The sequence below is a fragment of the Rhipicephalus microplus genome, chromosome 3 (assembly GCF_043290135.1).
Source record: "Rhipicephalus microplus isolate Deutch F79 chromosome 3, USDA_Rmic, whole genome shotgun sequence".
In the NCBI taxonomy this organism is placed as follows: Eukaryota; Metazoa; Arthropoda; class Arachnida; order Ixodida; family Ixodidae; genus Rhipicephalus; species Rhipicephalus microplus.
The window spans coordinates 161,029,559-161,173,737 of record NC_134702.1 but is presented as its reverse complement, the minus strand read 5'-3'; the positions used below and the strand labels follow the sequence as shown (position 1 = coordinate 161,173,737).

General features: G+C 45.5%; 2 protein-coding genes and 1 long non-coding RNA gene across 4 annotated transcripts; 2 read left to right on the top strand and 1 right to left on the bottom strand.

Annotated features, from left to right (window-relative positions):
• Positions 1–45,859: 45,859 nt before the first annotated feature.
• On the bottom strand, positions 45,860–56,077 carry LOC142803417 (uncharacterized). Its single transcript, XR_012894105.1, has 2 exons — positions 55,693–56,077; positions 45,860–46,080 (listed from the first exon to the last, which is right to left on the bottom strand). It is a non-coding gene; the product is annotated as an uncharacterized LOC142803417 (long non-coding RNA).
• Positions 56,078–56,255: 178 nt separating this feature from the next.
• LOC142803983 (uncharacterized) lies at positions 56,256–115,031 on the top strand. Of its 2 annotated transcripts, none has more exons than XM_075890390.1 (12): positions 56,256–56,483; positions 89,444–89,761; positions 91,971–92,291; positions 95,362–95,542; positions 96,396–96,707; positions 97,981–98,241; positions 101,155–101,328; positions 104,038–104,153; positions 105,810–106,056; positions 106,881–107,426; positions 112,248–112,439; positions 114,446–115,031. In XM_075890390.1, the coding sequence occupies exons 2-12, from the start codon at positions 89,445–89,447 to the stop codon at positions 114,515–114,517; spliced, it is 2,739 nt and encodes a 912-aa protein (XP_075746505.1). In that variant the 5' UTR covers positions 56,256–56,483; position 89,444; the 3' UTR covers positions 114,518–115,031. The 2 variants fall into 2 exon arrangements, with proteins under 2 accessions (XP_075746505.1, XP_075746507.1); XM_075890392.1 differs by lacking the exon at positions 56,256–56,483 and adding an exon at positions 89,069–89,140.
• A 4,850-nt stretch (positions 115,032–119,881) lies between these two features.
• Positions 119,882–126,799, top strand: LOC142803416 (uncharacterized). The gene is made up of 2 exons (XM_075888538.1): positions 119,882–120,218; positions 125,795–126,799. The coding sequence occupies exons 1-2, from the start codon at positions 119,930–119,932 to the stop codon at positions 125,905–125,907; spliced, it is 402 nt and encodes a 133-aa protein (XP_075744653.1). The 5' UTR covers positions 119,882–119,929; the 3' UTR covers positions 125,908–126,799.
• Positions 126,800–144,179: the final 17,380 nt, after the last annotated feature.

Below are 144,179 nucleotides of genomic sequence, written 5' to 3'. Positions count from 1 at the left end.
GTCCCAAAACCACCATATGATTATGAGAGACGCCGTAGTGGAGGGCTCCGGAAATTTCGACCACCTGGGGTTCTTTAACGTGCACCCAAATCTGAGCACACGGGCCTACACCATTTCCGCCTCCATCGGAAATGCAGCCGCCGCAGCCGGGATTCGAACTCGCGACCTGCGGGTCAGTAGCCGAATACCTTAGCCACTAGACCTCCGCGGCGGGGCAGATTTCGCTTTCAGTTCAAGTTGGTGCTTTCAACGGTTCTGTTAACCCGGTGTCCACAAAGGTTAAAAATACCATCACGACATGAAACAGTCCGCTGCTGAATACAGTTGGGGCATTGTGCTTCCTACCTTTGTAAATTGCGCCCTTGTCCTGTACGCTCTCTTGGAAACGTGTATTTTTTACTCGCAAATGTTCCCACTGAGCTTTTTTCTTTTTCGTTTTTTTTTGCCACTCTACTCGCTTGCTTTACTTCGCTGTAATGTATGTAAATTAACTAAAGCCGATATAAAGCCTTGTTCTAGAAAGGAACAATAAATTATTGTGGAACATTACACGTAACTTCTCGAATTAATTAGCACATTTGTATCACGCAGCGAAAATTAGTTTGCAGGTAGCAAAGTTACAAGTTGCATTGTCACAGCAGCTTGGCACTCCATCATGATTTTTTTTCATGTATTTAGCTGTTGGTATCCAAAGATTGGCAACCATTCTTTAATAACCAAAGTGTTATTAATTTGACATACTGGGCGCCTTTTTATATAAAACGTGCTTGTAGCAAAATGGAGCCTGTGACGACACTGTCCTAATACCCCAACCATTCTGTGACGCAGAAACTAAATTTGTTCTTGCATGTCTCGGTGAATCATCGTCTTCCTCAATTTTTGTCTTAATTGAGAAATATGTTGCACACACGATGTACAAATTTCAGGGTAAGTACTTTTTGTTATCTTGAAATCAGAGAAGGCAAGGCATCGTCCGGAGCAGAACCTTGTAAGAAAAGACTCTGTTGAGTGATAAAGCGTTGGCATACAGTGACAACTGCAGATAAATAATCTCTGACTTCTCACTTCCAACAGAGCTCAATGCGCCAATCAAGACGATAATGTCAATCGGCTTCGAGGCACATCCACCTTCATTTTGAGAAACGCTGTCTGTACACTGAGGCTTAAAACGAATTGTTCTGACCACCTGCCGCTGTGGTATAGGGATGATAGTGCACGACTGGACACTTGCAAGTGGAATCAAAAATGATTGGGACCCGTGTTCTTAGGTTTATATTCGCGTCAGTGAAACTCAGGAGGTCTAAATTTCTTACGCCCTTTTCTACGGCGCCACCTTGCATCATCGTATCATGGTTTTAGGATGTCGAACATCACCAAATATCATATGGTATTTTCGGGGCGAAACTTCTTATAACGGCACTCGTTCGTCCCTCGTAGCCGTTGTAGTGTGTAACAAGTATAACATTTTGACCTCAAAGGTGGTGCCGGTGAGAGATTTCTTCTGTGCATTGTTGAACAATAAAAGATAGTGCTCAATGTACATGCCAATGGCTGCTAAGGGGAAATGAGAGACAGGAGCATTCTGCTTTTAGTTAACGCATGCTGCAATCCCCCTTAGCAGCCTGTGGCATGTACATTGAGCACTATCTGACAAGAAAGGGTTGCTACGTTATACTACCTCCTTAGTTTAGAAAGGTTCAGCGAGCGTTGAGCTGCAGTGCCATGAACACAATGAACTAGTATATACCATGAACTTGAGGTGGTTAAAGGCGGGAAGTAGATACAAAGCGCAAGCCGTAAGAAAGTAAAAGCCGAATTCTCCTATCTCTCATTTCCCATTAGCAGCCATTCGCATGTACAATTAGCACTATCTGACAGAAAAAGGTTGCTACGTTATACTCGCTGGGCATAACCTTTTTGGTTTTAGAAAGGTTTAGCGATCGTTGGGCCGCAGTGCCATGAATACAGTGAACTAGTACATACCATGAACTCGAGGTGGTTAAAGGTGGGAAGTAGACCCGAAGCGCAAGCCGTAAGAAAGTGTGCGTGTGCCACCTCTCGTTTAGTCCTTGGAATGTCCGCTGGATGGCGGTGCTTCTATATAGGGTATATATAAGATGAAAAAATGCGAGATGGTGCTACTTGGAGTGTTGAATGAGTGACGAACGGACACACAGACAGATGCATGAATGTACGCTTGAAGGGACGCAGGGGTGCATGCATGGACGAACGCAGGAACGGACGCACGAACAGACGCACACATCGATGGGCGGATGAACGCATGGACGGTCACACAGACGTACGCATGGACGGACGGAAGCAAGAACGACTGGACGGACGAATGCTTTGCCCCACTCTCCATCATTTACTTCATAGATATGCTGCCATTTTTTTCTATATGTTGAGACATAAACGAGATGTACCCTTCTACGTAAAAATAAGTTTCAGTCTCACAACATTAGGAAAGGTCATTAGGAAAAGAGCAATCGGCTATCTACAAAAAAAAAATGAAGCCCCACTTTACTTATCTCCTCAAAATCCACAAAGGTTTGTTGTCCACTCTTTGTGACAATGTGGACACGAACATAAGTAATGTGCTTACTTAGGTACGTGCACGTGTATTTCTTACACTTCCTGGTACTCCTAATCGTTCCAACTTGTTCTTTGCTGGGGCGATCTTAATATGTTGCGCCTACAATGTTACATCAGTCCTCCTGAATTGAATATTTGAATTGAGTTTTTTATTTGTAAGCATGACATATAAGAATACCAATACTGGCTTAACCCATAGCCACAGGCAAATGGAGGGTTCAATGAAAAATTAAAAAAGAAATAAATTTCCATGTACCACAGATAGTAAAATGCGTACGGATACCTTTATTACACATTTAAATTGCACAAGGGTACAAAAGAGAAGCAAATGTATCGGTAATTGCAGAGTCAAGTTATTTGGTAGACATGTACAAACAGTAAAGCGAGGTAATTTCTTGCATTAATATTATAATTAAATTTTACATGTTCCACCTCATGAAAAACTGCTTTTGTAGGCAGGTTTGGGCAAACTACTGGCAAGTGAGATAAATGACATCCTGATTGTTTACACTGAAGCAACATCGTTCACACTAAGAAGGTATTTTTTAAGCACAGATAAAAACACTTTTGACTTTTTTTTTATTTCTGCTGGTAGTTTGTTCCAGAATTTTGCTCCTGAAAACTGCAGCAGGCGTTCTCATTATATCATCCTAGTTGGGGGGAGATTGAGATTTCTGTATGCTTGATTTCTAGTCACATGAGAGGGTGTGCAAAATAAAAAAAAAATATGAAATGATAGGCTATCTTTAACTATGATGAAAACACATGTGGCGATTTTTAAATCATGTATGCTAACATAGCTCAAGATAATCATTTTTATAAACAAAGGTAAAGTAGGTTTATCATGACGTGAGTGGATAATTATTTTGAGTGCTCGTTTCTGAAGTTTGCATACGGGTTCAAGATAAGTTTTCAACGCCACACCCCACTATTCATTACAATTTTTAATTCCATGTGGACGACTGTGAAATATAAAATCCGTAAAGTGTTAGTATCAAAATGAGGACGCGCTTGTGAAAGCGCGTAGCATCCCGAGACGAGCTTTGCGCGAACTGCGTTTCTTTGCTCTTTCCAGCGCAAATTACTGTCAAATCTCAAGCCAAGATATTTACGTGAGCTGGCTTCGTCTATTAGAAATTAATCTATTCGTAAATCTAGTGATTCAGCTCTAACCATACTTTGAAGAGTTCGGATTACAATATACTTACCTAAAAAGTAAATACATTGTGCACTCTTAGAAAAAAGGTGGTAGTACTTGCTAAGTTTGGGGTAGGTATGGTTTGTCACATATGTTACAACTCTGGTAGCAAAGGCAGTTAGTAACGGCAAGGATGGTAATAGTTACTACCTCTGCTGTTACTACCAGGAGTTAGTAGCTGTTACTGCCCTAGCTGTTACCACCTATGGGTAGTAACTTTGAAGGTTTCAAGGAAAAAGTAGTAACCGATACTACCCAGTTCATTAATTTTGGCGTACTATTTCTCTACTGCTAATGTTGACTAATCAATGTCTTATAACTACACAAATTCCGGTAAGAAGCGGGGTGTGCCATGAATGCGAAAAATACATAGACCAAACAAGTTCACTATTTTTTACGGATTTTTTTTCTTTATTACCAGTTTTGCAAAAGGCACACACATCCATATAAGTCACTGTAAACAGCAACATACAAGCAGAAGTGATGACAAAATAGTCGCGGAACTATTAGTGATTACAGTGCTAAAATTCCATCAGGTTCACGAGGGGTTCGACCCTGGAGAGCCATTCCTGAACAAAATCTTGTTGTTTGAGTAGATCAATGTACTGAGCAATGCTTTCGCGGAAAAGCATATGGGCCGGACGCCTGACAGGGTCACAGTAGTAACCGGCCATTCTTGCCCGCCAAAGACAATGGAGGCCAAGCAGCATTATAAGATAAAAAGGCAGTCCCTCCTCTTTTTCTACTGTTAAAAACCTGATACCCAGTGAATGTAAGGGAAGTTCCTTTTTTAGAGTTCTCTGTAAAACATCTCAGAAGTAAACCCCTTCCCAAGAATGCAGAAAAACGTGATCTATTGTCTCCGGCTTTCGGCAGATCAAACAGTTCAAACCCCATGGCATATAAACTCCTCTATCTTCTAAAAAAGTCTTAACCGGTAGTGTTCCGGAGTGTAATTTAAAGAAACAGCTTTTTGCACTAGGCTGAATTTGCATTTTCTTAACACGCTTAAGAACATCATTGCCTTCTCCCCCGCTATTAATTACCCTATACATAGGAACTGGAAAAGTCATGTCGCGTATGTCTTTATGCCATTTCTTTCGCCCGACCGAAAAAAGGTATTCATTGGAAAACCGAACTGACAAGAACCGAACACTGTCCGCAACTTCCTTAAAGAAACCTCGCGTAGCTCCCGGCATGCTTACGGTGCTAACCACAAAGTTAGGCAGAACACGACAAAGGCGTAACTGGCATACCGTTCTTAAGAAGGGGTGTTGAACATCTCGAAGGAAAATAAAACGATTAACTAGTTGTCGCACGAACAGATGCGACAGGCTTAGTCCCCCCTGTTTTACCCTTCGGAACAGATTTGTCCTACTACATTTTTCCCAAGTAGACCCCCATATAAACACAGCCAATATCCTATGCAGGTTTTGCACATGCACCCGTGAGCAACACAAAACCTGCATCACATACCATAATTTGTTCATTAAAAATATGTTGCATACAGTGGCTCTGACAAACATTGAGAGACAGTTGCCATTCCACTGCGCTGTCCTTTCGCACGTTTCTTTTATTTGTTCAGTGCAGTAATCATTGGTGCCTTTGTAGTGCTGGAAAGACACGCCTAGATATTTTACTGGAGTATTAAACCAGTGAACGTTAGCATAGGTATCTGGGGTTGATGTCCAGTCTTCGTGCCACAACCCCAGACACTTTCCTCAATTAACCCGACTTCCTGTAATTTCTCCTAAATTTTTAACAACGGCAACTGTCTCTTGTACACTCTCTTTAGTGGTGCAACACACTGCTACATCATCAGCGTATGCCAAAACATTTACCTCGGCGTCAAGCAGTCGGAAACCACGGATCGTCTCGTTTTCTAATATGCCCCGCCGTGGTGGTCTAGTGGCTAAGGTACTCGGCTGCTGACCCGCAGGTCGCGGGTTCGATTCCCGACTGCGGCGGCTGCATTTCCGATGGAGACGGAAATGTTGTAGGCCCGTGTACTCAGATTTGGGTGCATGTTAAAGAACCCCAGGTGGTCAAAATTTCCGGAGCCCTCCACTACGGCGTCTCTCATAATCAAATGGTGGTTTTGGGATGTTAAACCTCACATATCAATCAATCAAATCGTTTTCTAATATGGCCAAGCACAAGCTCTCTATGTACAATGCAAACAAGAGTGGACTTGCTGGACAACCCTGGCGTACAGAAAGTTCCAGCCTAATGGGAGACCCCGGGATCTTGTTAATAATTAGTCGTATAGTAGAGTTCTTATACGCCAAAACTATGCCCTCTGTAATCACCGATCCGACATTGACATGTTCAAGTATGGAGAATAACACATCTTGCGGGATGCAGTCAAAAGCCTTCTCTAAATCAAGCTGGAGGATCGCAACATGAGAATTAAAAGCATCGCAACTCTCAAGGACACATCGCATTGTGTGTGTGTTCATCAATATTGAGCACACCTTGATGCCACACGTTTGGTGCTCCCCAACTATTCCGGTGATTTCAGACTGCAATCTACCTGCCAATATTTTCATGAGTATTTTGTAGTCAGTGTTGGTTAGCGAAATGGGCCTATATGACGAAACTAGTTTTAATTTTGCTTTGTCATCCGTCTTAGGTATTAGAATAGTGTGCGTCTCGGCAAATGAAGGTGGTAACGCTTTGATTGCGTAGGCTTCCTTGAACACAGCTTGTAACACTGGGGAAACTGCTGTTTTAAAAGCTTTATACCACATCGCACCGAGACCGTCAGGCCCCGGCGGCTTCCCAGCGGCGAGACTATCTATTGCATATTCAATTTCAGAAATGGTTATAGGCCTCCCTAATGCTTCTTTCGTTTCGAGGGATAATTGCGGCATCCGGCTCAAGAAGGTGTCCTTGAACTTCGTAACATCTACTAATGCGTCTGCGAAGAGACCCTGGTAATACCGAAACAAAGCTTCAGCGATAGTGCTGTTAGTATTTAGCAGAATTCCATTTTCCTCTATTTCGTCGATGTGATTACGACGCACTCGTGATTTCTCGATTCCAAGTGCGCGCTTGCTAGGAGTCTCCCCCATAGCCCACGCCTCTGCTCTCGCTCGAATAAGGGCTCCTCTGTAGCATTCCTGCTCCACTAGCTCAATTTGTCGTTTCACCGTTCGAATATCTTCCTTATAGGCACCGGGCTCCTCGCTTTCTAATGCTATCACATTCTTAAGCGTTGTTCTGAGTTCATTTTCTTTCATTCTTTCTTGATATTTTAAAGTACTAGATCTCGATATGGCTTTCATTTGAACGATTTGCTTCAAAAGCTCCCATTCCTCGCCAACATTACAGGCTCCGATCACTTTATTGTTCCTAATTTTCTCAATCACAAAATTATTAAAAATGTCATTCCGAAGTAGTTTAGCGTTAAACTTCCATAATTCTCAACTAAATTTGTTTTCTTTTTGTTTAAGTCCCACGTTGCATTGTACAAGACAATGGTCAGAGAAAGAGACAGGTAAGACTGTGTAACTATTGCTTTTAGCTAGCGTCTCCCCTGCCATGTATATCCTATCAAGACGTGCGTGACTGGTTCCCTGAAAATGCGTAAATCGAACTTCGCGATCCGCTTCGAAGCACTCCGCAACATCATCCAGGTCAGATTCATTCAGCAAGTCATAGAGCACTTCAACACTTTTGTCTCGCACATGGTGGTTATTAATTCTATTTTTCGCGCTCAATACCCAATCGAAATCCCCTGATAAAACAAGCTGTTTTGGTGTCCGTAAATGTTGCTTAATTAACGAAAAGAAAGTTTCTCGGTCTGCCTCCACGTTCGGCACATAGACGCAAATGACGCGCCATTCAATTTCGCTAGTACTAAAATCACAAGCCACTGTTCTACCAGAGTCACAAGAAAAGTGACTTTCAACAATCAATCTCGGAATCTTTTTAACAAAAAGCACACAACCGGCCGAATTTCCGTTTGCGTGACTAACTATGGCATAATATTTAGACGTAAACCGCAGAATCATGCTCCGACTCTCCTCCTCACCTTCCACTTTTGTCTCCTGAACGGCTAACACGTCAATATCTTCGTCAATTAACAAGCGATACACTTCAGCCTACTATTTCCTGGAGGCCAAACCTTGGACATTTAAGGTTGCAAAGCTCAATGCCCAGTGACTAGCCATCGTTACTCACTAAAAAAAATGGCAGCATATCCACGGAGTGAATGATGGAGAGTGGGGCGAAGCATTCGTCCGTCCATGCATACGTCTGTGTGACCATCGATGCGCCTGTTCGTGCGCCCGTCCCTGCGTTCGTTCATGCATCCGCCCCTGCGTCCGTTCATGCGTCCATCCATGCATCTGTCTGTGTGTCCGTTCGTCCATCTATTCAACATTCCAAGTCCCACCATTTCGCATCTTTTTATCATATATTCCCCATATAGAAGCACCGCCATCCAGCGGACATTCCAAGGACTAAACGAGAGGTGGCACACGCACACTTTCTTACGGCCTGCGCTTTGGGTCCACTTCCCACCTTTAACCACCTCGAGTTCATGGTATATTCTAGTTCACTGTATTCATGGCACTGCGGCCCAATGCTCGCTAAACCTTTCTAAAACCAAGAAGGTTACGCCCAGCGAGTATAACGTAGCAACCTTTTCCTGTCAGATAGTGCTCAATGTACATGCCAGTGGCTGCTAATGTGAAATGAGAGACAGGAAAATTCAGCTTTTTTTTTTTTCTTACGGCTTGCGCTTCGTATGTGCTTCCCCCCTTTAACCACCTCGAATTCATTCATGGTATATACTAGTTCATTGTATTCATGGCCCTGCGGCTCAACGCTCACTAAACCTTTCTAAAACTAAGGAGGTTACACCCAGCGAGTATAATGTAGCAAAAATCCTTGCTTGTCCGATAGCACTCATTGTACATGCCAATGGCTGCTAATGGGGATCGCAGCGTGCGCGTTGACTAAAAGCCGAATGCTCCTGTCTCTTATTCCCCATTAGCAGCCATTGGCATGTACATTTATCACTATTTTTTTATTGTTAAACAACGCACAGAAGAAATCTCTCACCGGCACCACCTTGGAGGTCAAATGTTAGACCTATTTCGGGTATGTGCCACTGGTGGTTACGTACTACGAGGGATGCACAAGCCACGCCATAAGGAGTTTCGCCCCTAAAATTTTAAGAACTTAGAAACTGGAAATTTTGTATTCACACAAGCCTACATTTGCTGAATAGGCGTGCGAGTTTTGTGAAAGCTACGTCTTTTACTCAGTACTGATATGAAGCATCAGGTTTTCTTTGGGCAGCGAATAAGGCGCGAGCGTTATGGTGCCGAGGTTATTCGACAAGTCGCTGCTTTTGTCTTGTTATACCAGAAGAACAAAAAAACATTTATGTGTTATTTCGCGGACATGCACTATAAATGTAGTATTAGGTGGACACACCCTTACTTCGGTGATGCACGTTTTCCAGTAATTGCTTTCGAAAAGTTTACGTTCAGCATTTAATGATTTGCGAACCGGAAATTTCTATATCAGATGGAATTTTTTTTTTCTTTAATGTTTATCATGGCAGCACTTTCTGCAAATTTCGGCAACTCCACTTCACGGGATATGGCACCGCAGCCACAGCACAGGGAGTCCGTCGAGGTGCATGTATTTGTCAACAAAGTAAACGTAACCACTCATGAAAAGCAAGAGTTCAGGATCATCAGCTCCCACCATGGCCTATGAAAAAACAATGCTAGTATTAAAAGACAAACCTAGCTATAAATGCAGTTATAGATATCATAAAGCAAAGCCCATGTGTGAGCGTAATTGGGCATTGTGAAGCGCTCCTTTAGTCCACTTTAAGACCTTATGAATGCAGAAATGTAAACAAACTAGGAACACACTGATGCGTCGTGTTAATTTTGTTTGCGTATAAATTCCAATCAGGTGATTTAAACACCTAAAAAGGGGCTTCATAGTTCTGTCCCAAAATTTCCAGAGACGCCATGCTATGGCGTCATCCTTCTGCGCATATGTTTTAGCCTTCTTGTAGAACATTCTTCTTCGAATAGTTTTCGCGTTTATTGTGATCCAACTTCATATGGAAGTATGCGGTAAGTTTACACGGATACTTATCGGTATACTGAACAGGAGTGTGTGTTTTGCTGTGCAGTTCAAAGGCGAAACCATATTTTGTGCCGTCGGCCCTTGTCCACCTCCTACAAGTGCCACTGAGCGAATATAACACATAAAGTAAAGAGAAACGTTCTCGCAATCTTTTTTTCACCGTACAGCCAGAAGGCTGCAGATTGGAGGAACGCTCAGTACACACCAGGTCAACCGGCGCGGCTTCGTTATCGCATCCGCTGCAAGACTCAACAAATAACTCCTTTGTTATCGGCAGCTTACTGACGACAGCCACGTAACAGCTGCAAGCTGATGGTCAAAATCAACTGCCCAGAATTTATCAGTGGAGCCTTATTTAAGCTGGTGACATAATTCAACTCAGGCGGTTTTAGAATGCGGTATTATGTTGGACGTTGTCAATCTGTATGGTTTACCGCAACAGGGGGACTGTTTCTGACGAGGTAAAAAAAAAAAAAAGGAGCGACTGAAATGAGAGTGGGGGAAAAGATAGCCCACCATGACAGTTGTTCCCTAGTCATTTCTCCCCTCTCCATCGGGCATAGATAGTGAGCCCCAGGAAAAGAAAAGAAAAAGCGGGGATATAAAAACGCCACCTTGCGACGTACTATATCGCCACTTTTTTTTCAAAAAAATGATGGCATAAGAGAGGTTGGCGCCATTTTGGTGGCTCCTGACACTATTTTTTCTTTAGTAGACAAGATATGCCGTAATGTAAACAATAAGGGCACAAAATGCGAGATTGTACAGCATACTATAAGAAAGTACACAATGGCTAAACGTCACAGGTCAGTTCACATACGGCTAATAGGTCAATATGTTCTACACACAAGGACGGTTCACGTCACATGACAGTTCAGATATTCCTCAAAGATTCATGTGTACACAGTTTTCAATCACAAGGTCAGTTCACCCTAATCAAATGGTTACACATATGAAACACGCTATCTAAATATTACACATTTTCTTTATCACGAAGGTGGCATCGCATACGGTAGGTCGATATTTCCATAAAATATTCGATTCTTCAAGAAACTTTTTGAAGGCGATAAGCACTTTTTTTTTCTGAATTCCTGCAGTTGGCCATAGACCTTGTATTTTTGTCACTATGACAGACCCATTATCTAAAACTTGCTAACTTGCTCGTAGTGCTTTTCTCTGTGTCTCTTTTTTCTGCCACTCTAGAATCAAGTGACGTGCTACATCTTCGCCAATGTTGTAGGCCCGTGCGCTCAGATTTGCGTGCACGTTAAAGAACCCCGGGTGGTCGAAATTTCCGGAGCCCTCCACTACGGCGTCTCTCATAATCATATGATGAATTTGGGTCTTTAAGCCCCACATATCAATCAATCAATCATCTTCGCCAAGGTGGCCGCAGGAACACTTTCTACTAGGCGCACATCTTATCCTGCGTAGGAAGTGGCGCGTAAATGCTCTACCAAGCCGTAGGCGTTGTACCGATGTTTCAAATCTCCTATTTTTTTTACTTTGATAGAGTGCTCAGTTTTAGCAAGGGTGTATTGAATATAAGTCTGAAAATTTAGATTTTTCGTCGAACCATTTGCCTTTCGTGACACTACACGATATATGTCTGAAGTGTAGACGCATTTCAGTGCGTTAAATTGAAAGGACGATTGTCTCGTTGTTATTGTGGGCCATATTCACCGTGTGTGTCCGCTGCAGTGCTTTACAAAATGCTGCAGCGACTTCCTCTTCAGCTTTTCCCATCCCACACTTGGCAATAGAGCAGACATTTAAAATAAAATACGTCAAGTGACGTCTTCTGCTGTTGCGGAACTGTTTACTATTCTATCTGCGCTACCCCTTATAACATGCGAAAAAGAGGCACAAAAATGGGTCATTTTTAGCGATTGTCAAGCTGCTCTAGCGTCACTGCAAAATAATAGAAAATTGATCCTGTAACGCTTTCCTGTTATACGAGACCTTAAAAGAACCCGCAGAAACAAGAGAAGTGAACCACGCAATTGCATTTACATTGGTATATCACCGCTTAGTATGCGACTCCGCTTTGTTTTTGATACCAATGACAAGCCCACCACTTAAATGTCTATTAAAACACACGTGTATTACGAGGGTTTTCATGCCAGTGGCGAGGGGGGCGTCTACACACATCAACACGCGAATCCTAGCTCACGCAAACAAATAACGAAATAAAGTGTCATGTACTATCATCATCAAATGAAATTCAAACAGTGGCGAACCTTCGCGATTATACAGTGCACGCCGTTCACCTATCAGCATGAACAGGCACCCATTAATGCGCGGCGTCGCTGAACAGGATGCGCGCGCCTGTCCACGGGGATAAGTGGACGGCTCTCACTATAGCATCGAGAAGGCTTGCCGCTGTTCGGGTTCATTTGACGAAGATAGTGCGCGATTAAAATCAGCTCGACCACTCGGCATACGCGCAGCTCACACGTATATTGCAGTACAAAATAATAGGGAGTGTTAGAATAGCGCACCGCAAGCCCTTGCGCACTTTCCACTGCGCATGCGTCGTAAAGCGAGCTGGCATTCGCGCTTGTGGTCCACCCGCAGAAAATACATAATAGCATGCGGCTCGCAAGGCCCGCAAACTGGTGACGAGGCTATGGCGTAGCTCCCATCCTGCGTTTGGGTTTGTGATTGATTGATATGAGGGGTTCAACGCCCCAAAACCACCATATGATTATGAGAGACGCCGTAGTGGAGCGCTCCGGAAATTTCTACCACCTGGGGTTCTTTAACGTGCACCCAAATCTGAGTACACGGGCCTACAACATTTCCGCCTCCATCGGAAATGCAGCCGCCGCAGCCGGGATGCGACGTTTGTGTTTGCGGAAGGGGGAGGGGGGGCTAAAGTACTTCAATTTTTATCCAGGCGGAAGGGAATTCTAAAACTCTTATAGTGCCCGAAACGCCCGTAACGCCTGCTAACGCTATTCGAAAACTGCCTACTATCGGTGTGCATGAACGTATCACCACGTTCAGTGCGGGGTGCGCCGCGGAAGCGCCTGGCCGAGCGCCAAGTAGGGTTATTCTACAGCAATAGAACGGAAAGGTGGGCTGGTTGGTAATTCATAACTGTTCATCGAACTGCGAGCGCGGGAGGAACACAGACAGGAAGGAAAGAGGAGTCACCCACCACGAGCGCTCGGGCTGTGTGCCTCCTCTTTCGTTCCTGTCTGTGTTCCTCCCGCGCTCGCATTTTGATAAACAATTATACAACAGCGTCGAGAGCGACCCGTTTTCTTCTTATCCGGAAAGTTTTATGCTGTTCTCGCGAGTGCGCATCACATGGACGAGCTTTCTAATTCGTCATCGTTTATGCTTGCAGTGCTATCAGCTTTAAAATAGATAACTTCGAGTGTGTATGCAAGCAAGTGCGCGTTATACGCGCAAGCAGATCCAGGCAATTTATTCCAAGATAAATTTAAAAAGTATGCCATTATTGGCGTGTACCTTGTTGAACTTCCCGCGCTCCTTGCGCAAGAACAAGAAGAACTACAAGCGAGCGAGCTCATGAGCGTGTTAGAAGAATACGTCGAGAGCGATCTTTTACGTTTTGGACTCATGGGAACCCTAATAAACGTTCAAGTTTTAAAGTCCTTGTTTATTATTCAGTTGGCCAGATATTTTACATACCTCATACTGAGCGACATAGAACTTGACAACAGTTGAGCTGCTGTTATTATTTATTTCGTTGCAAGAATTTGAATTGCGTGCTGTGTTGATGATGTCTGCGGACTTCAAACTTGAGGGACTGAAACGTTGTGACAAAAAGGGCAAGCAGGCCGATGCATAGTTGATACAAAAACTGAAGTAACAGTGGAAGCTCCGCACAGAGTCAGCCGAACGAACAAGATTTTGTTGTATCAGCTTTACTGAGTAACAATAATTTACAGGTCAAGTTAACATTACTGGAAAAATTGAGCAGTGACCACACTGCCCCTCTTCCTCCCCCCCAAATGATATTTGTCAACGACAGATTACTCGTGCGAAAACTCTATACCCTCTTTCAGGCTCTCTCAATACTGCCATCCTCTTTCTTTTGTGGCAATTGTACGACTTAGTTGCTTGCTATGTGTGAGAGAGCAAGGAATAGGGAAAAACAAAAAATTGATTGCCACAGAAAGAAGCACGGAGAGGGTAACAGAAAGAAAGGGAACTGAAGAGAAAAAGAAAAGATATAGAAAATAGAAAAAAAACAAAGAAAGAGCTCGGGCGCTCTAGTTTCTTGAGTTTAGAGAGAGAGAGAGAGATAAGTTTATTTACAGAAAGGGAGAGAGGTCGGCCTGAGCAATAGCTTGCTCTAGCCTGCTACTCTACACTGGGGGAAGAAAAAGGGGAAAAGAAAGAATTATGGATGACGATAATGAGATAGAGAGGTGAGTATGTAGTGTTCTTTCTAGCTGAGACACATTTTATAGCCGCGCATATAGTCCAGTTGTTTCCAAAAAGGTTATAACTGCTCTTGTGACAGCAGTTGCACTGTTGGTGTCTGGCCAAGGGCCCAACACTGACTCATCAGTTATTGACCTACTGCATGCGATATAGTTCAGTAGAAGAAATCAGTGTTTGTCGTTCTCGTGCGTATGCTGGGCAGACACAAAATATGTGCTCAAGTGTTTCTGACACATCATAGTGTTCACAATTAGGACCGGTGTCACAGCGACCGATGATGTGTACGTAACGTGTGGTGTACGCCACACCAAGACGAATGCGGTGGATCACACTTGTGAGTTGGCGTTTCAATTTAGGGGGCATGCGGAACCTGATTTCCGGGTCCCATTTGTGATGTCGCTGGTGTCGCCGTTCCGGTTTGGTCCAGTGCTGAAGTGTGTAGCTGCGCATCACGCAGCGAAGCAGGGCGTTCGTGTCAGCTCGTGAAAACGCAATGCGTACTTCAGGGGCACTGCTTAAGGCATTTTTAACTTCAGCGTCTGCCTCTTCGTTTCCCATCACGCCGCAATGAGCGGGAATCCACTGGGAAGTGATAAGATGGCCATTTGTTGAAGCAACCTGAATAAGTTCTGTGATTTCTATTGCCAAGCTGTAATACGGACCTCGCTTCATGATGCAATTAATGGTTTGCAAAGCGGCTTTGGCATCACAGAAAATCGTCCAGGCTCGCGGTTGCTCTCCGGAAATAAGTCTTATAGCCTCCCGGATAGCGACAAGCTCTGCGGCAGCTGATGTGGTTTTATGGTCCACTTTGAATCGTCGAGCGATATCCATGTCTGGGATGACAAAGGCTGCGGCGGAGGTGTTTAGCGTGGTGGATCCGTCGGTGTGCAAGTGCAGAGAATCACTGTACGTTGTATAAATGTGATATAGGGTCAGTTGTCTGAAGCCAACAGAAGAAATGAGCGACTTCTTCGTAATTCCAGGTATCGTAAAACAAACAGGTGGTTTAGGCAGGACGCATGGAGGCACTGCATGGGCCTTTGGCGGGGAAAACCTTGATGTTACAATATTCTCATGCCGCGATATTACTCTTGAGAAACTGCAATCTGGGTGAGTGGCGGGTAGTACTGACAGTGGGTGCTGTCTGTGTCGGCTCAGCAATCGGAGGTGAACTCTAAGTGGCTCGCAGAGCATGTATACACTGATGGGACAAGCCCGATGCTCTGCGATTGTCCCATTTGTTGAGGTACAGCGCGGTAGACCCAGCATCTTCGTAAGCATTGAGCTTGAACACTCTCTAGCGTCTTCACACAACTAGGTCTTATATAGGAGATCACCGGCATGCTGTATCGAATGTATCCCACAAATAGAGCATTGTACAATTGAAGTAGTGATGATTCTGATGGGCCCCATCTTGCTCCTGCTACGTGGCGAAGAATGAGAGCGACGCTCTTCAATTGACATTTAAGTACTGCGACATGCCTCGCCCATAATAGATCTCTGTGTACGACAACCCCAAGAAATTTGTGGTGCGTTACAGCAGGTATCGCTGTCCCATTAATAAATATCGGGTATAGCGACATATGCTTGCGCGTGAACGCAAGCACTGCGCATTTGTCGATTGAAAGAGTGAGCCCCTGACGTCTTAGATATTTGTATGTGATTGTCACTGCACGCTGTAGTCGAGCTCGCAATTGCGGCCGAGTAGTTTTCCGGATGCCCATATGCATATATCATCGGCGTATGCACTGACCTTCACTTTAGAAGAGTTAGTCTGTATATAGGGATTCCAAACTACTTTCGCATAGGTGATTATGGGTCTTACCCCCGTATCCTGGAGCGTCCCTTCACTCAATACTTCCCCTTCACTTGAGAATTAAAAGCCGATGAGAGCGCCGTCTCTAGGCCCGGCAAGTCACTGCATATCAGCGATAATCTGCTGCGATTCTCGAATAGCGCAGCGTTATTTTGAGCTGAGCTGTGGCGCAGTGCTCAACCCTGTCAAGTGAAGGGTAAAAGTCGAGTCGAGGAGCGTTTGTGAATACGGGGGTTCATTGATTTGTGGGGTTTAACGGCCCAAAACTACTATTTGATTTTGAGAGACGCCGTAGTGGAGGGCTCCGGAAATTTTGACTACTTGGGGTTCTTTAACGTGTGCCCATATCTGAGCGGACGGGCCTACAACATTTCCGCCTCCATCGGAAATGCAGCCGCCACACGCGGGATTCGATCCCGTGACCTGCGGGTCAGTAGCCGAGTACCTTAGCCACTAGACCACCGCTGCGGGGATGAGTGCGGGGGTTAGCAAGGATTTTAGGTTTCCTAGCAAGTCGGTCTTATGGTATTCTTCTTTATATTTGGTTAAGCTCGGCACCATCGCCTGTCCATAGCACGGTCCCCCTCGTACGTGGCTCAGATAACCCAGCCAGAACGCCTTGCTTGATGACCTCGTCACTTTTCGCTTCTATTCATAGCTGGGCCATTCCACGTACTTCAAGTTTCAATTAAAATATCTTTAGGTTGTCTTTGTGGCTGCTATTCTACAGATGGCCTCTCTAGTTGCCGTCATTGTGACTCAACAACCAAATTATGTCATAATCCTGTTATCGCTAATGCTTCAAATAGCTTGACCGTAGCCCTCCACTGCAGTGTCTTTCATAGCCGGAGTCATTCTGGGATGCTGAATGACAGAAAGCAGGTGAAAATAACAACCATGCGAAGGAATACGATGTAGTAGTTAAAGAACCATTTGCAAAACGCGTATCTATTATAAGGATCTTCAGTATTGCCAAACATGGCTTTAAATTAGTGAAAACAAAACGGTAGATCCCATGCATTGTGGCATTGATGTAGTGTGAAGCAGCCAGAAAGGACCAGGTCATACTCCGCATAACATTCATCTCATGATTCATGGTGATTTTTGTTCGTCTATATATCGTCACATAGCGCTATACCAATTTTAGTGTGTGGGGTAAGCAAAATGGTCTGTGCGCTCCACGAGCATGACATTTATGTGCAGGACATGCATATCATGATTTTCACGTTACCATATGTCTGTTGTGTTCGTGATACAGTCACGTCACTCAAAAACTAATTTTACTGTATATTGAGCTAGCGCACTGGACGCAAGTGCACAGTGAACGTGGCATGTAAATCAGGTTGCACACAGCATGCAAGTCGTGATTTTCATGTTGCCAACTGCTATTCACAACTGTCACATAGTCACGTCACACAGCAAAAAAATTGGTTCATACCAAGCAAGCGAACAGGCCGCGGGCGTGTCTTGAGGGCGCCATGGAAGACATATTGAATACAGTGACGTCACACACGCTCGAAGTGTGCGAGCTTCGGACTTCTTTTTGCCGACGGGGAAGCCGAGCCGACGCTGTCAATGTGTAGGTGGAAGTAAAAAATCCAATTTAAATATTTTTTGAAGTGGGAACATTTGATGGTTCTCCTAACGAGTCATCGTAGCAGGGAGAAATGGGGATGCCAACAAGATTTCATTCGAGTATAGTTAAGGCCCCATTTACATGGATGTGTACGCATTTCTTTAAATATGCCCGTCTATACAGGTTGGTACAAACTGCCGAATCTTCGCGGAGGCTGAGAAGCACTCCTATAAGCAAATATCCTACCTGTTACACCCGCTTTGATAGAAGAGGTATGCAAGCGCTTAGAGGAAAGGGTGGCCACATTCCTTAACTTTTATGGGAAAGTGACGACGCCCTTAGGCTACCAAGAGATGCTGCCTCTACAAATATCTGCCTATAGAGCGAAAATAAGACAGATGCAGTTACATGATGGTACCTTTGTAGGGTAAAGGTGCTTGCTCGGTTGTGACAGTTAAATGAATCCTGACCCTGCAATAAAAAGGCAAGCGCTCATTGAGATGCGATTGATAAGCTTCGTGTATACAAAGGGCTTTAGCGTTAGATCAACATGTGTTCATCAACATTGGGGCATGCCTTAGGCGTTGCCTTAAATGCATTTGTGCATTATTTACCAATAAAAGTTGATTGGTAAGGTTCTAGGTAGTCATCGAGGGCTAAATCAACTAAATAATAAGTTTGGGTTACAGATGGATGAACACTCATGGATGACCGCTCTGAGGGAACGTCGTCGGATCTCCGTAACTCTATATATCAGCTGTGAATGACCATATTCCATACGTCACGATGGCAGGCGCTTCTCAAGTGCTCAAATTGCATGTGTTATTTTCTAGATTCACTTCATACTCTTTTTCATCAGCCCACTTGAACACTTTATTAAAACCTAACGGAACTTGCCACTCATATATTCAGAGGTTACACGACTTCAATCCAGCTTGTACATCGTCAACATATGTGCAGTAGAACATATGACGTGGGATGAATAGGCGCAAGGAAACAATAATGACTATCAAATTGTACATCTCAATGCACCTCCTTGGAGAACCCCTATTCTTTTGACAATTTTTGGAACAGAACAGTGCCCACTTGAACACGCAATGTCCAATGGCACAGGTAATTTTCGAATATTGTCAAAACTTTCCCCACTGCTTAAATTTAAGAGACATCTTATTTATATATATCTATAGTATACCAACACGTGATGTATTGTGATATCGTAAGCCTCCTTTATATCAAGGAACACATGAAGAAAAATTGGTTATGAACTAAAGCGGCACAAGTTTGTGCCTTGATACGTACAAGGTGGTCAGTGGTGGATTTAGCCTCTCGATAGCCGCAGTTGTAAGAGTCCAGTGGATTGTTTGTCAACAGGAAGGGCATTGGTTGGGGGTTTATCATTTTTTAAAAACTTTTTCACGGGCAGTTTTTCATTACAACTGGCCTGTTACTTGTACACTGTAAACACAAACTAGCCAAATTGGGCGTTTTAAGCGCGTGATATTGCCCTTATTTACACTTCTACACCCACAGGGTGTAACAAAAAGAGTACTATAGTTCTGCGACCTCAACTTTACTTCCTTAAGAAATAACGGGGAAAAATGAGGGGATAGAGTAGGTAAATTCATGATCTGACGTCATTGGTCACAAACGAGACTACCAGAAAACTCCCATTTCACCTCTTCTCGCATGTTTTCTCTTCATTTTTTTTTTGAAGCTCTCTGCACTTAGTCTTCAGTGATGAATGGCATGCATTCTCCTGTGCAGGGGGGAGAAGTGCGTTGTCACACGAAAGCACAAATTTATCAGAATGCTTAACAAATTCACAACGCGCTAATCAAACATTTATTTCTTCATATCATCGAGTGGTATCCGTTGTACGGAATGCTGCAGATGGCACACTTCAGACAGTTGGGTTTGGGTTCAACCAGCACTGCGACCACAGAATAACTTCGCTTATGTTGTTTTACCATAAAAAAATTGGTTCCAAATCTGCATGTTACACCGCAAATGTTGACAAAAGACGATAGTCTTGCGTCTGGAGAGAGTAAACAGAACGTTTATTTCATGTTCTGTGTAAGAAGATCACTGAATGGTATTCTGGAGACGCTGCGTTGGAGTGCCTCGAGCGTGTAAAGAAGGCGAACGAGCGCATCGAGGCACGTTACACACAAGCGCCATCTGGCAGTTATTTTCGAAAACAAAGGTGTGCAGCCCGCAGAGAAAGATGCGCGCTAGTCTCGGAGGTGATAAGGTGTAGAACGCAAAGCGACGGGCAGGTGCCACTACCGTGACGTCGTAGCAAAGCGTTGGAAACATCTTTTTGATCATTGCGTTGAAGTGTCAGAGCAGTGCGGTAAACGCTACTTTCCTTAGAGTTACTTGTGTGTGCCTCTTCTAGTATAAAGGCAGACGTACAAAACATCGAAGCATTGTTATGGCACCTCAGATATGCACAATAATTGCTTTTCAATTCACAATCACACAACTGTGATCGCTAAACTTCGGGCAATATTGATGGGCGCTGCTGATGGGGTTGGCCGTTTAATGCCGTTTGAGGCATCTCTAAGGGCGGACAAACAGACGAAAGTACAGACAGACAGACCAAAATTTTTTCGCCAAGGTCCCCAACAAAGACTATGGTCTTTTCAAAAAGAAAAACAAATGGAGGGAACTCTTCTCAAGCGGCCGCTACGAAGCGAGAAAATATGCCCTTCGAGCGATCACGGCTTCGACCTTTGAACAGCGACGGCACCGCGCGAGAGAGAAACGACACACGCGATGAAATAACAAAAAAGAAAAAAGAGCTGTTCAAGTTCCGAAATGCCAGCGGAGATTAGGAGACGGCCACAGCGAAGCGAAGCCGTCACGGGATAACGTTCGCCTTCCGAGCGACGCATTTGAGCTGCACGGCTATGTGTCGTGGTGTTGTGCGCGTATTTTGTGCGGCAGCGTTACTGTGTTCTCGTCGCTGGACGTGAAATGTGTGGCTTGGCAACAGTTCAACACACCGCAATGCGAGTGCGATGGGGTGACACTGGCCCTGTGACAGCGAGCATGGCAGCATGCCGCCGTGTACAAACAAGCAGCTTATGGGCGCGCCGCGTTCGGGGTAAAATCTTATGTGATTCTTAAAGGGTAAACAAAAGAAAAGTGAGCCCCGTAATTGTCGGATAAGGTGTTGCCCAATCAGGGACACAAACAATAGGTAATACTTATGTTACCTCTCTTCACTAATCCTTATTGTCGCTTCAGCAGCAGTAGGAGGCGTTTTGAACTTTGCGCTGCGTGAAAAGAGCAATAAAAAGCAAAAAAAAAAACAAAGTAAGCTCACGTAACAATAAGTGGTGCGTGTTTCGAAACTGCTGTGAATATCTCAGAACCTTTGCACAGCCATCCAATTCAATCGAGTGCACCATAAAAAAAGGCAAGTTTGTGTGACATAAATTCTTTGGTTACGATAAATCATGAATGACACAGGGCTTCAGGGAATATACACTCAAAGAAAAACAAACAAACAACCGGTGTTATTGTGCTGCCATGGGATGAAGTGTGCATTAAGGCCCAATTTGTTTTTTATTTATTCTCTTCTTATGCCCAGAATATGAGCTGGTAAGAAGACTTTACGATAACAATTTTACATTGTTCACATGGACTGAACCATAGAGAAAAAAAATTACATGGCATATCAAAGTACAGTAGCATCATAGAATTCTAATGATTTAGCTTGAAAGATAAATTATGTTAAAGAGACATAATCATGACCATTTGATGTCACAGATATGTGGTTAATGACACTGTGTTTTTGAAGAAGCACGTGCATTTTATTGTATTGTCACTTCATTCGTCACATATCAGCACTTGAACTTGCCACAATTACATGTGTATATTTATAGCATTTATGAGATGTGTCACTTATACATGGCTAATTTAATTGCATTGATATCAGTCAGTGGAATCTGTTAAACCTTGTTATTTAGTCACCTTGATCCTTCCTTTTGGTTATTTTGTTTAAAATTTTGTTGCCATAGTCTTCGTGATCAATACAGAGTATTCTGACTAATGAGACAATTGCTGGCAAGGTATAAACTGCTGGTATTTTGTCTGGCTCATCTTTTGTCATCATTACAAGTATGCTGTTTATTTTCGCCATGAATCAATAACAAGTAACCCAATCAGAGTCTTAAACAGAATAGCTGTGGTTGTTTAATAAGGTAGTGTTCCACATGTTTCTTTGCAAACGGGTGTAATGGTTGCTGTTTAACCTCCAAAACCATCATATGATCATCACTGGCGGTGTAGTGGGGAGGTAGAGAAGTTTTGACCACCTGAAGCTTAATGATGTGCGCATAAATCTAAGGACAAGGGCCTCAAGCATGTTTTCTTGATCAAGAATGGGTTTAATATTTATATAAATCTTGCTCACACTTGCATCCCTTTATACCACAATGCTAACTACACTGAGATCAAAAACTGTTAAAGTAGTAGCGCATAGGACAAGAGTTCACTTCTGAAGTTGTTTTGAATTTCTTCATCGTCAAGTACTATTCTCCTTCTGTACTCGAAGTGAACAGTTTACAATGAACTACTTAAGAGCATCTCAATTTTGCACTTCTTTCATGTTTTGTTAGAAAGTCTGCAATGGTACTTTCAAGTGTGAGTCAGTGGTGAGACATTCATTTTTATGCATACACAAAGCTTAATGAACTTTTTGTATCCTTTTCAGGAAGACATTCATGGGAAAGCAGCAGGAGTTGCTCACCCACCTGTTTGTGTTCAAGACAGTGTATTGTGGGAACACTTCCATGTGCCTCAATGTACACTAACTCAAGCATTTCGTACATCTTACAACACTTGGAACAATACTTTCGCTGTGTTTTTTTTATACACGCAGAGTTTTATGCCTGGTACTGCATGGAACCTGTTCAATAGCATGCCCATTTGAAAATTTCGCATTGTTAGAAACGACACTATGTGAAACGAGCTTTATACAGCAAACTTATTCCTAAGATGGACAGTTGGGCGAGTTGATGAGTAATTATAGTTAAAAAAAGAGCAGAAAAGAAGCCTATATAACAGTGAAATGAGAATGAAACGCACAGGACAAAACGCTACTAGAAAGGGAACTGTGACGCCAACCAAAAATTAAGCAAACACCTAGTACAAAAAAATTACAAAATGAAAGTATTATGCAGTCGCAGAATGAGTACGAACGTGACTAAAATATTCATGCATGCCGTAAACTTCAGCTTATAGTACTGCGTTGCCCTGTTCTCTTCATTTCTGTTTCTATGTTACTTTGTTATCACACTTTCCAAGCTCTAGGACACAATTTACTAACCACCATCCGCTATATATAGCAAGTCTTAAATTTTAGGACTGTGATTGCTTAATTTCAAGTTCTATACAGCCACGATACCCGGATTAATTTTAATGAGGTAATTGTGCATAAGCCATGAAGTGAGAAGTTAAAGATGAAGATTTTATTAGGTTGCAGATGAGATTAGTTAGCATGGAAATATTGTAAGCATTTCTGCACTAATTATGTACAAATAAAGCATCGGTGCATTACAGCTGTGTGATAATGCCAACAACTTTCCATGCATAGGTAATCCGGAAAATTACGTTATTTTTCAGATATGCCTGAATAAACATGTGAAGCCATATACGAATGCAATGTTGTTATTTTGTTGGCATGACTGAACATGGTTGACACTCACGAAACGCTAGAATTGAACACTAAAAGACACACTGAAGGACAGGTAGGACACAAACGATCGTGAACTAACAAGTGTTTATTCAATGAAAAAACGACAAACATATATAGGGTGAAAAGAACAGAAGAAAGAGTGAAAACCTGTGCACTTCCCACCACAAGAAAGCAACCATCTGTGCGACAATAAATCTGGCCTTGTCAACAATCTAAAATATTCATGTAAAAAAGCATATTCATTGTAGGACAAATGAATAGATGGTGCACCAACACACCTGTATTCACTAAGTCTGCGCATCATCAAAGATTCCATGATTTCTCTTTCCTTTGTGTCTTTGGATTTTGATAAGCTAATGGTGTTTTCAAAATTTGACCTGCAATGAGACTTCGTGCAATTGGTAGCTAAGTTACCGGGGTGACTGATCTGCTTGCAGTTGTAATCGTGCTTGCGTAAACGTGAATCAAGACACCTACCAGTTTGCCCAACGTACCGATGTCCGCATGGCAAAGGAGTACCATATACAACATTTTTTTTTCACAGGGTACAAACTTGTTGACATGCTTAACAGAACGTGTATGGTTGTTCTTCTAGTTGTTGCCGTTTACTTGGTGACAAAGTGAAATTAATTTGTAAGGTGCTGTGAAGGTCAGGAGTATACCATGCCTACTCGCATTTTTTTTCTGTCCGTGCGAAACGCCAGGGACGCCGGGTATTAAATTAGGCCTCTATTTTGACTTGTCTTTTAATCTTATATTCATTTTATATCTGTTGCCGATGGTTTTTAAGAGCCTCTCGGCCAAGGTAGTGATCAAGGCATCAGGGTAATCGCTGTCCCTGAGTCTATCAACTTGATTCATCAAATAATGCGCTACCATGTGGTCACACTACTATGGGCAGCTGTTAAACATGCACGCATACGCAATGCTTTAGTGTGTTTTTTAGTGTTCAATCTTAGCGCGTTGTGAGTGCCAACTATGTACAACAAACTAAGCCCCTACTCTAACCTTTATGAGTGAACACTTTTAAAAATTTGGTAAGTGGATGTACAACGAACTCAACAGGTCTCATTCGGACTTTTATGCGAGAAAAACTGAACTTCTGATCGTATCACACAAGTTTTTATGTCATAGCTCAAGCTAATGCAATAAAAAAACAGCATGCTTACCTGGATGGTTGCATGTTTCATGAAAGTAGTGATAGCCTTATTTGTACTAATTTGCTAAACTTCATGTGTAGACGGACACCAAGTATTTTGTACATCCCAGTTCTTTGGATTGTGCTTATATTCTTTCAATTGTGCACTGTGATGTGCACATGCTAGTGTGCGTTATGATGAGATCTTTTCACTCTATTTTTATCTTGCTATACTGCGGTGAGTTGTATATGGTGCTTGGGCCGTGTTGTGTATGTTCCTTTATGTTTTGTATTAGGTATAGATAATGTACGCAATGTTGAGCCGGTGAGGCCTGACGTAGGACTCGGTAGGGGCCTTCGTACTTCGGCAGTAGCTTGGTGGAAAGACCAGGAACAGATGAGGGAACCCGAAGCCATACCAAGGCGCCAGGCGAGTATGACTGCGGAGACAGGTTTTCGTCGTGACGGTTCTTCTGGTACGCTTGATCTTGGGCGGTTAAGGAACGCGCGAGTTGCCTGCATTCTTCTGCATAGGTGGCGACTTCAGATAGAGTTGTGGATTCCGAAGCGTCTGGATGATACAAGAGAATGGTGTCCATGAATGAGGAAGGTTCGCGCCCGTAAAGGAGGAAGAACGGAGAGAATCCTGTCGTAGACTGAGTGGCGCTGTTGTAAGCGTAAGTTACAAAGGGCAGTATGCGGTCCCAGTTGGTGTGATCAGCGGACACGTACATGGATAGCATGTCGCCCAGTGAGCGGTTAAACCGTTCGGTCATTCCATTCGTTTGCGGATGGTATGCGCTGGTTGTCCGATGCACAACGTTGCATTCGCGAAGAAGGGCTTGTACCGCTTCGGAGAGGAACGTACGGCCGCGGTCACTGAGTAGCTCACGAGGCGCGCCATGGCGTAGAATGAGATTGTGAAGGATAAATAAGCCAACTTCACGTGATGTGGCCTCTGGCAGCGCAGCAGTTTCAGCATAGCGTGTCAAGTGATCAATGGCGACAATCACCCAGCGGTTCCCGTTAGGCGTATAGGGAAGGGGACCGTACAAGTCAATTCCGATGCGGTCGAAAGGGCGGGAGGGGCAAGGCAACGGCTGCAGTTGTCCATTGGCTATGTGTGGTGGGCTTTTTCGGCGTTGACATTTGGAGCACGAACGCACGTACTGTCGGACAAAGCGGTACATTCCGCGCCAATAGTACCGCAGCCGGAGACGTGCATACGTTTTTATCACACCGGCGTGGCCGCATTGAGGATCCGCGTGAAAAGAGTCGCAAATGTCGGCACGTAGGTGGCGAGGAATCACAAGCAACCACTTGCGGCCGTCAGAAAGGTAGTTGCGACGGTACAGGAGTCCATCGCGGATGGTAAAGTGTCGAGCTGTGCGCTGCAGTGAACGATTGGGCGTAACTTGGGACGGCTGAGACAGTAACTGTATCATAGAGGCTATCCAAGCGTCTTGGCGCTGTTCATAGGGCATGTCCGCGTACGAAAGTGCCACAGCATCGAGGCTGGATACAGAAGTATTTCCGTGTTCATGGGGAAGTGGAGAGCGGGAGAGAGCGTCGGCATCTGAATGTTTGCGGCCTGACCTGTAGACGACACGGATATCATAGTCTTGGAGGCGTAACGCCCAACGAGCGAGACGGCCAGATGGGTCTTTTAGTGACGATAACCAGCAGAGGGCGTGGTGATCAGTCACGACGTCAAATGGACGGCCATAGACGTAGGGTCGAAATTTTGTGATTGCCCAGACGATGGCTAGACATTCTTTTTCTGTGACTGAATAATTCTGTTCAGCCCTAGTAAGAGTGCGACTGGCATAAGAAACGACGTACTCGTCGTATCCAGACTTGCGTTGAGCAAGAATAGCGCCAAGTCCGACTCCACTTGCGTCGGTGTGTATTTCTGTAGGGGCATCAGGATCAAAGTGACGGAGAATCGGTGGAGATGTCAGCAATTGACGTAGTTTCGCGAATGCCTTATCGCAATTGGAAGACCACGCCGAAATGCCCTCGGTGTCAGAAAGTAGCCGTGTTAAAGGGGCCATGACAGATGCAAAATTACGGACAAATCGGCGAAAGTATGAACATAAGCCGATAAAGCTCCGGAGTTCCTTAAGTGTCGATGGCTTCGGAAACTGGGCGACAGCACGGAGTTTTCCAGGATCAGGTAGAACGCCGTCCTTGCTGACAACATGCCCTAAGATGGTGAGCTTCCAGGCGGCAAAATGGCACTTTTTCAAATTTAGTTGGAGCCCAGCATGTGTAAGGCAATGCAGGACACTTGCGAGGCGCAGAAGATGGGTATCGAAGTCTTTTGAAAAAACGACGACGTCGTCCAAATAGCAAAGACACGTCTGCCATTTAAGGCCTCGAAGTATGTTGTCCATCAGACGCTCGAAGGTGGCTGGGGCGTTACAAAGGCCGAACGGCATCACGTTAAACTCGTACAAGCCGTCCGGAGTTACAAACGCAGTCTTGGCGCGGTCAGCTTCATCCATGGGTACCTGCCAGTATCCCGATCGAAGATCCAGCGAAGAAAAGAATTCTGCACCTTGCAAACAGTCGAGAGCGTCGTCAATTCTGGGGAGCGGATAAACATCTTTGCGCGTGATCTTGTTAAGGCGCCTGTAATCCACACAGAATCGGATGCCCCCGTCCTTCTTTTTGACCAGTACCACCGGGGAGGCCCACGGACTGTTAGACGGCTGTATAACGCCACGATTGAGCATATCAGACACTTGATCGTCTATAACTTGGCGTTCGGCGTGGGAGACCCGGTATGGACGCTGACGCAATGGTGCGTGGGTGCCAGTGTCAATACGATGGACAATTGCAGATGTTCGGCCCAGACTGGTTTGTTTGAAGTCGAACGATGAGCGGAAGTGGTCGAGAAGTGTCAAGAGTTGAGTTCGTTGGTCAACAGGAAGGTCAGGGTCAATCGATGGAAGGAAGACGTCGAGGGAAGAGGTGGCGGATGTGAGAGCGGAAGTAACACTGGCGATCTCAAGGCTTTTTGCTTGATAGGGCAGTTGACTGGTGCAAACACAATCGATGTCCTCAAGGCGGCCGATGCATTCGCCACGGAATAGGGTGACTGGTACAGAAAGGAGATTCGTGGCATAAATGTTTGCGCAAGTGGCTTCGACCGTCAGAAGAGCAAAAGGCAGAAGAACGTTTTTTCGAGAAGTGAAGTCTTCTGACGGCGTGAACATGACGTCCGAAAAAGCGGCATGGTCGCACGAGATCGGCACAATAACAGAAGACATAGGTGGAATATCAGTCTCCGCGGCGACGACAACACGAGAAATAGAAGGCTTATTATAATCGTCGTCGGAGAGCGATGACAATTCTAGTTCGGCCCGGGCACAATCAACAACGGCATGATGTGTGGAAAGGAAGTCCCAGCCTAATATGACGTCGTGTGAGCAGTGCGGAAACACGATAAATTCAACCACGTACAGAACGCCCTGGATGATTAACCGAGCCGTGCACGTCATAGAAGGGTTCACGTGATGCGCTGTTGCCGTACGAAGGGAGAGACCAGAAAGCGGAATCGTAACTTTTCTTAACTTGCGACACAATGCTTCACTCAATACAGACACGGCAGCTCCGGTATCTATTAATGCTTGAACGGGGATACCTTCAATCAAGACAGTTATTTCATTATTCGGTAGAGAACGAGGCCTTGTGGAGTTCGACGGTGGCGCAGTTCTTGCCTCCGGAACTGCGATGGTCAGTTTTCCGTTTGGGCAGGTGGTGCACGCCGAAGCATTGGTGAAGGCGAACGTCGGCGCGGGGAAGGCGATCGGCGTGGGTTGAAGGCGCGGCGGCTCGGCGGAGAAGTGTCCGAAGCTGCATGGAACGGCAGCGTCTGTGGTGGTTCTGTGGGGGCGTAGCCGTAGGTGCCATCAATAATGCCTGAGTGAGGGACGCGCCGGCGACAGAACCGCTCAACATGGCCAGGCTGACGACAGTAATAACAGATAGGTCTGTTATCCGATGTACGCCAAGGGTTGTTGGGAAGCGTTGAAGGACGGCGGTAAATGGGAACATGCGAGCCTGCCGGTACGTGTGTTGCGTAGAAGGCGTTCGCTTGGTGGGCAGGGTCGACGACGTTTGACGGCGCATGTACCTGCCTTCGCGCGACGTCAGCGTAAGTCAGGGGAGCGGACACAGGTGGTGGCTGGTACGTGGGGGGAAGTGCCTCGCAGACTTGCTCTTCGATGGTTTGGCGCAGTGACGAGGTCAGCCCATGCGTATTGCTGGGAAGCAAGGGGGCAAGGGACAACTGGCGTGCCACTTCCTCTCGGATAAATTGCTGGATTTGCGGGGTCAATACAGTCTGTTCTGGAGATATTGCACCAACGGTCAATGCTGGCGTGCTGGTCATGTCGAAAGTAGGCCGTCGCGTTGAAATGCGCTGTTTTCGCAACTCATCGAAACTTTGGCAGTGTTGGATGACTTCCGAAACTGTTTGCGGGTCTTTAGCCACCAGCATGTGGAAGGCATCGTCCTCGATGCCCTTCATAATGTGTTTTACCTTGGCGGTTTCCGACATGTCAGGATCAAAGCGACGGCAGAGGCCTACGACGTCCTCAATGTAGGACGTGAAACCCTCTCCCGACAGTTGGGCGCGATCCCGCAAGCGCTGTTCTGCACGGAGCTTGCGCACTGTCGGTCGGCCAAACACGTCCGCGAAGGTGGTCTTGAAAGTGGCCCAGTCGGTAAGCTCGGCTTCGTGATTGTTGAGCCAGAGCTCTGCTACTCCTCTGAGGTAAAAGTGGACGCGGCCCAGTTTGTCGTTTTCGTCCCACCTGTTGTTGACGCTTACTCGTTCGAACGAAGAGAGCCAGTCCTCGACGTCCTGCTCATCGGTGCCGTTGAAGATGTCTGGATCTCGCTCTCTCGGGACGCCGGGACAGTGGACAGGTGGAGATGTAGGAGCCGTCTGCTGTGCAGCGTCGATGGACATTGTTGATGGCGAAGGTAGAGTTCGGTTGCGGAGTTCCAGGATGGAAAAAGGTACCCAGCACTCTCCACCACTTGATAGTACACCTTTAGTGGTGAGCAGAAGAGACGTTTACTTTGTGGAAAACGTAGCGGTAGAACCGACCAGCTGTCAAGCGGAGCGAGCGCGAGCAGCAACAACACTCTTCCTTCTCTTCTTCAGCTGGCGTTCCGGCCTGTGCCAAATATCAATGCTACAGCAAATATGTAAATATGCATATGCTTACACTAATATGACAACTGATGCTGTTATGGTTTGAAAAAAATATTTCAAACACTGCATCTTTAATCATTTGAGGTATGCAATAGGTATCGTTGAAATGCTGCTGGCTCAATGTTATGGCTTGTGCTTTCGTTGTCAAGCAAGTAGATCAGATGTTTTACTCTTCAGAATTATTGTGGAAGATAAATAGGTGACAGGCAAACAGGCAGAAAGTTTTTGCTTTGCTCATGCATACACTTGTGGGTGCTTCATCAATCATAGCATAATTGAAGTGGCGTGTTGCATTAATAAAGTTTACCATAATATGCAGGTGACGACACAGTTCTACAATGAGTAGGATTTCCCAATTTTGTGTCTATTTGCTGCACTCCACGGGGTTTGAGTGTGATAGCTACGAAATTCTGAATGGCAAATAGGGCAACCTCTCTTCTTCTGTGCATATGGTATACTAGCAATTAAAAAACAACTGTTTAAATAAAAACAGCTCTTTCGCAAAGGAAGACTGTAACACTGCATTTGTTTTTATTTCGCGATACATCATCTGTGCAACAGGAGTCCCTAGTACATGTGGTCGTTCACAAGGGTGAAGTGCTGATGAACTAACTTCATTACTTAGCGGGACACTTGTCAACTGCTAATTTCCGGTAGTTGTGCGTGACATTGGGGCACGCTTTAGGCGTTGCCTTAAATGCATTTGTTTAATATTAACAATAAAGGTTGATTGGTGAAATTCTAGATAGTCATCGAGTGCTAAATCAGCGAAATATTAAGTTTGGGTTAGAGAACCACTGTGTCGTGAGCTAAAATACGAGTTCCAAATAATTGATCATTGTGGATATAGATTATCAATCAGCTGCTCATAAGGCACTGCTGCCCTTGCGTTTGGCTCCCGACAGTACGCGTGCAGTAAAGGCACTTAGTGTACGCCCGTTACAGTGTGCTTGTAACTTAGGAACCTGCATAAGCGTGTACACAAGAACTCAAGGGTGAGAAGGGGGGGGGGGGGGGCACCGTCACACGCAATCGCCTAGGGAGGGGGTGCGAAGTCCGCTCCGTACATTGACAGAGCGGGTGCTGCGACGAACTTTCGCCGCTCTTCTTTCCCGCTGAAAAGATTACTGTGCACGCTTATGAGCATCTCCTTGTGTAACTCTGATTTTTTTTATATGCTATGGGAAACGGCGGCGTTGGTGAACGCGCCGGTGGCAGACGAGAACGATAAACAATGGCACGCTCGCGCTCAGCGGCTGCTCATAGTCAGTCGCGTCAAAAGGGAGCTTTAGAATAACGTTTGCAAGCACTGCGGGCGTTGCGGGCGTAGCGGGTGCCATGTGAGTTTTATAATAGCGTTTGCCCTGCTGCGATCCGCAACGCACGATCGCAGCTACACCGTAGCCTCGAAACCAGCGCTCACGTGCCAGTGTGCCACATGCGGGCCGCCATCACCACCCGTAGCCTCGAAACCAGCGCTTGCGGGCCACATGCGGGCCGCCATTACCGCATCCGATTTCGGATTTTGTCGTGCGGTCCGCGAACGCGAAAGCCGACTCGTGTTACGACGCATGCGCATTGGCAGCGACCCCACCTCAAGGGCTCGCGGTGCGCTTTTCTAAATCTCCCTATATAGAGTCTTTAAATGATAGTGATGTTGCTCAGTGTTTTGTTTACCATTTTTTACCGTTTTTCACTCGTTTATCCTTTTTTCTAGCGACACGAAACGATGACCCGAATAGTCTGAAGCCGAAGGTGTTTACCATGGCCTGCATGACACCATTCTGTTTAGGCAGTGGCCTTGCACAAGCACTGACATATTCTGCTGCTAAAAGAATGAAACTTTAAACTGTCGCCGACATGTTAGTAGCGGCTTTGTACAAATAAACCCCTGTTATAAACCATGCCAGCTAGTGGTGGCGCTGTGGTGTAATGATTATCGTGTTTGCTTTCAGTGCGTGTGGCCGCAAGTTCGATTTCTGTGTCGTGCTTACTTGTACTCAAATGTCATTTTTGTGCGTGAATGCGTGGATGTACGTTTTCTAATATGTCCCTGCGATGAATAATAGCAATAGATGTCTCCAAAACACTAATTTTGTGCATAGAATACTTTTTTTCAGCCGCATAAAAAAGGGTGTTTCATGGCTCTCAAAAGAAGCAGGAAAACTTCTGCTGTGCTCCATCCAAGCTCCCTAATTGAGTTAAATGAAAACACCAACGTTGCCTCCTAAATTCCCTCTTTTAACCCCATTTACTTCGTAAACAAACCTTGTTAAGCCTGCTGCCAACACAAATCGGCCGTGTATCTAAAAAAATGGAGCCATTTTGTCGGCGATACACAGTTTGTGAAGCTTCATCACTCAATTATAAACCAAATACGAGCAATATCTGTCAATGAATGAGTTTAACAAAGCAAGCTGACTACTAGAAAGATTCGCAGTGGGCGGCTTTTGCTTCAATAGGCACTTGTTCTATGTATCCCCTTAGCGCGCTGGTGTCCAAACGAGGAAAACAAAACTTTCGAGAGACCCTACAAAAACACCGCAGACACTGGATTCTGTGCCGACCGGTTGTGTCCTCGCGATCTCCGATGACAGCGCAGCGTAGGCCGACTGGGTTGGTCTTACGCCACCTCAAGCCACTGGTCCTCTACGACGTCGACAACGCAGCTCTGGCCGACTGGATTAGCCCTACGCCATCTCCTGTCGCCGACAAATGCTCTCGCAAGTGGTGCCCCGTCCTCGGACTCCTGTGACCATGTTTCATCTTTCCTATCTTCTCTTTACTTCCGTCGTCACTCGCGTCACTCATGCCCCCGCGCATCTCTCTCTCTCTTTATATATATATATATATATATATATATATATATATATATATATATATATATATATATATATATATATATATATATATATATATATATATATATATTTATTTATTTATTTCCACCTTTGTTCAGGTGTCGCACCAGATGCAGACGGTTACGGGGCTCACTTTTCTTTTCCCTTTCATAACCACATAAGAGAAGGGTGTTAGTGAAAACGTCATTTTAAAGGGTGTTTCATTTATTACCTTTGGAATGCGCGCTGGAACACGAGCCAAAAACAACCTAAAAGGCTGAAACCTGTTTACAGTGTAGTATTTGATGAACCCTTGCCTTGTTTCAGAATCGGAATAATAAGGACCTTTCCAGGCAGAGAAAATCGCACCGGAAAACCTAACAATGTTATAAAAGAAAAGAAGGTTTTTTTTGTGTTGCATAGGAGAAGGTGTTTTAGCATTTCATACACCACTCAGTCAGAGCCAGGGGATAATTTATTGCAGCAGTTCATCAATGCCTGTAAATCAGCAGAGGCATCGAAAAAAAGGGGTTCATTGTGTGCTTCACATTTTGACTATTTGAGCTATATTTTTTTGTTTATCGATTATTATTTTGTATTGCTGAAATGATGTGGTGTAGCTCGATGAATGGAGAGTTGTTCGAAATGCGTCAGAACAGAGTCCGCGAGGTCATCCATGCTGTTGTATTGTGTGTTCACAAAAAGAAGTGGACGTGATTGCTATCCCACTACCTTACCTATATACCCTATTCTCTACTCGCGCCTCTTACGTGTGTGAATTTATTCCTGCTAAAACTTATGCAAACTCTCTCTTCTCACCTATCTGCGCATTTTTCTCCCTTGGGACTTAGGCGCTCTGCTATCGATGAGCTACGAAGCAACCTTCATGCTTTATTTTGCCTTTTACGAGCATTTCTACAATCAATGTGCACCATACAGGCAATTATGTTCGGTGGCAATGGTGGCCACCCACCGTTGAGCTCAACTGAGGGGCGCTGCAAGGTATAACTCTAGAAGACGCCAGCCATGGATCGCCACTGTAACCATAAATAACTAATGATGTTTGAGCAATTACTCAGAGTTAACCCGTAGCCGCCAAGAAATGTGGTAGTAAACGGAAAAGAGAAGGTGATCGGACATATAAAATGTGGCAGGTAAAGATTGATTGATTGATATGTGGGGTTTAACGTCCCAAAACCACCATATGATTATGAGAGACGCCGTAGTGGAGGGCTGCGGAAATTTTGACCACCTGCAGGTGGTCAAAATGGGGTTCTTTAACGTGCACCCAAATCTGAGCACACGGGCCTACAACATTTCCACCTCCATCGGAAATGCAGCCGCCGCAGCCGGGATTCGAACCCGCGACCTGCGGGTCAGCAGCCGAGTACCTTAGCCACTAGACCACCACGGCGGGGCTGGCAGGTAAAGATGAAGAAGTTGGAAGAGATAGACAGGGAAAGGCAACTGCTGATTTCCTCTGGATGGGTCAGCCCAGAGCTGTCGTCTGCGTGAAGTCGGGGCCAAAGGAGTCTGTTGTCTCTGCCGGGGGCCTTAAAGGTCCATTCACCCAGCGCTGGCTGAACCCCGAGAATCCTATTTTTCCTGTACATGGCTCAGCCACGCACTGAAAGGCGTGGGAGGGAGTCGAAATCCCCTCATTGGCTCCGTGGTGTCGCCATGGCCAACGCCTGCTTACGCAGATGCCCCTGCGGGGGAAGCCATGGTGAAAAAAAGGACAGTAAGTTACAAGTAAATGTACAGAACTGGGAGGCTTAAACCCAGCCACCTAAACCTGCTTGTTTCTTATACTCAAGTTTCTTCTTCCTTCTATGCACATTTTTGGAACGGAATCACCTAACCAATGATGCTTCTACCACAAGTCTAACACCACTTTCTACTTCATGTTATAATGGTATGCGTCGTTGTTGTCATCAAGAATATTGAGTCGATATGCAATAGTTGCAGTTTTATTGTTTTTTGTTATTTCTTGTTTCCTTTTGTTCATTCTTTTTATTGCTGTACCTGATACCTGGTAAATAGGCGATTACCGATCATGTACTGTGTAACCCATCTACCTCCTCAGTAATGCTCTATGCCGCGGAGACTATGCGGACAAATTAATGAAAATAAATAAATAAATAAATAAATAAAATGAAGAAAAAACAAATAGCAGTTCACATTTGCAGCACATAAAAATTTTGGGCATAAATGTTCCGCAGAGTTTACCACATTAACCTTCCGTGATTAGACATTATGACCAGTAAGCTTTTATAGAGCTCAAGAAAATCGATGACATAAAAATTGCTGGATGGCTTCTTCAATTACCTGGAGCCGGGCCACTTCTCAAGGTGCTGTTCATGCTGTGTTGTGCTCACTGCGTATACTTTTGCGTACTGCGTATTATGTCATGTGCACACTGTTGTGTATGCTGTGCAAACTCGGCGCAGTATAGCACAAAGCTATAAAGATGAAAATGAAAAGTAGAGATAATTACCGTTTTTCATTCGAAAACATCGTGACTCGCTAACTTCAGCCTTTATGCTGCGCAACCAGGGCCATAACTAGGTGGGAGTTCAGAGGCTCTAACACCCACCGACATCTTTCTGTGCTTTAATGTTCCGAGTGATACTGAAGTAGTTGCACTCGCTCACATCGGCTACCAGTTGCCGTTCCACATATAGACACCCCCCCCCCCCCCCCCCCAAAAAAAAAAAAAAAACTTCCTGAGTATGGCTCTGTGCGTAACCTAACACCTCAATGAAGCAAAAAAAAAGGCAGTCAAGTCACCGAGGGAGAAAACACCTCTAGCAATTGAGATTATTCCCCAGGAACGACATCGCCGTTTATGCGCGCACGAACCTGTTTCGCCCTTCCCCAGCAGGCGGCTACCGCGAGCGTAGTGCAGCTCATGCGCTTCGTCGACTGCGGTGGTCACGCCACGTCGGGACCGGTTTTACTATAGAAGAGCTCAACCCGCGACTGGTGCGGCGTCGCTAACTTGACCAAGCAAAGCCCTACCATCATCCGCATGCCGTAGAGAGCATCGGAAAGAGCCTAGACTGTTGGCACCTTTGAGCTGATTGAGGCATCTTCCAGCAATCTGTACAAGGCGAGTGAGAGTGATTGTCACAGAAAGAGACGCCATGGGGGAGAACTCGGTCCCTCCTTCGTATTCGGGAGCAAGGTGGTCTGGAGAGAGTGTCGTCGGCGCAAGAACGCAGACCTGTCCGAAAATCTTGAAGTTGCTCGCACCATGTCACGACCGAAGAGACCTTCGGGGAGTGAAAGCTGGTGCCTTCCAAGAACACGTGGCTATTGCTTACGCTGTCCCATTCACCCCATCAGTGGAAAGAATAGACAATGCATCTCCCGATCAACTCGGTCGCCAATCACCCACGGGAACGATAGCTCAGTTTGCCCGACTGGAAAGCTTTTTGGGTGCAGTGTTGATGTATCTGTCTCGGTTTGAGCAGCGCTTAGTCGCAGTGGAAGACGCGATGGCAGCAATATCAGCGAGAATCCGTGTGCCATCGCCAAGGAATATGTTGCCAGGTACGTCCTCCAGCGTCGAAAGTGCTCCGATTGGTCACGTTGCCGAGCAGTACGCGCCTTTTGAATGTGAGCAGATGCCCAATAATGGCGGCCGATGTCAAAAGCCAGAAGCTGTTCTCGGCACCCGCTCAACAGCAGACGAAACGCCAAGAAGACTACGCCTGCATGAGTTACGTCGCGAAGTGCACATGTCGCCTCATACGCCACCCTTAACAGCCTGCATGACAGGAGCTAGACACGTCTCGGAGCCTCAAGGAGGTGACCAAGAACAGCCCAAAAACGATCGAGCGATTTCTCGAACAAGCACATCTGATTCATTTGCCGCACATGAGCCAAATTCGAATAAGCCACAAATTGAGCGCGATCCTCGACTTCCCCAAGGCCATTTCCGCGAAGCACCGGCGGCTAAATCTGCTTCGTTCACGTGGAGGCGCGACGTGCTCCTCGCAATTTGGCTGAGCTGCACCAGCGCCAGTGAAGACGAAGAAGAAGTGTTCAGCCCAGCCTTGGAGATTTCGGGATATCAGGTGAAGTTCTACGCACGATGCGCCTCCAAGGACGGCTGTGCCGTTTTCTCGTTTTGTGCTCAAGTGTGTGCTAGTATCAGAAACGGTGTTGTTCCCTGGTCCTTTCGTGGCACCTTGAGGTTCACCATCCACCATCCAACGTGTTCAACAAAGAGCAGGATTTACATCGTGCCAACTTTGCAGAAACGTAGGAACGTTGCCGGCAGCGACATAGGTAAAACGCTTTTCCGTCTAACAGGCCCGATACCAGCGCTCGCTTTATACAACGAAGGATTCTTGGAGGCGGGATCGCTTCGGCTTTCGATTAAGTTTTGCGCATAGCGTCTGACAGCCTTGCATCATTGTGAACTGTTCTTGCTGTATAGTAATGCAAGTTATTCTCATTGCTCGCTTGAAGCTGGCAGAATAATAAATAAAACATTAGTGTTTTTGGTACATAGATTAAAGTATTTGCCTCACTTATCCTAGAAACAGCACGCTGCCGAAACGCATCATTTGCTGGGCAATATTTTGGATATAGTTCACAAACATTGCGCCTAAAACATGGAGTTTTATTTTTTTTCTCGCATGTATCTGTTTTGGGCGCTGGCTAGGAGCACATGGCTGCTCCCGCGCCTCTGCGGCCTTCGCAATCTAGCCGCCATTTCCGGCGTTTCCGACAGACCCAGCCAGCCCCCCACCAGCAGAGCGTTTTTCTGCAAGCGATGAGCGCCATGCCTAGTGTCAGAGGAGACGCACTTTTTTCTCTACTCTCGTTTTCTCGGTTTATTCAACCGCAGTATTCACAGAAAACGCGTGATGAGGGGTACTTTGTGTACTGCACGACCACGTTCCGACAGGGAGAAACTACAAGAGTGAAACAACCCGAATCCATTCGATATAACTGTTTGAAGCAACCTATAATTGCAGTGCTCCCACGTAAAAAAAAACAACTTTTTCAAGTGCGGGTTGTTAGACTTGATCGTCCTTCAGCTTTAAGTGCGTAAGCTTACCTTTCCTCACTCAACGACAAATACTACTGGCCCTCCTTCCGTCCGTTCATGTGCTTGTCGCATGAGACGGTCGCTGCTGAAACTTCAAAATATCACCCAGTTACAAACCGTGAAAATCATTACACAGCGATGCTGCCCTTCCTTTTGACAGACAATGCAATTCATCGCTACGCTCAAGAAAATACTTACATAGCAATGATAGTACTCTGTACTCTTGTGTCAGTCTGTTTGGCTATTTGCACTATACCAACTTACGTGTTCACTGAACATTTCTACTAACTGTGCTCTTCACGTTAAGACATAAATATCGCGCACAACGATCTCGTAGGCGAATGTAAATAAAGATATATAAAAATGCTACTTTCGCCCAGTGTATACTATAGCACGAAGCGTCGTTTCAGGGAAGGACGTCCCAGGGAACTAATTCTTTTCGGCACCAAGAGTCGAACGCTAGGTTTCGTTAAGAACCACGAGAACTGCAATGTTAACTCGCTATGGTTACGAAGTAGAGGCAAAAAAAAAAGGCGTTCGTTCTGTAAACGTCACATGGAATTTGAAAGAAGAACGCACACAGCACAGCCGGGTGGACAGTAGGACAAGTGAGGCACAAAAGCTGACCGTCGCCACTCAGGTGGTGTCGCTTCAAGGCGCCTGCCGAAGAAGCAGTGAAGAGGGTAGCTGAGAGACCGACAATACGAGCAAGGAACAACTTATTCTTGCTTTTTTTTGTTCCAGCCAGTCTGACAGCAGCCAACGGCCTTGCACTAGCACACGCCGCGCAGAACTTCTACTCCTCGACCATCGTTACTCACCGAACTCCATTGTGAAGGCTTTGTAGAAAGCATGGCGGGTTTTATTTTTGTTTATTTTTACACTGCTTACTTTTTTGTTTAGCCACCTCGACTGCTGCTTCTTTTTTTATTTTCTTCGCAACTTATTTAAACAGTCTGCTACATGTCTTTGTGACCTTGTCGGCATAGTTAGAGAGAGCGAGAGCGTGTTGAGGAACTGAACTTTAGACGATAGTTATAGCACGAGAACAAAACGACAACTCAGAGACAAGAAGGACATAAAAGACATGGTTGCTATGCTTTCGAGTGATCGCGTCTTTCCTGTCCTTCTTGTCTCTGTGCCGTCGTTTTGTTCTCGCGCTATAACTGTCTTCATGTCATACCAACTAGCCCAAGCTGCCACAGTTGATGTTTAGAGGCAGGGCCGCTGGACGAAAGAGCACTCTTTCATTCAGCGGCCATGATAGAGGAGCCGCCGAGGTGTGTGCGCATTGTTTCGCTATGTCATCGAGCGCTCACGTGTCTAGTTCTATTGATGTAAAGATAGGAAAGAAAAGCTGGTGTCTGACGTGCACGGAATAGAGGAATCTGCAACAATGCCGCGGCCGCCGAAAGGGAGGGAACAGCGCACGTGCATGCTGTTTACCAAACCTCTGTGAGCTGGCCGCCCACTGTGCAGGAATGGGATTTCTTACCGGCCCCAACAGGACGTAGCTGAGCTTACAATTACGCTCAGCAGAGCGTGCTTTTCTTGTCGAGTGGTTGTTAGGGGCTGGCTCGTTTGCTCTCGTGTGTGTCACGGTCAATTGTGGACAAAACTCGGCACTCTACGTCCGGTATCGTGAATTCAGAAAAGGCGCGAGGAGGAAAGCCCCGCAGCGCTGTGGACAAGCTTTGCCGCAGTTGCACCGAACAGGTGCCTTTGAAGCTTGCGTTTGGGCAGTGTTGCGACCGGGGTTTGCGGCACCGGAGATCCGGGGTCAAGATGTCGAGGCAAGAGGGGATAGAACTGCGTAGAGAATGTTTATTTACAATATTTACATTGCGCCGACTCTCTGGGCTGAAGCTCTACATTGAAAAAGGCTGTCTATTCAACAAGCTACGTGAGCCACCCTAAACTGCAAAAAATTGCGCGTATTTACGGACAGAAAAGCGGACATAGTGTCCAGGAAATAAACACACTCCGCCTCTTCGCCAACTTGAAGGATACAGCACATGTTTAAGAATCACAGACTAAACCACTTCGCGAATATTATATACACAGCACACGCTTACCAATGATAATTCACTGAATGGTGCAAAAACAAATGTCTCCTCCGTCAACAAAAAATTTGACGAAAGTAAACGTTTGCAATACGGATGACCTCCAGAAATTTATACTAGTATGGCCGTCACATACCATCAGTGCATCCGTCAATGCGACGTGTTCTGCATCACTTTTATTCTACGAAACTGTATTTGTTCCCAAACGGTGGTTTGGGCTGGCATCGCGGAAAGAGGAAGCATTCTACCGCGGCGGGCGCACCGCCATCGTCACTCATCCGTCGGCAGTCACTACTCTAGTCACTATCTCGACTACGCTCCTCAGGACGCACACACGGAACGGGACCCGGCTGGCGTCGCTTTCTTATCTGGTCTGCATCTTGGAGGTGAGTGCCTAACTTCTCATTTACTCGCCGTTTGGGTTACAGCTCGTGCCAGTTATCATCTGTGTCGTGTAGTACTTATGCAATATCTCAGATAAGGCCGCTTCGAATAAAGTCGAGGCCATAAACGCAGTGCTCCTTTGTCGATGTCGTTTTTGCGCGGCTTGTATCATGCATGCTTTTTCTGGGAGGAATGCGTACTGAGAGCAAAAAATACAGCATTTACGGAAATCACGGATTTATTGTGTTGGTCGTGTTTAGATTTCGAGCGTGACTTTTTCACTGCGCCCTGATTACTTGTCCACAGCAGTTGCATTACTCTATGCCGGCAGTGTTCGGGCTTGTCAACGCCATAGTGCAGCCGTGTATTGTGTGCGCCTCCCTTTATGCTGGCAACGTTAGGTGAGTCTCTGTTTACGGTGCCGGTACGCCGCTGCGCCGTAAGACGAGACGACATCTACCGTAAACTCTTGGTGCACTACAGCCTACCGGCGTGTCCTCCCCGTCGGGCCGAAGTTCATCTCCTCCGCGTTGTCTAATAAAAGGTGGCTTGCGGCAGGTAGCACCGAGGTGCAAACAGCCAGAGAGAACATTTAACTCAAGAAGTCTAAAACAGCATGTCAATTCTTCCTGAAAGCTAGAAACCACGACTCGTAAAATGCGTTCTAAAAAATTGATTTAAAAAATCTGTGCTTCGTCTGCCACGGTGGTATATTGGTTACGGTGGTCGGCTGCTGACCCGAAGGCCACGTGTTCGATGCCGGCCGTGGTAGTCGCGTTGTGATGGACGTGTAGTGGTATATAGGCCCGTGTATTGTGCAATGTCAGTGCACTATAAAGATGACCACATGGTAAAAATTTCCGGGCCCCTTCACCGTGGCGTCTTTCATAATGATATCGTGATTTTGGCGCGTAAAACCAAGAAATTATTTTTTAAAATCTGTTAATCTCCTAGTTGGTCAGTACTAAAATTTTTGTGTAGAGCAATCGTAGAATTTTCAGTACATGAAGAATATGGTTCTTATGGGATTTTTTTTCATAGAGAGATAACATTTATTGAAATATGATAGTTCGAGTTAGCTGATTATCAGAGTTTTCTATCTGTAGGCAAAGAGTAATTTCATATGTTTACAGCGCGAAAAAATTTTCATAGCTGGTGAAAAAGTTACAAAGCTGTGGGTTTTTGTACATGTTTGGTTGCAAATTTAGAATCGAGGTGGTCCTAGTAACAAACTATGGTAAATAACCCATTTAGTATTAACCTTCATTGATTACTGTCAGAGAAAGTCATCAAATCGTTTTTAAATTTGAGATATAACTTTTTTGATGTGGTCGCTGGACTCTGTGCTTGCCCGTTTTATACCTTGAACCAGTGCGTCCTAGTGATGAGTACTTGCTGCACAGGCATGAGGAACATTTAGACATATCAATTTTTCTCCGTGCTTACTTTAATAGTTTGCTTTGTAGTACGAACCTGCTTGAGTAAACGAGAGATCCTAACCATACTAGGGTGCATTTAATTACATGCAGCTGTATTCTGACAGTTCGAATAGTGTGCTTATGCAACACTGGTAAGGGACAACTATAAATGCAAGAACTTATTACCTGTGCGATAAGATTTGGACGTGGCAAGAACACCTCAATTAAGAAATGGTTCTATTAAAATCAGAAAAGAAGGATATGTTTTTGTCATAAACAAATACAACTGTATTAAAGTGACAATACCTGCTAATAAAGTGAAAATGCGGTGCTACCTGCCATTGAGTATTTGCAGCAATGCTTAGGCGCACAGATGAAAAAAATCGGCAAATCCTAGGTACCTGAGAGTCGACAATATGCGAAGCATGCGCAGGGAAGGTGACCATGTTGCAGTTTTTTTTATTGAGTGACACATTATGAAATGACGCTAAATATATGTACAGATGTTGTACGCACGCGCATATGTTGAAGAGTTGCAGATGCTTATGTAAGCAGTTGTTTGCACTTGCGCAAAGGTGCCAACTGGAACCTGCGCATTACAACACCAGAAGCTGATATGAAACGCTGATGCTCACGAGGATGTGAGGCCTGGACACCGCTACATTAATCAACCTCAGCGCATGGTACCTAATCACAATGGACGTTAACCCGACGTGACGGCTGTATCAAAGGAGTTCATATGTAATGTTTATAAAATTGGGTAGGCAGCACTGCAACCACTATTGACGTTTCACGAAGATTAGCGTCTAGTTCGAAAGTAGTTTGTGGAAAGCGTTGTGGTAAAATGCTTCACTGCCACGCAGATTGCTTGGGTTCGATTCCAGCTGGGACCCTCACATTTGTTCTTTGCTTTCATCGGGTTGACGCTACCAATGTTGGGTATTTCTTAACGCTCGCGCGTTAAAACTGCCCCATGTGTGTTCTCGTCGTTCTAGAGTATATACTAAGTGTCAGTCACTTGTGGCACATACCCGCATACGAGCGGCACATACCCGCCCATGGGTATGTGCCACTGTCTGGCGGGAAGTGTTTGACGACGCACGTGACGGGATTGCGACATTATTCTTGTCCTGACCAGCGCGTCATATTCGTCAAACCATCTTTCCCTCCCGTACTAATTTTGGTTCTCGCCAAATTAAGGGGATGACCACGAGAGCGCCCAAACGTAAGCGGATAGATAGATAGATAGATAGATAGATAGATAGATAGATAGATAGATAGATAGATAGATAGATAGATAGATAGATAGATAGATAGATAGATAGATAGATAGATAGATAGATAGATAGATAGATAGATAGATAGATAGATAGATACGCTCAAAGTCACCGAAATGCGAAGACTGCTTCGCATTTAAAAAAAGTAATACGAAGACACTGCTAACTACTGGAGTTTATTAAAGCTTCTGCAGAAAAAATGGTTGGTGTTATCTCCAGTTTAAGACTGCTGATCAAAGAGTGGAAAAGCGAAAAAACAAACATTTAAACCATAGCGGGTCACTTATCATGAAGGTAGTTGATTCTTTTAGGGTTGTAGCGGAAGCTGCTCAGCACCACCGCATTCTTTTCTATCCCGTCTGCAGCCGGCCGTCGACAGCGCGCCTACTCGCGGTGCCAGCGCCTCCTCCTCTGTGTTCGGGGAACAACGTGTTGTCGGGGCCGGCTCCGGGGATTAGCACCGGTGGCATGCTACGTCTGCTCGCTCGGGGGCCCCCTTTTCCTCTTTCTTGTAGAAGAACGCGGGGGTGCCTCCTTCTCTCCCTCGTCGAGGGGAACTCTCAGTCACTCGCACGGAGTGGAAATAAACAGTCTTGCCCTGCAACTCCAAACCAGCTTCACGTCTCCTTTCTCGCTGCCTCCGGCAGCCGACATTCCCGGCCGCTACAAGGTGAAGCTTCATTAAAAAAAATTGCCCCCCGCTTCCCTCGGAAGAACACTGAGGAGAATGCGGAGCTCGACCTGCAATCAACGACTGCTTACACGTAGCACACACGACGAAGTCGGCATAGTCGGTGCCCTTTCCAAACGTATCGCAAAAAACCGACAACGCTTTGGAGTTGTTCTGAATGTTGCCGATCCGAGTTAAGTTGTTATCGAACCAAAGACGATCACACACCTTGCAGGTGTGGCCGAAGCTTCGGTCGAGGAAGTCGCGCTTGAAGCGAGCGTTGGGCGTGGCATACTGCTTGGCGCGCCACGCCGCTACCTCGGCGCGCTTGCGCTCGCGGGCAGCATCGGGATCGGCCTCTTGTCGCCGACGCTTGCACTCGGCTTCCCGTTTTTGAAAGTCCGGGTCCTCTTGTCGACGCTTACGTTTCAAAGCGGCCGAATCCGGTGCTGCTGCTCGACGCTGACGTCTCTCAGCGGCTTCACGTTCTCTAAGTTGAGCATCTTCCGCTCGACGCCGACGTTTACGTTCGGCGTCGCGAGCTCTTCTCCGCGCTGCCTTGTCTTCGGACGACGACTTGGTTGTGGTTCCGCCAACACTTTGGCCGGCGCTGGTCGAAGGGACGTCGATCATTGCGACCTCGGACGTCGACGCGCCGTACAAACCAACCGACGAGCGGCAACTGAGCGAGCGAGCACCGACCTTGAGTACAGCGCGACGGTGCATGCACTGTCAGCTGTCGAATGTTCGAGAAGGGGGAGAAGCGCAACGGCGCATGCGCGCGCGTCAGCTGCCGATGTTCTCGAAGCGCGACGGCGCATGCACGCGCGTCAGCTGCCGATGTTCTCGAAGCGTGACGGCGCTTGCGCGCTACATTATACAGCTAGCGAATGTTCATGAAGAGGAGAAGCGCACGCGGTGTGTAGAGGAGGAAGGGTGCACAGATGGTGGAGGAGTGAAGCGCGCGCGGTGTGTAGAGGAGGAAGGGATGCACAGATGGTGGAAGAAGGAGGAGGAAGCTTGCGGACGGCGCCGCTCTACAAGCCTCGAGTATTAGATGCTCCGCATCTAAAAGTTGTGTTCTTTTTCTTTAGTTCTGTTTCAAGTTTTCAGGGTGAGAGCTACTTAATATCTTTGATGTCACTTCCACATTAAAAGGACAGAGTTAATACGTTAATGTTGTTAATGAAATACAATCAATTCATTTTTTCACTCGGAAACAGAGTTGATACCTCATTATTGTGGCTGAAATAGAACCAATAATTTTTGCAGTTGGACACAAACCATACAACTTATTTCAACAGAAGGTTTTCCATTCACAAAAGGTATGCTTCTTTGAAAATTCTCAAGTCTATGTGCTTGTGTCATTACTAGCTTATAAATAGAAAAATGGTTTACATGATGGGTTGCAATAGTGCCAACTATTGTATACTAACTTAGAAAGCTCATATTTTTTTCATAGAGAACTGAAATATTACAGGGCAAGTAATTGGCTCAGGTGATTAGTGTCAAGATGTTTTGAAGCCCATATACAGTTACTTTTACATTTTGTTACATATATTTGATTTAAAACACTTATAAACATGCTGTTGCTTAAGTTCTGCTAGTGTTATACCTGGGATATAATTATTTTTCACAGTGCGGCAGAGGGCACAGAAATAACTAAAAATCGTGGTTTTTAAACATTCTCCTGAACTAAATTCAAATACAATACAGTCAATCTGATAATTTGTGGAGATCGATTTCATGTGAAATATTCAATGTCAAGCTGTCCTGGCTGCATTTTTTTTCAATACTAATGATATTCGCATTTTTATGATATGCTAATATCGTAATTTCTGCCAGGTAAAACAGCGCTTCATTGTAGGATGTTGAGTCATATATGAGCACATATATATTGTTTATTACATTTTTTAAACAACAATAGCCAACATTGCAAACACACTCGACATTGCTACAATACAAAGCCTGATTAGTCTTTTCTGGAGCATTTATAACCACAAGTGTGGCTATGTGCACAACCTGGAATTCTTAGGTTCAAATGCACCCGCAACTGATATTTACTGTATCTTTTCATTTAAATTTTTCACTTGTTGTGAAGCTGCTATTATTGGCAACAGAAGTACTGTTGTACTGTCTCCTTAATGCTTACTCAGAGATTTCCAAAGTGCATTCTTGCTGTTGCTGAGCTAAAATAGGCAGCGAATCACATGTGGGTCATACCCACATCCCCCTTACAGTAGTGCGCAGGTATGCACACACGTGACTGATGAAAAAGGTTTGACATCGTGTTAGACAAGCATGTCGCATTATTTATGTCACGAGGTCATGACACAGCAATTGCAATGTCACACTATTTATTCTCTTATAGGCGCTCCTTCTATTGTTTATATGCCAGGTATCACCTCTCATGCCAGCACTACTATGATTGTTTATGCCACAAGCACCTTGGTGACCTGATGTTGCAGGAATTTTCGTCACTGCACCACCAGCAAATTATCAAGCGCCATCATGTTCGATGCATCCTTCACTGCCGATTCCGGACGGTTCAGTGTTCAGTCCTGCAGCATGGAACAGTGACAGGTGATAAAGCTAAGCACACCCATATCTTTGTTGCATGAGGCTATAGCACTACAGTCAAGATTTAATACTCATTGTTAATGTATTCCACGTTAGTGAGTGTGAAACAAACCTGTACCATGCACATGATGTTTACTTTGTTATCATTATCCAGTTTCAAAATTTCTTGCGACATCGCACATTAAAAACATGGCCATTGAAATGTGACATTCAAGACTCGCAGTTGTAATTTATATGTTGAATTTTACACTAGCAACCTCGAGCCGTAGTGAGTGCAAACATTTAGTGCTGGCAACCTTGCAAGATTATTGTAAACATCGCTGCCACATTGTTACTGTGTTTGACAGCATACTAAATTAGTCAGCTAGAACACAAAAAGTCATGATAACAACCACTAGGGCATCCAAATTTTCGTTCGTAATTTTACATTACTTCAGTGGGATGAGTGGCGGTGCCATGAAGGAGTTTGGATAAAAAGTCAGCAATCATACCTTGATTTTAAGAGCGCATGCTTAGGCCACTTTTCAACTAGTAAGATCAGACCCATCATTTCCGACTTGTATAACAGTTAAGAAGGTTAATCTGTGATGAGTAGCAGCCTTCTTGTTGCAAGGCAAGGCCTCTAGCTGGAAGTTCGTTACGTCATTTTCAAACATGAGTGTGGCTTTCATAAATATTTTCATGTGACTCTAGACGTGCGAGCCTTTTTGACTGTATACATTTGTTACTTCACATAGGCTCTCAAATTGATGCACTGTTTCCATATTTTTCTACAGATCTTGATGGGGTTTCTCACTACATATTTTACTAACACAGCGAAACATTCCTCTGAATGTGCTCACTAGGGTTAAAGACTTTCTTTTGTGCAGACCTCCGTTTACATATGTTAATAATGACAACTTTTCTTCTGCTTATGTGACATCTGTTGTATTACAAGGAAGTGTGCTCAGTGAAGGCCTGTGGCCAGAGGGCTGCCCAAAGAGTTTGCCCCCTTCCCCCTAATTCGCATTTGTGGGCTGTCCTACTGAACATAAGTAATGAAGAAAGTCATTTTCTATGGCCATCAACATGTGCCCCCCCCCCCTTCCGAAAAACATTCCTGGCTACGGGGCTGTGTCTTTATGAGCTCGTTATTTCTTCTTGCTCGTTCTCCGTCTGTTTTTACCCCGCATTGTCTGCATGTGTATGAAAAACAGTATGTTTCAAGAAATGTGTCCAATATTCTTTAAAAATTAGAGAAAGGGGTTACTTGCGTGCTAGTTGTGGCGTTGCCTTTCTTGTGACAAAAGGAATCTTGAAATAGGCAAAAACAATATTTGCGGTAGTAATTATAGTATTTAAGACAATTATATTTTTTACTTGTGATAGTAGCTGGTCGAGTCAAATGGGCAAATTCAAGTTCCTTCTACAAAAAGTCTATAGCCACTCTGAAATTTGGGAAAAGCAGCCATTGATAATCACCATGGAGTGATACAACCTGTCTAAATTAGCTTAGACGAAATGAAAACCAATGCACCAGACAGCACATCTACCATTCATTCCGACAACGCCCTCAGTGATGACACTGTTTCTCTAGCCGTTATCGACTGTCAATTAAGACACTTTGCTTTGTGCCCGATTATCGACGCTAACTTAATCTTCTCCCCCAATGCAAAAGAAACAGTGTCTCCATGGAGGACATTGCCGAAGTGAATGGCAGATTCACTGTTTGTTGCGTCGGTTTTGGTTTCGCCAGCTAATTGAGCAGACTGCATTGCTCTGCAGCGATTACCTGTGGCCGCTTTTCCTAAATTTTAGACTGGCTATGAACTATTTGTAGGAAGGGGTTCAATTCACTCATTCAACCCGACCGGCTATTACCACTGGCATATAGATAACTGTGTTAATTTATATAATTACTGCTGTTATAATGTTTGTACCTATATGAAGATGCCTTCTGCCATAGGGAGGCAACGCCGCATGTGTCATGCAAATGCCTCTTTTTTCTAATTTTTTAAAAATTTGGCACATTTCTTGAATGATCTGTTAATGTTATCTCTAATGAGTCATTCAATGCCAAATCTTCCAACGTTTTTCCGACCTTCACGAATATGGCTGATAAAACCCACATATTTCTCGAAGTGCGAAGTTCGTCCTGGTCAATCATTTTTGTTCCCAGAAATTTTCCTCCATATTTATGAGAGCCTATTGTTTGGTGTCAAGTAAGGTAAAAGGTGTCAAACAACAATTTTGTTCAAACAGTGTTTTTGGAACGCACTTGATAAAAGACATTTCTGGCAAGCTAATGAAGTTTTCTAACTTTAAAATAATGACTTAATCATGTATATCGATACTTTGAGGGCTTTTCACACGAGCAATATTGAATAAATTTGCCACATTTGGGATTTTTTTAAAACATCGTAAGTACCAAGGACCCAAATAAAATATGTGCTGGTGGCCTGTCAACATGCTACAAATTAAAAATATTTAGGCACTGATGTTACAGCAGGTACTATGTAAAGAATTGTGAGTGTCACTTTGTTTGAAAAACCTCTGTATTCAGCACCAAAAACTTAGCACCACAAATACGCTTAGGCAGGGGGTCGTATGTCCCGTGTCGTCGTAGTCGTCGCGGTCGTAGTCGCGATTTTACCGTAAGGCTAAGTAGCGCAGTTTTGATCATGGACAAGAGGGATAAGAAGGACACCAGACTCACTGTTCTTCTTACCACTGTTGTCCATGTGGAAAACTGCGCTACTTAACCTCACGGTAAAATGATCAATTACCAACTACCCTAGTTATCAAGCTTATCGCAGTAGCCAGTCGCACAGCATTGCATGTCAATAAAATGGTGTCGCAGCACATACACAGAGGGAATGATGATGGGTGGAGTGAAGCGTCCGTCAGTTCGTCCGCGCGTCTCTACATTCGTCCGTGCGTCTGTCCGTCCGTCTGTGCGTGCGTTCGTCCCTGCGTTCGTCCGCGCGTCTCTCCACCCGTCCGCCCGTGCGACTGTACATCCAACCATCCATCCGTCCGTGCATCTGTCTGAGCCTGCATGCGCCCGTCTTGGCACTCGTCCATGCGTCTGGCCATCACTGCGTTTGTCCGTCTGTTTTTCCGTCCGTGCGTCTGTGCGTTCATTTGTTCATCCATCCGTGCTATGCTGTGCTCCGTGAATATGCTGGGTGGTCGGACAGATGGATGGACGCAGGAATAGACGTACGGATGGACGATGCACGTATGGATGCATGAACGAATGGACGCATGAACGGCCGCACGTACGGATGAACGGAAAGAAGGATGGATGCATGGACGGACGAACGCATGGACGGAAGTGACAACAAACAGACGAAGGGAAGCACGAACGAACGCTTCACCCCACTTATCATCCTTCACTCCGTGGATAGGCTGTGACTTTTTTCATTTCTCATGACAGTGCGTATTTTTATTTTTTTCAGCCAACTGTCAAATGGCAAACTCTTTCTACAATTTTGTGGAAAGTACACAACACACAGACACATTGAAAGGTCACGTGACTTAGGGGCGAGTGTTTCACATCTTTAACCCTTATACGCAACTGCCGACTAGTCCAAAAAGAAGCTAATATAAGGTGTTAACGTGGCATGACGATAGTTATAGCGCGAGAACAAGACGACGACACAGAGGCAAGAAGGACACGAAGCCTCTGTGTCGTCGTTTTGTTCTCGCGCTATAACTATCATCATGCCATAGCAACTAGCCCAAGCTGCCACACTTCTAAGTTTTAACGCGGCTGGCGTCGACGGTATTTTTCTGCTGTGAGCAACTCCAGCTGCTAATCTCGCTTTAACAATGAAGAATAGAGACTACAAATCCAGGAGCCCCACACTCCCGATGCGAGAACTGTATTTATCCCATGTTGTTTGAGCACCAAACGTTTTCACACAACAAACTCTTTAAGCAGCCGTGCAACACTCGTTGGTTTGCCATCGTGGCTTGCGGAGAAGGCATTGTAGGGGTGGACTCTGTAGCAGACGATGTGGTTGTCTGCAGCCTCCGAGGTGCCCCGCCATGGTGGTCTAGTGGCTAAGGTACTCGGCTGCTGACCCGCAGGTCGCGGGATCAAATCCCGGCTGTGGCGGCTACATTTCCGATGGAGGCGGAAATGTTGTAGACCCGTGTACTCAGATTTGGGTGCACGTTAAAGAACCCCAGGTGGTCAAAATTTCTGGAGCCCCCCAGTACGGCGTCTCTCATAATCAAATAGTGGTTTTGGGACGTTAAATCCCACAACTCAATGGATCAATCAATGCAGCCTTCAAGGTGGTGGAGGGCGGTGCGCGCAGCGAGGAACCCTAGGTTGCGCTGCTCGCGTCACGCGTGCGTCCGAGCCCTTTCCCCTGGTAATGCGATAGGCGTATTTTCCCCATAACATCACACATCTGTAAGATTTGCTCGCTTTTGATGCCTCTTTCTGGCTCCAGAAATGCCGCCGCGTCATAGAGAAGCGCATGCAGAAACGTTGCCGTAACGTTTCCCCATTGGTTGCCCACACAGCGCCACCAATGACGACACGCTATCTCAAAACACCGTATATTTCACAGAGCCAGCGCGACTTCAAATATTGTGAAGACGAGGAATGCAAGACACTGCCCCACGAATCTGCTTGCAACTTAACAAAAAATTACTTGTTAAAGTTTTTTTAAAGAGTTTTTTTATGCGAATCATTTCTGAGCGAACTTCGGTGACGTTGAGCGTATCTATCTATCTAGCCGCACGTTTGGGGGCTTTGGCGGTCGCCCCGTTTACTTGGTATGAACCAGAATCAGCATGCGAAGGTAAGATGATTTGACGATTATGGCGTGCTTGTCAAGACATGAATAATGCCACAACGCCATCACATACGTCGTCAAACACTTCCCGCCAGACAGCGGCACATACCCACGGGCGGTTATTTGCCGCTAGTATGTGGGTATGTGCTACAGGTGACTGACAGTATCTACCCAGGAACAACGAGAACACACATGGACAATTTTAACACATGAGAGTTAACCAATACGCGACATAGCTAGCGTCGACCCAACGAAAACACAGAATGAATGTCAGGGTTCCATTTGGAATTGAACCAAAGCATTCTGCGTGGCTATGAAGCATTCTACCACAAAGCTGCACCAGGTCTCGGAACAACTTTATAAATAGACGCTAGTCTTTGTGAAACGTTCATAGTGGTTGCGGAGATACCTACCAAATTTTATAAACATTACATATTGACTTCTTTGATACAGCCGTCACGTCAAATAAACGACATTTCTGTTTAGGTGCCATGCGTGGAAGCTGATTTATGTAGCAGTGTCCAGGGCCAGCACCTTCGCGAGCATCAGCACTTCATATCAGCTTCTGGTGTTGCTAATACGATGCTCCAATTGGCATCGCTGCGCAAGTGCAAAGAGCTTGTTATATAAACATCTGCAACTCATCAACATATGTCTGTGCGTGCAAAATTTGTACTTGTATTTAGCGTCATTTCATGACGTGCCCTTCAATAAAAAAAGTAACACGGTCACCTTCCCTCCACATGCTTCGCATAACGTCGATTCTCAGGTACGTGGGATCTGCCGAATTTTTTTTCGACTACACACTGTTATCTCCAATGGCGCACTCATGAACGCAGAATGCAGAGTGAATTAAAGGGGTCGTGAAACGCTCGCTCTAAAACGACAATGCGAAACAACCGGCGTCCACATGCACCAACTAGGTGACGTTAGCATATGTAATGCTTTGCCTATCGAGGAACGAAAAACTCCTCGGTATTTGTGAGTGTGAGTGCGTGCAATTGGGACACCCATCAGCGTCTTTGCCATACGCAATAAGCGCTAACTTGAACTCTGTCGCTGAGGTCATTTTGCGTGTGGCAGGCGCCGATGAACGCTTCTTGCGTGCGTTCGCAGATGCCGTAAAGTTCCGCATTCTTCGCTAGGCAAAGCGTCTCTGCAGGTCCACTCGGGTTGATGTTATAGTTAGCGCGTGTGGCCGCAGATGTTGCCGCATAGTCGATGTAAAGAGACCTTTTCACGGCCCCTTTAAGCTTATCACACACAATAGACACGCGAAACATGACAGAGCCGGCATGTGACTGCCTGGCAAAGCAGGGTAGATGACAATTCACAACAGGCATCAATCGTAAATCTAACAACCGAGAGCCTACTTAATCCTGACGTCACGCGCAAAAACAAAAGCGTCACGAATGCTGCCCCAAATGCGGGAAATGGTGGCGAGCGAATAACGTGCTCGTTCTTCGTACCTTAGCTACTATAGGCTACCGCGGCGGGGCCTAGCTCTTCGTACCTTCAGAAGCCGTTTAGGGGCCCTTCAACTCCTGAAAGTTGAGGACCAATGGCAGGTTCCTACGAAGAGCCCGTCATTACTTTGTTTATTCCTTGAACATGTTCTGGACCTTCTTTCGTTTCGGACTTTGCTTGATTATTATCTGGTGTTTATTGTCCCAAAACAACCATATGGTTATGAGAGACGCTGTAGTGGAGGGCTTCGGAAATTTAGACCACCTGAGGTTCTTGAACGTGCACCGAAATCTGAACACACGGGCAAACAGCATTTTCGCCGCCGTCAAAAATGCAGCCGCCACAGCCGGAATTCGATTCCGTGACGTGCGGGTCAGCAGCCGAGTATCTTAGCCACTATTGACCACCACGGAGGTGTTTCACTTCGAACTTTCCCAACAAAGAAGGGAGGGTTGCAGTGAGACTTGCCCTCCCCCCCTTCAAAAAAGGAGGAGAACACTGCATGCCTAGGGTAAGAAGATAATGAACTCCAGTTTCTACCGATTCCCCTCGTGTTTTTCCTGATGCTCTTCTAAATTTGGCGAAGTTCAAAGTCGTGAAGCAGGCTTCCAGCAGAGCTATGGTGTTCTGCGTGATATTACATCTTGCTCCATATTAACAATGATTATTCTTGCACGATATTTGTGAGCGTAAGCAACTGGGAGTTTTCAGTTTCTTGACAAACGAAAGTTTGCGGTGATGAAGTGCCACCAATCTAATCACACTTCTGAACACGTACACGTGTTAGAAATTCTTATTCCATCATGAGGCGATGACGTGCTTGGTTCACTTGCGAAATGAATAGAAAAAGCGCATAAGATAACGGCGTTATTGTCTCTTACACATATACCGAAAATGAATGCTGCTGGTTGCTGCGTCAACGTGTCCGTGGATAAACACACGCAGATGGGCCTGCACGCATACATGCTTACACCTTGGTCAAATTATATCCGTCGCGGAACTTGGGACGAAAAGTGTAGAAAACGTACTGCCACAGGCATCAAATGCCACCCGACAATTAAAGCGCGAGTACACGAGGAGGGGCCAAAGAACCAAAACAAAAAACTCTATACAATGTTTTTTTTTTTCAAATATTCGTAATTTTAAATATAGTAAGGTCAACTATAAGTTGACTTAAACGCTTTATCTGACACTTGGCTAATTGGTTTAATGTCTCATTTTTTGGTCGCGTGTTATAAACGAGGGGCGTATCATGCAATCTGCAATGAGGACTTGTGTTTTGTTTGACGCATTGCCTGGTTGCTCACTTTTGCGTTGTAAATAAACTACCTTCTGTAGTTTATTTACTTCTGTATGTGCTGTTCACAGGCGTGACACTTTGAAGCTGAACTATCACTCACAAAATGCGTCGATAGCCGCTCCTGTAACCGCCGCCTGCCTTCGCTAGCGTACGGCCAATGTGCTTTCATCTTTCGTGATAGTAGGGAGTTTTAGAATGCCGTTTGCAAGCGCTGGGGGCGTTGCGGGCGAAGCGGGCGCCATAAGAGCTTTAGAATAGCGTTTACCGTGCTGCGAATCGCAACGCACGATTGCAGCGACACCGTAGCCTCGAAACCAGCGTTTGCGGGCCACAGGCGGGCCGCCATCACCGCACGCAATTTCGGATTTTCTGCGTGCGGTCTGCGAACGCGAAGGTCGACTCGCGTTACGACACACGCGCAGTGGCAGCGACCACGCCGCAAGGGCTCGCGGAGCGCTATTCTAAAATCTCCTTAGTGAATGGGACACGCTAAGCGACTAAGCGCTGTGCGCCAAGGTTCCTAGAGTAATATTATCAAATCTGCGGTCTCTGTGCAGTAGTTTTTCACGATCGGGCAACGTGAGTTTTCGAACTATATCGTTATTGCGCTCGTGAACAGTTGCATTACAGTTTCTCCACCTGGAAAGTTTTTGGTATATATTGCAAGTACACTATTCGGCTAACAAATCTTTCTTGTTGGTCTTCCTTTGATCTCGTGCACGCAACTAGCCAGCAATAAAGGTGCAATTGATTCCGTATTTACAAAAGCCATTCAAAAGACCGTAAAGCAAGACAGAAGTTCAATTTCGCACCGTGTACATATAGCAGAAATGCACGACGTTGCTACCGCTTCCGGATGTGACCTGATATTTAAATTCTTATTTTTTTTGTTTTCTGTTAGCTGACCCTTCTTTACGTAGGTGGTGACGGTCGCAACGAGCCGCCAATTACTGGACACATGGGCCTCTATGAAAGTTACGCTCCCGGTTTACATACCCTTGCCTACACCCCCCGCACCCAACTGCATAGGCTCATCATCCAAAACCCTTTATTCGTTTGACTGGTTGCTCTGTTTACGGCGCGGGAAAGATAACTCAAAATCGACAATTTGCCCATGACGCATGCATTTATACAGTTACGCAAAAATATTGAGTTTTTCTCATCACAAAGGAAGAAAGCGCCTTTTCAGCCGTGCCGCGTGCAAATTCTGCACGTGGTTCGTCCCTTGTGAAAGTAACACGCCCTTTTCGGGTTAACTCTGTAGTTGCTCCCGAAATATTTTAAGTCTTTTAGGTTAAGTTTTACGTTTGATGCGTATCTAACGTAGTTGGGCCACGTTTCTGTTTTGGGCTCAGCTGTTCGCCAACTCAGAAACCGTTCTGCCTCTCAGACTTTTCGTGGCACATTAGGGTACGTTTGCCATCAGCCGTAAATGTACCAGCCTACGTGTTCAAAAAAGAGTGGACTGTGCATCGTGCTGGCTCAGCGGAAGCCCACCATTGATGCCGTTTTGGTAATCCTCAAGGGAATATGCCTGTTTTAATCGGATAGGTGTTGATGTGCTTCGCGGAAGCTTTAGTCACATTCCTCGCCTTCTACGGCAATATCAGGCATCCAATAGGCGTCAAGCTTACGCAGTCTCTATAAATATCTATCTCTAGCGCGAAAATAACGCAGACGCGTGTAAGACAATGACCAACAGCAACGGAGCCTGCTGTGTCGTGGAAGTTGATCGATTTTCTGGCCCGCCGATAAAGTTCAAGTGGTTTCCAAGACAATTTAGATGAGCGTGCCAACTTAGGGTGTTTAGCTTAAGATAAAGTGGTGTCCTTGAATACCCCACACGGCACAGGGCAGGCTGCGAAAGAAGCTTTTGTGTCCCACTTCAGCGGCCAATCCGAGTGAAAGTCTCCGCATATCCGAGACTCTGTAAGCTGCGACTTATCATACAACGCTGCGGAAGATATACTTGACACTCCGCGGTCATTGGCGTCTCTCGCCGAGAAGAGAAAACTGAGTGATATTGTTCTCACCTTTCAGCCAGTGGACACTGGTTTCAGTAGCCCCGCAGACGCACTTGGAACTTAGCTCTTGATTGATTGATATGGGGAGTTTAACGCGCCAAAACCACCGCATGATTACGAGAGACGGCGTGGTGAAGTGGTCCGGAAATTTCAATTACCTGGGTTTTTTTAACGTGCACCCAAATCTGAGCACACGGGCCTACAACATTTTAGCCTCCATGAAAAATGCAGCCACCGCAGCCGTGATTCGGTCCCACGATCTTCGGGTAAGCAGCCGAGTGCCTTAGCCATTAGACCGCCACCGTGGGGCTGAAACTTAGCTCTTGATCCTAACATGAGTTTGCGGGTGAACATAATTCGTTTCATCGATTTGGGAGTGATAATCTCTGTAGAGAGTCCGGCCAAAGCAGGAGCAAGTAGGCCAAGAGCGAATGTGTTTGCCATGCAGTACTCCCACTATCGCGGCGAACGACAACTTAGGGCAGCAAAAGCTGGCGCCTTTCAACAACACCAGATAAACCGCCTCTGCTGTCCCGTTTTGTCCTTCGTGTGCTGCGACGGAAGAAAGATAACGGTCACCTCACAGCGGAGCACGTGGAAGCCGACGTTAACAGTCTGCAGCACACGATACCAGGGTACCAGTCACCTTCGGAGCAGTTTGTCAGAGTGGAACGTTGTCTGGCTGTGGTGCTGCTGCATTTTCTTCTGTTACAGTGACGCCTGGTTTCACTTAAGGCAGTAGTGGAATCTGTTTCAACCATACATTTCCCGTGTTCCGTCAGCGACTACTATGGGACCAGGTACGTCGTCTGGTGCGGAAACTAAACCGACCAGCCACAATGCCGTGCAGTCTGCGCCGTCTGAATTGCAAGCGGTGTCAAATTATGCAGGCAGGTGTGAACTATCAGAAGCTGTTCTTGGCTTCTGCATTGGAGGAAAAGAAAAGCCAAGGAGAAGTCACGGGTGTCGTTTTCACCGCGATATATTTTCCCCCACACAAACCATTGTAGACAGTAATCGAGACATAACACACGTCCCAGAAATTCAACAACTGGAGCAAGAAGAGCCTCTCTTTGATGGGCGATTTAGTCAACTAGAGACAGTCAATCTACGCCTCACGTACGAACCCAATCGGCTCGAGCTACCGAGACAACGTCCACCTCGTACTCACGAAGGCCCTTCCAGTGACGTGGCTGCTACTGCATATGCTTCCCTGACGTGGACGCTCACCTGCCTAGCCCTTAAGGGGCACTATGCGTGCGCATGCGGATACGTCGCCGAAGTGTTCAGCCCCGTCTCGGAGATGTCGGGCTATTTGGTGAAGTTGTACGCGAGGTGGTTCAGTAAGGGCGGTTGTGCCGTGCTCTCGTTTTGTGCTCAGCTGTGCGCTAACATCGACAGCCGTGCCACTGCTTCGCTATTTCGTGATACACTGAAGTTCATCATCCACCACCCAACGTGTCCAGCAAAGAGCAGGCTGTACATTGTGCCGATGCTGCAGGACGTTACCGTCAGCGCCGTGGGTAAAACGCTTTTCAGTCTGACAGGTCCAATACCAGTGACGACTTTGCTAAGTGAAGAATTGTGTGCTGGGGGTGTACTTCGGCTTTCCCTTAGCGTTAGCGTGTAGCGCACCATATCTTTTTTTTCTGTCCTATGTGGGCCTGACTACATGACATTCCCATGGATACATGGCGTTACCTTGAAGCTCACCTAGTATAAAATGCAGCTCAATATTACGTACACACCTGTATTTTCAACGCTGAAAGAAAATCACAATTATTCCACAAAGTTTATTTCGTCATGTCGTGGCACCTCTGTGTCACAATACCTATGCAATAACAGTGCACTTCTCTTTTTTTCTTAGGTAATAAGAGGAGAAAAGCTACACCTTTAGTAAACAACAGCCAATAGGAGTAACACTTTCATGAGAAAGTGAGAAACGCATAATTCCAGTGTAACACAGCGAAATTCCAAGAGTGTGTGACATGTGCAATTGAAATTTTTTCTCCCACCTGTTTTATTTTACCCTATGGCTACGTGCGGTGTGGTTCAGAAAAGTGTATATATGTATATATATAACCAGTGTTTGCGCGAAGTGCTCAAACCTGGGTATGAAAGCCTTTTAAATGCAAAGCATTTCTTTGCGTATATTCCAGGCCCTATCCGCGTCTATCCACGTATCTATCTATCCATATTCTTACGTGCGAGAGCTCTCGTCATCATGCCCTTAGCTTGTCGTGAACCAAAATTAGTATAGGAGGTCAAGTAGTATTAACTATATGACGTGCTGGTGAAGACATCAATTTTATCACAATCCGATCTCGCATGTCGTCAAACACTTCCCGCCAGACGTTGGCACATACCCGTAGGCGGGCATGTGCCGCTGGTATCCACGTATGTACCCCAGGTGATTGAAACTCCGTATTTATCCAGGAACAGGGAGAAGAAAAATTGGTGATTCTAACGCATGAACGTTAAGAAAAACTTTATATTGACAGCGTCTACCCTATAAATGCAAAGAATAAATGTCACGTTCCAGCAGGAATCCAAATCCTGCATTATGCGTGGCAATCAAGCATTTTACCACAGAGCCATGCCAGATCTCAGAACTGTTTTTCAAATAGACCTTAATGTTCTTGAAGTATCAATAGTAGTTGCAGTGTTCGCTATCCAATTGTAAAAACAATTCATATGTACCACTAGGACACAGCAATCACGTTCGTTTAACGTCAATTGTTTTAGGTGTCATGTGCAGAAGTTGATTTAAGTAGCGGTCTCAACGGCTGTCATCTTCGCGAGCCCCAACTCTTCATATCAGTTTATCGCTTCTGGTGTCAGTGATACGTTCCTAAGAAGATTATTGCGCAAAAGCAAAGAACTGGTTATATAAACATCTGCAAGTGTTCAACGTATGTCTGCGCGGGCCACATTTCTTCATGTATTTAGCGTTACTTTATAGCATGTTGCAGATTTAGAATATTACGACACGGTGACCTTGCCTCCGCATGCTTCGCGAAATGCCGAGGCCAAAAGTATGTGGGATCTGCCGGACTGTTCAATTTATTTTTCTTTCTATCTTACGCTTTTTCTTCTTTAAGCAATCTATTTTCATGCTTGACGCCTTTCAATACTAGTTTTGTTTAAATTGTTCTCGGATGGATATTATTCTGAAATATCAGTGAATTGATAAATAATACCAATGCAGAAAACCTGCAGCAATGATCTCAACGTTGCAAAGCTATTCTGTGGAAAACTGACTTTACCAGCAATCGGCTTGCAAAGCTGACAACTTGCTGTCAAAACATGTGGCGAATATTTGTATTAAATGTTGTTCTGACTCCAGTTTGGCCCCGCTGCGGTGGTCTAGTGGCTAAGGTACTCGGCTGCTGACCTGCAGGTCGTGGGTTCATTTCCCAGCTGCGGCGGCTGCATTTCCGATGGAGGCGGAAATGCTGTAGGCCCGTGTGCTCGGATTTGTGTGCATGTTAAAAAACCCCTGGTGGTCTAAATTTCCGGAGCCCTCCACTACGGCGTCTCTCATAATCATATGGTGGTTTTGGGACGTTAAACCCCACAAATCAATCAATGACTCCAGTGTGCACAGTCACGAGGTTATGAAGCTCGGAAGAGCCACTTCAGAGGATTGCTGTCTCAGTTAACTGCAAATGCATAGATTCGCATAAGTTATAATCAGGGGGACGCTTCAGAACTTGTATTCTGAGCATACGACATGTTTCGAAACTGTAACTATGCCAAATCATATGGTTCTTTTTCAGATTCACTTCCATAATTATCAATAAAATGTGCTAGAATTAAATTACTATGTTTCCAAAGGCAGTTTAAAACGTGTTCATTGCGCCATGGCAACTATTTCACCTGTGAAATCACGAAGCGGCTAGAAGTTGCCACCTTTTGCTTTGCGCACGTAATACTGAAAAAGGCTATGCATGATGCGTTGAGCTTTAGGAGGAGACACATTTGAAAAAAAGAAATCGGAAGATTTACCAATGCTGAAATTTCGTGCCTACTATGCACCATGGAAACGCAACACTCTGAAAATTCTTCACACGTCGAAATGAAGGCCACTATGGGTCAAATGTTTTTCGCCGAATGACGCAACTGTCACCACTGTCAGCGTGGAAACAGCTTTAGGTCAGATGTTATATCAGGGAGCGAAAACTTTCTGCTTCCCATGTATTCGCTCTCAGCAGCGGTAGTGGCGCTTTTACCACTAAAACAAATGACGAACAAAACATTTCTTAAATGACGTCACTAGTGACGTCCCGAAATAGAGGGAAAGGGCAAAATATCTAGGAGATGAGTGTTGCCGCGAAAGCCCTTCTTTTCCACTTCGCATGCAGCGAAATGTGCTCGTTCCTTCCTTCAGGTCCGCTGGCCACTTAGGTGATGCGGCCATTCGTAAAATTTTATAAATATTTTTTATTAAATTTTGTTGGTATTTTTTGAAGAGGCGATTGTTGGGTGACTGATTTCTTAGTAAGATGAAATTCCATTGGCGCAAACAAAAAATAATTTTGTCATTGCATGTTTTGTATTAAAAACAGACATGCACGTATTGTGGATGTGGTAATCTATAAAAGGTGCTTTAACTTACAAATGACATGCGGGCTTAATTAGCAAAGCGATGAACCTAGAATATCCGAACAAATGCGACAATTTTCAACAATCGCGAGTAGGACACGCTCTATTGGACTCATCCCGTTTGTTTAGACGGCACGCATAGCTTTCTTACAGAACTTGAGTACCAAACGAGACAATTTCAGAGGCACGGAGAAGCTTGAAACGATCAGAAGTTTTTTGGAGAAAGAACGTCGCTGGAAAAAATGTCATGGCAAGTTGACCTGTCTTTGTTAAGGCAACTTATAATATCTCTAAACTATGGGGAAGGATGGAGCGGAAACAAGCGCTACGAACGCAAGGCAATCACTTCGCGCACTTCGCCTGACTTAAAACTTATAAAATAAGTAATAAGAACAGACATATTGAAAGGTAGTTTAATAGCGACGCCAGGTAGTAGGCAGACAGCCGGTACGGACAAAAATACTCGAGCAGTCCAGCGTCTACAGCTCGGGCACACAATTGCGCTTCGCAATCAGAGATCGTACCACTGTTCATTGCCTTGTGAATTGCTCACTACAATATAAGCAAAAAAAATGTTCTTTACAGAGGTATAATTTTTTAATTTGTAAGAACTTTTGAAAGCCAATAAATGCGGTCATTCAAATCAACATCACTCCGATAAACCGGATTTTAGGATGCCCGGCAACCACTGAGAGCATGCATGTTTCTTGATAGCGAAACTAGCGATTGGTTTCCGGGGCCTGGTAATATATAGATCAATGTGGTATCCTTCGGAAGTTACAACGATAAGTTTCTAAATGCGAAGAATTTTTAGAGAAATTCGGCGACTTTGAACGTATCTATCTATCTATCTATCTATCCACTTATGTTTGGCTGCTCTCGTGGTCACCCTCTTAATTGGGCGTGAACCAAAATTAGCATGGAAGGGTAAGATGGTTTGACAAATATGACGCGCTGGTCAAGACATGAATAATGTCACAATCCCGTCGCGTACGTCGTCAAACACGTCCCGTTCAACAGTGGCACATACCGACAGGTGGTTATGTGCTTCTGGTATGCGGGTATGTGCCACAAGGGATTGACACTTAGTATCTTTGCAGAAACGACCCGAGCACACATGGGGAATTTTAACGAGTGAGCGTTCCGAAATACCCGACATCAGTAGCGTCAACCCAACGAATGCAAAGAATAAATTTTCGGGTCCCAGCTGGAATCAAACCCAAGCATTCTGCATGGCAATGGAGCATTTTACCACAGACCTATGCCAAGTCTCTGAACTACTTTTCAAATAGACGATAATCTTCGTCAAACGTCAATAGTAGTTGCAAAGCTGCCTACCCGATTTCATAAGCATTGCACATGTACTCTTTTGATACAGCCGTCACGTCGAGTTAACATAATTGTGGTTAGTTGGTTAACTACTCAACATTGCACCAAAAGAACAACCACACACAGGAAGAAACAGGTTGCCATGCGCTGAAGTTGATTTATGTAGCAGTGTCCAGAGCTACCACCCTCGCGAGCATCAGCGCTTCATATCAGCTTCTGGTGTTGCTAACACGCATGTTCCAGTTGACATCGTTGCGCAAGTGCAAACAAATAGTTATATAAACATCGGCAACTTTTAAACATATGTCTGTGCGTGCAACATTTTTACATATATTTAGCGACATTTCATGACGTGCCGCTCAATAAAAAAATTGCAACAGGGTCACCTTCCCTTCGCATGCCTCGCATAACGTCGATTCCCAGGTACGTGACGGGGGATCTGCCAGTTTTTTTTTCATTGCTAATGCCACGCGTAATAGCACGGTCCGAAGATCGTGCTCATACCCAAAGGCTTTCCGGTTACATTTATGGTGTAAGATAATAATAAGGTAAAAGCTTCCGTTTTCCAAGGATGGCTAGTAGCAGAGTAGGTGTTCGATAGTCGATTCGATTGTTTCAACTTATCATTTGAATCCTAAATAATAGCGATTTCGCGAACACAACAACTGGGCATATAGACGACAGAAATTCACGTCAGCACGCCGGAACGGACCAGACAGCAGCAGCGGTTGTGTGGTGGGTCGGGGGTATAAAACCTCTAAAGGAATAAATGGGCGTTTATCACACTGCCCGTTATCCGTCCTAGCCGACCTGTGTTGTTAGCCCAGTCGTCAAGTTTATCTTCGAGACACTACCTATGACACTGAAAAGGCCGGTCATCACTTTCAGAGTGTATAACGAAGCGATTATCGCTTGACATTTATGACTGCTGTACAGTGAAGCTTTAGGCGTGGCTTTATTCTACACATACCTATGGAAAACCACATATGCGTGAAAGAAATAAGACAAGAAGTGGACGATTCGATGAGATTATGTTTAGAGTGTAGCAGACAGTCGTAAATTATGCCGGAAATCGGAGGGGTTGAAGAAGTCACAGCTTTGCCACAGAGATGAAGCAATGATTGCGATAGCAACAATTGGAAAGTCACCCACAGAATTGCATGCAGAACGATACGTGCCTTGCGTTTCTCATGCACACGTGACGCACGAAACCTACTCACTGGTACAGATGAACGAGAATAAGCGTCCCAGTTCATACATTGCTGGGTCTGAAAGGCGCGCCCTTTCCGCAAACAGAGGCTGTGCAACGATTGCAGTGGCCATTGTGTGCCCGGTAACTACCGCAGAATCGTTCCAGTGAAAGCCCAACGCCAGCCAAGACGTAACGCCTTCCCAACGCAAGATAAGGGTGCGCGAGAGAGCGTCCACTCCCCTCCTCTCTGCGAGCCAAAGTACGCGTGGCTGATGATAGCGCGCGCCACCGCGTCGTGACAGTGTGGTGACGCGCGGTCATTGAACCATCTGGCTGATAATGCTGAAAACAGAATAGTTCCCCCGAGGTGCCCGTCAACAGTGGTAAGGGGTAGATATAAATAGCTTGCCGCTTGAAAGTTGAAGGAGGTGCTCCACAGTGGCTCAGTTGTTAACGCCTTGCAGTCACGACTCAGAGGTCCTACGTTCGATTCCGCGCATCGGAGTCTTTTTCTCGATTATTTTTTTCTTACGTTAAAAAACATATATATTGAAGTGAAGAGGAATGCCCACTACTGCAGTGACATCGACACGTTGGCGCGAGGCACGAGCTAAGACTGCCTGGTTGCTGCTGCGACGCTGCCCGTACATCCGGCTAGCTCTTGCTGCTTCTGTACCGGCGCTGATACCGCTTTCGACCTTGCATTTACATTATATTTTGGTGGAGAGTGCTGCGGTCTTCCCCAGTCCTGGAACTGCGTAGCCGAAAGCTGCCGTCCGTCATGCCTGACGACGCTGTCTTCACACCCCCACCGGCTTCGCCACGCAGGAGCTGCCCCGGTGCCCAGCTCTTGCGAGAACCCGACATCTTCAGCGGCACCGACGAGAAAGACGTTAAGGATTGGCTGGAATCTTATGAACGAGCCGGCGCTACTAACAAATGGGACGATCCCACAAAGCTTGGACCGCCGTGTTTTATTTAACGGATGTTGCCAAGCTGTGGTACAGAAACCATGAGGCGGATATCCCCACTTGGACCACCTTCAAAACCTGCACCGCAGATGTTTTCGGACGCCCTGGTGTGCGCAAACTTCGCGCAGAACAACGCCTATGAGGCCGGTCCCAACAAACTGGTGATACATTCACCAGCTACATAGAGGACAACCTCGACCTCTGCCGGCGTGTCGACCCGTCGATGGCGGAAACTGACAAGGTGCGACATATCATGAAAGGCATTTCCGACGACGCTTTTCAAATGCTGCTCTCCAAGAACCTTGTCACTGTCTCTGAGGTCATCGAGTTGTGTCAAAGTTTCGACGAGCTGCGACGACAGCGTCTTTTCACGCGACGCCCTGCCGTCCCGGATGACACCCTCTCAAGCCTGACCACCACATCTGACCTTCAGTCGCTGCTATCGCAGATCAAGGAGTTTGTTCGTGCTGAGGTCGCTCGTCAGCTATTGCTGCTATCAACAGCCGGCCAACCACCGTCACCTCTGCCAGCAAACATTCGCCAGGTCATCCAGAAGCAAGTTTGCGCAGCTCTGTCATCTGCCCGTGACACTTCACCATTGCCGAGCCCTGTTGCCTGTGCCGATGTAAATGCACCTCTAAGCTATGCTGAAGTGGCGGCTCGACCACCGTCACCTCTGCCAGCAAACATTCGCCAGGTCATCCAGAAGCAAGTTTGCGCGGCTCTGTCATCTGCCCGTGACACTTCACCATTGCCGAGCCCTGTTGCCTGTGCCGATGTAAATGCACCTCTAAGCTATGCTGAAGTGGCGGCTCGACCACCTCTTCAGACTTTTACTTCACTTCCCTCAGCCGTGCCGCTCCGACCGACTCCTCGGTTCGCTCAGCCAAGGTCCATCCAGAGTAGTGGACAATGGCGTACACTCGACAATCGCCCAATATGCTTTGCCTGTGGGTTACCTGGCCACATAGCGCGATACTACCGTCGGCGCGTCCCTGTCTACCGCCAGAGCTACGACCAGACCTTCGAACCTGCCCTTTATGTGCCACCGCGCCCTTCGTTCACAGGCTCTCAGCCCCCCGACCAGACGTCATCGTACACCGACCACCGCCCTCCTGTTAACCGCCGCTCGCCATCACCTCGACGCCGCTCACTATCGCCGATGCGTCGTCGTCCTTCATCACCGGAGCGGGAAAACAAATTGCCGCAGTTCCAGAGGCAGGAACTGCGTCGCCAGCGAAAACACCAAGGCCTTTCACTTCACCAACGAATGTTCTGGACGTACATGTGGACGGCGTCGCTGCACTAGCTCTTGTCGACACTGGTGCCGCAGTTTCAGTGATAAGTGCTAGACTCTGCCGCTTGCTCAAAAAAGTTATGACGCCACTAGCACGCATATCACTTCGTACAGCCAGCGCACATCACGTCACATCAGCCGCTGCCTGTACTGCTCGCATCGCGATTGATGGCCTCATTTATGTCGTTGAATTGCTAGTGTTGGATTCCTGCTCCCTTGACCTCATTTTGGGCTGGGGTTTCTCTCCGCTAATAAGGCCGTCATCGACTGCTCTCGCGCTGAGGTGGCATTTGAAGTGTTTGACGACGCTCCATTATATGATGCTCATGAAACCGGGGACAAACTATTTGTTGCTGAAGACGTCATCATACCGCCGCACTCTTTTGCCCTTACCATGGTGTCCTGCAACTCTCTCGGCGAGTCTAATGCTCTTTTCACGCCATCTGCTCTTTTCGTTTGTCGCAAGTGTTCGCCGCTACCTTATGCCCTTCTAGAACTTCATGACGGCGTCAGTAGACTGTTCATCCTGAACCTGTTGTCATATCCTCTAACACTTCTTCGGGGTGAGTGCGTCGGGTGTGTTTACAGTCTCGACCCTTCTGCAATTATCGACATGCCGGCTGGTCCTTCCGCCGAACACGAAGTCGCCGGAGTGACCTGTGCCTCTTCGCCGCAGACTACTAGGCCGGACGTACTGAGCAGCTCCATCGCCGACAAGTTGACCGTTTCGCAACGTGCTCAGCTTCTACGACTGCTGAACAAGTTCCGTTATTCCTTCGACTGCCAGCATACTCCCCTCGGCCGCACCTCAGCCGTGTGTCACCGCATCAACACGGGTACCAATACGCCAATGCGCCAAAGACCCTATCGCGTGTCCGCAGCCGAGTGCCAGGTTATCGATGACCAAGTAGCTGACATGCTCAAGCGTGGCGTCATCCAGCCTTCGAACAGCCCCTGGGCATCTCCAGTCGTTCTCGTTAAGAAGAAGGACGGGTCCATTCGCTTCTGTGTTGACTACCGTCGTCTTAACAAAATAACTCAAAAGAACGTTTACCCGTTACCGAGAATCGACGATGCCCTTGACTGCATCCAAGGTGTGGAGTTCTTCTCTTCTATTGGCTTACGGAGTGGCTACTGGCAAGTGCCTCTGCCACCTGAAGATCAGCCCAAGGCAGCCTTTGTCACACCTGATGGCCTTTATGAATTCTGTGTCATGCCTTTTGGTCTTTGCAACGCACCCGTAACGTTCGAGCGGATGATGGACAATCTTTTGCGTGGCCTGAAGTAGAAAACATGCCTATGCTACTTGGATGACGTGATTATATTTTCACCGTATTTTCCAACGCCTCTCCGCAGGCTAGATGAAGTGCTGCAGTGCCTAACTGACGCCGGCCTTCAGCTCAACCTGAAGAAATGCTGCTTCGGCGCAAGTCAGCTCACCATCCTTGGTCATGTTGTATCTAAAGAGGGTATTCTTCCTGACACCGCCAAGCTTCGGGCAGTTGCAGAGTTCCCAAAACCTGCTTCTCTGAAGGATCTGCGCAGATTCTTGGCCTCTGCTCGTATTTCCGCCGCTTTATTCAGAATTTCGCTATGATCACCGTCCCATTGACTTAATTCTTCGTAGTGACTCGAAAAGTTACGCTTGGTCACCCACCTGTGACGACGCTTTCGAAAAGTGGCACCGCCTGTTAACCTCGCCGCCAATCTTGCGTCATTTCGACCCGACTGGCCCCACGGAGATACACACCGATGCCAGCGGTGTTGGACTCGGCGCCATGCTCGCTCAGCGCAAATCGGGATTTCAGAAGTACGTAGTCGCATACGCAAGCCGTACTCTCACCAAAGCGGAGAAGAACTATTCTGTAACAGAGAAGGAGTGTCTTGCAATTATATGGGCTCAAGGTAAATTTAGACCGTACCTATATGGTCGCCCTTTCGACGAAGTCACCGATCACCATGCGCTTTGTGGGTTATCCACGTTGAAATACCCCTCCGGCCGTTTAGCTCGCTGGGATTTGTGGTGGCAAGAGCTCGACATGCGTGTTGTCTACAGGTCTGGCTGTCGTCACACTGATGCCGATGCTCTATCACGCTCACCTATATCCTCCGAAAGCTCTGCATGTTTATCTGCCATGGACGAAATGGTTGCGTTCCCAGAAAACTGTGACATGGCGTTTGAGCAACGCAAGGATGACTGGATCAGCTCTCTTCTGCGATTCCTTTCAGATCCGTCGACTTCTCCATCTTCTCGAACGTTGCCCCGTCAAGCGGCTCACTTTGAGGTCCGCGATGGCCTCCTTTATCGCAGGAACTACAAGTCTGACGGCCGAAAGTGGTTACATGTCATACCTCGCCATTTTCGTGCTGCAATATGTTCAGCTTTCCACGCTGACTTTCAGTGCGCACATGCAGGCATCTTCAAAACATACGCTCGGCTTTCCTCCCGGTTTTATTGGCGAGGCATGTACACCTTTTTGCGCAAGTACATTGTCGTGCCCGCAGTGCCAACGACGGAAAGCTCTGCCTCATCATACCTCTGGTCCGATCCAGCAAATCCCTTGCCTAGCTAAGCCTTTTGACCACATTGGGAGTGATCTGTACGGGCCGCTTCTATTCACGGCTTCCAGAAACCGTTGGATTGTTGTCGCTGTCGACTATTTGACGCGATACGCAGAAACAGCCGCTTTGCCTGCTGCCACGGCACGTGACGTATCTTCTTTTCTTCTGCGGCACTTCGTTCTCGGTCACGGCGCACCGCGTGACCTTCTCAGCGACAGAGGACGTGTATTCCTCTCTGAAGTCGTCAATGCACTCCTTGCCGAATGCCGTATCATTCACCGGACTACCACCGCCTACCATCCGCAAACGAATGGATTGACGGAAAGATTCAACCGAACCCTAGGGGATATGATATCAAAGTATGTTGCCTCGGACCACTCCGTCTGGGACCTCTGTCAAGAAACAAACGCTCAAAAACGGGCGCGCCGCCAAATTCTCGCGACGAAGCGCCGAGAGGTCAACTATAAAAAAAGAGAGAAAACAAGCATCCAAAGACTCCCTGGGCGCGCGTCCTTCTCCCCTCGGAAGCGTAGGTTCGGCCCTCGTACCGTCTCGCCCTTTCCCCCAGCCTTCGCTGCGCATCGCGCTGACGAAATTATGAGAATTTTCTGGAATCTCGCACAGAAGGTATTTAACCGAGCAGCAGAGATGGGAGATCAGCAGAAGAAATAAGTTAGCGCCAGAGTGCGTAGGGTATCCCGCCGCGTCTGTCAGCGAAGGTTTTGCCCATAGTGACGAAGCAGGAGAAGAAGAAAGTATGCGCCAGAAAGCGTAGGGTGTTCCGCCTTGTGGGCGAAGCCTTTTGTCTTCCGTGACAAAGGAGGAGAAGAAGAGGATTTCCACCTGAGGAATGAAGACTCGAGCTACAGGCAAGAGTGTGTGTCTACCGCTATCGAGCGAAGACGCGTGGCAACAGCTGCGTGTGGGAAGCCGACGTGTTTCCGGCGAAGTTTGAAGCTTCTAGGGCGGCCAATTGAAGACGCGAGGTTTCCTGGAAGAGAAACTTCGGGGGCAGCGGAGCGACAATAACGCTGGACTTTGAGTGAGTGATTCTCGGAAGAGTATCATTCAAACTTTTGTTCCAAGAACTTTGGACTGAATAAGTTTTCTAACTCTTTAGTCTTTAAGTGTCTTGGTTGTTCGATGCATGCGACTGCATTATACTGCATATTGTTGTCTGTGTCCGTTGTTTCGAGTGTGGCTGATTGTACTGTGTAGTACATTGTTTGATTGGTGACGTATTGTATTCAACTATTGTCGAGTATGCATACTTGTGTATCGTTTTGATCTGCCATAACTGAGAATATAATTTTGTTTTGTTTATCAACTCTCGGCTCTGACTTGTTCTTTGGGCCACAGCCGGCGTCCGCTGGCGCGCCAAATAGGACCCCTTCTAAATTGTTCACGCTTTCGTGGTGCGGTTCGCGGGGCCGCTACTTCGGCCCTTGGAATCAACCCGGTGATCGCCTCTCGAATTGACGGGACCCGTGACAACCTCATTCTGTCTTTTGTGACATACGCCTACAATACTGCTGCACAGGCGACTACGGGCTTTTCACCATTTTTCCTGTTATATGGCCGAGGCCCTTCCACCACACTAGATACCATTCTTCACTACCACCCCGATTCCTCCGAGTCTACGCCCATCTCTGAAGCTGCCCGCCGCGCCGAGGAATGCCGTAAGCTTGCCCAGTCGTTCACAACCATCGACCAATGGAGACAAAATTCTCGGCGTGACGATAAAGACCCGTACCCTAACTTTGTTCCGGACACTCTTGTGTGGCTTTGGCTTTCCGCTGTGCCTGCAGACCTTTCTTCGAAGTTTTTTTTCAAAATACCAGGGACCCTACCGCATTGTCTCGCAGACTTCACCAGTTAACTACATCGTCGAACCCGTTGCGTCACCCACAGACCAGCGCTTTCGGGGACGTAAAACTGTTCACGTACAGCGGCTGAAATATTATTACGATCCGCTCGTACTCTGTTCACCGTGAATCGCCAGGATGGCTCCTTTTCCGACGGGGGACGAAGTGTAGTGAAGAGGAATGCCCACTACTGCAGCGACATCGACACGTTGGCGCGAGGCACGAGCTAAGACTGCCTGGTTGCTGCTGCGACGCTGCCCGTACATCCGGCTAGCTCTTGCTGCTTCTGTACCGATGTTGATAGCGCTTTCGACGCTGATACCATTTACATTGTAATATATATATATATATATATATATATATATATATATATATATATATATATATATATATATATATATATATATATATATATATATATATATATATATATATATATATATATATATATATATGTGACGCTATGATGAATTGGCGACGTGGCCTGGCTCATACGCCACCCATTCATTGTAGCGTCACATATATATATATATATATATATATATATATATATATATATATATATATATATATATATATATATATATATATATATATATATATATATATATATATATATGTACATATATATATACGGTGAGCGCCAGTGACGCCAACGCTGGCGGCGAAATTCAGCGAAAAGTGTCAATATTGTCACGGGGTTGTGACGTCGACGAAGAAGCAGAGAGTACGTTGACGATTAAACTGTTCATTTGGGCGAACCTGTGCCCGGTAAACAGAAAGCCGGATCACAGTAGCAGGCTTGCACTGATAGCGGCGAACGTAGCGTCAGCCGTCGATCAACACTGACAAGCGGCGAAGTGCGTCGGCATTTAAACTCTTGCCATGGAATGTTCTAGCGTTATCGCTGGCGGTGACGAGTGTTCCAGAATAATCTGTACAGTTCGCGGAATGGGCATGATCTTATCGTAATGATCTACTACAGCCCTGAAGCTTCTCGAAAACTGCACGTGCGTTTTGCGCTGAGAATTGTGTAGTGTTTTGGGGCGATAACAAAACTTGAGAAATGAAACGTGGCATTGCCCCCTTCTGAAAAAGGCATCGTCCATATGCTTTAACTAAAGATGAAGGTACAACAATAATGCAAGAAATTACAATGAATAAATTACGACACAATAATAATACAAAAAAACACATTTTCAGTTTGTTAACGCGCATGAAACGGCTTGAGGCGCGCGACATGGACGACTTCAGGTCACGATCGGCGTCGTTGAGAGTTCGTGATGCCGTCGGGGACAACCTCGTAATCAAGTGGGCCGAGACGTCGAACCACCCTGTACGGTCCGAAGTACCGTCGCAGAAGCTTTTCACTGAGTCCACGTCGGCGTATTGGCGTCCACACCCAAACACGTTCACCAGGCTGGTATTCCACGAAGCATCGTCGAAGATTGTTATGGTGGCTGTCGTTCGTTTGTTGATTCTTGATGCGGAGACGCGCGAGTTGTCATGCTTCTTCGGCGCGTTGAAGGTACTCACTCACATTGAGGTTTTCTTCGTCGGTGACGCTGGGTAACATGGCATCGAGCGTCGTTGCCGGGCTCCTTCCCTAGACCAATTTGCATGGAGATATCTGCATCGTCTCCTGCACCGCCGTGTTGTATACGAAGGTCACATACGGAAGGATGGCGTCCCACGTCTTGTGTTCAACATCGACGTACATTGACAGCATGTCTGCGATCGTCTTGTTTAGCCGCTCGGTGAGGCCGTTGGTTTGTGGGTGGTACGCTGTCGTCCGGCGGTGGTTTGTCTGGCTGTATGCCAAGATTGCTAAGAGTTAGGTAAGCAGTAAATGCCGTTCCTCCGTCGGTAATGAGGACCTCCGGAGCGCCGTGACGCTGGACGATATCTTCGACGAAGAACTTAGCTACCTCAGATGTACTGCCTTTTGGCAGGGCTTTTGTCTCGGCGTAGCTGGTGAGGTAGTCGGTAGCTACCACGATCCACTTGTTTCCAAAAGCCGACGTCGTGAACGGCCCCAGTAGGTCAATACCAATCTGCTGGAATGATCAGCGAGGTGGTTCAATTGGCTGCAGATGTCCTTCTGGCCTTGTCGGTGGTGTCTTGCGTCGCTGACAGTCTCGGCATGTCCTCACACAACGAGTGACGTCGGTGGTAAGACGTGGCGAGTAGTACCTTTCTTGTATCCTCGCGAGCGTGCGGGAAACACCGAGGTGTCCTGCCGTGAGATCGTCGTGCAGGGCCTGCAGGAGTTCTGGCCGCAGAGCTGAAGGCACCACAAGGAGGTACTTGGCTCGGAGCGGCGAGAAATTTTAGGAGCGAAGCTCCTTAAGGCGTGGGCTGTGCGTCCCCTGTATGTGTAGCCACCTCTCGTTCAGTTCTAAGTATTACGCTAGCCACCGCCCGATCTAAAGGGTACAGCCATATCCATCCGTCCATCCGTCCGTCCATCCATTCATCCATCAGTCCGTCCGTCCAAAAGATGCAAGATGTTATAAACTAGACGGCGGTACGTGTAGTTGATTATGAAAGATGCGAGGTGTTATAAAATAGGAATGATGCCACATATGGCGCGTGTCATCGTTCGATATAGTGCGGCGACGTACGCTAGGGGGAGCGTTGCAATAAAATCGAGTGGGCAAAATGTACGGAGGATTCGTGGTTTACCAGGTTTACCTCCGGAGCTTCGCCCACTCATCATCATTCACTTCGTGGATATGGCGGCATTTTTTCTTTTGGAGAAGACCGTCTCGCAGGAAGAACGACGCCAGTGCGCGCTTGTATACCTTCGGGACTTCGGTGGTCCTGCCTTTGAGGTATTCTATTAGGCCTTAAGTTCCGGGTCGGCCCGCTGTCGTTCAGCGAAGTCGTCGGCAGTTATCGTTCCCAAGAAGTAGTCGTCATCCGGGTCGTCGGGCGGGGGTTGCTCGGCAGGCGCACGAGACAGACAGTTGGCGTCGGAGTGTTTCTTGCCGGACTTGTAAACGACGGCAATGTCATATTCTTGAAGTCTCAGGCTCCATCGTGCGAAGCAACCTGAAGGGTCCTTCAAGGTGGCTAGCCACACAAGGCGTGGTGGTCGCTCACAACTTGCTCACAAGGCGTGGTGGTTGCTCACAATGCCACGTGCCAATATAGTTGCTATCGCAGTAATATGAGACCCAGTATCAATTATTCTGAGAACTTTATCCAACGCTCAGTTATCAAGAAGTTAATCCCAAGGGCAGTTTAATTAGGGCAGTGTATAACCACCAGCGCACGAGCTTCATAACCTTTAGAAAATGGTTTGAAAGCTACCACAGTCAAATAGACCAACACCATATTCTATAAATGTTACTGCTACAAAAAACAATATCAAAGTACATGTGACAGTTCCAAAGAGAAAACGAATTTACTCAACAGCACGTGGTCACGCCCAGCCGCGGACAACATCAATCAGCAGGTCAAAAATTCACAGCATATCCAGAGAGTACATGAAGATGAGTGGGGCGAAGCATCTGTCAGTCCGTCTGCGCTGCTGTCCGTCCGTTTGTTCTTGCTTCTGTTCATCAGTGCGTCCATCTGTGCAACTTTCCATCCGTCCGTCTGTTCGTGCATCCATACGCCCACGCGCCCTGCTGTTCGTCCGTACATTCTTCCGTGCATCTTTCCGTCAATCTGTGCGTCCGTTCATCAATACGTTCATCTTTCCGTCAATCCGTGCACCTGTCTGTCTCTCCGTCCGTCTATCTCGTGAACACTCCAAGTACCACTATTTCGCATCTTTTCGTCATATATTCATCATATAGAAGTACCGCCATCCAGCAGGAATTCTAATGACTAAACGAGAGGCGGCACGCGCGCACTTTCTTACGGCCTGCGCTTCGTGTCTAGTTCTCACCTTTCACCGCCTCTAGTTCATGGCAATGCGGCCCAACGCTCGCTAAACCTTGCTAAAACCAAAGAGGTTATGCCCAGCGAGTTTAACGTGGCATCCAGACAGTGCTCATAGTAAGTCCTTCTGGTACAATTTTTTCTTAGTAAGCATCAAATTAAAGGCTAATTGTATTGCAGATTAAGTCACCGATACTCGTCTTTGTATGTAATTATTCAGAGACATACCTTTTTATTTTTGATTAACGTGCGTGGGCTCCATCCTCAATTCAAATGAGTGCGCGCATGCCGCTCCTCTAGTCCGGCTGTGGAAGTGGCTACGAAGTATCACGACGCGCAACTACTACCACGACGACTACTACTACCGCTACTACATACACCGCGGACGCACGACTGACGGCTTAAGGAGCTTCACCCCTAATATATACTGAGCAGCAAGAAGCCATGATGCACAGCTCTGGCCTTGAGTAGTAAGCCAGATATTTGAAAAGCGCGAACAGAATGGTCGAGGCCCATGTGCTCTGCGATGTCAGTGCATGTGGAGGAACAGAGAGTCAAAATTTGAGAGTCCCTCCTTTACGGCATCTCTCAATATCTAATCAAAGTTCTGGGACGTAGAACCCCAACTATTATCATTATTATTATTATTATTATTATTATTATTATTATTATTATTATTATTATTATTATTATTATTATTATTATTATTATTATTATTATTATTATTTAAACACAGAAAACGCCACTCGTACCCATGCGCTCATGACCACAAAAACACATTTCTTTTCGTTCTACTGTCTTCTTATTGTGTCCACAACTGTTTATCAAAGTTCCGAGTCAGTCGATTTCCACAGATCCAACTGTCTTTGCCTTCTTTGTAGCCAGAGCGCACGACCGCATGGTGCATGCGAGCCGGGTCTGAAGAGGTCGTGGTACGGCCTGGTGCTCGTGCCACGATGGTTGCGGCACCCCACTTGAACCTGGCAAACCTGCTGCGGCATTAGTAATATTTTTGTCGCTTATGAATGTGCCGATGTTTATGTACCTTTTATTGCTGAAATGTAGTGAAACTTTTGTTTGTTGTGAATAGTGTAAATAAATTTTTGGAAATCAGGACTATTCTCTTTAAAGACGAAGGCTGTGGCCTACCCCACAAACGAGCATGATGAGGAGCCACTTTATTTCGTGGCCTCTTCAAACGACAAGAAAAGATGTAAATGTTGGTGATCATTGATTTACTCGTGGCCTTGAATGTTCTTCAGCATCCAAACGATCAAATAGCAGGTCTTTGTTTTCAAATAAGTTAGGGCATTCTTAGAAGCGTTTATAATCTGAATATCGATACTATTTTCCAAACTTTGAGGTTGCTAAAAAATCCCCAAACTCAAGAACACTTGGGTTTTTCTTCAACAACACATCTGTGACCCATATCATAGCGCCACAGGGACAACATGCTCACCTAGCAAGCTCCAGCCACTACGCAACAGATGGATGGTGGGATGGACAACAGTTTATTTAAAGCCTGCCAATTAGCGACTGGTGCTTGGCCAAAAAGTACCTGCGTTTTTTTTTTGATGGAGCATCCTTGGCAGTGGTTCCAGGTGTAACGCGTCGCTGAATGAAATATCGGTGGCCCATTCACACAGTCAATGATGATAATGAAGTGAAGCAAGATTTTAAGGTTCATGGTGTCAACGTTCAAGTCACCGAATATTTATAGAATGGACGGACAGATACATGGAGAGGATGAAGATATACAGAGATGGACAAATAGATACACGGACGGATGAATGCTCGGATTGACAGAAGTACGGGTGGACAGATGCACAGACGAACAGAGGCACGCACATATTCATGGGTTGTTGGAAGAACAGAGGGCGGTTTATGCGCTCTTTACAGAGTACGCTCATGAACGATTTATGGTTGTAGACCGACGGACGAGGGGGCCGATAAAGACAGTGACAAAGGGCATCGTGCGAGCCTGAAGGCTTGGCCACACGTACCCGTCACACCGCGCATCAGCGCGTAGCTTTTTGACGCAGCGCCGTGCCTTCTTCTTAAGGAAAAAAAAGACCAAAAATTGGCAGATCTCACGTACAGTGGGAATCGATGATATGCGAAGCACGAATGAGAAATGATCATATGTCACTTTAGAAGCAGCACAACGTTACAACGTGGAGGTAAATGATGCCTACATGACTTCTGTGTCATGACTATCATATTTGGATGTGTCGTTTACCTTCGTCATCTATTCACGTCACGTAATACCAAATTTAGTATATGTGGAGCTAGCAAAACGGCCGCGAGCACGCTTTGAGCGCGGTATGTTGTCATAATCCTACATGAGACGCGTGTCAGGACTATCAAGTTTCCACCAGTCATATATTTCGTCCTCCATTGACGTCTTGGTATATGTGGAGCTAGCAAAACGGCCGCCAGCGCATCATGAAGGGACCAGTATATTCCAATGTAGCGTTGACGCGCGCGCACGCTGGGCACAGAGACGCTATGTTAGCAAAACTGGAGCACCCTATAGTTTGACGCCAGGCGTGACCAGCGTCCGTCGGCGCGGCCCGGCGGCAACAGACGTGAAATGCGACATGCTGCATTTCGCGCGGATGCGTGACCTAGACAACACTGCGTCTCCCTCTTTTCGTGACAGAGGGACGCCGGACGCGCTGAAACGCGCATGCGTCAAAGCAACGCAGCGCGGCGCGCACCTACGAGTATATGTCACGCCGGGCGCCTGGCTTGGCAACGCCGGCGTGACGCGACGAAATGAACGCCGGCGAGCACGCCCATCACGTGACGTCGACATGTATTGGCACCTTGACTGTGACATGTACTCCTGTGTTAACATGACACGCATCTCATGATTATCATATTTGCACCAGTCACACACCTTCGTCATTCATTGGCGTCACGTAATACCAAACTTGGCATATGCGAAGCTAGCGAAAATGGCCACGAGCACATCGTGAGCGTTGCATGTAGTCAATGTTGTTACATTACACTATCTCATGTTTATCATGTTTGCACCAGTATGATACCTTCGTCATCCATTCACCTCCCGTACATTTCCGATGAAGGCGGAAATGTTGTAGGCCCATGTGCTCAGATTTGGGTGCACGTTAAAGAACCCCAGGTGGTCTAAATTTCCGTAGCCCTCCACTACGGCGTCTCTCATAAACATAAGGTGGTTTTGGGACGTTAAATCTAACATATCAATCAATTAAATCATTCACGTCACATAATACTGGTAACACCCCATAATTTGGTATAAGTGAAGCTAGTGAAACGGCCGCCAGCGCATCATGAGCGTGGGGTGTAGTCATGTTGTTACATGACATGTATCTCATGACTATAATGTTTGCACCAGTCACATACCTTCGTCATTCATTCACGTACTGTAATACCAAATTTGGTACATGTGATGCTAGCGAAACGCCCTCGAGTGCATCGTGAGAGTGGCATGTAGTCATGTTGTTACATGGCACGCATGTCATAATTTTCATGTTAGGGTCTGTCGGTTGTGTTCATCATGCAATCATGCCATACCATATCAGTTTTTCAACATGCCGTGTGAACTAAACCACCACAAGAGCTGCAGGACCATGAAATGTAAATCATGACATTCTTGGCAAACAAATCATGATTTTCATGTTATGACAAGTCAGATAAGTTCTTCATTAAGTCATTTTATGCCATACCAAGTTTGGTATCGATACCATTATCGAAACGGACGGGAGAGCTGAAAGCGGTAGGTGGCTAGATAGATAGATAGATAGATAGATAGATAGATAGATAGATAGATAGATAGATAGATAGATAGATAGATAGATAGATAGATAGATAGATAGATAGATAGATAGATAGATAGATAGATAGATAGATAGATAGATAGATAGATAGATAGATAGATAGATAGATAGATAGATAGATACGCTCATATTGCCGAAGTTCACTACATTTAAACTCTCCAGCAAATGCTGCCTGCATCGGCGTTGCTAAGGGAGATGAGGGGGGGGGGCGTAGGAGAGGATAGAGGAGGAGAGGATGTGCATGCACAGTGGAGTACAGACGCCACCGGGTCAAGCTCGCTCATAAGATGCTTCTCACGTAAAAGTCACGGGATGACGCGCTGCAACAGATATGTGCGGTCAAACCTTAAGAATATTGGCTCCTAAAAGCAGAAATAGGAGCTTCTGCGACGGCGTCCTGATCTGAAATGTAAATATCCAGTTGTTCGGAACAAAATTAATGATTTGTTGATTTGATGGATCTGTGGGGATTCGAGTCCTAGAACCACTATATAAATATGAGACGCCGTAGTGGAGAGCTCTGAAAATTTCAACCACCTGGTACCCAAATCGTGTACCCAAATCTGAGTCCAAGGGCCTACAGCACTTTCGCCTCCATCGAAAATGCAGTCGCCGCAGTCGGAATTCAATCCCGCGACCTGCGGGCCCGCAGCCGAGTATTTTAGCCATCTGACCTGCACGGCGTGGCGAGTAAGCACCTCTACTCAACTGCAGTGCTGCAAAAATGACGAAGGTGTTCATAAAAAGCCTCGCGGGTATGTGCCGAGGAGCTCCTAGCAGGTATGTGCCTTGGAAATCAGGAAACGCTCACTATTTCACTTTGGTCCACTAAACGTTATTGATTTCATTTCAAGCAGCGGAATTGAAGGACAACTCCGGTGATTTTATGAGCAGGTCACGATAATGGCGCTTTCGTGTTCCCTAGACACTCTTGTAACGCGCCCATAACTTAAATGGTGGACAAATTCGTAAATAGTTTTAAATCAGTGAAAAACCACAACACCTAAACAGAAACTCCACCGAGTGAGCTTCTCTACGCATAACGCATGTGCTGGCCCGAACCTGCCTGATTGCGCATGATGGCCGCCAGATGGCACTACCTGTCAATGCCATCCTAGTTTCTGCCTGCTAACGATTACGCTGTTATGGTGAATATATGGCGAATCGTTTGCGGGTCGCAACGCAACAGTACTTGCCGCCTATCGCACGCCCACCAACACGAAAAAGGGAATCACACTCTCAATTGAGTAAGCGCCGGTCAAAACCACAAAATCCACAGGAGACGAGCAGACGCTGCAGTGGGACATCATTTCCGTCACTTCGGCCAGGTAAAACTACAGTATCTAGAGAAATAATGCGTAGTGTTCTGAGCGCGCGAATTTTGTACGAGGGAGGGCGGTCCCACACGTGATGACTGAGCGAAGTTGCCGCAAGCGGCACTGCGAGTCGAGTGGATGCCTGAACGTGCGAAGAAGTCTTCTTGTCCATTTGCTGCCGGTGCCTCGCTACGAGTAAGATAAGTGTTTGACAGCTGTTCTCTGTTGTATTCTGCAGTTAGATGACCCCAAATTTGGGCAGAAACATACTGAGATGTTGAAGGCTAAGCGGCAATGCAAATAAAATGAATGTTTTGTGCCTCTGCGTCAAAGCCATTATCGGTTGAGCGAGGAAAGGTTCTCTTTTTTCACCGCACCGACGGACGCAGCACGCCTTGCAGAAAGCGAAAGCAGGATTAAGAGGGCAGGCAGAAGGCTGACGCCGAAGGCTGTCGTTTGCTAACGACATCTTGAGAGTGACTGCATCGAACGATCTTTTCAGATTACGGTGAACGGTGTCGTGAACGAAATCGCCCGAGAAAAGCCACACCTGAAGCCCGATGCTGTCCCTACAGTGTTCGAAAATTACCCAACACATCTTGTACCTAGGAATACAGTCAAATAAAAGTTCGGAATCTCTGTGATCTAAGACCGGCACCTAAAAACGGAATCGAAATGTCGACTTGACGTTCCCCGGGTCATGCTCTGCAGTTGACGATGGTAATACGTAGGTTGACTCTCATTGCGTCGCGCATGGGGGTGCATTTGAGGAACTCCAGCGTTCCCATTCCGAACAGACATACCTTGCTACAGGACCAGTTCGTAACGGCGGAGAAACACCGCTATCGCCATGCCCTAGGAATTCTCGACACCCATTCGACGAAATTCTGATTCCGGTGACCTGGATGAAGTTGCCTGTGGCGTCAAGTAGCACTGTAACTTATGTCTGTTACGAAACCGAAGCAGGCGGCTTCTCAAACCTTTTCATCGAAAGGATGGCGACTTTTTTAAAACCTTTAGGAGAGCGCGACACTGTAGCTTCCACATTTCACTTCCCAGGAAAGGAAAAAAAAAGGTACGTGCTCACAGCCCACCATGAGGCAGAGGCACTGATCAAGGAAGTTGATCTGCCTGACCTCTGCAATGGATGTGGCATGATAACTGTTGCAGGCATGTGCACTTCATACAAAGGTTTGTACCTTGCAGAAAAGGCCTTGCTGACTACAGATAGAAAAGCAAAGTCGTGCTTTTATTGCAAAACTTTACAAAGGCTATCACAGAACAACATGTCCAGGAGAAAAAAGACGACAGATCCGTGCCCTGAGAAAACTATATGCAAGAATCTTTCTCGTGCTTTGAGAAAGACATGGAAACGCCTGGCCAATATTCAGCAGCAAGTGACTCAAATAAAGGAGCAAACAATGCACTGAGTGAAGAAGCTCTAGAGGAAAAAATACAGTCACCCCCGAAGAAACAACAGCTAACTGTGAGAACTTTTTTTATGGCTGCAAGACGAAAGACTCTACAAGGCATGACCTATGATGATGAATGGGTTCTTGAATGCTTGCTAATAAGAATGCGGAGCTTAAAGCTCTACGAACATATTCGCAAGAAAAGTATTATGGTTTTGCCTGGACGAAGTTGCTTCCACAAGTATCTGCAACGAATCAAAGGTGGCTTTGGTCTGAACGCTAGAATTTTTGCGGCTTTAAGCAAAAAGACCAAAAGCATGGACGCTTTCAGTCATCATGGGGGCCTGCTTGTGGACGAGATTAAACTCTCGGGACATCTCAAAGTGAAGGCAGCTGGTGATTTCCGCACTATTACTACCGTTAGATCGTTCTAACTTCACATTATTTCTCTAATGCACGTTGAAAAGCAAGATTGTATTTTATTTGCTGCATTTTCACAGCCTACCTGCGGCATGAGGTGTAATGTGCTTTCTTTAACAATTCACGTGATATCGAAGGCTTTGGGGATCTTGGGGACTACACAACCAGTAACTACAAGGGTGTGCCTGCAGACCATGAGATGGTTGTGCTGTTTCAAGCCTGCACGGGTAAGTTCTTTCAAAAAGAATTTACTGTCAAAAACATAACACTATGAACATTGTAATCCAACATAACCATTGGTCTCACCCATTTCTTTAGAGAGTTGGACACAAATATTTGGCGTCTTTGCCCCAAGAGGCAATGTGAAGGCAGCCACACTTGCAAAAATCATAGTCGAATGCACTATTTTGGCTGAACAAGCAGGCTTGTAGGTCGACTCCATGACTTATGACGGCGCCAGCTGGATCAGAAGCATGTGGCAGATTTTTGGCATACGTTATGAGCAAATTATTAACATCATTCACTTATTATTAATGTTAGCCAGGAAGTGGATAGCTTAAAAGCAATGGTTTAGTTACTCGAATTCTGCGTGTAGTCATCCAAGAAGCTCTCCCGATTTTATGCACCTCTGATTGTAGAGACGCTTAAAATGTGTATGAATTGTATGTGTATGAAAGAAGTTATGTGTATGAAAAGAAGTTCTGACAAAGAATAGTGTATTTTTTTCTTACCAATATAGTCAAAATCTGAAATGTCATGCACTCCTGCTGCAGTGATTAAATGTGCTTCTCTATTACACTACATTAAAATTCTGTAGTTAAACATACATAGTATCCATCTGACGCTGGCTTTTCAAAAGCTCTGTTTTCGCATCATTTTGTACTTGGTTAATGTACAAACGATATGTTTTATTATATTCTGCTAATCATCTCAAGAGCAGCACGAAGCACCCTCTGGACCCCAAAAGACAGCTTTTCCTAGTCTCAGACTCTCCGTATCTTCTGAAAAATATGCGCAATGATTTTTTTATCCAAGGATTACCTGACTCTGTCTGGCCACGTTCATAATTGCATTATCGAAACAGCTTGGGATCGGGACCGTGAAAATGTTATACTGAAAGCTACACCGAACATAACGAATGTAGACGTGAAGCCAAATGCTTTCGAAAAATTGAGAGCAGATTTAGCGTTCCAACTTTTCGGAGATCAAGTGATCAAAAGGCCATATTTGCATAGGAAGCATATAGATTCCGTGTACACAAGTGTGCAACCAAGAGATGAATTCATCAAGCGAATTAATTGGTTTATTCAAATAAAGGCCTCAAGTACGAGTGCAAACGCACTGTAGCCTGGTCAGGCAGATAAAAAGTTTATAGAAGATTTTCTAGATCATCTAGATGCATCGGAGAAATACGCAAAATCAGCTGGTGGAGGATTCCCTACCGACAACACAGCTTGTGAAGAAAGGGTTACGATCAGAAATACGTTGTACCCCTGTCACACATAGCAACTTACGTGCACTTTGAGCGAGTACAGCCACGAGTGTCATTTGCGCGCTGTCACACGAGCAAGTTTAGTGCCACTCGCTGCAAAGTACACTTGCCGGCAAGTTCGTTCCCCAACCTCACTTCACTGCTACGGCTGCGATGAAGTGTGTAGCCTCGGCACCAGTGGCTTGTGTAGAAAGACGCTGTTGCCTAAAACGACGCTCATACTATATCTAAACCATTGTTTTTGTTATGGTTGATACTGTTATGCATAAAACAAGTCATAAAATACAACAATAACCTCACTGCTTTCATTGTCGAAATGTTTGCGGCCACGTCCGCTAGGAGGATGCGGCAGCACAGGCACAGCAATGGCTGTGCCTGTCGCGTTGTTCACTTTCGGGTACAATTGCACATGTGTAGGTGAGATGTTCTCTAATCATTTAAGATGGCATTCGCCCCAAGTGCTACTTCAACAAAGACAACGTGGTCCGAAGGTTAGACACAGGCACAAAAATAACAAATACACGTTGTGCTTCAAATCCGTCGATCGCCACTGCCATCATTTCCAAAGTACACTTCGCTTTCTCGTGTAGCAGCGAACTACGAAAACGACACTTCGTAAGCGCAAGTACACTCGCTCAAAGTACGCTTAAGTTGTCACGTGTGACAAGGGTATTAGGCCTGCTATCTTATCTTACTACCACTGTTTGTTACAACTACTTCTTCACGTCACGTCTAAGTCAAGACAAACTAGAAAATCTTTTTGGCATCATAAGGCAGGCATCAGGTTGTAATGAAAATCCTACCGTGTTACAGTATCTTATTATTGTTACCTTAATGTCATTCTATAACCTGGCCAAAACACCGAGAGGAACAAACTGCTCACCAGATGTTACCAAAGCACTGTTAAGTGAAGCACCTTTATCACAGTCTGGTACTAAGGCAGCACCACGTTTTAACGTTATTGATCACTTATTTGACCATAGAAAGGTTGGTGAGGTTGAACAGGCTATCGACAGTGTTTTATTCAAAAGTGATCATGCCGAGTATGTAGAAAAGAAAAGCAATGCTGCCTTCGTTTACTATGCTGCCGGCTATGTGGTGAGAAAAACAATTGCAAAAAACGCATGCCCACAATGTGCATCTTCCCTTTGCGTGATTTCAAGTGACGTAAGCGTGAATGAGAGCTCTCACTTCACGGCTAATTTTGACAATGGTGGACGTATTTATCGTAGTTCTGCCCTATCCAGTGAAGTGAAACTGATTGAGGGCGAATCCACAGTCTTATTTAGCAAAAACATTCTTCATGAGGAGAGCTTGCTCGATTTTGCGAGGTGCCTGCGTTCGCTCCCACTGCCGCAACTTGGCTGTTCAAGCCATAAAAACGAAAGCCTGTCTTCAGTGATCAAGTTTCATGTCTTGTTAAGGCTCTGGTTTTTCGTTAGAGGCCTGAACAAGGAAAGAGAAGGTCGAATACAGCGGCAAAAACTCCCTAAATTACGCCTCTGCCACTAACGCAAAGAACGTATTCTGTAGGACCTGGTTTGTTTTGTTGTGCTCAATGATCTGTAAATAAGCTGCTTTACATTTGATGCCTGCAGTGTTTGCGACCCTCTGGAATTGTTTTTTATCATTGTTATTAGGTCTAGATCTACCTATACGTAATTCAAGCACTTACCAGTGACCAAACATAGTCGGGATGACAATTTAAACACGGATTCTTTTGTTTTAGGCATACTAGCGTTGGGATGGTGTGTTGAACAGTGTTTTATCAATATCATACTGGACTCTCTTATAAGCGGGTCAGTGAAATTGTGAGGAAAGTATTGAGACTGGTTGGTACATAATGAATTTGGCCGTATTGTCATATAGGTGACTTAGGGCCATATTAGGCCCAAGCACTTCGGACATGCCTTGGCCTTTCAAGATGCTCATCGACAGTGTCAACTATTATTGTTATTGCACAAGAACAACCGCTCACAACGCATATCATTGTCGAGACGCTGAGACCGCACATTCGGCATTCATCACGGCTACCGTCGCATCATTTAGCGTGTTTGACAGCTCGGAGGCCCCATTCTCCGTACTGCGGTATTGTGACAAAACATCAGGACATACTACTGCCTGGCTTCAATCTTGCGATGCATCCAGCAGCTGCACTATGGAGTCTTTGTCTACCTGACGTGCGCTTATCAGTTCCTGGAATCCTTAAGAAGGCACCCATGTCAATGCTAGCCCTGAAGCAATTGACTTTGCGTCTGTTGGACGAAAGGTACTTCGACCGCATACATGTCTATACCGATGGCTCCACTTATTCCAACAGCTCTACAGGAGCAGTGGTTCTTTCATCTGAAAATGTGTTGCTTCAGTACAAGTTTTCTCACACCACGACATCGACAGCAGCAGAGCTCGTAGCACTTCAAGGTGCAATAAAGTACATTCTTCGGCAGCAACCTAACCAATGGGCCATCTTTTGCGACTCCAGGTCAGCCTTACAGTCACTACGGCTCGTTATGCAGCACGGGTTACACGAACAATCAGTATATCAGATAAGGAACGACTACCACGAAGCGCTCAAGGAAGGTCACGATATTGTATTTCAGTGGTTGCCGAGTCATTGCGTAATCGTCGGCAATGACCACGCGGATGAAGCTGTTCGATCGGCTCATGAACAAGACCAGCACACGCCCATACCACTCTTGAGAACGGACGCTGCAAGGCTACTACAATCACTCGCTCGCCGTATATCTCTCCTACAATGGAATACGCAGGGTTTCTCCAAGACGCACCTGTATTCGATCGACCCAAACTTGCAACTTCGTTTGCCATCCGGGCTCCCACGATGCGCTGAAACTTTACTGTGTCGCATGAGCTTGGGCGTGGCATTTACAAATTCGTACTCTCGTCTCCTTGTAATGGCAAGCACTTCGGCATGCAACATCTGCGCCTGCGAGGAAACGCTTGAGCACATTCTATGTCATTGCCCAGCATACCAGACCGAACGACGTATTATGGAAGCCAAGCTCTGTCAGCCGGATTCATGGCCGCTTACAGAAGAGAAGATCCTGGAACCTTCGCCGACGGCTTCCCATGCGCGCAAAGCCACGAAAGCCCTCTTGTACTTTTTAAGGACCACCAGACTTCACGACAGCTTGTGAAGAACTGTGCGAGACCGTGTTGTGTAGTATCGAGCTGACTATTCATGCTTCTATTTCTTACTCTTCTTCTTTTCTATCTCTTACCGTTATGTTATTCTCCTTCCCCCCCCCCCCAAAGTGTAGGGTAGCCAACCAAGCTAAGCTTGGTTAACCTCCCTGCCTTTCCTCTCTATTTATCTCTCTCCTCTCTCTCTCTCTCTCTAGGGCCATATTAAGAAAATTGAAAGGAGCAGATCCACTTTTTTTATGGTGTGCATGGTGAAGCACATCAGCTTGGTGATTTAGTGACAGCATTATTACCGTAAGGCATGTCTATATTTCAAGTTTTGAATAGGTGATGTAAGCTATGTCCAATTTTTCATGGTTTAATTGGGGAAATTCTCACTAGGCTGATTATTCGTCATCAACAAGAACAGCCATTTAGATTAATGTAGGTATCACTCTTTAAAACAAATCGACAGTATCGCTTTCAATTTCAGTCATATTTTTTCCTGATTTCACCGTCGGATTCCCACCGAAACAAGATAGTGAGTCTCATTCAGCATTAATGTCAGATAAGTGATTGGTATGTGGTCATTCTTTGTTTTCACCAGAATTCTGGTAGAATTCAGGCTGTGAGGTAAGGGTTTTTGGATCTTCTGTAATAATTCTTGCTCTCAAGAACAAAACAAAACTTTCAAATATTTGTGGTCACTGTCAATGTGTACGTGTGTGTGTGCGTTGTGTTTCTATTGGACGGTAGCCAACGGCGAGGCATAGTTACATAATTATCTTCATTTCACATAGCTAAATACAAGTACTGTGAAGGCAGTCACGTAGGTATTGTACAATAAAGCGTCTTTTGAGGAACTTTCCGAAAATACGGAAACAATAAAAGTTGGCCTCGCGCGACTCGGCCTACTGAAACCTTCGCAGCGCTTGCGGAGCGCGCGGATTGAACGCAGATCCACCCACTCGCATAGCAGCGCACCAGGCGTGCGCCACCGGAAGTCATCAGCGACGGAGCCATCTCCTCGCCCGCGCTCAGCATACTACGCAGTGTTTTTCTAGACACTGCAGTAACACCTAACGTCACACACACAATGTTGCCGTTAATTCTGGCAAGCAAAGTGGCGTTTGGAGGCAAGCTTTCAATTCATTTCAAAAGAATCTTTGTAACTCTCAAGCATGCAATTTAACGTGAACGGCGCAAACGTGCAAATAACGTACCCAGCGAATTTCATCGAGACCCATTGACCTCTAAAAATAGCTGGCGTTGGTCTCTAACGTCGCGAAGAGTGATTAAACAGTGCAGATTGAGACAGAACTACTGCAAAGCAAAGTCAAGCAACGAAATAGCACTATGATGCCCCCAGAACCACTGTATAATCCATCTTGGCGATGTAACTGATTTAAGACGCTTGACGTTATTACACTTCCTAAACAGTCGAACTCTTATAGAGAGGGAACTGCATGTCTGCAACTGCAAACACAGAAAATGGCTTATTCCATTCATCTCACCTTCTATCTCGAAGTCATGTCACCATCTCTGAGCTGCGTCAGCACAACAGAAAATTTATTACACATTAGTCCTGCGATGGTGCTGCGTTCTCGCCGACGAGTTCACGCCTACATTTCAATAGCACTGCAGCGTACGTCACCAACGTCATTCCACGCTCCTCGAGCCTCTTGTGCCTGTTGCGTCCTTGGAGCCTCTTGTTCAGCTGTATTCTAATCAATATTTGTTCATCTTTCAAATAAACAAAGAAGCTGTCAGACAAAGTTATTTTAAAGGGGAGCTTTACGGGGTGAGAGCCCCCATAAAATCATAGGAACAGGCAACGCATACGGCAATAAAAACACTGGAAGAAATGGTTTGAAGAAAAAGGTGCTCAGGAAGTACTAATGCACATTGGTGGAACTTTACTGAACGATGTAATAATAAGAAGTCATGCTTATGTAAAAACTTCTTTAGCAAGATAAAAAAGGTAACGTAAAAATGATACTGGCGCAATAAAGGAACATAAGTAGCTATAATGAACAATGAGAGGATCTGTAAACGCGATTCTGCAGATCTCACGTATTATGAGAATTGATGTTATGCAAATCGAAAAGAGAGTAGGTAATTGTGGTTTAACTTTTATAATGAGAGAAGCGTTATGGAAGGAAAGTAAGAAAGATATGTAGAATTTTTGATGTATAGGCATATGTGGAACAGTCGCATATTCTTTATGGAACGATTCATTCATAGTTGCGTTACAATGCCGACAGCAACATGGGTGTCCAAAGCTGTAAACTAATGTGTAGCTCTATTGCTTGTGAGGATGGTAGATCTGGCTACGACTACGCAAACTAACTTCGGTGTTTGGCACTTGGGTATACAATCGACGTTATCCCGTCGTGATGCTTGCATAATGAGAGCACATTTATTACTTCAGATAGCCAGCACTCCTACAATGATAGATATTCCATCAACATTACGCCTGCATACGGTCATTTTTCAAAGTAGTTTTGAGATCTGGCGTGGCTCTGTGATAGATTTCTCTGCGGTGATTTCCACGCAGAACGCTCGAGTTCGACTCACGCTGAGATTCCTATGTGTTTTTTTTTTGCATTTGTCCGGCCAAAGCTGCCGATGTCCGTTTTTCTTAATGCCCTCGAATATAAATTACGAAAGTCGGTTTTTGTCATTTCTGGTGAGATATACACCCTCAATCACCTGTGGCGCATAGAAGCATATTGTGGCACATAGTATACGGGTATGGGCCACACGTCTCTAGAATGAACGATTTCACAGCCTACACGATAGCATTTTCACGTTATTTGTGTCATGACAATACGGATATATTCGTCAAACACTCTTACCTTTTTTTACTACTTTTCTCCCGGTGACCCCAAGTTATAGAGGGGATCACGCGAGCACTCATACGCTGGCAGATAGATAGATAGATAGATAGATAGATAGATAGATAGATAGATAGATAGATAGATAGATAGATAGATAGATAGATAGATAGATAGATAGATAGATAGATAGATAGATAGATAGATAGATAGATAGATTACGAGGATGAAAACGCGCAGCATGTTTGCAGTAGCCATGAAATGCTCCACTTCTATTAATGAGTCTGATAATTTAAATGATTTTGTAGGCTTTGTCAACGTAACAGTGATGGTAGTTAGTACTCGAGCGTTCGATACTCATCGTTCTGGTGAAAAAAAAAATATGGGACTGGCCGATATCCCGCATATGGTCATGCTTAAGTCTACTGTGTCTTGAGTACTCTAGCAGTAGTACTTCAGCGAAACGCTTAGACGGCGCATGGAGCACGAAACGCGCTTCCATGGGAACCATTTGTACCACCATAACCAGAGGCGCGAACTGCATACTGGTTCACTACGCGCTGGCGCCGAGAGCACCAATGTCTCCGAACAGAGTGTTTGGGTTGTTTTCAGGTGGAATCATAAATTTAGTAGCTGCTGCTTTAAAAGCATCTGTCTTGCAGCCACTTCAGCAGAACCAGGCTTTTATGAAGAAAAAAAAAGAGTGCGGCTGGTACGGCAGCCCGCCTCAAGGAAAAAAAAGGGGGCGGGGGGGGGGGGGATTCTGCACGCGTTTGTGGACGTAACTTCCGCCTGTCAGCTAATAGCCAACGAAGAGCAAGTAGCTCTACATTTTGTTGAATTGAAGCCTATATATACGTTTTAGCGTGTCTTCATTATCATACTCCTGAAAGGCACTAGCATTGTCGACGGCTCATTCGACCACCAGCAATCTGAGGGTAAAAAAAAAATTTAGCTTTTCGTTCGCACGAAATGGATACAGTGAATGTCTTATTGCAAGAGTATTTCCAGATTGAGAAGCGATGTTTGTTAGAAAAAAATATAAAGTGAGTGATTTCCGAATAAAAATTTCATTACACCCATATAACAATCTCTAACAAAATGAAGCACAAATGGACGCATTACGACCTTCTTTTTTTTGACGCAAATTTGACGCGCTAGACTCTGGAGGGTATATACGAGCCCGGCAGATGTACTGGCAGTTCACGCGCAGAAGATCTCGTGCAGCGAAGAAGAAGTGACACCCGCCTGGTCGGTGCGTAGCATTCGGAGCAGCGCTGCCAACAGTTTCAGAATTAAAGTGAAGGTGAGTGTTAGCAGTCAGATCACTTAGCATCACTTAATAATGATGTGGATGTGTCTTGCATAATCAGACCTTCGAGTTTTCCCCCTGCTATCTTTGTAAGGTGCGTTATTTGAAGCCTATTTTTGAAGGAAGCCTGTCTTGAGTAGGAATCATGGCACGCAAGAGGCAACTTGAGCACAATACTAGGAAATATGATGCCCCATGGGGAAAGACACTTATGTTGGAAAAGCCTTGTGTATGTATGGTCTAGGAGTCGCCTTTCTGAACACATGAATTAGACGTTTCGGGTTGCTTACTTCACAGGATGTCGCACGGAATGGCCGAGGAAGAGGCTCTCTGCCCTGCGCGAGCTGACGAGCCGCCACGCAAGGCGTCTACCTTTTCAGAGCACGTGTCAGCCGCCATTGGTTCCCGCTCGTACCTCTGGACGGTTGCAGCCATCGCCGGCATCCTCGTCATCTCTTCCATGATGGCGACGTCATCGAGGCGGGACGCCAGTGGTGCCGTACCGCAGTTGGCGGTGCACGGGCACCGTTTGTCTGTGGCTGACGGGGACACTGACCTTGCGGTGCCAGTCTCGGCGAACAGTGAGGACCACCATAGCGGCGTCGGGCAGCAGAAGTGAGTGTCCCACTTTCTTTTACAATGCGAAACATTTCTTAGTGAACTTCGGCGAATTTGATTTATCTATCTATCTATCTATCTATCTATCTATCTATCTATCTATCTATCTATCTATCTATCTATCTATCTATCTATCTGTCTATCTATCTATCTATCTATCTATCTATCTATCTATCTATCTATCTATCTATCTGTCTGTCTATCTATCTATCTATCTATCTATCAATCTATCTATCTATTTAGCCGCCTATGACTTCTAGCTCTCTTGGCTGTTTCAATAATTGCATCGATACCAAACTTGATCCGGCATAACATGACTCTATCAAAAACATATTTGACTAATCATAACATGAAAATCATGACATTCACGTCATGAATGTCATGATTTACATTTCTTGGTCCTGCAGCTTTTGCGGTTGTTTCGTTCACATGACATGTTGAAAAACTGGTATGGTATAAGCGTCATTTGCATGGCGAACACAAGCGACAGACCCTAACATGAAAATCGTGACATGCGTGTCATGTAACAACGTGACTACGTTACACGCTCATGATGCGCCCGCGGCTGTTTCGCTAGCGTCACATATACCAAATTTAGTATTACGTGACGTCAATGGAGGACGAAGGTACGTGACTGGTGCAAACATGATAATCATGAGATGCGTGTCATGTGGGAGCATAACTACATGTAACAGTCATGGCGCCAATATACTTCGACGTGACCTGGTGCACGTGCGCGCTGGCGTTCGTTTTGTCGCGTCACGCCCGCATTAAATGCCACGCCAGGCACCAGTCCTGCCATATATGCGCAGGCGCCGGCCGCGCTGCGTTGCTTTGACGCATGCGCGTTTCAGCGCGTCCGGCGTCCCTATGTCAGGAGAAGAGGCAGACGCAGTGCAGTCTGGGTAATGCTTCGGAGCGAATTTCGCGCTGGTTGCCGTCGGGCCGTCGCACCTGGTTACCGTCGCACTTGGCGTAAAACTAGAGAATGCTCGCTTTTTGCTAACGTAGCGTGGCTGTGCCCAGCGTGCGAGCGTGTCAACGCTACATTGGAGTATATTAGGCCCTTCCTGATGTGCTCGCCTCCGTTTTGCTAGCTCCACACATACCAAATTTGGTGTTACGTGACGTCAATGGATGACAAAATATATGGCTGGCAAACACGATAATCCTGACAGGCGTGTCTTGTAGGAACGTCACAACATACCACGCTCATAGCGTGCTCACGGCCGCTTTTCTAGCTCCACGTATACTAAATTTGGTATCACGTGCCGTCAATAGATGACGAAGGTAAACGAGGCATCCAAACTTGACAATTATGGCACGGAAATTATGTACGACAACATTTACTTTCACTTCGTAACGTTCTGTTGATTTTAAAGTAACATATCAACATTTTTCATTTAAAGTAACATATCAACATTTTTCTTTCGTGCTTCGCATATCACCGATTTTAACTTAACGTGGGATCTACCATTTTTTTGTCTACAATTTGTTGGAGTACGCAAAGAGCCAGTGAATTAAAGAAGAAAAAATGGCAGGTCTGCGCGGATTGCCAGAGCAGTCCCAGTGCAAGCTTATACGCAGAGAAATTAGAATTTGTGCAGAGAGTGTATATTCGACGAGCCCACTGCACATTCAGCTACACCATTTTGTGCGGTAGCGAAGGGACCACTACTTATTCGTAGGAAAACATACGCACGCCAGGGGCGGCGTATGTTGATGACGAATTGATTCTTTCGTTATGGGTCAGCAGCAATCAACCACCAAATCTCAGTGCAAACAACGTTCGATTACGCCTATTGCCGAAGTGCGGTTCTATACTTCCACGCAAAATGAGATTTATTAACCTAAAGAAATGGATTAATTGGATATTCACAGAAAGAATGCTTGTAAAGAACGTCCTAAGTGCACAGCAGCACACAATGAGAGATTGGTTGACGCCACGTACTGCATTTATTAATGCATAGTCTCACGCACGCACGCTTGCCGTATCTTTGATTAGAGATTTCATAATAAAATATAAAGGTATACCACTCAAATTCGACCCGATGCCGCTGCCTCTCAATCCCAGTTAATTGCTTCAAAAACTTCTGGGTGGCAAAAAGAGCATATTCATTTGCTGTCATCACCAATAGCAGCCTGTTTACGATGTTATGTCACAATGAATCAACTTTTGCAAACCTCTTGGCGTGCTGAACCACAGGAATCCGCAGCGCACTGAGTCCCTCGTGCGATCTGGCGCTGCACGCGTTCGCAAGGGCGGGTCACGGTATGCTGGTCCATCGGTCGAGAACCGCCAACAGGATGCCGCCGGCGCGGGCACAGGCGAGCCCGAGTACATCCGCCAGGTGGACGGCTGCCGCTCGACGATGTGTCGCTGGCAGGGCGAGTACCTGGGAGGGAAGCTGGACGAGACCATTGACCCCTGCATGGACTTCTACAGCTACGCGTGTCCCAGCCGATGGTTTCATCAAGACACCCTCGCAGCCATGCCCTACAGAGTCTACGCGGCGGGACAACTCATGTAGGAACAGTTGTCTTTGGCATATCTAACCGTATAGTGTATTGCACACACGTAATGAACATGCCGAAGTTTTCTCGACAGCAAGGCCAATTCTTCAGCTGCCAGGGCGTTTGATCAAGTATATTCTTAGGAACATTACATGCACACGACGACGTGGATGGTTCCTTCTGCACACTGAGGGTGCGCAGAAGGAACCATACAAATTTGTGTCCCAATTAATATATCAGCACTAAATAGAAGCTACTGCAACATACTAATGCAGAGGAGTAAACGATTCACACCCTAAGATTGTTCGCCCCTAAAAGCAACCTTCCTTTATGATAGGATCGGAATGTACCTTATAAATTTGATGTGCGCACTCTACGTTTAACTGAGTTACAATGGTGGATATATGCCTGCCTATAGCTGTTATTTCATTTGTACAACCAACTGCTCAATTTCTGCTGCGGAAGCGGTCGTGTTGCCACCTCAGCTAACTAGCACAGCAGTAGTTTTTCAGCTTGAAAATATTAGAGCAGAGATAAGGCATCCACAGACGCGCCTAGTTCGAGCTTGGTTAATCTCTCACCGACAACCTATTACTAGAATTCTAAACACAGTTCTTCAAAAGATTAAGTATATCGCAGAATGATGCCGTAACTGCACACAAAAAGCAAAGTTACATTGAATCCCCCCCCTCTCTCTAAAAGACCAAGAATCTGTCATTTTCGCCCGCTCTTTCCTACAAGCCTAAAATGCATTGATGATTAGAGCTCCGGCGGCCGCGCCAGCTACGAAGATCCCGGATGGGCGTTCCCTCCAAGTGTTTGTGAAAGGCGGGTCCTTCCGACTTGCCCTATTCGCACATTTCTTTTTAAAAATAGTAATAACCGTTTTTTATTACCACAGCCACCACTCCAAGGCATCAAGCTATAGAAGTATGCAGACACCATATCTGATTTGGCTAATGTGTACACTAAGCACTGACATCTGCACTGAACTTCTAGAACAAGCAAACTTTCTGGCACTTAAGAAACGCAATCCTGTCTTCCGATTAAAACTGAAATATCAGATTTTCAATAAACCTTACACTAGTCATATTTTGACATAAAACTTTTTTTCTGGGTGTGCCACAAAACATCGGCTTCACTTAACAATTACCCAACTCGCGTACAAAATCAATTGTTTCAAACATTTATTCTTTCCAAGGACTGTGATTGAATGGAATAACCTTACTAATTAATTACTTTCTAATCTGCAATATGACCTCTTTGGTATAATATATTGTTTTTGCCAACTTTTATTTTGTACTTGATGTTTCTTAGAGATTGTGTATATTTATGCGCAATAGCACAAATAATGTATCTTCATAATCAATTTATTTGTTGTTTTCGATTTTATTCGGAAGCGATGTACGGTGCCCTTTTTTGTTTTGCTGCCTTTATTTTCACCATCATACATTCTCACCGTGATAAATATTCGTTATGGAGATTTTGGTATATGTAAATAAAAACAAATAAAAACTACTGGTGTGCAGTAAAGATGTTCAGAGTTTACTACTTATTGTCAAATGTGTTAAGCAATGAATGTGATAGCGACAAATTGCAATGCCTTTCGAAGCAAAGCTGGCAGCTATGGCATATATTCTGACGTTCATTTGCAAAATGCTGGCGTAAGGGAACATGGTTGGCCCAGCGATGAAAACTAGCTTCATGTTGTCAATACCTTCAACGCAGTAAATGGTCAGAGGACTATACCTAGTAAGGCAACAGGCGTCTGCTGATGTCTGTGAATATAGCGTGGGTGCATAGAGTTTCATACAATAATACCTTGAGAGGAATCTGGCACTGCGATCATGTACCCTAATGAGAATTATGGGAAGTACAGGCTTCAAATTGGATCGCGTTAGCCAGAAAATTGTCTACGGATCTTTTTCTGCAGTTTCAGTTTCAATTTTCGCGTAGTGGAATGGGTGCAAAGGACTGAAGCTGCGCATTTGTTATTCGAAGAAGCTGAAAACCGCTACGCCTCTGAATTTACTGCAACGCTGGAGCTGTATGAGCCATGTTCGACAGTTTAAGCCAAGCATATTCCACTTACTGCTGCGAATAGATGTTGCGTCCCATGCCAGTGCGGGATATTAAATCAAGTTCACGTTTGTTGTTTATGCGTATCGCCAATACTCTGAAATGAACTGCAAAATGACGGCGACGCGAAGTAGATGCACCATAACGTTCTTCTGACTCGACTTCACAACAAAACTAGAGGTGTGTTTGGGGCAGACCACTTGAACAGACGCACCTGGCATCACAGCAGTCTAAAGCCTAAATGTTCCTCACTCAATACTGCGCTGTTATTTCCATAAATAAATATTGCGTACCTTCCAGGGCTAAACAAGAATGTTTGTTTTGAAATGTTGTAAAGAATAATTCATTACATCTTGATGCCAAATCTGAAACGCAAAATCAGAGCAACACTGGTCGTTTGAGCATACCTTGGTGGTTAAATTTGTCCAGGTTTCACTTCTACTGCCTAGTCACAAAAACCTCTCAAATTAAAGTTTGCGTACAAAAATAAACAAGTTTCAATTAGACAAAACTTTATATCACTTTGTTTTACGCTTATCAAACAAGCGTCACGAATCTCAAGAACGTGAGCCATCCGAAGCAGATCCGAAGCCTGTACTTCCCAGAATTCCAATTGAGGTACAAGCGCCGCTGAAGGTGCCTGCGTCGACACTAGCGCCAGATTCCCCTCTAGGTATTATTGTGTGAAACTCTATGCATGGGGGCGAAGACACATCACCACGCCCATTTGATTCAAGTTCACCGGCCGGTGATAAGGAGCCCCCCACCTGCCCCACCTCTCTTCATTCTCGCGCGACAGAAAGAGTTGCTGCAATTCATATGTGGCAATGACACGACTGGGGCCAGCCCTCGCGCGCATTTACTCGCACATAGAACGTACGACGCGCAGGGTAATTTTATAGATTTTGACTTTATTAGGAACATAATGATAGCTGCAGGAATGCACCTCCAATCGCCCTAAAGTTGCTGTCGCGATAATATGGCACCACAAACTTGAAACTCAGGTACCGTCTGGAGAACATGTTCCACGAGATACACCAGGCAGAGGCCAGCGCAGACGTGAGTGGCCACAACGCCTCCTTCATGGCGCGAGCAGCAGACTTCTTCCTGCGCTGCGTCTCCAAGAAGAAAAGCCGAGGACAGGGGCCTGAGCTCGAGGAGCTCTTTCTCCACTACGGACTCGAAGTACGCTCCTGGTGACGTACATCCCCAGAATGAAAAGACTTTGGTTTGATTAGAGGCATGCGAACGCAGTATGCTAATGGTGTAGTTTTGAGAGTACAAGAGGATACAATACTGTTTGATAAAAGCAGTGGGAGTCAATGATCTCGCGTCTTTCGCTTGACGCGGTGGGTGTCGAAAAGTCTGGCTCAAGGCAGCCATGTGTCCGCTCAAGTCTGGTGAATTGAATGGCGAGTAGTTATCACTTAGCGTAAAGTTGACTGTCTACTGCGTAACTACACAATTTTATCCATTTACAACATCGTTTGCTCATGTGTGAACCAGGCGATTCTGTTTGCATAATTCTTAGTGTTGCATGAACCAAAGAATTCAGACAAGCTTGATCAGCTGCCACTGTAATTATTATAGCGCATTGTCATTTCGAAAATAACTCTGAATGCTCTAAAGGGGGCTTCACGCATCTTATAATGAAATTACTCACACGTTGCGCTCATGTATTCATTCCTCAATTGAGTTATTGTTACATTTTTTATACCAACTCAATATTACTGCAGGATTCTCAGTCAGGAAAACACACAGTTTTTTTTGTAATTCATTCTCGTACAATATTTAGATTTCGATAGGCACGCCGCTTAGCCCTACATATCTGCTTTACCAGTCAATGGAGCTTAGAGCGCAAACAATCTTTTCGCCAGTTATAGAACATCTGGTTTTTTGTGTCCTCCTTTCTTGGTGTCATTGTAGTTTAAAAATGCTATCGGACCTGTGAATGGTTTAAAAATTTGATTCGTGGCATGTATTGCGTGTCTGCGTTATGCTGCGTATTCCACTGCCATTATAAAGAACTTGTGCCCAGGGCTACCCTTACAAAACATCGAATGAGAGTTCCTCGTCATCGCCCTCTCCGACCAACCTCACCCGCATTGTGGGGATGCTGGACCGTGAGCTTGGCCTCGCGGCTATCTTCCAACCGTCGCTGACCACGGCGCGACGGCGCAAACAAGCCAACAGCGTGATCCTCTTCATCGACGCACCGGAGTCAACACCATCAATGCGGCTGAAAGATCACGTCGGCCAAGACGACAAAGATTCTCTCCTGCGTAAGATTATCGCCAGCTTCGCTCTTTTAAAGCCGAGGTCCAGGAAACTCAGAAAAGAAGCTGCTCAGGTACGCTTTCGCAGATTGCCCTGCAGTTCTCTGTATACCAAAAAAAAACTAAATTCATAGGCTTCTCCGGCGTACTGCAGGAGATAATGAATGTTTTCGTAGTTAGGTTTAGTACACGTAAAAAAGACTCAGGTGCTCAAAAAACTTCAGAGTCCTTCACGACAGCATGCCTACATCTGGCTTTCCACAGTAAAGGTTATTCCAATATAGTGTACATATTACATTCCATGGTTCCACGATAGGCTGCGTGATTCACCACCATAGTTTAGGCATAATTAGTGACGGCAGTTCGTTTGCCCATCTGTATGCGAATAAAGACGGGAAACGTTATATCCTTATCAGTATTTTTAGGTTGTTACTAACTAGTTTTAGGCTCCGTGGAGAGAATTTTAAATCTGTGCATTCAGAGCTAAAGCGTTTAAAATGCACAATGGTGCTTCAAACGTGTGGCGTACGTCTTGAAACATTTTTTCATCGAACCAGCACCAGCTTGAGATATTTTAATAAAACAATTTAATTGCAAACAAATCAACGTCTGTGCTCGTTGTCAGGCTCTCAGTCACGCTGGATTCTATTGAACTGCTTTTTTTAGTATTTCTATCATCCGCGTAGGCCTGGCGGTTCACTGTAGACCCACTGCAAGTGGGATCTAATTCGCCTGTGGGGGTCGCACTTGAGGAGGAAGCAAAAATGCTTGAGGTTCTGTGCATGACAAAGAACTTTAGGTGGGCGAAACGTCTTCAGCCTTCCATCATGGTGTCTTTCAGTTATATGGTGATTTTGGAACGTTAGACTTTCATAAATTATATTAGGTTTGGCTGTTTCTGCGCCAAACCTAATATAAGTAAGTTCTTGGGCTGCTGTTACCGTTGTAAAACTCAATTTCACAGCGCCAGTTTGTTTCCGCGTGAGCTCAGAGCTTATTTTGCACTGCCATCAGTCTAACTGTGTGTTCACCTTCATATTTAGGAAAGGTCAAACATCTCTGGTATATTTATTTCTTTTTCAGAGTATTTTAACGCTGGGCACAGCCTCAAAATGGTTCCATACTTTATCTATGTGTGGCTGGTCAACGTATTGTTTGTAATATTCTTGTGAGGAGCTCTCTCAATAAAGGAATAAAACACACTAATCAATTTCGTTGTTATTCGTTTTTATTAATTCTAACTTTCAGAAGTGAGAAAAATAGTTTTCTTTGAGCAGAATGAACTCGCGCCTAAAGCGTAATTTACACGTGTATATTCATCACTTTTACGCCGTAATGTTCTCCCAGGTGCTAGCCATCGACGAGAAGCTATCTAGTGTCATTCAAATGAGAAATGAATTGCCTTCCGCTGGTCACTCACTGGCATCATCGGTCTCAGCGGAAACATCAAACAATGGCAACCTTGTTCGTGGTGCACTCATGAGCGTTAGTAGCCTGGCGAAAGACTACGGCAACCAGGCCTGGTCGTGGGACGAGTATGTACAGATTTTGATGGGCGACATCGTCGTCAAGGAAAATGCAACAGGAGAACCACGTGTTCTGGTGCAGGTGAGACGGCTCAGATGCGTTCTGACCAGTTTCTACGAGTTTTTTTTTTCGCTTTAACTTCATAATTTTGTTATTATATGACAGACTTAATATTTGCCGTAACGTCCAAAACACAGTAATTCCCCCTCCCCTCACATTGTAAAAGCTGCGAAAAATTTGACCGATATCACCGCGTCTTACCAGCAAATTTCAGCTGGAAAAATATATTCTTGCATGATAACAACATATCGTCAATTCGTTAAATATTTCAAAAGCTTGCCGTTCTGTTTTTATCCCAAGCATCATATTATTATCGTCTTCGACTGTCACTGTCACTGTCACTGTCATGATCACGGGTAAAGTAAGTTGTTAGCAAAGTAGAAGCTTTGACTAGAGTTTCATAGTGCGAGGGCTGTCAGGAGACCCATGATTAAAAACGAATGAATGAAGGAATTCATATGAATATCACTAGCATAAGGGGCATAAGCAGTGTTATACAACGAATGCAGGTATAACTGATCCATAAAACCAGCCCTAAATACAATGAAAGTAGTAAATTATATTTGTAATAGAAGTTTTAAAGGACATGATAGAATAATAGTAGCACCATTTATTATAACATAAGGAAGATCGCCACGTGTATTAGGTTTTTGAAATGCAGCTGGGATCACCACTTTAGAATAATTCACAAAAGACTGCATAAATATATATTTCTCTAAACTAGACAGATTCTGAGGCAATATTGTGAAGTCGTGGTAATAACTAACTTCCTACTGATGCGAAGCATGTGCGGTAAATGTTTTTAAACATGAACATCTGTAAGATGAAAAGACGGCTGTGGATTTATTATTTAGAGAAATGAACTCTCAGGAATAAATATGAAGTAACTTCCTAATAAATAAAATGCTAATTGTTTAAGTAGTTGAGAAGCATGCGAACAGCGGGAGTTGAAAGTAATGATACGGGTTGCTTGGGCCTGGAATATTTCGAATGAATGAATTGTAAATGCATTAGTGAAAAGATTGTCTGGGATGGAGTGGCTTTGGCACGAATAGCGAAATCAGTGTTTTTGTATATGTCCTCTATGCCAACGAATATTAGCCGTGACATCTAAAAAATTACTCCATGAAAAGACACAAAATCGCAAGCAGTGCTATTATTCGCAGCTGGAATTAAAAATTATTCTTGGCGGTTTCGAGGCTTCATAATTACGTAATTTACACCACACAAGCTCACAATCTTATTTACAAGCTTCCTTGAGTTACCGCGAAGTATAACTAGAAGTCCCGATTCACACTGAAGTTCAGGTATATCCTGCGCCCTTGAGTTACCTTGAGCTTTCTTGAGTTACCGCGAAGCATCACCAGAAGTCCCCATTCACACTGGATTTCAGGAAAATCCTGCACCCTTGAGTTACCTTGAGCTCTCTTGAGTTACCCCGAACTATCACCAGAAGTCCTAATTCACACTGAAATTCAGGTCAATCCTTCACCCTTAAGTTACCTTGAGCTTTCTTTAGTTACCGTGAAGTATCACCAGAAGTCCTAATTCACAATGGATTTCAGGTAATTCCTGCAGCTGTAGTTTAGCTTCGAATTTTGATAATAATTTGCGCACAACTATGAAATATACGAAGATAACGCTTTACCCTACACAGCAGCTTCAACGCCACCACCGTGCTAGAAAAGACTGATCTACAGGAACGCAGAAAGACCACCCGGCCTGCGTGGAATGCGCTGCACAGTCACAGTGAAACATGGAAAAGCGGCCTATCAGAGCTTTTGAAACACTATTTGGGTAACTACTAAAAGTAAACTTGCACGGGACCCACTACGCCATAAATCACCATAATTTTTGTGTAGACACTCATTGTGCCATCCTTCGTCATTTTTTGGTGAAGCGTTATACCAGCTACACACTTACAAGGAATTTGTATGCTGTGGCTAGCGACGATGAAGAATTATGCCTACCGCAGTTCTAATGGGTTGTACCACACTAACACATTCGTTACGCAATTCGCATTGTGTGGAGCCTGGTTGTTTCTTTGCTGTTTTAAAGTGCCTATTACGCAATAACAATGCCATTTCTTTCCCCACTTGAAGCCTGCTTGGGTGAGTTTGCCGCGAAGTTCCAAGCACCAGCATAGCTCTGTGGTAAAATACTGGGCCAGCACGCACATGACCTCAGTTTGAATCTGGCTGGGTACTTGAAGTGTTTATTTACTTCATTTTTTCTCCCTTTGCGTGGTAGTGGTTATGGACACCAGCGGCGACGGACAATTACGACTCACAAGACCTGTATTTTGATCTCATAACAGCGTTCTAGTTATTAATTGCACCCTCAAATATTTCTAATGGGTTTTGTTGGCAGTCCAGCAGATAACAGCTTTCAATTTATTATTTGCGCCCTCAAATATTTCTAACTGGTTTTGTTGGCAGTCCCCTGCCCCGCCGCGGTAGCCTACTGGCTAAGGTACTCGGCTGCTGACTCGCAGGTCGTGGGATTGAATTCCGGCTGCGGCGGCTGCTCTTCCGATGGAGGCGGAATTGTTGTAGGCCCATGTGTTCAGATTTGGGTGCACGTAAAGAACCCTAGGTGGTCGAAATTTTTAGAGCCCTTCACTACGGCGTCTCTCAAAATATATGGTAGTTTTGGGACGTTAAACCCCACATATCAATCAATAAATCGTTGGCAGTCCAGCAGCCACTATTATTTTTTTGAAGGCATGGATGGGCGTCAGTGTTAATCCTTTCTTCCTGATTGTAGAAAGGTGTGTTGAAGTAAAGTGCTTTCTTTTTCTGCACAAACACACATATGCAATTATCTGGACTGACAGCCAGGAAAGGCAAGATTTCGGTCCAGCGTCCAGAACACAGGATCAATGTGTTCGGTGGCGATCCAGACAGCTAATTGATGGCTCGTACTTTTCTGAAGGTGGACAGCCCGGGCCAACTGGAAAAGCTAGTGTCGTTGCTCGACAACCATGAGACCAGTGCACTTCTCAACTACGTGGCCTTCTCACTGACCGTATTGTTGTCCCCCGCTTTGCCCCATGGAGGCATTGCGCAAGAACTGATCACTTTGAGCCACGGGGAACACGTACCTCAGGTAAGCGTGGTGCCTCACATGGAAAGCGCTTCCTAGCCATTTTGAGAAGGATCTTCAGCGCGTACGTACCACCTGTTTTCTTCATTGTGAATGCTAAGTAAGCCACGCACGCACATGTGCTGGTGAGTCTAGATAAGGGTAAAGGGTTAGATCGATTGAAACTAGAACTTTTTTGGCATTGTTGTTACTTAAGAATCCAATGTAAAATGACATTTTTTAGTGTACGTTCGACACAGGATTTGGTCTAAGTGCCATTTGATACGATCGAAAAAACAGAGGTGCATGCAAAGTGGTTTTCTTGTTATTAGCATCAACAGGACAATAGAGTAGTGTAAAAAAAAAGCTCCAAATCCTAGGGTATGATCTACTGAATATACTAGAGCAACCCGTAATAAAAAGAACAATAAATAATATTAAAATTTACTCAGCAAATTAAAGTGCCTAAAAGCTGCAATCCAGTCAAATAGTCATCACATAACAGTATTGTAAGAGAAGAAAATTGAAGACAATGCCAAGAAATTATTTTCAAAGACAAAAATAAAATACATACGGCATGTACGATAATTTAAATATACTTGTGGGAAGGTAACAATACTGACTTCTTTGTCCCTTCAAATAACAGAGTAAATGACCTCGGGTGAGAAAGCAAACAGCAGGAAAATATATAAATGTAAATGGGATCATAGCATATCTAATAAAAACTAATAGCAATCGGAACATATATTTAATGCAAAGCTAGCCTTGATGATTGGGTGAATGAAATTACTTTTAAAATGTAGGTAATTTTGTTCTTTGTACATGAAACGATCAGCAACAAAGGGTTGTGTTCTTTAGGTATGCGAGACGTTTAGAAAGCCTGGGGCGGAAGCGAAGAACGAGAATTTGAGTGCTCGCTTTATTCGTTAGACACAAAACTCACCTACAGCAGAGCCAAGAAAACTACAGGTGCGTTATCTCTAGCAAGTAATATGTAAATGTGAAGAAAATAAATGCCACGAAAAGATACCATGCGACAACAGGGGCCAAGTTAGCGACCCTTGATAGAGTACATTGGATTCTCAACCAACTGAGCTACAGTGGTCGTCATCCCATCCCCTTGTTCAGTTCATGTGGTATATATGCGATTTTTAATCTAGGAGTGCTAGTTAGCACCACTAGTAGCAATGCTGGCGAGTGCGGAATACTCTTTCAAGAGAAAACCTACACCTGCCCATTCAGTGACCACACTGAATGGGCAGGTTATGCAAAGTAGAACCTACGAAACTAGGGTTCTCACGTTCAAAGTACAGAGCATACAACTTGTGCGAGCAAAGTCATCGTAGCAACCACAATTTTATCCCAAGAAACAAATTAGTTTTCAGGCAAGAAAGAGTGACCTGACGAACAAGCCAAAGCCAAAGTCTTTCTTTTATTCTGACATAAGAAATTTGCGAGCAACAAGGCTGCTTTTCAGAGCTCAGTTCTCTACATGAATTGAGAACAATTTTGCCAGTATCCATAAGGACGTTTATAAATGTTCTCGTTGCTCATTCCTAAATGCCCTGCTGCAAGGTATGCACCTATTAAACGTACAGAAATGGCACCATAAGAACAAAACGCTGGGGTACACTTTAGCTTCGCCTTTAATAGCAGAACGCGATGGCGCAATTCTACCCGTGCACATCGCCTTCTGAATTTCTAGCCTCTCCGCTGAACATTGGGCATTTTCATTTATCCTGGAATACTTACTGCAAGTACACTTGTTAACATTCCACTGCGCCATTATTGTTCCTTTTGCAAATCAGTGAAAGGACAACTACGCGTCCTCAGTGCAACAACCGAAGCTATGCAGCTGCCTTCTTTGCTGATGCTTTTGCAGCTAACGACGACAAAATACTCATTAGCGTTGCAATGGGTGCACCAATAAAATACCCAATGTTTGCGCACCCAGCGTGTCTTTAAGTCGGACTTCATTTCGCACTTTTGCCATGTTGCATGCATTAAGGAAACTGCTTTCACTACGATACCTTCGTATTGCGTTTTTTTTTTTCGATGTAGTTTCAAGGAACAGTCTCACTCGTTGGTAGATCATCTTGTCACGCAGAATGCGTGGTTTCGTCTTCACTTCGAAAATATAGTTTTGTTGTTACGTTCCCTCAGTAGATGCCTGTTTGAATATGCGTCATAGCAATCCCAGCTTTCGCTGGGTATCCACAAATGTTTGCAACATGCTCCCTCCAACTTACGTTATGCACGACAGTAACACCAAAGTACTTCCTCGAGTGGGGAAAAAATTGGCGGCAAATTTGGTACAACTTTCTCCTCAATTCGTGGTAGTGAAAGGGTTGATTGGGAATAAGTAGATATGATCAAGTTTGTTCAGCTGTTTCCCAAGTAACTTGGGGCCCTTGTTTTGTTTTTTTTAATATGGGAACTACCCGGTTATTTTCCAGTCATGGAGTATCCTGGAATTGCTTAATAAGTAGTTCATAAGATTGAGGACATCACCAGACAATTCCTTCTCTCCACCGAGCGCATCAAACACTCTCCCCACCCAAGCCCCATTCGGTCATCACCCTACCACCTTCATGAAAACCAGAAGCGAGATCAGGCGCGCAGTCGTTTGAGTCCCATTTCAGAAGGAGCTTCGCTCATCCACTGTATTCTTACATGAAACAACTACTAGTTTTTTCGCAGTGGTTGCCAGAATAACTCTGTGAAACAACGCAGGTACCTGAAGAGCTCCAGTCATGTGTTCACTTGCTGGCGAGAACCTACCGCTACGGCGCCCTGTCCCTCGCCCGCCATGCAGTCAGTCGCGACACCAGCGAAGGAAACAGCTACAAGTCAGTGCTTTGCACCGGTTTCAGCAATGGGTGCCCCCTCTGGGTGCCAAGAAACGAATTGTTACTTTAACGGGAAACTAATTAGGCAGTACTTCAAAGTTCAGAAAAACTGAGAGCGTTGGAGACTTATGACCAAAAGAAAAACAGTTAAAAAATTAAGAAAAACTCGCCCATCCGTCCCTGCCAGTTCAGTAAACAAAGGGGGCATGCAACACCGTTTGTTTCAGTGGTCTTATTCGTGTGTGCATTATTTAATTGTGGTATGCTGTACCCACCCCACAAGCAACAGTCACTTTGAAAGTTGACCAACTTGGTGATAGTTCATGCTTACATGACAACAGCTGCACTCCCAACTCGTTCAATTTGAGCAAAAAAAACAAGGTTGCCGGACAGCTCATCAGTTGTTGGTGTTGTCCCTTATTTTTGTGCCTTGACTCCGTGCGCTGCATGCTTCACATGTAAACATGTCCCCCAAGCAACTTCATGAGTAGAATATTAAATGTGCCACTTAAATCACCTGCTTGGGAATCATTGTACCGGGGGATCACAGTACTGCCTCCGAAAATATGGAACCACCAATATTCATTTTTTGTACATACTATATATTTTTCGTAAAGAAAGAAAGAAGGGGAACTTCAAGAACTCGTTTCTCTTTGTTAGACACAATAATAATGTGAACACACAGACAGTCACGCCAAGGAAAGTATAGCAGATGGTATTACTATAGTAAATGCAATGTGAACATGAAGAAGGAAAAGTGGACGACACGATAACTTGCCATGGCGGAGACCGAACTTGCGTCCTTCGCATGACGCGTCCAATGCTCCACGAATTGAGCTACCGCAGCGGCCATTCACTCTTCCATTTGGGGAGTATATTTATGAATGTAAAGGTGGGGGCGTCAGTCAGCGCCGCCTGTAGCCATGACGGTCAGTGTGGAACGCACTTTGCTTGCTTATTGGCGCCACGTAGCACATGATCTTATTACGAGCTGGCAGCTGACCCATTTTTTCCTCGCAGTCAACCTGAAAGCATCAAGTGTGCCAGAACGATATCCTCGCTATATATTTAAGGAAAGAAGGAGAAACCTTAAGCACGACTTTCGTTTCTTAGGCGCGATATTCATGAGCACTAACGGACAATAGTTCCAAGAAAAGTGTAAGTGACGTCACTAGTTGTAAATGGGTTGTAATATGAAAAATAAAACTTTAAATTACTACTAATAATAATGTCCAGGGTTTCGCGTCTCAAAATCACCATATGATTATGTGGGCAGCTCCGATAATTTCGACCACCTGAGGTTCTTTAACATGCAGCTCAATCTAAGCACACGGGTCTCAAACATTTTTGCCTCTATCAAAAATGCAGTCGCCACAGCCGGGATTCAATCCCACGACCTTCGGGTTAGCATTCCAGCGCCATAACCGCTAGACCATCACAGCGGGACTAAACGCTTTTGTTAATACAATTCTTTGTGCGAGACAAAGGACAAGTCGATGGTACCTTTGCATGTTTACTTGACACGCTGTGTAAACGTGTATGCCAATCAGTGCACTCACCGGCTAGGCCCACTAATTACTGTTTGCGCATCAATCAAAGGGTTGCTATCGTTGTAAATGAAGCTGATAGACGAAGTGCGTTTTTTTCTGAGTGCAGGTACGAAGGTGACATGCGAGCTCTGGTAGACGGAGCACGTGAGCAGATAGCAACCTTGCTGCGCAACCACACTGCGGGGACGACAACGGCCGAGCTGCGAACAGTGCTGCAGAGGCTCGACGCATTGCGAGTAGTCTTCCTCGAAGAGCCCGATGACAGCGTAGAACATTTGTCGCGGTACTACGGTGCTTCGACAGCCGGCATCACAGCAGGCCTTTCGCTCGCGAAGGCGTGGGGCTCCGCGAGGGCAAGTGGGCTTTTTTCGTGTTTCCCTCAGCATCTGTGTTATCGCACCTGAAAGTATAGACATGGCACCGTTGTTGAAAAGCCATGCTCACGCTAAAGAAATTGAGCTTTTTTATATTTCGGCCAATGCCTTAGAAACTTCATCGAACGCGAAAATCTAACGTCCTCGTGAATGCGAGGACTGCAAAGTTATGACGCCACCCTCTGCCATCAGATGTGGCAAAAACGTGCGATTGATATCACTACATCACTATTGAATGAAATTGTCACTTAGTCAAAAATGGGCCGATTCGGAAGACACTGCAAAACTGCAATAATGCCTTTGCAATGGTCCGGTGCACCATGGACTTTATTCTCTCACTACCTTATCGTGCAATGGAGCCCCTGAGATACCTGACACAGTAATCTGTGTTTCTTCTCATCGTTTTCAGTTGGAGCGTAAATTATAATCAATTCGCTTAAATTGCGCTCCCGCTATTAATTGTACCCCAGGGAGGCGTATGCTATTTAGCGTACGTATGCGCAAACGAAACAAACACCGCTTCTCACACGATAAAAGCGTCCTCCTGATCAGGGTAAAGTATTAGGCTATCCATAGGCAAGGTGAAACCTGAATCCGCGAGCTTCCTCAGGAGCCCTCTCAGGTGGCGTCGTATCTGCCGACTCATGGCTTATGTGACAACTTTAGGAAAATCTCACATGTATGAAAATGCATTTCCTAATTAATCTTGTCACCAACCCACTATTTCTGAGCATTAGGTCTCCGTCACGACCATGCGTCATTCTAGTAAGACTTATGTGGAAGTTAACGGTTTTTCTTCGCAGAGCAAAAGCTCCAAGAATACAACCACCAGCAGCGTTTCGTCGAGGTCGAGGGCTGCACCGAGCCTTCTCGAGGAGTATGTTATCCGCCAGAACGCGACCAACGCGCTTTACTGGAGCGACCCGGAGCGAGCCGAAGAGAACCTGGAGACGCGGTGGCCTCCGCTGCGCGTCAGACCACGGGCCGACTACTTCGAGACGCGAAACACTCTGCTCATATCCCCCAGCCTGGTTTCCTTCCTATCCGCGATGCTCATTGGCCTCGACCCTCTGGTTGTACCCGTCGTGGGCTCCGACGTCGTTCGCGCCCTGCTGAGCGTCGTGGTCGGTAGCCAGCAGTCCTCGGATGTGGGAACGACCGGCCAGCAGGGTTCCGTAGTGCACTCTGTCTCCATGAGTCGACACCGAGAGGAAGCTACTCACTGCCTGGCTGAGCAGTATGCCAACTTGACGGGAGACCGCAAGGCATCGGCCCGTTCAGGCGATCTCTTTGTCGACACTGCTGTAGTGGAGCCTTTGTTTGAGCTCTACAGGACTAATCTCGCAAAGGTGAGGAGAATCCGCTGACAAGCGTTTGACTACTCTTTCTATTTTACACGGATGACCCAATAGAAGATAACCCGTCATACAATGACAATGACACCATTTTGTAGACGATGATAACATACACCGCATTAAAGCAGTAGCTGCTGAGCAATATACATTTAGGCGACTACACGGAAAATCTGTACGCGTTTGTCTCTGGTGCGGAAATGAGGCAATGAAGGACCAACAAGTGGCATAAGACTGTTGGTGTTAAAAAATTGGGCGTAAAGAAACGTACACACGAGAGAAGTGAACGTACCACAAATGCTGCTTATTCTCTCTCGTATGTACTTGTCTGCACGCCCAGTATATTGATAACACTGCTTACCAACTACATCGATTCTGTTATTCTAATTCCCTAACTCATTTGCCAAGTTCGTATTCTAAGCCGCTATTTCGCAAGTCGCTTTTCCACTCTCCTTGCCTGTAACGTTTGACATAGAGGACAGCTTTTTTCTCCAACACTGTCTGCATGGGCCATGTAAAATGCACTACAAGTGCTTCTAGAGTACGTCTCCCCGTAATTGCAGTTTTTCAAGGCCCGAAAGCAAGCATTAGGCTATCAGGTGTGACAGTCAAATGAAAAGGCTATAAGTACGTCCCCAAAGAGACAGTATTTTTTAACGCCTTTGCCATGAATGTATGTGCACTGATGCAAAGTTTAAAAAAACTTTGGAAGATGGGGTTCAACACTAATGCTTCCTACGCCTGTGATGACTAAGCGAAGCTTCTTTGCAACTTTAACAGACCCGACAAGTTCTCTTGATTGCCTCCCATATAGATTAAAAGCATAAGGGTATCTGTAAGGAAGCAGAACATCTTACTCTCGTTATCAGATGCAATGGCATCTACTTACTGATAAAAACAACACAGTTCTTCCATAATGCACAAAAATACTTACCGGGAGGGTAGTATGCATTAGGACAGGTATCTGCGCCCATAATTGCTGGTGAGAACAGACCGATGTGGGGATAGTTTCATATCTTAACAAAAGTCAGACACTAATAAAGAGCATGGCGACCATCAAAAACTGTCTAAAACAAAAAAGCCACTCTGCTGAACCGGCTACAAGATGAGTGGTTTCGATGTTTGATAGAACGTCATTCCTCGTGTGCCCCGCCGTGTGTTGCTCAGCACACGGAAGGGCACATCAAGACTGGTGCATGTGGCTATCGCCTCTTCGTATGGCGCATCCCATCGTTTGAATAAACACTGCGACCGCATTTCATTTCCGTTAATTTTTTTTGCGGACCACAAAACTGAATGGAAGGTATTGAGGAGCGGAAAGATGGAAAGACGATTTGCGGCGATGAAATACTGGCGAGGCATAAGCCATATCTGTATGGTTTCGTGGATTGTATTGTTGGTATAACATGCCACGAAGCATTCTCGTTTAGTGTCTTGTGGTCTACCGCGATGGCGTAGCACGGACGATGCTCGGCTGCTGATCCAAATTTCACTGATTAGATCCCGACCACAGTGGTCGCATTTCAATGCAGACGAAATGGTGGAGGCTCGCAATACTGTATACGATGCCAATACACGTTAACGAACGCGAGATGGTCAAAATTTTCAGAGTCATCTATTACGGCGTCTCTCATGATTGTATCGCGGTTTTGGGGCGTAAAACCTCAGATGATATGAGTGTCTCGTGTATTGGAAAGCACGGGTGCTGCTTCATTCCAAAAATACTTAGGCTGACTAGATTGTTTGGCTGAAGTGAGTACTGAAGACAAAAGATGAGGACTGAAAGGAAACTGGACCTGTTCTGAATTAACGCGGGCTACGTGTAGCTATTGCCATCATGTATGCAGGGAACAAGCAGATCGATAACAGTGTGAGTAAATACCAGACTTCAGGTTTTGTCGTTCGCTCATCTCGGCCCTTATTGGAGGCTGCGCATTTCTCGAGTGAAGCCGTAAGCTTGCGTTCTCGGGATAGCTGTAACCGCTCGTGATTGCATGCCCCCTTTGCCGCAAATTCACGTGTCAGGTCCATAGTGTTTAGTCTACTTCCTTAGTTTGCTGGTAGTTGGGGGGGGGGGGGGGGGGGTTGCATGCGACGTATAAAACTAAAAATTTTCTGATTAAGCATCTTTATCTTTACATTTTTATAACAGTATCTTTATATCTGCGTCATAATTTCACCTTGCTGTGTTCTGTTTTGAACAGTAAGGAGCATCGTATAAGGTAACACTGCAGTGGCGTTAGCTAGGTGGTAGCACACCGGGCCCTCAAATTTTTTTCTCATTACATACAGAGCAAAAAGTGATAATTACAAAAATGTTTCCCTAACCCTGAAAAGTATTTCTGCCTACGCCCCAGGAACCTAAGGTTAACAGCACGAAAATAACACCGAACGAACACGAAAAAGACGCAACAAGCGCTGATTTCCAACTAAACTTTTATAAACAAGAAGGCTACTACATATGCCCGAGTGAACAGAAAATAGTAAAAAAAATGATCAAAACAGATGCAAAAATATGCAAAGATGCAACTAAACATGAACAATCTCTGTGCCTGCTGCGCCGACCTCCACAATAGAGCTCTCTTTCTGACACAGTAACTGATGGATCAATGTTTACGCACGAGTTCCATTCATGCCAACTTAGCAGCCTAGCAGATTATGTGCTTGCGCTTTTCTTTAGTCCTATCGAGAACTGCGGTGCTTTCGAACTGCGGAATGCACCCACGCGTGCTCACTTATAGCGTTAGGAAGCCATATTTGCCATTACGAACGTTATTGACGTGTTCCCCTAAGCCCCTGTACCACTGAAGTGACTTTTAAAAAGTCGAGGCGGCTAAAAACAGCTAGCATGCATAAACGTGTTCATATCACTCAATGCTCGAATAAAAACACATATTTCGCAGCGAAGAACGTTTCTTTATTTAGGCATACTGAATAGTCACTCCACTTTAAGCAAGGGTGGACGCAAAGAATAATAATACATTATTTTTATTTATTTACAAATACTGCAACCACCTATCCTTTTTTTTTTTCGCGGAAGGAGATACAATTACATGATACGACTTGTAGGGCGAAAAAAAAAGTGTAAACTACAGGAGAAAAAATTCACAGCATTTAAACTAAATGAATGACGAGTGGAGTGAAGCAAACGGACGGATGAACGCACGGACGGAAGCATGGAAGCAAGGATGAACTGATGGAAACTTTGCCCCACTCATCATCATTGACTCCATGGATATGTTGTCGCAGCGTTTTGAAACCTTGAAACTGGCTAACACTACGACGAGGACGACACGAAACGTACGACCCACGCGTAAGGACCTTCGCCCCTAAAAGAAAACAACATATTGTGCAAAGATAACGCAAATATCTTACTTACTTGGTCAGACCATATATCTCTTACATGCTCTTCGGCCTTGCACAAATTGTGGGTTTTGAAAAGAAAGCTTAGCAAAGCTCCGGCGAGTACAAAGCTTTTGGACTACAACGCAATTGTGCGCTCAAAACTTGAATATGCAGCGGTTGTATGGTATCCTCACAACAAAAAAGACATCATGAATTTGGAGCATGTGCGGAGGAAGGCTGTTGGATTTATTTTTGGAAAATACAAAAGAGAACATTCTTCTTCACTTCTAATGCTTACCATTAAAATAAGATAACTAGAACATCGCCGTAAATTTAGTCGCCTGCAGTTCCTGCACAACATAATAAAAGTGAAAATTGGCCTTCAGAAGCCTCACTTTTCAGTACCCCTAAACACACGGTCGACTAGACACAGACACAGCTTTTCTCTCACGCCTATATTCACCAAAACCAAATCTCACATGAACAGTTTTTTTTCCGCGCACCATAAAAGAATGGAACTCTTTACCGGTTCACGTCATACAATCGGAAAATTTTACTAAAGAATTCGAAAACCGCGTCTCCTAATATTTAATATAAATATGATCAGTGTTTAAACATTTCTCACAATTGTGTCGTGAATCCCATGCTGTGTGTAGTGCTCTGTTATTGTCTTAAGATTTTTTCGTTGCCATCACTTGTGTAAATTGTATTGCGAAGCAAGCGTCTTGCACTGTACGTTTTTCTTCTTGCATTGTCAGTCTTTTTGTGAATGCTTTGTCATTGTATTATTGTATTTGCCCCTCCTGCATGGGCCAGCATATTGGCCTGCAGTATCAATAAATAAAACAATATCGGATAAAGTACGCTTCAAGCATTATTAAAACAACGCCCCAAATACAATTGTTAATAATGAAAAAGAATATACACAAGTTACACAATATGGGACATGAACAAATTTAGTGATGGTGGCAACACCACATCATTGATCAGTTCATTCCATTCGCTTACGACCCTGCAAAAAATTAGTAATTAAAGCAGTCAGAATTACACATCAACAAAAAAGCACGTCACGTACATATCAGTACAATGAATTTTTAATTAGGCACAATTCTGCGGTTCTTTATCGTATTGCTCATGACTGTATTTATGCCAGCTCAAACAACCTCGGTGTTTTTTTTTTCGTCGCGCAGAAATGTGTCAGGATGGAGTGCACGAAATTTCGACTTACTGACAATTTCGCTTCGGATATGGCATCGGTAAAATACAGAGTAACGAATATAAGGGTTGAGACAAACACCCGTCGCTCAACCGACAACGTTTCCCGTGTTAGAACAACGGATTATTGAAGATTACTTTTTTTTTATTTAGCTACCACTCAATAATACACCTGTACAGGTTTCACCTAAATCTTTGCTAAATTGTGTAACGATGTTTACACAATGTGTGTTTGCACCTCTGTTCTTGTCATTCTAGTACCCTGAGCTGCGTGATGGCCCCAACATCGTGGAGCTGCCAGGCAAGAACTCCCTCGAACTCTTCTTCGTCAACTACGCGGTGGCTCACTGCGAGCACGCACCGCGATTAGTGGACCTGGCAGCATCGACGGATTCGGATAGGGCTCTGTCACCGGCTGCACGGCTCAACGTGGCTCTTATGAACTCCAGGGTATGTGTGTAGTTGCAGGGTCGAGTTCCGGACACCAAGGCTGTAAGACGCAACAAATGGCCTATCTAGCAGCCTTAGATATTGTGTCCTAGCAATGGTTCCTAACAAAACTTCAAGGACGCTCGCGTTTCACCTTCAACAGTATTGCACGCGGTACTGTAAGCGGGACCAATTTACATTATTTTCTGAGTTACTAGCCTGCCTTCGAAGAATGGAGTCGTAGTCGAGTTTGTATGACATGACGAAATGAGTTCTTATCGCCGAAAAAGAAGGACAGGCGATAAACATGGGTGTCTTCCCTTATTCGTATATTTTCGTTTCTCGGCGCTAAGAAATTATACTTTCAAGCCTGGCTTCGGTAAAGCAGCATTTGCGCACGTAAATCATGAAGTTGTCAAATTATACTGTAATGCGTACTACGTTTGAGTAGGACCCACTACCCATATTTTTTCGTGGGAAGGCGCGAAAGACCCATGACGAGTGTATGAGGCAACGTTCGACACGGTACAATTGTATTCGTTTTTCGTGCCGAAGGAGATTACTCACCCTAAATGACATTCTTCCCACAATTCACACTGACAACCAACGACGCCAGCACAGACTCATGTATCGACGCCAACACCGAAATTTCTGTGAAACAAGGTGTGTAGCCCTATAGCAATGAAACAAGGGTACAGCTAGGCCCATACTGCGAAGCAACAATCAAGTAAGCAGTCGCACACCGGCACTTCAGCGCGAGCAAACTGCTTTCCAGAGGGAAGAAGTCATGGTTACTTCCAGCTTGACTAGCCTTTGTATGTACTGCTGGCGCTTTCTGACGATAAAACGCGAAGATATCTCCCTGCACCACCCTTCCGCCTTCTGTGTGCTTCGCTAACTGAGCCATTACTTAGTGAGTGTTCTTACGCTGCACTGGTGTGTGTATCGGCTGCGGAGCCTTTCTCGGCAATGGACAGAAGAGGGTGTACTTTTATTAAGAAATACCACTTTATATGTCTTCCACTTCTTCTGAAATGGGCATGTTTCAGTAATGTGGTGATACTTGGCCTTATCGCAGAAGGTTTCGCCATTACCAGTCTGAAACTCATCAAAACCAGTATGCCATAAAGGTTGATAGTATTCTCAATTCCATCGGGAAATATTATGAGCAAATAGCTTGTGTACTCATACAAACTTCATTTTATGTATTTTTGCATCTCACTTCTAATCACCTAGTCTCGGTCAGTAGCTGCACTAATCACTAAGAACTAATCACCGAGTACATGCTTTGACCACACGAAGTACAACACCTAGTTAAATATATATGAAAAACTCATGTACTTGTCCATGGCCGCAGTCAGGCTGATGAAGATGTTTTATTGGTACGTGTAAAACAGGATTGTCATTCATTTTCCACTTTACCGACAGGGGTAAGTTGCTGGTCATGCGATGAGAATGTTTAGCATAAGCGCAGTTTCGAGGTGAATGAAAAAACAGGATATCACGAGAAACAAAAAGGTGCGGTTCGATGGTCTTTGTCCAAAATTTTTAACGGGAAAAGTGGCAAGAGAGTTAGAACAACATTCCATTTGCTCAATAAAATTGACATCGTATTTCACACTTTCTTGCTATGGCGTATCATAGAGAGCTGAGCTACGCTATTAACCGTACCTCGATAGCCGAATGGAAACACTCGCTTTCTTACCGTGTGTTATCTTTCTCTCTTCTTAAGTTTTCCTGTTTTTCTCTTTCTCTGCACATCTTCAATCACCCATCAGTTATTGCAGCGCACCTTGGACTTGGTGCGGGAGAACAGCAAAAAATGTGCAGCATGAAAATTAAGAGAGTGCATGGCGTGCTTGAAACTTGAAAAATAGTGCCCTATAATCGTACACTCATAGATCCCTCTTAAACTTTTTAATTCAATGTTGTATTGCTAAATGAAAACGAACGTGCATCTGCGCTCACATTTCGAATTCAGTGGTATCTTAATGATAGGTAATTTTGACTTCTGCTCTCATTTGTAGGCATTTGCATCCGTCTTCCACTGCAAGGAAGACGATGTGATGAACCCACGCAACAGGTGCCAAGTGTGGTGACAAAGTGACACTGGCTGCACGGACAGGCCCCCATCATCGTGGTGGTCATTTGAATCATCACGAAGGTGGTTTTTCTCGCGGCTGCACATATAAAAATGCCACTTGTTTTTTTTTGTTTTTTTTTTGCTTTTGTGTGCCACCGTAAAAGAGAGTTGGGTACGATTTCACTTTCACTAATTTACCTCTTTTTTTTTCTATGACGATGCACACTCAACTTATGGGTTAGCGCATTTTGTCCGTACTCCCAGCTTTCATGTGCGATCTCCAAACGGAGACCTTGGCATGACCCGTACGATTTTCAGCGGCTTTTGTGGTTTGGGAGTGCTCCTAACTTACGGGGTGATGGTGTTCATTTTTCACGCTATACAATTTTAAGTGTATTAGTAGTTTACTAGCGCTATTATTTCTTTTGTAAGGTCAATCTCGAGAGTCAATTTCATATCCAATTAATGCGATGCTACGTTCCCTCGTTTTCGTCCTTCATTGCGTATGAGTAATACGATTAATAAACATATACGAGGACGTGCTATGGTTGACTTTATTATATGGAATGATCGTGAGCATGTGGAAACTACGCGAAAATATGAAGCATCTCTGAAGAAGGGCTCCAGACACGTGCTCTCCTTGTTTTTAAGGGACGAAGGGATCTGGCATGACTGTGAAAAACACTAACGTAATGTAATACGGCCGATTGATTGCCGTATTCACTTAGTTACTTCACTTGTTAACATCACTTCGTAATTAGAACAAGCGTTTTGTCTAGAACAGAGGTGATTAAGTATTTTGCCGTGTCGCCAGGATGAAATACTGTCGTCGTCACATCAGTTCGTTAAACAAGACAACGAAACTTTTTTAACATAATCATGACAACGATCACAATATTTCTTTTACTCTGGATGATCCCAAGTTGAGAAACTTTTTTTTAATTCCTTCCGAACCCCATAATATAACTTGGATACACCCAAAACCTACCGTGGAATTGTATGTGCCACTAACCTACACCTGAAAATGCGAAAGGTCTGCTAGGGTGGCCTGGACATGGAGTCTATCGCGTCGACCGCACACGAAGCCTCCCGTGTTGGGTGATATCGAATTGTGAAACTGGATGGCATAAAATTGAGCATTATTTAGAGCTTTCGCTTTCAAATCTACTGATTTTTATAGAGATTTCCGCATATATAAAAAAGAATTAAGAAATTTCTCCAAGCACACTTTTTTTATTAACAGTATCAGACCATTCGATATAGTATATGCTTGCACTGCTTTTGTGTTGTAATTCGTGCGTCCTCGCAGACCACAACAATTTTACACCTGATAAACATACACAGTGGAATGTTGATAGTAATCTCACGAGAACAAATTATGAAAATATAGTAACCTATAATTCCATTATCCAAAACAGCGTTGAAAATGTCACGATCAGCACATGCATGAAATTTGCGTTCTTTAATTATCTTAAATGGATTCTCTACCGTCCTCCTTTGCTCTCCTGTTTTGTGCCGCAATCAAAAGGGTACCATGTGAAGTGTCTAACCTTGCAGCGGTTTCTCTATAAAATGCATTCAAAATTTTAAAACACAATAATTCCATCCGTGATATGTCTTCTTTCATCGGTGAGATGAATGCCCACAACACTGGTCGGTGCCGGGGAAAGTTGAAAACAGAATCCGCGTGCGGTTTTCGCAGGCTTCATCCAGTTTGTTTATTAATAAAACAACTACCTCGGTGGTCGTTTAAGGTACGCACACACTTTTTTTGTTGTTCTCATAAGCGGCCGCGGACGACGTGGTCGCGTTTCTTCGCCGTTGGCAGGCAGGCAAGCAAATACACCTCCGACAGCGCCACCAGGCGCCTCTTTCAACACGTGAGAGAAAAATAGCAAGAATCGGGCTTTGGCGCTACGTGAAGCTGGCGCAAGTGCATAAAAGACCAACTGAATTTAAACGTGTTTGTTTCTAAGCAAAATATGTGTGCCTGCAAGGATTTCTTGTCCTACCAATAGATTGTCAAGATTGACCACATTCGCTGTTGAGTGACACTAGTGGTAATTTTTATCGACCTTCAACATCAAGGTAAAATAATTCCATTTTCTGGCATGAAAGCATGCTCGTTCTCGTCGTTGTGATGAACGATATTTTAATTTGAGCCACAAACATAATTTCGTTTTCTGCATGCTGTGGACAGTCCCTTTAAATATTTAGCTTCTCGTTGTCCTATACAGCAAAAAGATTTTTTTTCTTAAATATGCATGTAGACGTCATAACGCATAGCCAATATTTATTGGATGCATGGATGCTATGAGCGTCCCCTTTATAACTGGGTGTTCACATGTGTGCCACCAGACTTGCTAGAAAAAATAAAAAGAAACCTTTCTTTTTATGTTGACCTTCAATTAAAGAGATCAATTCAAAAACAAATGTAAATTTGTGCTCCATCTCTCTGCCTTTTCAGGCAGAATGACCTTATTTTCCCACTATTTCTGTCCTTTGTCTCTACTTTTCTTCCACCAATACTCTAACCGTATCTTACTTGCTTCTATCGGGGACATGTTCAGCTTTCTATGTTTGTTCATGAAACGTCAAGGCTCATGAGGGCTTTACCCATGCGTATACCTGGGTGGATATCACCGCATTCAATCAGACTATGCCCTATCGTTTGCTTAACTCCCCCACAGCAGGTACATTGTTCTTCTTCTTTACTGAATCTCGCTTTATGACTACGCGTTCGAAGGCAACCTGACCTCGCTTTGAACAGTAACGCGCTTCTTCTTGAATTATCATAAATCCTCTCCCACTTTAATTCGTTCTTGCCTTTAAGGCAGTTACTGAGGGCCGGCTTCTTTTATATTGCTGTCATCCAATGAATCCCCTCGGCCTCTCTGATTTTTTGCTTAAGGCTTTTTGTTGCTGTGCCGCCCACACTTCTAGCCGTATATTTACTAGTCAGCCACATAGTTCCTTTTCTCCACTTTCTGTCCACGCTCTTTTTATACAAATACCTGAACACCTTCGCTGCTCGTCTGCTTTCCTTCATTTTTCTAGGCCTCTCTTCAAATCTCACTTTGCTCTGAGCCTCCCTTACTTCAAAGCCTGTACATTTCATATCTCCCTTTAAAGCCTCATTCGTCGTCTTCCCGTGAGCGCTAATGCGGGACATCCCACAGCGCTTTGATTTACGTCCATGTCTGATTGCACTTCTGAATTCGTGCACACCACTGAGTTCCCGAATGTAAACCCTGCAACCATTACGCCTTTCCAAAGACATCGAAGCACTTTGTGCCTAATATATTACACCCCAATAACGCTCAGTGCTTCATTATTGCAGCATTCCTCTTTTCCTTTGCTGCCGATGTTTTTTCCCGACTTTCCATATATGTATCTCCCTCACTGATCTATACTTCGAGGTACTTGTACTCGCTTACTTTTAGCCCTGTATTGAGACCTCCTGGTCTTTGTGATCATAGAATACCATAAATCCACAAATTTTTGCACTAAATCCTAGCCCTAGGGCCTCGTCTTCCATTCCTCATATATCTACCAGCCGCCGTATATTGTCTTGACTGTCCCCGAATACGACAATATCGCCTGCATAAAATGGACCTGGAAGCTTCTGCTCAACCATCGCGCCAGCCTGTTTGTGTGACAGATTGAATTCAATGTTGCTGCCTTCCAGCACTTTTTCCATCCTCACCATGTAGAGCATGAATAACAGCGGGGAGAAAGGACATTCCTGTCTCATTCTCTTGTTAATTTCAACGCTGTCATTGCTACTTATTCCTTCTCATCCCATTAACGCTGTATTTTCTCTGTATATTTCTCCCCAAAACTATACAGTCGTCACCTACGCCTACTTCCTGGAGGAGGAGGAATAAACTTTATTATTCAGAAGGTGAGGGGAAATGGAGGAAACCAAGTTTGACGGGGGCTAGGTTGGTGCCCAAGCGGCCGCAAAACTAGCAGACCAGTTCGCCAGCTTGGCCTGTATATGCATGTTCGGGCTCCTTAAGGACCTTTCCGAGACTTTCGGTGAGGGAGATGACTGCAGGAGCTCCTCGGGTGGAGGGTGGTTGGGGCAACCCCATAATACGTTGTCTTGTACTGCCTGTGCTAGGCCACAGGTAATACACTTGTGTAGCTTTTCATCTTTCACTACTGCGGCCAGCCTCCTCGGGCTGAGTATACAATGAGTCTGAGCCCTTCGTAGTGTAGTCACTTGGGCCTGGGTTAATGCTTCATCTGGGGGTGGATAAAGCCGTCTTTGTTCTTGGTGCTGGCTGAGCCGTGGAGTGGTCCCAGGAACCAAATCCGAATGACCTGGCGCTCTGCCACGGAGACCGGCTCAGTCGGCACCGAGAACAAAAAAGGCTTTATCCACTTCCTTCAATATCTACTGTTCAAAGGTCGCTTGTGCCGCCTACCGGCTTTTTGTTACCATAATCACACGTACTCAAAATCTGTCATGGGTCCGTCACCACGCAGGCGTAGTGCCTCTTATCGCGAAGATTGAATCCACGTGAGGTATTCTGAATTTTTCACGTTCATATTATCCGAGCACACGTATTTGTGTGAAAAAATACATCTGGAAGACGCTTGTATGGCCAGGTGCAACAGACTTGCATCTTCATTATCATCAATGGCATCTCGATAATCATCATCAACGTCGTGTTCTGCAACGGAAGCAGCCGCTTATGTGACTGCTGCTCGATTCCGCTGACGTACGCTTATGGAAGTCTTCCAAGGTTCAGCACTAACAAACTCTACAGAACATCGCCATTTATTATATCCCTGGCGAAGAGACCTTTGCCCCACTCGTAAACAAGAAGTAGCTATCACAAGGCTGCGTTGCCGGGTACCAAATCTAAATTTCTGTAAACACAGGTCTGCTCAGGCACCTTTGCCACAGTGTTTTTTGTGATGAACTGAAAACAATAGATCATTTCTTTTTGACCTGCAGGCGGTTTAACACATTACGAAAAACCCGTTTAGAAATACCTTTACGTGGTATTGGTATGGACTTATCTGTGCCTGTCATTTTGTCTTTTGGGGCTTCCATTTCTGGTTTCACTAATGCGCGGCCATCCGAGACTATATTGATGAAACCAGTAGGTTGACTAAATAACCAGTCCCATTATCCTAGCATGTCCGCATAATTATATACGTATAAAATTAGATTATTGCTCTGTTCTAAGGATAAATTTGTTCATGTAAATATTTGTATTCATTACATTAAGCACCACACTTTCCTAGACTATCGGTAAATTTTCTGTTATACATTTATTATTACAAATCTGAACAGTAATATTTAAAACCACTCGATTCTTGGCTAATCTCCCATAGTGGGTATACGCCACTATCAATAGGGGAACAACTACTACAACAACAGTAGCAGTCGGTTCGCGTCGGCAGGCAGGACATGCGACCGCCGGACGATAATTCCGGCTGTCCTAGCCCGGAGGAAAAGCTGTCCCCGAGGCTACGGCGTAGGCGACTGATCTTCACGCTGCCTGGGGAAAGTGCCGCAGAGTCCTACTGCGGAGATTCCGTGTCGCACGACAGGCAACACAGGGGCTGCCCAGTCTTCGAGGCGCGCACTGAGAGAAGTGGCAGCAGGAAACGCAGCAGCGAATTCCCGACGTCCCCGTCTTCCGATGTGCTGGTGCAGTCCGGACCCAAGCGGCAACGCACTTTTGATGACGGGCACAGTGAGTGATGAAGAGACGTTGTAAACAAGCGGATAGGGCTAGTTGGCACAGATGCAAAACAGGTGCAAAACTAAACACCGAATCGACGAAGACAACACACAAATGCCTGTGTCGCGTCTCTCTTGTCGGTGTTTAGTTTCGCGCATGCAACGAAGATTTGCGGACAAAGCTTGAGTGTCCCTCAATGCGTAGTCCAGTTACCGGCCAGCTGGAAGAGTCAGCATTAGTGCCGCAGTGCGTTATGTACTGGTGGCGCCATCTATCGTATCGTAGTTATATTTTGTTACGCGTATCGATACAGCGAAACAAAATATAACTATGTGGTGCAGCACGTTTGCACAGCTGCAAAAAACATAAGTTGCTCTGCAGGGTATTTCTTATCTGAAATACCTCTCTATCACGTTGTGCAACAAAATAATTTAGGTTTGAACAGTCTTCACTCGCCCCGACTGAGAAGGCGTCCAGATAATCTTCGGTTTCAACAGATGCGGCGGCCGCTGTTTTGTGGCATGGAATCGAAGGGGCACTGCGAAGACAGGACCTAAGAAGACCGAGTGCGATGAGGCAGGCACGCATTCCTTCATTTTTTTCGCCTTGTATTTTAGAGTAGCGCGCACGCTTGCAACTAAAGCTAGAAATGCATGCCCCATTTTTCAAGACCGAAAAAACGGCCCGTGTGGTCTACGCCGCAGTTGCCTCCACAGTAGTGCTGCAAAATGGGCGCCTCTATTCCATTCCGATCCCATTCCGGGGAATTGACATTCGCCGCGATTCCATTCCTTTTAAATCCTCGGATGAAAAAAAAATGGTCCATGCCCCCTCCAGGAATGGCGCGGCCGTTCGATTTCATTCCTTGAATTCCTCAATGTGGAAAATGCATCTTGACAGTTATATTGAGTTAAAAATGAATTATACCTTTAAAAAGGTGTCTTCAGCATTGAGAACTGCAAAAGCAATAAAAACACGTTACCAAGGTCGGGGGAAGTAGCTTAGTGGCATATCTTGCGCAGTAAAACCACCCTATAGTGGTTCCCGTAGCAGCAGTTCAACCACCACATATAGTATAGTATAGTAACAAAACACCATACATCTGCTGGTATTATATTGAACAGTGCACCACCGCTCTGGCACCTTGTGCCTTTGCATCCAGTATGGAACACAAGGCCGCACTGCTCGTCAGCCCTCAAGCTTGTCAAGCGGGCCTCACAAGCTTGGATGGGGTAAGGAGAACTTTATGTTCGCCTGTGCGCAGGTATATGCAATGTTCCTTGTCGCAAAGGTTATTTAGGTGTGTCAAGTACTAAACTGCTCGCAAGATAAAGATGAGGCCGTGCATAACAGCCCCTTTCTTGTGGGATATCAATGAGAACCAATGTGCGGGGACAATTGGTTTCTCCTCTCAGGATATGTTGGGATAATGCATTTGTTGGTATGCCAACTTGTGCCACGGTTTTTCTTTGTTAACGCTTTTACACAACGCCTTCTTTTTGCTTTGGCTAACTAAAGATCAACCTAGAGAAAGCGTTGTGGCCTTCGACTTCGATAGAGCATGTGCTCAGGCCTGTATGACTAGTTTTAGCATCATATGACAGTAGTATCTATCAAGGGTGTAGAAAATTACTGCGCAATGTCCTATTTGCTTGCCAATGAAAACACGAATATGTGCCGAGTAGTAGGAACCAAGCGAACTTGAAGTTTAAGGAGTGAATACCACCCGAACGAAGAGAGTCAATACACACACACGGAACGCCACTTACAACAATGATTCATCTTTAAAGAGCGCCGAACATATATACACACCCCGCGCATCGTCACCTTGTCCCAATGTGCAGTCACATTAAAGTAGTGTAACTCTTTTGACGATAATGAAATGGAGGCTACGCTGGTGCATAGATCACCTAATTCGATCATTTTCTCGGCGTCAATGATGAGTTGTACTAATTTATCAGTACGACTAATCAGTACGACTATATATGTTCTATGCTCTTTCGAAATAAATCTTTGTTGGAAGTGGCGCTCCGAGTGTGTGTATTGTCTCTCTTCGTCAATGTCGTATTTGTGTCCTTAACTTGAAGTTTGTTAAACTAACAAGCCCAGTCTGCCATTCTCAAACCAAGCGAAGTTACAAAAAAAAAAGAGAGATAACGATAACAATGAAATGATCCCACCCCGGAGCACTGGCAGTGCGGGATGGCGACCTCTCTGCTCGAAATTCAGGAACGCCTTATTTCCAGGTCTTCATCCACCGATTTTTTTTAATCTTCCGAACACGTTCGGCAATCGTTCACTAGTTTTTTGGTCACCAGTCTTGCGTCTTAAAAAGTGCTTAAGCGTTCATGAGACTTCTAAATGCTACAGTAAAGGTCGCAAGCAGTACAAGCTAGGCGCAACAAAAAACTTTATTTTGTTGGCCTTATTCATCGAACTTTTGCAATACAATGTAAAAGCTAAATGAGCAATTTGTTGTTTAGTTTTAAAACCCAAATTGGGACTGAATGGCGTTTTCAAGGGTTGGTTCTTTCAAAAAAGAGAGATGAGGCAATTGCCGTCTTCCTATGTGTTACTCTTCTCAAACATGAGCTGCTCAAGCGTGAACCGCTGTACGAAGGAGCCTGTGTGGCAGTGCATTATGGTAGGGCTTCTCTAGCTGCCTACACGCGCAGCGGCAGCGGTGCATCCCCCCTCTCCTTCTCCCGCTCTACAACAGAGCGAACATAGGTTTAGTGCACCGCGTGGGTTTTTATTTTTTTTATTTTTTTTTTGGGGGGGGGGGGGGGTCAGGGAGGCACCGCGTTGGCCGTGGTTACGTGGACTTTCTTACTTCAGGCGGCTTCCGGAACCAATGCTTTCAAAAGTTCATTCTCTGTACGGAGTGGGGGGGGGGGGGGGGCACACACATGTGATCGTGTACGACTGTGTGCTGCGCTGACCTAAAGACAGACCTAAAGACGGGCAAAGGCGCTCATGTGTTACAGGGGGGACAATACTGCGAAACTGGCGAGGGGGAGGAGGAGGTGATCTCCCAGTGAAAAAAAAAGCGTCGCGCCAGCGTTAATACATGTCACAACTTGGAGAAGCGATTTTTTTTTTTTTCGTGTGCTCATAACATCTCTTCACATCGTAGCTCTCCTAACTCGGTGGATCTTCTCCCGATCTTGACTGCTTTTACGGACGGTTAGCAGTTGCGGTGGTTCGGGCGAGCGCTAAGGGAGGCGGATCAGATGTGTCCTACTTTCCATTTTTATTTCTTCTCTTATATTTTCCCTCTTATACCTTTTATTACCTTTACCACATACCTGTAGCAACCTCTTGAGCTGTCATCTTAAGGATAGACAGTTACGGGCGTCACTTTTCTTTTTTTTCTGTATAAGATCACTTAGAGCGAGAGAGAGAGAGAGAACATGCCTCCGGGTCAGCCGCCGGTGCCAGAAGCTAGCACTAAGACGTGAAGCGTGTGAACACAGCAGACGGCTGGGGACTGTAGCTGGGGTGCCACCGAGGGTGAAAAAAAAAAATCACAAGGCCGAAAGAAGGTGGGGGAGGGGAAAGGGGAGCATGCTGCCGCTGTCGTTCCGCCGGACTGTGGTTAGGCAAAAATATAGACAAACTTCCGTGCAACATAGTCAATATAAGAAAAACTTGTAGCAGGCGCGTTGCTTATAAATGGATCGTGCTTGTAAGCTGCCAAACAATTTTAAAAATGCTCCTTTATTGTTACACTCGAGGCTTTGATTTACAAACGTTTAAAGTTTGAAAAACAGCCCGAAAACGGGCTCCATTTTTGGTATTAGGCGTAATTCCACTCCGACAGAAATATGCTTAATTCCATTCCCATTTTATTTCTCGAATATTTGCCACTATTCGATTCCTATTCCATTCGGTTGTCACGAAAATGTGGAGTGATTCCGGAATAATTCCAATTATGGAATGGCAACACTGCTCCACGGTGTTCACTCATTCGCAAGCCATCAAGGAAACTTTGTGTACGCAGCTGGTCACCTGTTGTACATGCGCCAGCCGCAGTTTCGCGGCGCCCTCTGCGACGAAGTGGTCTCTAGAGGTTACCTTGGTGCGCACTTAGTCAGCTTTAGGGTGAGGAGGTTTGTGGCGTCCACTTTGGCGCGGCACCCATATTTGAGCACACGGTATCAGACAGACACCCCACCGCTCTACAGCTGTTCCATTCAGAGGTGCGGCCCTCGCAGCAAGAAATGGAGTCATGGTGGCGTCAGCTGCTTCAAAAAAAAAAAAAAAAAATGGCAACATCCTTAAGGGGGAGCACGCAATGAGGCACACTGGGGGCCTAGAGTCAGAGTTTTCTGTAAATACACTAGACGGAACTCTGGCACTAGTGTCTATGGAAATTTCAACGCACACTACTTCAGCCAGCCTGGGAATCATGGGTAGTACATAAATTTGCATAAACTTGGCACTTTTTGCTCCGCTTGGATTCACGTGGCTTAGAGCTGCTTTGTCGCGATATGAGAATCGGCAATTGTTCAGCAGTCGCACTTCACCACTTACGCTTTTAGGCTCATCCTTTCTAATGGGCTCACGAAATTCACAATGGTCTGTATTTTTTTATTCGAAATGAAATTATAACACAACAAGGAACAAAGTCACTGGTGAGTTCGAAATCCGCAAGCGCCAAGAATAGGCAAATTTGTGTACTGCCCATGATTGCCATAGTCGCTGAATGATCTCAGCGCTTGAGACCCCTCTAGTTTTAGGAAACTCCATGCCCCTGGAAGCACTCAAAGTGACGAGCATTATCTCGACGCGGCGCGGGGCGTAGTCTCCACACCGAAATTATGTTGCTTATACCATGCTGCCTACGTAAACAAACGTTTTATATAATTGCATTATTGGCTACCCTTTGTGGTGCCGTTTGTATCGTAGAATAAGACAGTTGACGACGACCTAATGTTTGCCTTGGGTGTCTATTAGTGGCACTCGCTCGTTAGGATTTGTGCATCTTTCGTGTACTCCTCGCGCTAAACTTGCGTTTCCTCGTGCTCCCGAAACGGATCTCACAGGTCACGTTAAAAAAAAAAAAAGGAGCGTGGTTGTGATTAGCTCTGCCACGTGCCTTAACCATCTCAGCTGCTTACAACAAAACTGTCTGCTCATTTAGTGAATTCCTCTAATTTCATTTTTCACTTATTATTCTGAAAGCCAACATCAAATTCTCTTAAGCGAACTTGCGTTCTAATGTATGCGCATCCAATGTATTCCTTTACCTTGCACCACACCCATCAATTTCGGGGCAGTTTTGCTTACATAAAAGTCTTATGTTCCCAAAACCAAAAATACATGACCGGAAATAATTGAAGAAAACCAAATTCTGTACTCCTGGAAGCAAAAATAATTTGGACTGGCTGGCTTGTGTTGCGGAGTGAAATTCGTAACTCTGTTTTAGGTGAGGCTGCACAGTGCATTGTTGAATAACTGCCGCTACATTTTTTTTTTTCAGAAGCATTGGTACCGGTAAATACAAGGGGGTATTTGAAGCGTCCACTCTTCCAGCTTGACCGTAAGAAGGCTGCTGCAGTATCTCTTGATCTTGCCACGCGCAGGTCCCGTCCGGAAGAGGTGCTTAGTGTGCCGTTTTCTGGACCTGATCACGAAGTGCTACGACTGCCTTTGCGCCGGTGTTCTAGCGTGGCTCTACATCAAGTGGTTCGTTTGAAAGCGTGCTACAGCCGTGCCACTCGAGCCGCCCCACGAATGAGCACCTTTCCGGGAAACAACTTGTGCCCAGTCATCCACCGTGATCAATATAGAAGAAATGCATCCACGCAGAAAGATTACACTACTTTTTTCACAAACTAACGCTCCGCTCAGCTCCTAGCGTAACCAGCGTAATCTTATCTTAGATGTTCTGCACCGCAATTTTTCGAAGGACATGAACCATCTGTCTGGTGTACAAGCTGGAAGCAAAAAAAAACAAAAAACAGAAAGGAGCCTATATGCAACTGTGATGGTACTTGACGGCCAAGTAGTCGCAGTGACACTTCGTCAGCAGTTAGGTTTTCATGAGACACATGCCGTCATGGTGTAAATTGTGACGGCAAGTCATACACAGAACAAGTACACTAATGAAACGTGCTTAAGAAATTGTGTACGTGAGTGAAATTTATTGGCGGCAATAATTTGGGACATTATGTCACGTATTTTCATCTCTACAAATTCATGAAATGTGTTTTGACAGGCTGGTATATGAAGAACCACTTGGTACCTGAACTTGGTGAAAGCACTCGTTGTTGAGTTCGAGTAATTCATTATTACTTCACAAATTAGAACGCATGAGGCGTTGGACAACTGATCATATGCTCGGTGCGAGGACCACTCGTACAACTTGTTCGGGCGAACCTGAAAGCTGTATTCCGATATGCAAAACATCCTGCGTTAGTTTGCTGTTAGTTACAATACATTTGCTTCATAATCTTACAAGGCTTTGCGTAAAAGGTGTACAATGATGTCAGTCTGGGTAATCTGCTGAACTGCAGTCATCTGCCTAACCACAACTGACGCGATATAGTGGAACAAGTGGTTGCTTGAGTTAATTGGTATAGCATACTCTCGACAATAAAAACCTTTCAGGTTGCGCCGAATGCGCGGTGGAGGTGGAGTGTTATGGTGTGTACTTTATTTCGTTGTAGCATTCTTCGCAGTAAAATAAGTTTCACTTGTTAAGTTCGCAGTGAGCGTTAGAGTTTATCCCGTTTTTCAACTCTGAAAAAAAAAGTACCACGTCGAAGATCTGCTGATTTCCTCCCTGCTTACCAACACCACGCTTGTTCGAAAAAGGCAAAATAAAAAGTGCATATCTGTCAATGCTGACACAGGAAGTTAAGTTTAATTGCACCATTCTAATGTAGTCATTATTAACCAAACCGGTTTGGTGGCCGTGACTTGGCTCAACTGAGCTGGTCGTCGCTAGTGAATTCCAGCCACACTCTAATGGCAGATCGATACAAATGCAGGGGCTCAAAACGGTACTCTCAGTGCACTTTGTCAACTTAAAAGGGCTTCAAAATTAGTGAGGAACTTTTCACTAGGGTGTGCCTTTTCCTTAGGTCCTGATGTTCGTACGTAAGGCTACGCAGTAAAAATCTTGGAGGAAGTTTTAGCTTCATCTTCAAGAACAGAACGCGATAGACTATTCGTCCATAGTGGTCATCGCCTTCTCTATTGCGAGGGTGGATTCGGTTTTTTAGCGCGTACCTCAACTGCCGTAATGAAACCAACAATTATACCTGCAACAATGGCTGTTACAATCTATCCATAATTGTGTTTTGCAAGCATAGTTTTTCAATGCCTAATACGCCGAAGTATTCTTTTTGCGAATCAGGGAAGGGCCCACAGCATGTCCAACATGCTAACCTACGCAGCTGTTGACTTTGTAGATGCTTCTGTTAATCGATTGTGATTAATAAATATAGCTGACCGCGTTCTGATGGAGGCACCTTCAGAACACTCGCTAGCTGTGCAATTCACATGTTTTGACGCCTGGCGCGATTCTACGCATAGCCACACACTATCAAATTAGTTAAGGAGACGTCTTTCGCTGCGTGACATTTTTGTAGTGATGTTTTTGAAGGCAGTCTCAAGGAATTACCATTGAAGGCAGATTCAAGGAATGACCTTTGAAAACAGTTTCAAGGTATGACCTTTGAAGGCAGATTCAAGGAATGACCTTTGAAAACAGTTTCAAGGTATGACCTTTGAAGGCAGTTTCAGGGAATGACCTGGCTCCGTGGTCGAACATCAGGTTGCCATGCACGCGGCCTGGGTTAGATTGTCGATTTGGAGCGAATAATTTTTGTTATTGATCAGATTTTATTCGTTTGCAATTGTTTTGTGACAGCCACGACGATGATTGTATAGTTCATAACCACCGATGCCGCCAACAACACCGACACCTACGCTGAAATTTCGTCGATACGAGCTCTTTGCCGCTGTTACACCTATGATTTCGTTTGCCTACAAATGGTTCTTTTACGATAATCTATTTTTATTTTACAAGTCCTACGGCCGCATAAATCATGGATGATACCCCGTAGTGGATTGAGCCATTCCTCTAAGTACAACCGACCAACCAACATGTAGCACAGTCGCAGCAAAATGTGGAAGAGTGGGATTTGTAGGAAGGAAAAAAATCCCCGGCTTAGGAGACCGATGCCTTATCCGTTAGGCCAAATGGGAATTGTAGAACATTTTTTAAGCCCTATTGGGATATGACTACAAGTATGCATGCTTGGCAAAAACTTCAGCATCTTGTAATAACATCGCGTGCACGTGACGTCAAAACAGGCTGATAGAGTGTTCCACTCGCCGTCATGGTTTCTGGTGGCGCTGAATGACACTCGCAAGTTTAATGCCCATACATGCCCCAAACGTTGGGCGGGGGATAGCCGCTGTGGTAGCTCAGTTGGTGGAGCATCGCACGCGTTGCTCGAAGGTCGCCGGTTTGGTCTCTGCTCATGACATGTTACCTTTTCGTCCGCTTTTCTTTCTTCACATTTACATTCCATTTCCTCCTAAGAACATCCCCTCTACTTTCCTTGGCATGGTGGTTTGTTAGATATTGTTAGACCGACGGACCAAGATTTCTGGGTCCATGTATCCCGAAAAAGACTTTTGTTACAAGCTGCCACTCAAGCGTCGCCAGCGCGAAGTCGGCGACGGGAATGACAGCAGGTTGGTTCGTTCCGCACGCAAGCAGAGACAGTGAAGAGATCAGAGACGTGAGAAAACAAAACAACTTTACTCTAGTGATATTGCAGCACACGGGATATAATACAACACTTCAATACAACTAACAAATCACATCAACACTTGATGCAACTAAAAAATATATACAAAACAATAAATCAGCTTACGCGAGAGAACTATCACAAACTACACAAACTAACAACAATAGAAATACGGAGTAGAAAGTTCGAAGATATAAACAGGTGAAGGCATACGTGTGATGACCGGCAGCGTTGTGTCCCCGACGATCGGATGCGAGAAGTCGAAGAGAGTTCTGGCACGACTGCGATGTCGGCGGTGTTGCAACGCTGGTGGCTCCGGGAGGCTAGTGCTTGCAGGTGACTTCGAGCAGGTTGAGCTAACTCGAAGCGAAGTCCCGATGTCTACGTTGCAGACGTTAATATCGCGTCACAGCTAGACGAACGGCTAAGTTTAGGTGGCCAGCCGATACAGAGCCACACTAAAAACTTCTAGAAGAGATGCTTGTTGATCTGTTTCTACACCATCTTGGTCAGCGACTAGTCTGCCTAGCAGGGCAAAATCCTGCGCTTAAATCCCCCTCGTGTCTCCTCGCTCTTTTCCTTGGGGACAACAGGCCTCTACCTGGGTCCAATCATGCGCGTTTAATTGAGGGGAAACTCCGCCCCAAAAATATTTTGACCCCACCCCCTTTTAATAGGGAGAGGGCCCGCAACTAGCGAGAGTGACAACCTGTCGGGTTGTCGTACGGCTTGGCCACCAGAGCGTTTCCCACGCTTTTCTCCGTGGGAACGGTCAACCACTTAGCTCTCAGCCGGGCGTCTTGTAGTCTAATCCTTGTACGGGGTATACCGCGGCCTTCTACGACCTTGCAAACGTCGCCACGGTTACAAAAGGATTAACTGTCGGCGGCGACGTTCTAAGGAGAGCACCCCCATTTTGCACTTATCGGTTCCCTTTCATGTGCCGCCGTTTCTCACGGTCAGTCGGGGAGTACGGCGCCCGTTAATTGCCGTGACGCGGTGTCGCCGAAAATAGCCGTCCGTGACATTGCCCCCCACTTTCAGAATGTTATTCATAACATTTGTTCGCACGGAGGGGTATTTTTTCGACAACAAGGAACAAAACACCACCAACAAGGAAGGCATGAGGACTGTCCCTCTCATACACAACATACATAGGCAGAGTGCACCAAAGTAACAACAAAAGGCAAAGCAAACAATTGTTAGAGTACCAGCTTCATTTACACGCAATAATATCAAGGTGCCATACAAACAAGAAGAAGAAATAGCCGTGTACGGCAGCCATCAATACAGAATACACAGCATGAATGTATACTACAAAATAAAACGGAACAGGTGCGCTCCTCAACTGTAGTTCAATCCTTCTATGTGCATTACCGCAAGTAAAAACAACCAATGCACCAAGCAACAAGAAAATAACTCAAAATACACTTCTTATACAATGAAATACGTACATACAAACCGAACACAACCGACGGAAGGAAAAAAAAAAAACATGCTCATAGACCTCAAGTCTCAATGCGCGCAACGACAACTGTACCGGGTCACGCCAATCTTAATCAATTTACGAAATCATTCGGTTTATGCTAACATCTTCCTCAAATGCTCATTCATGCCACATCCCCATGGCAGTGGAGGCATACGATATAACACTATACCTTAAAACACTCGAAAATAACACTTTTCTGTTTTTACCTTCTCGATATTTTTGTACTAGTGATTAAAGCACTTCTAGTTCAGCGGTTTTCTTTCTGCAAACTTTACATCAAATCTTGTACCCTACCCTAGACACAATTCAAACGACTCCAACATGACTCTTCAATGTTGCACTGAATAACCATACTTAGTATGCGCGTGCGACAATTACTAAAACTGACCGTGCCCCTTTTCTCAATTAGATTCGCTTGAATCGCACACGATGGGGTCGCTTTCCCGGCGGCTTTCGAGCACGCCAGAGGTTACAAAAAGCACGAACGCCAGGCTGTGTCCTACTGTCACGCCTCATTCTGCATTTCGGCCGGCTTTCTTCGGTAATGTGAAAGGGGTACAAGAAGCAGGGGGGAAGCCTGTGCCATTTTTCTTTTGTGTTCTCCCCTATGCGGTATTTAGCCACTCTGCCCTTTCGACTCTGACCCTTCGGCAAAGGCCGCTTTCCCGAATTTGTCGAACTGAACCGCACGCTGCGTTGGGGTGGCGTACCTCGTTTCCTCCCTCTACACCTGGCTCGCCGCTTGTGCTTCCCTGAACGCCACCATTGACGTTCCTTGAAACGGAACGTCAATGGCCTACCCTCTCGTCTTTCTTGCGACTGAGTGGGGCCTGACCTAGGCTTGCACAGCGCAGTGCGCTTCCGCTTCTTTCGTTTCCGGCGATGTTTGCCTGCGCCCTTTCTCTCGATGCCATCATCAAGTCGCGTCGGGAACTGAGAAGTCGGGAAGCTCGTTGGAGCTTGTGTTACATTTTGCCCCACGCTTAAACATTTCGAACTCGGTGTCACGACGGACTGCCGGGCCAAATTATCTTTGTTAATGCTGATGAAACCATTAACTGGGCCCTCTCCGATGGCATCGCTGCACTCCTGAAGCGTCGCGTTCTCGCTGTGTTTAGCCACTGTGCTAACCCTATCTGCATGTGACGATCTCGAGACGTCCTCTCGAGGCATGAGAATGGTTTCCAGCTTCTTACTGAGTCCATTAGGGCTGCTGGCACACACCTCATCCTCGCTAGGACCGTTTTTTGATACTGTCTCTACTGCGAGACCGGCCAAGGCCTTGTTCTCTACATCATTTATATGGATGCATTCGAGAATATGCGGGCCCTTTTCTAGCGCGATTTCTGGTTCTGGCGTTTCGTGACGCGCTTCAATGTCCAACGCTTTCCGACGCGCCTTGCTTTCAGACTCTTGTCTTTCTGCTTCGCGCTCTCTTTCAGACTCTTGTCTGAGCTGCTCTTCTTTTGTCCAGACAGAAGTTCCGAACATCCGGAGCATATCTGCTTTAACTACCTTGTAGTTGTTCGCGTTCTGCTGACCGAGTCGCGCAACAGCTTCATTTGCCTCGCAAGGCAGACCCGTGAGTAGCCCTTGAAACCATGTGTCTCGCTCAAATGACAGTCCCTCGCCGGCATCGCCGTGCTCACTGCTGGATCGGCTCACCCTGCTACCCTCACTGAGGCGAATCTCTAATTGCAGTAACTGCACTTCCCGTTCTCCAGCTTCCCTTGCCGCTTCTCGTTCTCTCTCCCTTTCTTTTTCCCTTTTCTCCCGGGCCCGTGCCCGCTCTTCTCTGGCTTGCGCCTGTTCCTGCTGTTCCTTAACCCATTGTCTCAGTTCGGCGCCCTCGAGGCCTAACTGTTTACCGTACGCGATCCACTTATCAAAATTCATACACTCCATGCTGCAAACTGTCACTATAATGCTACTATAAAAACAGCGCAATCATTGCAGGATGCAACCGCTTCAACTGTGCGGCTCTATCACCACGCTGCCCGCACGGTTCTCGTTCACCCCTTACTGTCTTACTCTTGTACGGAACGTCCTGTCTCGCGGACGCCAGTTTTGTTACAAGCTGCCACTCAAGCGTCGCCAGCGCGAAGTCGGCGACGGGAATGACAGCAGGTTGGTTCGTTCCGCACGCAAGCAGAGACAGTGAAGAGATCAGAGACGTGAGAAAACAAAACAACTTTACTCTAGTGATATTGCAGCACACGGGATATAATACAACACTTCAATACAACTAACAAATCACATCAACACTTGATGCAACTAAAAAATATATACAAAACAATAAATCAGCTTACGCGAGAGAACTATCACAAACTACACAAACTAACAACAATAGAAATACGGAGTAGAAAGTTCGAAGATATAAACAGGTGAAGGCATACGTGTGATGACCGGCAGCGTTGTGTCCCCGACGATCGGATGCGAGAAGTCGAAGAGAGTTCTGGCACGACTGCGATGTCGGCGGTGTTGCAACGCTGGTGGCTCCGGGAGGCTAGTGCTTGCAGGTGACTTCGAGCAGGTTGAGCTAACTCGAAGCGAAGTCCCGATGTCTACGTTGCAGACGTTAATATCGCGTCACAGCTAGACGAACGGCTAAGTTTAGGTGGCCAGCCGATACAGAGCCACACTAAAAACTTCTAGAAGAGATGCTTGTTGATCTGTTTCTACACCATCTTGGTCAGCGACTAGTCTGCCTAGCAGGGCAAAATCCTGCGCTTAAATCCCCCTCGTGTCTCCTCGCTCTTTTCCTTGGGGACAACAGGCCTCTACCTGGGTCCAATCATGCGCGTTTAATTGAGGGGAAACTCCGCCCCAAAAATATTTTGACCCCACCCCCTTTTAATAGGGAGAGGGCCCGCAACTAGCGAGAGTGACAACCTGTCGGGTTGTCGTACGGCTTGGCCACCAGAGCGTTTCCCACGCTTTTCTCCGTGGGAACGGTCAACCACTTAGCTCTCAGCCGGGCGTCTTGTAGTCTAATCCTTGTACGGGGTATACCGCGGCCTTCTACGACCTTGCAGACGTCGCCACGGTTACAAAAGGATTAACTGTCGGCGGCGACGTTCTAAGGAGAGCACCCCCATTTTGCACTTATCGGTTCCCTTTCCTGTGCCGCCGTTTCTCACGGTCAGTCGGGGAGTACGGCGCCCGTTAATTGCCGTGACGCGGTGTCGCCGAAAATAGCCGTCCGTGACAACTTTGAAAGAGTTTAAATAAGGTAAAAGAACTCACCACATTCCTGTTTGAAGACATGGCAGTCGAACGTGCTAGATGGTCACTTCAAAAGTTTTTGTAGGGTAAACAATTAATAACATGTGTTTTTAATAGTCATATCCAGTACGCATGCCAATTAGAGTATTTAACAGCATTGCATGAGCTAAGCCCGTTCTGTCTTGTATAACATATATGAGTTTCAGTTTTTTTTAATTTAAGGTCAATCGATTATTGCTCATCAAAGGATCAAAAGGTCAAAAACATGGTTGATTCACCCTCATAGGAATGGGTAAAACACGAAGACGCTTCTTACAGAAGTAGTTTAATGTTTACCGTCTCCCTACATATATACAGCTAAAAGGATTCCGTCGTTCGACTCCCCTGCCTGTGGAAAACGTAGACTGGCCAGGATTCCAAGCTTCTATAAATGCTCAGTGTGGTAACATTCAATCTATATCTGAAATAGAAAGCCTAATTGCATCAGCCTTAACAACGCATACGAAACTTGTGAATGTGTCGCTACCAAGATCACAACTTGACGCACAATATGAATGCCTTCGTGCAATCCGTCACCGGGCAGAGAGAAAATACAGGAGGACGAAATCACCATCTGACCTATCTACAGCATGCCAAGCACAACGACATGTATTGTGACACCTCGTTAAGCTCGATAGGCAACGGTGGAGGGTATTTTGTAGCTCTCTTGATCCCAGAAAACCCCTGTCTCGAATATGGCAAACTGTCAGAAGCCTTCAGACGTCCACTCAACAGTTCTTCCCTTTCTGATCTTTGGCTCTAAAGCAAGGTCGACCTGAAGTAGAGGTTTCAGATGATTACTGCGACTTACTTGTAGGTATGTCCTCATCATCAACATCACCTTCGTGTTTAGCCTCACCGCCATCCAGCGACGATCGCCTCGACTTACCATTCACAATGCACGAACTCGACGATGTGATTTCTGCGCCCCGACGATCGTCCGCACCAGGGCCTGACGGAATTACTAATTCGGCTCTATATCATCTCTGCCAGGAAGGAAGGCACGCTCTCTTGTCGTTCTACAACTCTACGTGGGAAACAGCGACAATCCCAGAGTGTTGGAAGTGCAGCCGCATAGTGGCCTTACTGAAACCAGGCAAGTGGTCACACGAGTTGTCTTCTTATAGACCCATTGCGCTAGCCAGTTGCATCGGTAAGGTGATGGAACGCATGGTACAGGCAAGATTGGAATGGCTGCTGGAGAATAATGTCGGCTTACCAGATTTTATAAATGGCTTCCGTAGAGGTCTATCATCTATAGACGGTGTTGTAGATCTAGTTTCTTCTGTTGAAAAGGAAAGACAACGTCGGAGATTGGTAGGGGCCATTTTCTTAGATATAAAGGGCGCGTACGATAGCGTCCATCATGGGGCCATTTCTGATACACTTGAAGACATCGGCGTAGGTGGCCGACTACACGCATGGATAGGGAGCTATCTCAGAGAACGTACCATTTTTATGTCCACATCCGACGGTGACACGGCCAAGCACCTCGTAAGCCGTGGAGTTCCTCAAGGCGCCGTCCTGAGCCCCATGCTTTTTAACATAGCACTCATTGGCCTTGAAGCTGAGCTTCCCGACGTTGTCAGATTCAGTGAATATGCGGACGACATATGCATATGAGCATCTGGAGCAACGCGACCACAACTGCGAGCAAGGCTACAACAAGGCACATCAATAACATATAAATAATTACGTCGTCTGGGCCTGGAACTTTCAATGGAAAATTGTGCTGCATTGGCTTTTACGAAGAAATCAATGTCGCGGTACCCAATCTTCGCTCACGGAGCAGTGATTCCCGTGGTCAACCACCACCGCTATTTAGGGGTCGTCACTTATCGCAACCTGTCCTGGTCAAAGCATGTGACTGTGCTGCGAAACAAACTAATCAGTTTTGTGTATGTTCTTCGTGTTATAGCAGGACTGAGATGGGGCCCTTCGGAGAAAAGTCTTCTGCAGTTATACAAGGCATTGTTTGTGGGCTATATAAGGTACAGCTCACCTGTGCTTTCCAACATGCGGGCAACGTGCCTTCGTACTTTAGAGAGCCTTCAGGCACGAGCACTGAGAATATGCCTTGGCCTGCCACGGTGCACGTCCACCCCTGGCACTATAGGGGAGTCACGCGCCTACCCTATATAGGTTTACACGTCCTGTGAGCCTCTTTGAGTGCATCTTCGTCTGCTGACCCGACATGCACAGCACCCGTTGTCTTCGCTACAAGTGGACTGACCAGGCTGTACCTATTCGCGATGCCTGGATACGCATAGGCACATGATCCATTCAGTCTTTGCACCTGCCGTAATCCCTGCAGTGCATCCATGGACATTGACTAAACCGCTGGTGTGCCTCCACATACTTGGAATTTCGTATAAGTCGCGTGTTTCTTATATTGCCCTCAAGCAACTCACCTTGGCACATTTAGATGACCGATAGAGCGACTCTGTGCACATTTACACCGATGGATCCGTAACTTCATCCGCCTCAGCTGCAGCCTTCGTGATCCCTCAACTCAGTATTTTCTGACAGTACAAATTAGATCATAGGTCATCTTCGACAGCTGCAGAACTTCTTGCTATACAAGAAGCCTTAAAATTTGTTAACAACCAAGCACCGCGTAAATGGACGATTCTGTCTGATTCAAAATCAGCGCTTCAAGCTATCCGTTCTTGCTCAAGAAGAGGCCAATTTTACGAGTTAGCGTTATGAATCGTCCAAGCATTTGACCTAACACACAGGAGCGGTCACTTGACTACACTCCAATGAATTCCAGGGCACTGCGGCCTGGTTGGCAACGAAACAGCCGATAGCGAAGCAAGAGCGGCAATATACAACGCTCCTATGCACGTCAAAGTAACGTACTCGCGAAGTGACGTCAACACATTGTTGAGATCACTCATGCGCGAATGCGTTGCCACTTACTGGTCGCTACCAGATCACCGGAACAAGCGCCTGCGGGAAACAGACCCCGGTATGACTTTTCGTCTTCCAGATAAAATCAGCCAAAGACATGCTAATAAACTGCACCGAAGTCGCCTGGGCATCGCCTTCACTCGCCACTACACCCACCTAATCGGCCGTGCGGACAGCCCGAATTGTGAGCGCTGCCAAGTGCGCGAAACGATAGCTCACATAGTTTGTGACTGTGTATTATACGTGGCGCAAAGAAAAATGCTAACTGCAACGTTGGCAAGCATTGGACGAACACCATTAAAGGAAAGCCACATATTGTCAGCAATGAACGACCTAACAGTGTCAAAAACTGCTACAAAGGCTATTCTAGACTTTATAAAATGCAATGTACTAGAAACTAGACTGTAGGGTACTATGCTAAGTGGCTACTGTACATACGCACCGCCTCTTCTTGTCCCCATCATCACCCTTCATCCCTCTTTCCTTCCCCTTTCCCTTATCCCCTGTGTGGAGTAGCAGGCTAGAGCGAACTAGCTCAGGCCGACCTCTCTGCCTTCTAATAAATTCTCACTCGCTCTCTCTCTTTAATGTTTACCACACATTGATATGGGAGAACTTCAGCAATATCTACTGGGATTTGATATCTTGAGCATCGCTTAAGAGGGTGCATTCACGTTGACGCTTGGTCATAAATTTCCATACCGACGACTAACCTCACTAATAATGATTGAATGAACCCTTTTGGTCATACAAGCTTGTGGTGGCTGTAGTAGTGAACGGTGTGAGTGGAACCAAAGAAAGCGATGTGAAAGCCAGAAGAGCGCAACTGACTGGACGCCTAACTAGGCCTAACGACGCCTACTCATGGCAGGGTGGTGCACGGCCAGACTATAAGAGCGGCACGTGTGCACTCGTGCCGCTCCTCTAGTACTGCCATAGTTAGTGTTATTGAACACCACAGCCCGACCAGAGCGAAACGCAGAGTGCACCCTTCATCGCGCTGCGATCATTCGCGGGGCCAGCGTTAGTGGGCCACGCGGAGGGAAAGCAAGGTGAAGCCGATCGTGTCATTAAACTATTTGGCATAGATCAATGCTATTGCGCTTGTGGTGAAGGTTGTCGCCTGAAGATGTGTTAAGGAGCTGACAAAATTGCACTTCTTTTAAAGAAAACACACTAATCAGGACGGAAGTTTAGAAACAACGTGTTGAAGGAACTAATCACGGTTGCGGTGTGTAACATTACTGCACTTTACCAATAACGCGGTGGGAAGGCATTGGTAGATATATATAGGGCGTAATTTTTTAAAGCCTCCATGGCTTGCGGCCGTGGCGCAGTAGATAGCGTGCCCGGCATCTGCTGGCGTGGACCCAGAAACCACGGTTTCGGCTTCTGTTGACAAAACTTTTAGGGGTGGAGCTCCCAAAACCGAGGGTCTGTCAATGTATGTCTGTGACAGCTTTGTCACCAGCCAGTCGTATGACTCACTCAGTAGGTGGCACTAATGTAAGTTACAGACAGACGAACGGATGGACGGATGGACGAAGAGTCAGACAGACAGACAGACAGACAGACAGACAGACAGACAGACAGGCAGGCAGGCAGGCAGGCAGGCAGGCAGGCAGGCAGGCAGGCAGGCAGACAAGCAGGCAGGCAAGTAGGCAGGCCGGCAGGCAGACAAGCAGGCAGGCAGGCAGGCTGGCAATTAGGCAGGCAGGCAGGCAGGCAGGCAGGTAGGCAGGCAGGCAGACATACGAACGGACGGACGGACAGATGAACGCATGGACGGACGGCCGGAAGCAAGAACAAACACACGGACGAAACCACGAATTGACGGATAGGCATACAGATGGACGCTTCGCCCCACTTACCATCATTCACTCCGTGCATATGCTGGGTTTTTCTTTTTTTTTTCTCTAGAGTCTTTTTTCGTCATCATTTTCGTGACAGGAAAAAAAAAAGGCAGATCCCCCGTAAAGTGGGAATCAATGATATGTGAAGCACGAATAAGAAAGGTTTATATGTCACTTTAAAATCAGCACAAAGTTACAAGGTGGAGGTAAATGATGCCATACATGACTTCCATGTCATGATTATTGTGTTTGGATGTGTCATTTACGTTCGCCATCTGTCCACGTCACGTGATACCAAATTTAGTATTTGTGGAGCTATAGCAAAATGGCAGCGAGCACGCTATGAGCGTGGAATGTTGTCATGTTCCTACATGACACGCGTGTCAGGATTATGTTTGCACCAGTCATAAACTTTGTCATTAATTGACGTCACTTATCACAATTGGGTATATGTGGAGCTAGCAAAACGGCCACAAGCACATCATGAAAGGCTCAATATACTCCAATGTAGCGTTGACGCGCGCGCACGCTGGGCACAGCGATTCTACGTTAGCAAAGCGCGAGCCCTCTGACGCCAGGCGCGACCAGCGCGACCAGCGCCCGTCGGCGCGGCCCAACGGCGACCGGCGCGACATTCGCGCCGAAGCATTACCCAGACAACACTGCGTCTCCCTCTTTTCGTGACGAAGAGACGCCGGACGCGCTGAAACACGCATGCGTCGAAGCAACGCAGCACGGCGTGTGCCTGGTAATATATGACAAAACCGGCGAAGGGCGTCCCAACGCTGGCGTGACGCGACGAAATGAACACCAGCGAGCATGCGCACCGCGTCACGTCGAAATGTATTGGTGCCCTAACTGTGTATTTATGTTCTCACATGACACGCATCTCATGATTATCATGTTTACAACAGTCAGATACCTTCGTCATCCATTGACGTCACGTAATGCCAAATTTGGCATATGTGAAGCAAGCGAAACGGCCGCAAGCGCATCGTGAGCGTGGCACATAGTCATGTTACATAACACGCATGTCGTGATTATCATGTTTAGATGTGTCATTTACCTATGTTGTCTATTCGCATCTCGTAATAACGAGTTTGTACATATGAAGCTAGCGATATGGCCGCGAGCGCATCATGAGCGCACCATGTAGTCATGTTGTTACATGACACGCTTCTCAAGTTTTTTATGTTTGTCCCGATATCATACCTTCGTCCTTCATTAATGTCCCGTAAAACCAAATTTGGTATATAGGTGAAGCTCGTGAAATGGCCGCCAGGGCATCATGAGCGTGGCATGTAGTCATGTTGTTACATGACACGCAACTAATGATTACCATGTTTGCACCAGTTACACACCTTCATCATACATTCACGTAACAAAACACCAAATTTGGTATATGGGATGCATGCGAAATGGCCATGACCACATTATTAGGGTGGTATGATGTCTTATGTTACATGACACGCATATCATGATATTCATTTTAGGGTCTGTCACTTGTGTCCGCCTTGCAATCACGTCATACCATACCAGTTTTGCAACATGCCACGTGAACGAAACCACCGCAGGAGCTGCAGGACCATGAAATGTAAATCATGACATTCATGAGATACATATGATGATTTTCATGTTATCATTAGTCAAATATGTTCTCCATAGAGTCATGTTGTGCCATACCAAGTTTGGTATCGATATCATTACGAGGTGGCAAAGAGAGGTAAAAGTCCCAGGTGGATAGATAGATAGATAGATAGATAGATAGATAGATAGATAGATAGATAGATAGATAGATAGATAGATAGATAGATAGATAGATAGATAGATAGATAGATAGATAGACAGACAGACAGACAGACAGATAGATAGATAGATAGATAGATAGATAGATAGATAGATAGATAGATAGATAGATAGATAGATAGATAGATAGATAGATAGATAGATAGATAGATAGATAGATAGATAGATAGATAGATAGATAGATAGATAGATAGATAGATAGATAGATAGATAGATAGATAGATAGATAGATAGATAGATAGATAGATAGATAGATAGATAGATAGATAGATAGATAGATACTGTTGAAGTCACCGAAGTTCGCTAAGAAATGCTTCGCATTGAAAACATCAGGGAAGTTTTGGTAGGCCCTCGCATAATACACTTTTGTATTAAAGATTATCGTGCTTCCTGAATATTATGCCGACAATGGCGTAAGATCAAATAAGCTGTAACAAAACACCAGTTCTAAAAGAATCATCCTGTATAACAAACCGGAAGTAGCATCAACATTTTGAGAGTTGTACAATGATTTCTAGCTGGAATTTCGTGAGCCAAGGGAATGTGCAGGTGTCACCGATATGTTTCGAATAAACAGTACGTGAAACGATGTGACCAACCTAGAAAGCAGGTGTTCAGTACATGATCTATAGCAGCTGAAACTTGCTATGTGAAGGAGGGCAAAATAAATAGAAGGGAAGGCACAGAGGTTCGATAGATCTAGTACTGATTTGCTGTAGAGATATCATGTAGCGACACATGAACTTTAGCCATCTCGATTTCATATGTTGCTTCCGGGTGACCAGTAATCTTTTTCACCTTTCTGCGAGGTTTATGCTCTCTCATAGTAAAGTACCCAGTACTCCAAATTGTTAACCACTTTTCTAATCACACGTGCTGCCCTGCTACAACGGAGTACCAAGTGCTCTAAATCGTTTACCACTTTCTCAAAACACTTTTAGTCGAGTCCGTTGATAACGCATGCCGCAAGAGTCCTTCCCTCTGCGAAACCACCTGCGCATGATTCAACCTTCTTCAGAAGTCATTACAAAAACATGGTTCCTTCGACTATGACAACTCTTCATATGGTACCACTTAAGCAGTAACATTGCTTAGTGATCTGCTTCATGTTCTATCGGAGGTAGCAGCACATATTTTTAGAAGTCCATCAGCTGATGAGGTTAAAGAGGCATTTTCTTCAATCAAGCCTGGTGCAGATTCTGGGCCGGATTGGTTGCCCGTTTATATTTCATTTTCTAATCACACATGCCGCCCTGCTACGGCGGAGTACCAAGCACTATAAATCGTTTACCACTTTCTCTAAACACTTTTAGTCGAGTCCATTGATAACACATGCCGCAAGATTTCTTTCCTCTGCGAAACCACCTGCGCATGATTGAACCTTCTTCAGAAGTCATTACAAAAACATGGTTCCTTCGACTATGACAACTCTTCATATTGTACTACTGAAGCATTAACATTGCTTAGCGATCTGCTTCATGTTCTACCGGAGGTAGCGGCACGTATTCTTAGAAGTCCATCAGCTGATGAGGTGGAAGAGGCATTTTCTTGAACCAAGCATGGTGCAGATTCTGGGCCGGATGGGTTGCCCGTTTATATTTAACCTTCCGGAAAGAAAATGGTGCCACTTTCACCTGTGTTATTGGCCCTTGTTTTGAGAACTTTGATTTTCTTGATAGCTTTGTCCATAGTCGTATATTGTTAATACCTAAACATGACCTATCATCAGTTCGAACGGAGCGATGGCGACCAATTAGGCTACTCAACGTCAATCACAAAACCTTTACAGCAATTGTCACTTGGTGCTTAGAAGTATGATGCCTTTCTTAATAGGGCATCACCAGACATGCTAGGTCTTGGGAAGATTAATTCATAGTCTCGCTCTTTTTACACGTGACATTATACGGTACATGATGATGAGATCAGCACGTAGGTAAGTGGTTTCCTTTGATCAAGAAAAGGAATTGCATCGCTCTGAGCACACCTACATAATAAGTGTAAAGGTGGCGTTTGGCTTTTCGCAAAGCTTTGTTGCGCTTCTCAAAAACGCTTACAGAAGTATGCATAGCTCGTTGTTTCTTTTCATGAAGCAGCGCACAGAAGGAAACAAAAAAAAATGGCAGATCCTACGTACAGTTGGGATCAATGATATGTGAAGCATGAATGGGAAAAGTTGATATGTCACTTTATATCAGCACAACGTTAAGAGGTGGAGGTAAATGATGCATTACATGACTTCTGGGTCATGATTATCATATTTTGATGTGTCGTGTACTTTCTTCACCTATTCACGTCACGTGATACCGAATTTAGTATATGAAGAACTATCGAAACGACCACGAGCACGCTATGAGCGTGGTATGTTATATTCTTACATCACACGCGTGTCCGGATTTGCACCAGTCTTATGATTCGTCATCTATCAACGCCACGTAACACTAAACTTGGTATATGTGGAGTTAGCAAAACGACCGCGAGCGCGTCATGAAGGGCCCAGTATACTCCAACGTAGCGTTGACGCGCGCGTACGTTAGGCACAGCGACGCAACGTTAGCAAAACACGAGCACGATATAATCTGACGCCAGGCGCGACCAGCCTCTGTTAACGCGGCCCGGCGGCAACCGGTGCGAAATGCGACATTCTGCGTTTCGCGCCGATGCCTTACCCAGACAACACTACGCCTCCCTCTTTTCATGACTGAGGGACGCCGGACGTGCTGAAACGCGCGTGCTTCAATGCGACGCAGCGCGGCGCGCGCCCTCGAGTATACGGCAGGACCGGCGCCTGCAGCCTAGCAACGCCGGCGTGACGCGACGAAATGAACGCCAGTATGCGCGCGCACCACGTCACTTCGATATGTATTGGCGCCTTGACTGCGGCATGTAGTCATGTTCTTGTATGACACACATCTCATGATTATCATGTTTGCTCCAGTCGCATACCTTCATCATTCATTAACGTCACGTAATACCAAATTTGGCATATGTGCATGAAGCTAGCGCCAGCGCATCATGAGCGTGGCATGTTGTCATGTTGTTATATGCGATGCATGTCATGAGCTTCATGTTAGGATCTGTCGTTTGTGCTCACCATGCAATCATGTAACACCATTGCTGTTTTTCAACATGCCATGTGAACGAAACCACTGCAGGAGCTGTAGGACAATTAAATGTAAATCATGACATTCATGACATATATATAATCGTTATCGTGTTATTACCAGTCAAATATGTTCTTCATACAGTCATGTTATGTCATACCAAGTTTGGTATCGATAGCATTATTGAAACAGCCAGGAGAGCTACAAGTCGTAGGCGGCTAGATAGACAGATAGATAGTTTCAGTCGCCGAAGCTCACTAAATGCTTCGCACTTAAAACGTTACAGCATATCCACGGAGTGAATGATGATGAGTGGTGCGAAGCGTCCGTTCTCCCGTCCATCCGTCTTTCTGTCCGCTATCCTATCAAACCCATCGCGCCACTGATCATTGTCTCCGGGGATACGCTGAGTGGGTGACTACGCCAACACAGGACGGAGGAGAGACTGAACCTCAGCCTCAGGAGCTTCGCCCCTAAAACATATACATACACCCAGTGCTTCTGGTGCTTATCTCGAACCATACCTGTGCTCACTACTTCATGATCCATATTCGTTGGAGTCTTCCCACTACCTGGAAGTGGTATGGCGAAGGTGACAGCTTTCTCCAATGACATCACATTGTATTTGAAGAGCGAGTACAGCCTCTACCGTAGCCTATTTAATGTTGCTGAGTATGGTAATATTTCAGGCGCTACGTTAAATGTTTCGAAATGCCGATATATGTTCATTGGTTCCCCAGACACCAGCTTAAGTCATTTTTGTCCTCTTCGTTGTA

What these genes read in the sequence shown, in the direction of transcription:
- LOC142803983 (XM_075890390.1), top strand. Translation starts at nt 89,445, where the DNA reads ATGTCGCACGGAATGGCCGAGGAAGAGGCTCTCTGCCCTGCGCGAGCT. An exon ending in AGCGAAGGAAACAGCTACAA is followed by an intron (nt 104,154 to 105,809) that starts GTCAGTGCTTTG and finishes TTCTGAGTGCAG; the next exon opens with GTACGAAGGTGACATGCGAG. An exon ending in TGGCTCTTATGAACTCCAGG is followed by an intron (nt 112,440 to 114,445) that starts GTATGTGTGTAG and finishes TCTCATTTGTAG; the next exon opens with GCATTTGCATCCGTCTTCCA.
- LOC142803416 (XM_075888538.1), top strand. Translation starts at nt 119,930, where the DNA reads ATGCGACCGCCGGACGATAATTCCGGCTGTCCTAGCCCGGAGGAAAAG. An exon ending in CACTTTTGATGACGGGCACA is followed by an intron (nt 120,219 to 125,794) that starts GTGAGTGATGAA and finishes TGCCACGCGCAG; the next exon opens with GTCCCGTCCGGAAGAGGTGC.